General features: G+C 49.7%; 1 protein-coding gene across 8 annotated transcripts; it reads left to right on the top strand.

The window, feature by feature from the left end:
• Positions 1-44,151: 44,151 nt before the first annotated feature.
• Positions 44,152-129,344, top strand: TUBGCP3 (tubulin gamma complex associated protein 3). Of its 8 annotated transcripts, XR_006215426.1 has the most exons (24): positions 44,152-44,362; positions 53,735-53,842; positions 57,729-57,796; positions 61,957-62,034; positions 62,601-62,818; positions 64,672-64,844; positions 66,819-66,937; positions 67,674-67,799; positions 69,129-69,197; positions 69,605-69,737; positions 71,301-71,467; positions 87,029-87,139; positions 87,649-87,757; positions 89,495-89,684; positions 92,041-92,176; positions 93,502-93,570; positions 97,230-97,365; positions 104,290-104,378; positions 104,500-104,631; positions 108,432-108,572; positions 111,064-111,180; positions 114,266-114,473; positions 127,612-127,807; positions 128,458-129,344. XR_006215426.1 is itself a non-coding variant. In XM_042980344.1 (23 exons), exons 1-22 carry the CDS (start codon positions 44,287-44,289, stop codon positions 114,422-114,424), a joined length of 2,724 nt encoding a protein of 907 aa, XP_042836278.1. In that variant the 5' UTR covers positions 44,152-44,286; the 3' UTR covers positions 114,425-114,473; positions 127,612-127,817. The 8 variants fall into 8 exon arrangements, 7 of the variants coding, with proteins under 7 accessions (XP_042836278.1, XP_042836273.1, XP_042836316.1 ...); XM_042980344.1 differs by lacking the exon at positions 128,458-129,344 and having other exon boundaries at positions 127,612-127,817; XM_042980339.1 differs by lacking the exons at positions 127,612-127,807; positions 128,458-129,344 and having other exon boundaries at positions 114,266-119,355.
• The last annotated feature ends 12,191 nt before the right edge of the window (positions 129,345-141,535 follow it).

Raw genomic sequence — 141,535 nt, 5'->3', positions numbered from 1 at the left:
TCCACTTCTCTTGCACCAAGTGGGAAAACTAACACCCCACTCCCCTCCGAGGGCCACTCACTCCTTCCTCATAAGACCTGAGTGGCCACTCTGAAGTGCTCGGCATGTTGACCAAAGGTAATTCGAGGAGTTACTGCTTTTTCTCTGAGTTTTATCTTGAATTGTCCTTCAAATTTCAAAGCTTTTAGAGAAACACCTTCTGATTTATTTGCCAGGCATGGGGCTCTGACGTTGCCCAGAGCAGGTCTGTTCCCCACTGCGAAGCTCTAAACCAGCCATTTCTCCCAAATTTCAGCCCCAGACAAACAAGAAAACGACCACAAAATGCGGGGAGCTCTGCTGTCCAGCATGTGACTTAGGTAGAAGGAAAAGGGGGAAAGGCGTTCAACTCTGAGTAGAGACTGTGAACCCTCAGAGGCTCACCCGTGCTGAGCAAAGAGTTAAATGCTTAGTTGAAAATCAAGGCTCTGCACTCCACTGAATGGGGCAGCCCCCCACCACCCTCTTGGGACCTGGCACATCTTTCCAGGTGACTGAGCATTGGTTATTCTAACATGAATCCTCAAGTGGCCCCACGGTGCAGTTTGGGAGGACGTGGCCTCTGCGTGTCTCTCCGTGTAAGTGGTGTTTCTCCCATGTGGGACCCTGGCTGCTCCGGATCCAGATAGAACTAGAGGTTATCAGCCCCACTCTTCTTCTTTTAAATGGGGAGACTGAGGCAAGACTGTGGGAAGAGTCTCAGCAGTCTAGAGACTGTGACCTGATGACATTACGGAGAAACTCTTTCCTTAGCAGTAAGTACTCTACCTTGGGAGTTTTTGCTTTCTTGCTTGCTTTCGCTACTTGACATATTCCCCATAATATTTTTTTAATGTGTGTTTATTTATTTTGAGAGAGAGAGAGAGAGTGTGCCAGTGGGGGAGGAGCAGAGAGAGAGGGGAAGAGAGTCCCAAGCAGGCTCTGAGCTGTCAGCACAGAGTCCAACGCAGGGCTCTATCCCACAAACCGTGAGATCGTGACCTGAGCCGAAATCAAGAGTCAGATGCCCAACCAACAGAACCACCGGGCACCCCTAAATATTCCCCATAATCTTGCTGTGGGCTCGACCTGAGGGACAGTCTTGAGGCACAATGGACGGTCACAAGGAGTCAGTGGGACTTCGTTTGGCTGGATGGGGTGTAGAAGATGGGCACAGAGGTCAATGTTTCACAACCAAGGGAGAGTTCGGGGCACTTGGGACGGGACTTTGTCAGCGACGAGTGAGAGGACACACGACCCAGGAGAAATCGCGTCAAATTTCTGCTTCATGTAAGAAAGTTTCTCATTAATGAGCTTGATATGTGGTCTGTTTGTGGGGAGGGGGTGGTGCAAGGGTGGGTGTGGCCCCAAGGCACGGACAGCATGACCTGCCTGGGTCGCCAGCTGGATGGAGCCCCATGGCCACATCGCTCATTTTCTCCGTGAGGTGGGTTGGGGGGGAGGGAGGCGGCAACCACGGGGTTTTGCCGGGGCTGCTGGGTGTCCGCGGTGGTGGCGACCTCCCCTCCAGCCCAGAGTGCCACAGACCGGAGCAGAGGACGGCTGCCCACAGAGCGCACCTTGCTGGCCCACGCACACCTCTCCCAGGATGGCGGCAGTGTGGAGGAGCTCAGAGGTTCCATGGCCAGTCCGTCACTGCTCCGATCCCAGACCCGTGGCCAGTCCGTCGCTGCTCCGATCCCAGACCCGGCGAGCTTCACACACCGCCTGCGTCTTGGGTTCTCTTCCGTTGCAGACAACGGGGTTGCCACAGAACTGGAAGTGTCCGTGCTGTTTCCGAGGGGCTCCGGCAGACCTCGAGGACGGTGGGCACCAGACGACAAGGGGCCACTCTAGGGGCCTCGATGGCATGTGCTTCCCCGGCCCTGGGGCTGACCCAGCGCTCACCTCTGGGCCATCGCCTGAGAGAGACTCGCTGGGTGGATGCGAGGACAGACGGATGAACAAGGGAGAGGGGTGAAGCATGAAGCGTGGCTTTCCTGCGTTTCCTGCCTGATGCCCGCTGTGCTCCTTGTTCCACCTGCTGAGCCCCGATGCACCAGGCACCGGGTGCCACGTAATCCTGCAGCTCGGGCATCTGGAGACGTGGACCCAGAGCGGAGGGTAGTGTGCCCCTTGGCCCTCCTCCGTTCCTCAAGGACGCCGCTCCTCGTGAGGTCCTCACGGCCCCCCTCAGCACCCCGTATCCCCTGTCACCCTTTCCCAGCACTGGATTAGCCTAATCCCCCCTCGAGGGGGTACCGACCCCCCCCCAGGCCCCGCACCTGTGCTGAGTGTGCGGAATCCCCCTGGGAGCCACAGCGGGGGGCCACCTGGTCCCTCCTGAGGCGGAGGCGCCCTGCTGCTGGGTTTGCTATGACACCCAACAGAGAAGCAGGAAAGGACAGCGGTCCTGCCCGCCCCCGGATGGAATGAGGAAGTCCTCATCTCCTTGCCAATGGTGGAGACAAGACCAAACACCCAGCAGGTGACCCGGAGTTCTTCCTGTTGGCAAACACTTTCCCCAAGGTTGTTTTTGCCAAAGCGGCTGCTGAGTGGGTAACTTGATGGGGCCCCGTGGGAGCCTCGGTCAGGAGCTCAGGGCGGGTGAGCGGGCGCCATGGGCCTCATCTGCCCTGCCGATGGCTTTGGGTTCACACTCAGGGTGATGTTCCGCGTGGGCGTCTCTGAAGAGGCAGAAACACGCAGACAAGCCAGCATTTCTGGTTGAGCACTCGTGGGGGCTGCGCTGGGCGGGGGGGGGAGGGGGGGGAAGGGGGTGTTATCATACAAATGGCCTCGGAGCTGAGCTCACGACCCTCTAATGATGTTCAAACACTGGCAAGACCTCCGAGGTCAGCCCCAATCTCACCAGTGCCCTTCTAGATATTCACGTAGCGATCCTGCGAGGCTTGACCTGACAGACTCTAGAATGATCCTGAGATGGGTGTCCCGCTGAAGAGAGAACAAATGGAGTCCCTTTTGCCCTAAGAAGGAGTGTGCTTAAGGCGTCTTGCCTTGGTTGGCATGAGATGGAGACACAGCCGGTCAGTGTCTTCAACCTCCTCCAACAGCACACGAGGCCCACGAGCCGCAGCCCCTCCGCAGGTGCTTGTGGAGCCGAGGGAGAAACAGGACGACATTCAGACCCGAGGTGAGCGGATTAATTATTAAACAGTCTAACACAATCGATATAATATTGCTGGTGTGTTTCCTTGCAGGTATTTCTGGAGCTTGCTTCAATATTTAATTCAACCCCAAACCGTAGGTCATTAGGAAATGTATGTTCCAGGTTACCGCACGCTGCGGCCTGCGCCTTTCAGTCACACCGCGGAAGGACTGCGTCCCGGAGGCAGATTTTGGGGTCTGGTAGGTGACATTGGAAAGATCTCTCCTTGTTAAGAGACACTTTTCACTGCTCTTTTCTTTTCTGCCTTTTCATTTGCAAATTCTTCTTAAGTGAACAATTTGCCGAGGAGAAAGGCGTGATGAGGTCTTTGTTGAGGACTGAAGAAACCGAGAAGTTAACCTCAAAGAGCCGGGCCAGCTTCCTGTAAGTCCCCACCCCCCCCCCCCCCGCCCCCGCCCAGGAGGCCCCAGGAGGCCCCAGGCCGGTGTCCGGTGTCCGTGTTACTGGGCGACATGGGGTGCCATGGCTGCCTGTGTGTGAGGCTTTTCTCGGCCGCTTTCACGCGAGCGCAGTTTTTACTTGGCCTAAAAACCAAAATACAGAAAGTCCTACACCTTTAACTTTCATCCTTTTAAAAGCTTTTGAATTATTTTCTGAGTTATTGAATGGATTTGCCCCCTCCCCAGGACAAGCCTCTGCCGGGTGGGAGCGGGGGAGGGGAGGACGAGTGAGCGGATCGGGCTTGTACGTGTGAACTCTACTTGGAAATAAAAAGTTACACTTTCTTTCACATTTTGATGTGGATCTTTTACACAGTAGCTCAGAAGAGCCATCGGCTGTCCTTATTGGCTGGGGGTGGGGTGGGGGTGTGTGATGTGCACGCAGCCCCAGGGAGCCCGGCCTCCCTTCACCTCCCTCCCTGCGCTTCACCCCAGAGCGGTCATTGGTGCCTCCTGGAGTGTCCTGCCATTGCAGAGAGAGCCTGGAAGGGCACTCTTCCCAGTCTGGAGACCAGGGGGCAAACACAAGGGGTCTGAAGGGCCACAGCCCCTCGGAAGCTCCACGGGAGAGTCCTTCCCGGCCCCTCTGTTTCCTGCGATGGTCCTGGACCTGTGGCCACAGCCCTGCGGTCTCTGCCTCCATCCTCACGTGGCTTCATCTTTCACATGTGTGTTGACTTCCCTCCCTCTCAGAGGACACCAGTCACCATGGGTGAGGACCCACCCCAGGCGGGTGTGGCCTCATCGTGACGTGATTGTGTCTGCAAAGAGCCTATCACGTTCACAGGCTCAGGCGGACATGACTTTGGGGGACAGTACCCCACCCCATGTGGCCACCACACCTTCCAGCCTGACATCAGAGATCAGAGATGGGATCCCCGGGGCGGGATGCGTGGTCGGAGCCGGGGACACAGCTTGGGGAGGAAAAGGACCCCATTCTCAGGGGCGTGACCCTGGAGCCTGTGGGTTAGGGGACAATGACAGCACGGCAGGAGTCCAGAAAAGAAATGTCATTTGATTGACTTCTGCCTTGGATGGTGTGGCTGTCTTACGATTGATTCCCCGTTTCTGGGCACCACGCTGCCTGCTGACTGAACCTGGGGAGGTGGGCGGCATCTGGTCCGGGCCCTGGGGCCGTGGTCGAGGACCCCGTGAGCCCACGGATACAAGCCCGCGTCACACTCCGGGACAGCTTCCCTTCACGGCCATGCCGGTTAGACTGCAGGCCTACAGAGGGTCACTTTTTACTAATTTTAAATAGGACCGTTCTTTATTTTTAAATGAAGAACGTATTTGTGTTTTAGCCTTGTGCAAGGGAAAGTGTGTCAATGACAGGCAAATTCGAAATTTCCATAAAAGTACCGTTCAGTTTACTGACTTCCTTGTAAACGCAAGAACATGTGTCCAGTTGTGAAACAGGACACATCAAGGGACATTAAAGTACTCTGGATAAAGTCCAATCCAATTTCCGGTAAATGATTTGCAGGAGGGGCGGGGCTGCTGCCCAGGCAGAGACTTGGGATCTCAGTCCACACGAACTGTCACCTTCTGCGGGTTTTCAGGGTCAAGAGGCAGGGAAGAAGGAGAAAGCAGAATCAGCATCGTAAAAGAAGCTACAGACAAAAGGAAAAAAATGCCTTTTACGGAAGAGAGAAGTTGCAGGAATATTCTTTTCTACCCGAAAATGAAATCGGTGTTGAGTTTATTACCGTTTGGGCTTCCTCTCCAACCGGAACTGGATCGCAGACACCATGTGACCCCGCGACGAGGCCAGGGGCTCCGGAATTGTGGCGGGACAAACTTCGGGTGGGATCACTGAGGCCGCAGTCCCCGCAGTGAGAGGCAGATCCACCCCGGAGAAAACCAGGGGCAGCACGTGACTTCAGCAACTCTTGCAGGGGGAGGGGTTAATAGACGTGTCTCCATCCACCTGCTGTCTGCCATTGTCTGTTCTCACCTGAATTTCCTCAGGAAGAAGAAGGAGAAAATCGTCAGGTATCAGAAAATAAAAATAACCACACGTTCTCACACCCAACCCCGGAAATTGAAACGAACCGATGCTTCCAGTTTGCAGGAAATGCAGGAGAAGGAGGCAAAGCACCCGTCCCCGAAGGGAACAATCAGACAAATGCAGAATGTGGGGTTTTCTACCTGGAAACTGGCCCGCCTCCTTGGGGAGATGGGCCTAGATTGAAAGAGGCAAGAGAGACTCAAACAAAATAGGACGCATAAGCCCTGAGGGTCCTACAACTGAAGGCGCTCACGCCGGAAGTCAGACGCCCTGAAGTTCTGTGTGTGACAAGTGTTCCCTGTGTGGGAGAACAGCCTCACTCTTCACGGTCACTCAACGGGGTTGTTTGGGGTGATTTCCACCACATCCAAGAACAGAGCAGGGGAATAAAGACATTTTGCAAATAGTTAGATCTGGGCACTGGGTTATTTTCTTTCTAACTCCCTCTAAGTTGAAACTATTCAATGAATAAAAGGTGACACAGATGGTGTCACGGATGATGTGACGGGAGGCTGCAGGCCAGGCGCCGTCAGTCCACGTCAGTCCTCGGCAGAGGCCGAGGAGGGCGAGTCCCGGCACGGCCAGAGCAGACACGCCTGCACCTGCCCGGCGCTCCTTGGGCACGTAGGGACAGTCTCCCCCGTAAGTTTTCTCCATAATCTTGTGTCCTGCTTGTGAGATGCCGTGTGTACGACTCTGGTCCTTCTGGGGAAGAGACCTTGGCGTAGAGACTTGCTCTGGAGCGAGGCTGTGAGTCCTGCGACGTCTCTGTTTTCCGGGAATGACAGCCAACACTTAGGGCCAACGCTCAGGCCCTAAGTGCTTTGTGTCCATTAACTGCCCCACAAGGTGATTCTGGTCGGGCCACATACAGCCGTGTCTCACCGGTGGGAAACAGGCGAAGAGAGCCCGACTGACCCAAGATCTCACGGCTAAAATGCTGCAGGACCGAGAGGAAGCAAAAGTGCACTGACATTTGCAGCTTATTCTGAAATCTGTAAAGAACACGACAGACTGATGGACAGAGGAGTAGACAGACGAGCAGGTGTGGATAAAGTGTTGACTACACAGCATCTAGGTGGTGGGTATACGGGTATTCACTGAGCAATTCATTCAGATTTCCTGACTTTAAAATTTTTTCACAATAAGATGTGGAGGGAAAATATTTAAAAATGGCAGAACTGAGATTCAAACCAAGGCAGCCTTTCTCCGGGGTCTAGGTTCTTGGCCACCACGTGCCCCAGCCTCTCATGCGGGAGGAATCGGACCCCAGAGGCTTCAGGGATTTGAGCAGACTGTTGCTGCAAACACATCACAAGACTCAAAGGAACCGAAGAAATTATCTGGTGAACCCATTCTTTATTTCATTTTTATTTTTTCTAATGTTTACTTTTTTATTTTGAGAGAGAGATAGAGACAGAGACAGAGAGACAGAGCGCGAGCAGGGGAGGGGCAGAGGAGGAGGCAGAATCCCAGGCAGCCTCTGCACTGTCAGCACAGAGCCCGACATGGGGCTTGAACTCACAACCGTGAGATCATGAGCTGAACTGAGATGGAGAGTCAGACCCTTAGCCGACTGAACCAGCCAGGCGCCCCTGAAAGGCGCCCCTCAACCCATCCTCAATAAGATGAGCCTCAGGGAGGGGGGTGACTTACTCAAGGTCGGGGAAGGGTTAGGACCCCGTCCCCCACTTCGCATGGCTGCCTCTGTCCACCGCTCCGTGTCGCCGTGTCTCCCGGTTGGGGCGGCCGAGCCGCGTGCTGTGTGGCCCCATTTATTGAGTCTGTGGGTGGGGCTCCCTACAGACGGTTGACGTCTCCCCACTGTGCTGACCTCCCACCCCAGGCCTCTGCAGGCTCCCACACAGACGCTGCCCTTCCCCTCGGCAATGCCGTGGGCTCCGCGCAGAGCCCACGGTTTATGGAGCCACACAGGAAATCTTTATCCTTGAGTTTAAATGTCTCTGCTTTCACTTCTATTTTTAATATCTTGGATTCATAGAGCAATTTCCTTCGATGACCTCACGTACTTCACAGACATTATTTAATGAATCTTCCCAGACTGGGGAAGTGATGGTGTCGTTAACTAGAGGGCACCACTCCCCCCCCCCCAACCCCCCGCGAAGAACTTCGGTGTCCTGACTGTGCCTGCTGGGCGGACACAGACGAGAGACAGCTGCTCACCCTGGAGACGGGATCTCTGTCTTCTGATCCCTCTTCGAGGGGCCGGGAAACAGGACTTGCGTTTGCTTGCACAAGGAAATGCGTCGAGCACAGAACTGCAGGATTGTAGCGTTCCAACACAAGGAGGGCCTGTGGGAGATGGTCCGCTATGACCTCCAGGCTTCACTGGCGGGGACACGAGAGAAGTCGAGGGATATCCCCAAGGTCACTAAGCTTATCAACAGCAGATCCCCAGCAAGGTCCCAAGTGGCATGGGTCTTGGAATTACACTTTTCAGTGATTAATATTTTGTTTCCTTGCAGGTACTCTTAAGGCCTCACCTAATACTTGCCCTGGGATCACACAGGCCTTTCTCAGCCCAGGGCACTTCTGCCCCTCAAGGAAATTAACTGGGAGGCGAGACTGAGGCCTGGAGGCCCGGACGACTGAGCGTATCCCCACCCCCCTGCTGGGGGTGTCAGCACAGGCAGCAGGTGCTGGGGCCAGAACCGCTGTGCACTAGATCCTGTGCACGACGTCCACACACACAGCACGACAGGGGGCTGACACCTCGCTGTCAGCGGACTGTGGCTGGCTGGTGTCCAGCCACGGGCGCAGGTCTGGTGGGGCTCAGAACTGCCCCCCGGCGCCTTGTGATTCGGTCTGAGCTTTGGCGAGCAGTGCACACGTGTCCCCCGCATGCAGGGAGCGCTGGGCAGGAATAAGGAGTCGCGGTTCGGTGCTGTTCCCTGGCACCCTCGGCCCCTGTGGGACCTTAGGGGGTGAAGAAGCCAGGGCGCGTGCTCTGCTGTGGGTTCTCGTAATGCTGTGCGTGGTCTGCCTGGACCCCCTAAAAAGTTCAAGGGTGCCCAGCCCGGGACCCGAATGTGTCTTATCTTGGCATCTTCGGTGTGAGCTGTTGCCACCAGAGGCGTTTGTTTGTTGTTTGTTTTCTGTTTTAAGTAATCTTTTCTTCTCTAAATTTAAAGCCGAGTTAGTTAACATATAACGTAGCAATCATTCCAGGAACAGAATTCGGCATCCCTCACTTGCACACAGCACCCAGTGCTCATCCCAGCAAGCGCCCTCCTGATTGCCCATCACCCCTTTAGCCCACCCCACTGCTAGCTGCCCACAGGTGTTTCTGCAAGAGAAATCCCCCAGGTGGCTTTGCTTCTCAATTCCTTTAAGCCAATGTCTCGGTTCGTCTTCCAGACATCACTTCACTGAGAAGGATATTGTACTTCGGTCAAGCTTCATCCCGTTACTTATCTGTCCATCCATCTATCCATTAATGCAGTAATATATTCTTGAACTCTCCATTTATCCCACCACACTCAGATGTACAAACTGGGTTAACCGTGATCTGTGGTTCTCTCCACGCTTCCTTCAGCGGCCAGTGGATGGTAGGGGGTTACCGGTTATACTTTTGAAAATGTAATACGCGTCTAAAAAGCCAGCACCGCAAACAAAAGCCAGGACTCTGACAGTGACCTCCCTTGACGTGTGAGCCCTCCCCGTCCCAGGGAACTGCTAGCCCAAATCGCAAGTTCAGTGGGCCCCTGCTGTCAACTTTCTGTAGTCGTGCGTCCACATGTGCACCTAGGAAGTGTGTGTGTGAGCACAGTGGTTTCTACCTTCATAACGACAGCAGTGTACTTGCTGTAGCATTTCTATGTTTATGGGTTAAATGGCCTTTCCAACCCGCCGCCCTGTGTTGATGTAGGTCAGTCGTTCTGGCCGCTGTGGGGCCGCCCACTGTGCGACTGTCCCGTCCAACAGAGTCTGGACTGCCGCCTGTTGCAGGCGGCCCCGTCAGCTGGCCACAGTTGTGCAGGTGCACGAAGGAGGCAGGAGGCTCCTGGGTCGGGGACAGGACTTATTACTCATGTCACAACAGGCAGTAGGGTCACCGACATAATTGTCCTCAAGTCCCACGGGATGATACACACGGGCTGGGTGGGGGCCACACGTGTGGGGTGCCTTACAGAGAAGATCCCTGAACTTGGGGAACTTGAATCCTTTACAACAGGCAGGACGCACGGCTACCCAGGGTCCAGAAGGAGCCGTCCTCTCTGTCTTTCAAGGCTGTTAGTCATACAGACATCTGGGGACGATGGTCGGGGACAAAGGGCAGTGAGTGCCCTCTTGCTGGACATGCAGAGATGCGAGCCTCGTGGCAAACGGTCTCCCAACACAGTGCAGGTTCGTGACACCGTGAAGCTTATGATACTAACACCAACAGAATAGAAACATCTCTGAGAAAGTGAACATAGTAAGCCTTATCAACTCACTGCTCCCTAAAGAAAACTAAGTTCTCCGATTTTTACCACCTTGAGAGGCAAACGGGCTAAGCTTTAAGGAACAGGACAGAGGACCCTGGGGTCCTGAGCCCCACGGTGTGGGTAGAGGCTGCGGAAGGGGGTGGGGCAGTTTTGTTTGAAGTGACCATGCATCTGATGGGATGAAGCCACCTGCCTGTGTGGCCAGAATGTCAAGTAGCAATTAATTGATCTGACTGCATTTTCACGTTGTGCTGATTCAGCGACAAAGGAGGCCGACGACGGGGAACACAGTCCTCAGAGGCAGAGTGTGGGGTTTGCCTCGGGTTCACACGCTCTGCACTCTTGGGGCCCCTTCCCCCTAAAGTCTCCCCCCCTTAATAGGGCACTTGATGTCTAGGGTGATGAAGAGCTGGCCACACCAGGAGCACTCACAGGGAGGGTCTGAGTGCCTATACCCCGGGCACAGCGGGTCCCCACGCTGGCTGCCCGGGGGAATCACGGGGGTGCTGACAGGCCCGGGCCAGGCATCGGCCAGACCTACACAGCAGTGTCTGGGACAGGAGCAAACATGGCCTTGTGTACAAGTGGTCAGAGCTGAGGACCACCGCCTGAGGGCCTCCCACAGGGCTGGGTACACAGTAGGGGTTCACTGAATCAGTACTTGACCGAAACGCTGGGAGGCTCCCACCCTTGGTGGCAGGACGCAGATCTGGAAGGGGGCAGCAGTGCGAGGGTGGACGCCAAGGAGACCCTGCGGGGGGTCTTGGCAGGTCTGTTCTGGAAGCTCCCCCCTGATGGCTAAGGCTGCAGGGGAAAGACCTGAAGACTCAGACTCTTACTTGCTACCTGCTCAGAATGTGAGCCTTGGGATCATCCTGGGGATGCAGTGAAGGTTGGGGGGCAGATGAGCGGATCACCGGGTGTCCCCCCTTTTCTGTTTCTCCTCCAAGGCTGGCACTGAGCCAGGGAGTGAGCTGGAGGGGTGGCCTCTCTTCACCGTAAATGAGTGAGATGTTTCCAGAGCTCCCATAGGATCCAGCCAGTCCCTCCAAGGAGACGGTCACCGTCCAGCTGTCCGCGGCGAGGCGGCCCTGAGCTGGCAGGCGTGTGCTGCAGTAAGGAAGCTCATTTAACCAAGCCTCCAGAGACTCCTCCTTAGGGCCCCAGGCTCCTCCGTCGGGGGTTCTCTGAGCCCAGGTGGGGAGTGGCAAGGCTGGGCCTCTGCCTCCTCTCCCTCCCCTCCCAGACCTGGGCTCCCCCCAGCATCTCCCTCTGTTGCCAGGTGACGGCCGGCTGCTGCAGGTGCTTCCCGGATTCGGCTGCTCTCCTTCTGGCCCTTTTCCCATATCTCAAAAGCTGAAGCTCCCGCTGGGATAGTGCCGCTTGAGAGCAGTGTCCCTGCAGCGACCAGTGAAGGAGTTATGTCATGGCTCCAGGACCTGGCCCGGGACAGCGGACGGCAGGTCTGGGCCCCTGAGCCCTGTGCCTCAGGGAGGCTGGGGCCACCCAGGGATGGAGGTCCCGCCTGGGCACCTGTCATCCACAGCTCTGGCCTCTCGGTGCCCCAGGGGAGCTCACTGGGGACAGTGGGCAGAATGTGACAGAGCTCAGGAAACAGGCAGATGACAGCAGGTGGCCTTAGTCGTGTGCCGGCCCCGGGCACATGCACTGCTCTAATGACCTCGCAGGGCCTGACCTCCGGGTCTGACCTCTGGGGCTTGACCTCTGGGGCTTAACCTCTCAGGGTCTGACCTCCTGGGGCCTGACCTCCTGCGACCTGACCTCTGGGGCTTAACCTCTCAGGGTCTGACCTCCTGGGGCCTGGCCTCCCAGGGCCTGACCTCCGGGGCGGGGGTGGGGGGTGCAGACAGTGGTGGTGCGGCGCGTGGGCAGGGCTGTGGGGGTTCACACCCCGGTTCCGAGCCTGGTTTCTCATCTGTAACTCACCATTAGTTCACACTTGGCAGGGTTCCCACAAGCACTAAACATGTTGGGACATGTCTGGCCCTTGGAGAGAACCCAGTCAGTGCTGGCTGCTCTTATCTCCACGAGCTCAGCCCTGCAGGGGTGCCGCCCACCCACCTCCAAGCGCTGAGCAGAGGGGGGAGGGCCCAAGGGCACTTCACCAGCTGCCGCCACCTCCACCCTGCACCCCTCTGCCTGAGCTCAGGGTCCCCGTTCTGGATTCTGGATGGCACGGCCATCACGGTCTCAAACGGGAAGCTCCACTCTTCTAATTCTGGACCGTCCGCTTAGTTGATCTGTGTAACTAATAACACACTGAGCACGGCCTGGACCAGACGGCAGCAGGGTGACAGCCACCAGGATAGAGGTACAGACGCTGGGGATGGGACAGAACTAAAATACCGTCTTTGGGAAAACGCAAGGTCCCGTCCTTGAGGGACGTTGATTTCCTGTTGGAAAGCGAGAGGGCAGAGGACAGTCTGGAGCCCCCACTGCAAGGGTACCGGCTAGGTCAGCCCCCGGCTCAAACATGTCAGGTCTTAACATGTCTCTATTTTTAAAAAGTCTCTCGTGTCTGTTATCATGACCCATGATGCTTTTCAGGGCTTTCAGTTTTTCCTTTGAAGATCTGCAAATTCTGAGATAGCTGGATTTAGCCCAGACTTCAGATAGCCTGGAATTCCTTAAAAATCACCCGAAAACTGGTTTTGGACACACACGCCCCGCAGTCTGGTCCACGGACCTTCGTCAGCGGCCACAAGGCACAAGTGCACAGGCTGGAGCGTGCACGCTGGGCCGTGGGGCCCAACGTGGCTGCAAACTTCCTCTGCGCCTGCGGATCGGGCTCTGGTGGTGCCACTTTCCACCCCAGGGAGAAAAGGCAGGTGAGGAGGCCGCCTGGGCCTGAGATGAGCCCCTTCGGCCTGCAGGCATGTGTCCAGTGGCTTATGAAGGTAAAAGAACCTGCAGAGGTCCAGGAAAGAGCTAGGAGACCCACCGTGGGGGGCTGATGAAGCCCGAGAGTGGCGGGGCCCCCGCATGCACACACCCAAACCCCTGAGCCTCTTCCACTACAGGTGGTCCGGGAGTCAAGAGAGCAAATACGGACAGACAGACAAAGGCTGACCGGTGGACACCCGCCGAGAAAACCCAGTGCAGGCAAGGGGTGGCCCTAGACTAGGTCACGTACTTGCAGGAACATAGGATGAAGGGCGTCACGGGGTCAGCAGTCAGTGTGGAATTCAGGCTACAGCATCCTTAGTCTAAAGAAGTGTTTAGAGGGCACATGGGACCTTTGGAGGTTTTGACAGATGCAGCTGAGTCTCAGAGGGTTGAGGGAAGCAGACATGTATTTACACGCAGGAAGAAGGGAAGACAGACGTCACCGCAAAGGGGCGAAGCGTTGACAGCGGGCTAATGTGGGCCAAGCACAGCGGATCCTTCCTCCCGGTTTTCCAGAAAGAAGGCTTGGTTCTCCTGGGCACCCCCGCCCGCCTGCCCCTGGGCTCCACTTCTGCTCCTGAGAGCGGCCCCCAGCCCGCCTGGGAGGCTGGGGTCGTGGGTGGGACTGAAGGCAGGGGTGCGGGTGGGTAAGCACCTTCTGTTCGCCCTCTGCTGCTGTCCTGCTTGTTTGGTTCTGGGGTGTTATTCTCCCCACAGCTTGGCTCATAGCCTTCATACTGCCAGAGGCACTTCTTGGAACCCAGGATTTCGTAGACAAAACTGCTTCCTCCCATCTTTCTCATGATCCCTTCTTTCTGCCGGCACAAGAAGGTGGTACTGGGTGTTAAGTGACTACTCAGTTTCCCACCCAGCACTGCGTGCCCCCCATGACGACAGCCTAGTATCCAGGTGGCAGCACCCTGCGTGTCTTTACAGCTCTGGGGGGTGGGGGGGGGGGGCGGACAATAACCTGATGTGAATTCCTCGTGACAAACACTCCGTAAGACACTAGAAGATAGTTCTTCAGAGGCAGGTTGATGGTGAAAATCCTTCACGCTGGAATTTTTTACTTATGGCCAGAATCCATAATATTAAAGTCATTTTTTATGAATATGTTGGGTACGATACACTAGTTCAAAGGGTAATTTTTTTAAATTTTTATTTCTTTTTTTAAATGTTTATTTTTGAGAGAGAGAGACAGAGTATGAGCAGGGGAGGGGCAGAGACAGAGGGAGACCCTGAATCAGAAGCAGGCTTCAGGCTCTGAGCTGTCAGCACAGAGCCTGACACGGGGCTCGAACTCATGAACAGTAAGGTCATGACCTGAGCTGAAGTTGGCCGCTTAACTGACTAAGCCACCCAGGCACCCCCAAAGGGTAATTTAATGTCAATGTTTATCGTCATTGGAACCACAGTGATGTTTTACTGTAACACCTTTTTCTGTAAGATTACGTCACTCACACAAATCAACACCAGCTTCCTCGTGAAGCGGTCGGAGCCCAAGGTGCAGGCTCCATGCCGGTGGCAAAGCCGCTGGAGGGAAAGGAGGCCAAGCGAGCGGAGGGAGCCAGCAGCCAGGCACGGATGGGCCTCCCTTGGAGAAGCCTGTGCCCAGCCTCCTCCTTCGTTATTTCTCTCAGTGGCTCTTCCTTTCTTCTGAGCCCGACCCTCTGAAAACACGAATATATAAATAAATACTGGCAAAGAGTAGATTGAGTGCCATTCCTCTTGTCGTCCTTGATCTTTTCTAGTTCTGTGTTGAAAAACTTCCTCTGGCCACATAGGAGGTGACACACTTAGATCAACAAAGAAGAAATTCCCGTTCTTATCGCATTGCGAATTCTGAAAATACGTCACCTGGACAACTTACTTTAGGAACAAGTGCCCCCATTTTTAGTGACTGGAGATGTGAATTCCTCACAGAACTCACAGAGCTTCAATTCCAAAGTAAAAGGACTTTCCTGCTGTGGCTATCGGGTGTTGGCTCCTGCCCAGCCCTGTCCCAGGCCCCCTGTCCCAGCCTCATCCTCAGCACAGATCTGCCCTCCCTGTGCGAAGAACAGAGCGGTTAGCCAGGAAGTCAAGGAAAGGGGTTCCGAGGCTGCCGTGAAGTGAGCACCATCCAGCCTCAGGGGCCGTGGGAAACAGAAAAATGAGATTTTTCTCAAGGTTGATCTCGGGGAGCAGGCACCGTGTAAGCCCAGACTGGGCTGTTTTAATTCCCCACCTTCTGCCTTGATCCATTTCTGAATGAGCCATGGTTCTGTCCTTCCCAAAGGTCATTGCCGGACCACGTTCAGAGCAAGTTTCATTTAGGAGGGTCATAAATTGCATGGACGCAGGAGCTGGCAGTGACACCTACCAGTGATTCCAGGAGGAGGAAGTATGATCTTCCCCATGGGGTGGGCTGTGCTCCAACTGGGGTGAGCTGTGCTCCGGGTGGGGTGGGCTGTGCTCCGGGTGGGGTGGGCTGTGCTCCAGGTAGGGTGAGCTGTGCTCCTGGTGGGGTGGGCTATGCTCCTGCTGGGGTGGGCAGTGCTCCAGGTGGGGTGGGCAGTGCTCCAGGTGGGGTGGGCGGTGCTCCTGTTGGGGTGGGTAGTGCTCCAGGTGGAGTGAGCTGTGCTACAGGGAAGACGGGGCGAGCTGTGCTCCAGGTGGGGTGGGCTGTGCTCCTGCTGGGGTGGGCTGTGGTCCAGGTGGAGTGAGCGGTGCTCCAGGTGGGGTGGGCGGTGCTCCAGGTGGGGTGGGCTGAGCTCCAGGGCTGATTGTCCTGGGTACGATCCTCAACCACCTGCTCCAAGCTGTTCCCTGTCAGGTGGGCCCTCCTCACACTGAGCTCTAATTTCTTCATGCACAGGGGACCCAGTGGACACCTCACGGTAATGTGGAAATTGGAAGGAACTGGTTAAAGCACCCAGCAAAGTGTGCAGAACGCAGCAGGCATGCAGACGGTGACAGCTTGTCGCGTGGCCTCTCATGCCAACGGTGGAGGAGGGTTGGGGCGAGAGCACAGGCTGTGTGCCTTCAGACCTTTGTCAGCAGAACGTTACACGTTATTTCAGTACTTTTATCTGTGTGGAACTTGTCATGATTTTACATCCCATTTTCCCGGTAAGACCATGTGCTCTTTGAAAAACGGGAGGAGCTAACCGGCTCGGAGCACCTGCCCTCCGACGTGAAGCCCCACGTGTGCCGTTTCACCAGCTTCGCACGTCTGCCCCCCCAGGTGGGAGCTCTTGTCACCCCCCATTCACAGACGAGGTCAGTGGATCAGATTCCTGGGTCCGTGCGCTTCTCCCTTCTCCCTCCCTTCCCACGGGTTCCTAGCACTCTCCCCCCAGTTAGGCAGCAACTCCCTGGGAAGCAGGTTTTGGAGCTGCCGAGCTAGTGACACTTCTCAGCCCAGCTCGGGACCCCCCTGCACACTTGGTAGACCAGTTATCCTGCTGCCCGGCGGCTGGACTCTTCCTGCTTTCCTGAGGGCAGACACCGCCCTCCAGTCCTCTTTGGGTTCCTGGTACCAGCTCAGGGTCCAGCACTTTGCAAGCACCCAACGACACCTTTGAATGAACAGATGGGTGGACTGGAGGTCTAGGAGCGGAAGAGGAAGGGACAGATCTGGTGGCAAGAAGGGGGCGAGGAGGAATCACAGTAGAGCCAGGATTTCTGCCCGAGTGATAAGGACAAAGGCAGGAGGGCAGGTGGGGGATGATGAGGCTTCTTTGCAGATGGGGGACTTTGAGGTCCAGCAAAGCCTTGAAGGGAAGTGTTCTGGCACAGGCAGATGAAATCGAAACCCGGTGTCCTGCTGTGGTCAACAAAAACGTCAACAAGACGCTGCCACACATCATCACGGAAGATGATGGAAGCAGAGCAGAAAACATCTTCCTACCAGCTTCTGCACCTGGAGATCTTTACATCCCTTTGGTTGCCACACTTGAGAAATAAGTAATAAGGCTAGAAAAGCACAGGAGGCTACTCATATTTTCAAGCATCCAGAGAGATTTTCATGAGGACTGATGGAGGAAAAAGCGTCACCTATCAGTGTGAAAATAAACAAAAGAAAAGAAGTGTGTTGGGAAAATGTTAAGGTGATGAATAGATTAAGCAAATCCTTGTTGGCCTGATTCGGGACAGGAAGAGAGCACAGTGTGTCGGAAACACTGTAAATCCCTACATTCAATGCGAGTCAATCGGTAACAAATATGCGCTTGTCCACACGCTGGGCCTCTGTGGGGCCATGCCCTGGAGGCTTCCACGTCCATCATAAAACTGAGTGCTTACAAGCTCCCTGTGACACCAGCACTATTGTCCCAATGTCACCGTGTGTGGACTGAATCCCAGCAAGTTCGGTTGTTGGTCACCCCAAGGGGCAGGCAGAACTTTTGAAGAAAGTAAGTATCACTTAATACATTTAGCAATAAAAAATGTGAATTTTGTTTATTCCCAAAGGTAGAGTGGAACCAAAACTTTAAACATTTACGTGTAATACGAAATACAACACAAATGCCAACATTATGTATGTGACATAAAATACAAAATACATGTAACCACTCCATGTTGCTTTTTCTCAAACTTGAGGATATATGGACCTTGAAAGAAATACTGTGGATCCGTAGTTTCAACAAAGCTTTCAAACTTATGATCTTCCTTGAATACGGACAAGTGTAAAGTCATGTAGGAATGCCTTATGTATACAGCAAAGTAAATAAGACGAACTGTAGCGGTGATAAAATCCTAATTAGCAACATTCCTTCTTTTTATTTATTTATTTTTAATTTTTTTTTAACTTTTATTTATTTTTGAGACAGAGAGAGACAGAGCATGAACTGGGGAGGAGCAGAGAGAGAGGGAGACACAGAATCTGAAACAGCCTCCAGGCTCTGAGCTGTCAGCACAGAGCCCGACGCGGGGCTCGAACTCATGGACCGTGAGATCATGACCTGAGCCAAAGTCGGACGCCCAACCGACCAAGCCACCCAGGCACCCCACAACATTCCTTCTTTTTAAAAAAAATTTTTTTTCTTAATGTTTTTATTTATTTTTGAGACAGAGACAGAGCATGAACGGGGGAGGGGCAGAGAGAGAGGGAGACACAGAATCAGAAGCAGGCTCCAGGCTCTGAGCCATCAGCCCAGAGCCCAATGCGGGGCACGAACTCACGGACCGTGAGATCGTGACCTGAGCTGAAGTCAGACGCTTAACCGACTGAGCCACCCAGGTGCCCCTGTGCATGGTTTTTACTTTTTTCAACGTTTTTTTTTTTTTTTTTCATTTATTTTTGGGACAGAGAGAGACAGAGCATGAACGGGGGAGGGGCAGAGAGAGAGGGAGACACAGAATCGGAAACAGGCTCCAGGCTCCGAGCCATCAGCCCAGAGCCCGACGCAGGGCTCGAACCCACGGACCGCGAGATCGTGACCTGGCCGAAGTCGGACGCTCAACCGACTGCGCCACCCAGGCGCCCGTGCATGGTTTTTAAAAGCATTTCTCTAGTGACTAATGATTTTGACCAGCTTTCATGTGCTTATTTGCCACCCATCCATTCATCCTTTTTTTTTTTTTTTTTAACATTTATTTATTACTGAAAGACAGAGAGTCAGAGCGTGAGCAGGGGAGGGGCAGAGGGAGAGGGAGACACAGAGTCTGAAGCAGGCTCCAGGCTCTGAGCTGTCAGCACCGAGCCCGATGCGGGGCTCAAACTCACAGACTGTGAGATCATGACCTGAGCCGAAGTCAGACGCTCAACCGACTGAGCCACCCAGTCACCCCGCAACATTTCTTCTTAACAGAGGAACTGTTTTGGTTTCTCTGAAATACTGATAAATTTGCACGTTTTGTGCTTTGCTGGGGCCACGAATTCTTCTGACTGTGAGCGTTTCTCCATCATCTGAGTTATTGTGACTGTAGTTCCCTTTTCCCTGACAAGTCCATTTAACCACTGACTCGTTATTTAGATGAGCTACTCATTCAATAATGTGCCACCAAGGCACAGTGCTGGAAAATAAGAATAATGTTACAAACTAAGATGCGGTGTTTTGTTTGTTTTTTTGGAGAGAGAGAGAGGGAGGGAGAGAGAGAAAGAGAGAGAGAGAGGGAGAGAGAGAGAGGGAGAGAGTCCTAAGCAGTCTCCATACTCATCAGAAAGCCCAACGTGGACACGGGGCTCAATTTCATGACCCTGAGATTGTGACCTGAGCTGAAATCAAGAGCTGGGCCCTCAACTGATGGAGCCACCCAGGTGCCCCTAAGATGCAGTGTTTTAAACTTTTGCTGTTCCCGTGACACAAAATGAGCCAATTCTCCATCAAACCCCTGTGATGTCACATCTCCTGTGGTGCACCTTCGAAACTTTGGCCTTTACTGGAGTTTCTCTGATTTACGTGTCTGCTTTTATCTGGTTTGATTTATAGAAATGTGCTTGACACATAAGACGTGCCCAATCGCTACAACCTACGTGTCCCCAAAATATGAGAAGCCTTAATCTTGTCTTTGTAGTCATAAAGGATACGGAGTCATAGATGCAAAGATATTCCTTAGAGGGACTCATAAAAACGTGGACGTGACAGACAACCATCTTCATGTTATTATTATTATTATTATGTAATTCAGTTAATCTTAGCCATTTTATAAAGCAACAAGTCCAAGAACCAAAACCCCAAAGGTTTAGGAAAATTGGAGGCTGGCAGTGTAGACGTGCCCAGAAGGACAATGCCCGGCCTATAGCGATCACACCCAGGGGTGCTAACCAAATAAATCTTTGGAAGGACAACAGTAGAAACCATTATAATTTGTCACAACCTTGTGACATCAAACTTGAGAGCTGAGGACACTCACGTTCAGAAAGATAAGTAACTCAGATTTCAAAGGACCCCAAGTCTGGCTCCAAGTCCCTTGTCTGTTCATTACCATGCTGCCTACGAGGCCACAGACTGAGAGGGACCGGGGGTGGGCTTGTCCACGGACACGCCATTTAGTCTCCTGTCGCCGAGGCCAGTTCTACTCTTGGGGGCAGCTCTGGGTGTGCCACCCCTCCCCCTAGGAAGGAGAGCAGGAAACACTGAGAGCCCTGAGGGAATCCCCCCATTTGCTCAGCACTGTGAGAGGTTCTCCACGGTGCCAAAGTCAACGAGGTTGGAACTCAGTAATTCCAGAGTAACTGCTACTCAGTAGTTCCTACACGTGGTCAGAACTCAGTAACTACTCACCAGCTAACTGTTTGGGTGTCGTTTCACTTCTTTGCAGGGACACAATGGCAGAGTTAGCAACAGGAACAGTCTGTTCAGCATCGTGCTGGGGGTGAGCGAGCTGAGCTGTGGGTACTGGGGGGTCCCCAATAACTAGCGTGTCCTGCCTTGCAATGGCCCTCTGCACTTGTGGGGATGGGGGCGGGTCTCTAGGGTGGAAGGTGAAGTCCTGGGATGACTGTGTCTGGAGAAGGCAGCCAGCAGGCCCTGAGGGACTCGGCCTCGCTGGGTGGGTGTGATGTCTCTGCCCTGGGAAGGATCTAGAAGATCCTGCAGTGAGGTGTGGGTGCCCAGCTCCCTGTTTCCACCCGGGGCCTCAAGGCCCAGAGCTCATGCACACGCACGCGTGCGCACACACACACACACACACACACATACACACAGACGCGCGCTCAGGCCTGTGCACCTGCCGACAAACACAGACCAGGGGGTTGGAATCATCACGGTCCTGGTCTCCTGGCAGAAACGATCCTCCAGAGTAGGCCTGCTGGATCCAGGTGTCCTGACGGAGCAGTTCTGGTAAGAACTGAATGCCGACGACAGACGCAGGGTCACCTTCTCTGAAGGACTTCAAAGGTCAAGGATTATGTCGCCCTGTCTGGGGCGAGGGAAATAGTTCCCCTGAAGGGAAGAAAATGGATCAGACTGTCAAGATCCTTTCTTGCCCTACGATTCTGTGGTTTCGGCACCACTTGGCATAAGGAAGGTTCGACTCTGAATGCACTTTGGCAAATTGAAACATCCAGGTGGCCTTTGCCGGGTCTCGAATGTGATCTGTTTGCACATGTGGTTGGAGGTACTTCAGATTATAGAAAATACAGCTTGTCTGGGCTCTTAGAAACCACGGCTTCAGGGTATAGTCAGCACAGCGGAAAGTTCCAGGTCATCCAGGAGGCACTGAAGGTAAATGTAACACTTGAGCGCCCCCAGAACGGGTCCTGCCAAGTCCACTCTGGGATGCGAGGCAGAGTTCCGGGCACTGATGGAAACAGACCAGACAAACATTTCTCAGCCTAGAAATAAGAAACCTTCAAGGGCAAGACTGCCTTCTGTAACGCCACAAAGATCGGAGTAGAGTGGACAGACTGTTGTCCCAGGACCTCAGGATTTGGGGATGTCCCTCTAGTTTGGAAGAGGCACGTTTACTACTTTTCTGAGGAGGCCTTAGCTTTTCACAGTAGGCACATCCGTGAAGCTACTTATCCTATAATTAGCAGCAGGGGAATTTAAAAGGCTTGAATAAGTGAATTGGTGGTCGACACACAAAATGCCGTGAAGGAAGAGGGGACTTTTAACCATCTGACGTCGGCAGTGAGGACAAGGGCACGGCCCACAGAGTATCCCCGCGCCTTCACCCCGGGGAAGGTGGCCCCGGGCTGGCTGGTCCAGTGCTGCACAGTGACCTAGGAGCCGGCCGCAGAGCTGGCCTCCGCCAGTGGGGGCGCTGTGCGTATTTACGGCCCTTGAGGTCCTCGTCCAAGGACCGTTTCAAGTTACGGGTTTTGTGCCAAACACATGACTGTCACACATCACCTATGTTATCTCACAAGGCCAAATTAGGGGTAAAGGAACCTTTTCTTGGCCCCGTGAAGCGCTCAAGGATGCCTCCTACTCGGCCTCTGAATATTTATGACTCACAGAACATCTCTCCCCTAAGTGCCTTTTGAATCATATTTAATCAGTATTCATTTATTTATTCATAGCAAACTCTTATTGAATGGCAAAGTATCGATATTGGGTTATAGGTATTAATAAAACGTGGCCTCTGCCCTCCAGGAGCTCACAGTCAAGGGATAAATCACAGGAGTGGCGGGGGAGGGGCGCTGTGTGCAAAGGCCACTCCTGGGCACCCGAGACCCCTTCCACAAACTGACAGAAGCAGGAGCCACGGGAGGAGACACAATCAACCCGTTTCATAGAACAGGGGGCCCCAAGAAAAGAGAGTTTTCCAAGTGGCCGTGGCCCCATGTGGGGCGAGCTCGGGTCGGACGAGAAGTGAGCACAGGCTTCCAGCCTGGCTGCTGGGAGTGCATGGCGGCCTAGATGCCAGCAGAGAGGCTATCTGGAAGGATGGGAGCAGGATGGGAGCTGGGGAGTCTCCCAAACACCGACACCTCCGTTTCGAAGCCCGTCGGTGAGGCTTGGGCCTTGGAGGGAGTGCCCAGCTCAGCAATGCAACAGCTTCCTGGATAAGGACATTCATAGTGTCCCGTGTGCTCATCACAACGTTACCAGGTACACACACAGGCCGGCTATTTTTATCCCCAGTTTCCATGGGGACGGTCCACCATAAACAAAGAGTGCCAAGTTAAAAAAAAAAAAAAGCTTGCTGGCTCTCATTTTAGTTACATTTTGTATTTGTCTGGTTAAATATCAATGATCTACCCAAACATGTCAGGATACCATGGTCAGGAGTTTGAGATTTGCTTCATGGCATCATGGAGGGGGGTGGGTAGTGAGCCTCTGAGTGGGGGACACTCTGGGCCAGGGCTGTGGAGGGAGGTGTGAGTTCTACAAGGGGTCTGGGGGGGGGCATCTAGGGACACTGAACAGCAGGTGCATGTGGACAAGGAGCGTGCAGGTTCTTCTTCAGTGACAGGAGTCAGAGGTCACAGAGAAGGATGACCACGGGTCAAGTGAGTGCAACGCCCTCGAAGAAGAAAAGAGCAGCTGGAGCCTGAGAGCCTGAGGTCGGCTGGAGACAGGGGTCCCTGGGGATGGGGGCGGGGCGTCTTTCCGCTGCCCCGGGGGCTGAGGCTTTGACCGCATATCAGCATCACGTGGGGATGTTTTAAAATCAACCTTCCCCGGGCCCAAGCCCCGGAGGTCCTGATGGGGTTGGAGGGAACCCTTCAGGCCAGGGCTGAGAAGCAGGGGGCAAGGTGCTGGCTGGCACCTTGTCGGGGGTCGCTGTGAGGATCGTGTATGTGCACCCAGCGGGCACACCAGGACCTGGCTTTCTCTCCGTCTCTCGCGCCTCTGTCTCCATTATTGCAACGTCTTTTCTTCCATCTCCTGCATATTCTACAAGAAATGTCCTTGATGTCAATGTTGCGACCTGTGAGATCATTGCAAAAGAAAACCATTTTTTTAAACCATCATTTTATTTATTTTGCCAAAATTGCACTTTTGAGTCTATTGTTGGCAGAGACGGCAGCATCGTTTTGAAGCATTATCGCAGAGTCAACAGTGGCATTACGGAAACCTGATCTAAAACACTCTTCCTATCCTGCTTTGGTATTGATTTACTATCAGAAGACCACTTTCCGTTCATCTCAGCCAGATGGTAAGAGGAACGTGAGGTGGGTCGGATGCACATTTCCTGACAAGGTATTTCTCGTCCAACCTGAAGGGACAGACAACCTCTTCCTTTTGCCCGACATACCTTGTCGCATTTTTTTATGGAGGGAAAAGAGCATGAAACTGTGTTAAGAGACAGTAGGATTCTAAAGGATAAAAATAAATCCAAAGGACACATTTTGCCTATTTATGTGTTTCCTTTATTTTGTCCAGTTTTATAATTGATAAATGACCCTGTGTGAGTTCGAGGTGTACAATGGGTTGAGGTGATAGACGTCCATTTGAAATGTTCACCGCCTTACGGTCACTTAGCACATCGGCCACCTCACACAGCTACCTTTTTTGTGTATGTGTGTATGGCAATAACATTTAAGACCTGCTGTCTCAGCGAAGTTCAAGGACTCAGTACAGTGTGTTAACTGTAACCGCCTTGTTGCACGTTAGATCTCCAGAACTTAGTCACCTCGGAACTGAAAGTTTCTATCCCCTGGCCATCTCCCCGCTTCCCTCAGCCCCCGGCCCCCTGCAGACACTCATTCGCTCTCTGTTTCTACGAGTTTGGCTTTCTTGGGTTCCACAAACAAGTGAGATCACGCACTATTTCTCTCCTCCGTCCGGCTTCTTTCACTTAGCATGACTTTCAGGTTCATTCATGCGTTTGCAAACGGCAGGGTTTCCTTCTTTCTTGTGGCTGAATCATATTCCTCTGTGAGTGTGCAGAGCACGTCATCTTTGTCCTTCGTCCCTCGATGGGGACTTAGGTTGTTTCCACGTCTTGACTGCTGTGAATAACGCTGCAGTGAATGAGAGCAGAGATCTCTTTGAGAGAGTGGTTTCATTTCCGCTGGACGTACACCCGGCAGTGGGATTGCTGGATCCCATTAGACTTTTGCTTTGAAGATTTTGAGGACCCTGCACACTGGTTCCCACGGCGGCTGCACCAGTTTGCACTCCCACCAACTGTGCACGAGGGTCCCTTTCCTCCACATCCTCTCCAGCACTTGTCTCTTGTGTTTTTTGTAACAGTCATTCAGTAGACGTGAGGTGGTATCTCCTTGGGCTTTGGGTTTGCATTTCCCCGATGATGAGCGGTGTTGAGCACCTTTTCATGCGTCTTTGCCGTCTGGACGTCTCCTGTGGAGACGTATCGACTCGAGACCTTTGCCCATTTTTGAATCGGATGCTGACGATTACCCCTTGCTAGTGAGCCACGTGAGTTCTCTACACTTTGGATGTTCACTGGTTATGCTGGGCTCACGAAACCCTCCCTTGTCTGATGTTTTCTAGAGACAATTTTGTGATTCTTCTTCAAATGCGTGCTAAAGTTTTTCGACGAAAGCATCTGGGTCTGGATGTTTCTGTTTTGGTAACCTCGGCAAGGTGAATTCTTAAAAAAAGGTTGTATACCTATTCAACCCATCTACTCCGTTTCAGCCGAATTTCGGTAGTTTGTGGTTTTCGAGGAGCTGGTCCCCTTCTCCCAAGTTTTCCTACGTAGGAGCGTAAGCTGCTCACGGCAATCCTTGTTTATCCCTTGACGGCCACCGGATCTGCAGCTGGGGCTTTTCTTAGGTTTATACCTCATATTGGTGATTTGTGTATCCTCACGATCTTTCTCAGCCTTTCTAGAAGTTTACCAATTTTGTTGATGTTTTTGGAAGAACTAACCCGCTTTGCACTTCATCGATTTTCCTGACGTTTCTTCTGTTCTCAGTTGTATCGATTTCTGCTTTTCTCATTATTATTTTCTTCATTTTCTTGCTTTGTATTTACTTCGGCCTTATTTTTCTAGTTTTTTCAACTGGGAACTTACAGCATCGATCTGAAACTGTCCCTCTTCTCCGATGTAAGCACTTGGCACGAGACGTTTCCCTGTCAGCGCTTTTCTGGCCGCATCCCACAGATGCTGATAAGCACAGGTTCCTCTTCATACAGCTTCACGTCTCTCCAAAATTTCCTTTCCAACTTCCTCTTTGGCTCATGGGTTACTTACAGGTGTGGCGTTTAGTTTCCACACAGTGGGGACTTTTCTGTTCTCTCTCTGTTACTGATTTCCAGTTTGATTCCGTTATGGTCAGAGAACACACTTTCAATTCTGTGGGACCTATAATCTGGGTTATTGGTTACCTCGGTGACTGAGACACTGCTGAGGGCGGGGCTCTGAAAACATTCGTGTGGTTCCGTCGGTTGCGGGTTTTCTGTCGTTCTCAGGTATCCTTACCGACTTTCCATCTGGTAGAGCAGTCTGTGTCACGGGGGAGGACGTCTCCGACTACAATTTTGGGTTTGGCCAGCTATGTTTTTAGCTCTGTCAGTTTTTGCTTCATATACTGTGAAACTCTGTTTCCTGGGGTCTGCGTTTTAGGATTATATACATTGTTGGTTGATTGATTCTTGTGTCACGAGATGACGCCCCTTCCTGTCCTTAGTGATTTCTTCATTCTGTAGTCTACTTTATCTGCTGTTAACAGGCCTCTTTAAAATTAATGTTTGCATGATATATCAGTTTCCCTTCAGTTCTTTCCATCTACCTGTTAATTACATTTGACTTGAGCATCTTACAGACAGCATATAATGAACTGGGTTTTTATTTACTCTGATAATCTCTGCATTTAATTCAATTTTAATACTCTGTGTATACAGGCCGCTTACATTTAAGGTCATTGTTGGTGCATTAGGGCTTTGCTTTGCCATTTTATCATTTGGGTCTGCCTCTTCTGTTTCTTGTTCCTTTGTTTCTCTTTTCTTAGTTGGGTCACTTGAATATTTTTTAGAAATGAATTGTATTTTTAACATTTAAAAAATGTTTATTTTTTGGAGACAGAGAGAAAGAGAGAGAGAGAGAGAGCAGGGGAGGGGCAGAAAGAGAGGGAGACAGAGAATTCAAAGCAGGCTTTGTGCTGACAGCACTGAGCCCGATGCAGGGCTCGAACTCGTGAATGGTGAGATCATGACCTGAGCCAAAGTCAGAAGCTCAAGGAACTGAGGCACCCAGGCGCCTCTATTTTTAACATTGTTTACTGTATCACTTTATATGATCTTAGTGCTTGTTTTAGCGGTTACAGTATTCATACATATGGATACAATACACATGCGCATGTGGATACAGTGTTACAGTGTAGGCATGGCTAAGTAAGCATGTATTTGGACACACGCACATTTTCTCTGGTACTGACAGCAGTTCTAGGACTTCAACTCAGGTGCTGAAATCTTGCCTCCGTTTAGATTCTTTTCCCATCTCCGTTAAGAAATTTTGATGCAGGGATGCCTGGGTGACTCACCTGGTTAAGCATCCAACTCCTGATTTTGGCTCGGGTCATGATCCCAGGGTGGTGGGATCAAGTCCCGAGTCAGGCTCCGTGTAGAAGTCTCTACGGAATTTGGAAGCAAGGTTTCCGGGACCTTGAGGAGCCAGCTGCCGTGAGGAGAAGGTCATTTACTGACGTCTGGTAAAACCTCAGTCATGAGACCCTGCAGGTGCGTAGCAGAGGCCACATGCTTGGAGGATGATTGCTGACATATATTTGGGGGGTAGAGATCAAGGAGGTTTCCAAAAGGATTTTTAGATGTTAGAGAAGATTCACGGGATCCTGGGGGGTTGGGACAATGTCAAGCTAAGGTTGCCTTTAACCCTCAGCAAAGTGTCACCATCGAGGCAGCTGAGCTACCCGGGAGAAAGTCCCTCTGTCCAGTTGTAAGGAAATTTAATTTTTTTCTTCTGCTTTTGTTCTCCACATCGAATACAATTGTCTTAAGTCTTTTGTTTACATATGTTGAATTCCACCATTAGACGGTGTTACAATTTTTGCTTTAGCCATCAAAAAGTTAAGAACTCTATGGAGTAAAGGATAGTTTATTATATTTACCCCGGTTATTACCATTACTATTATCATCCTGCTTTTCATACTGAAATTCTGTCTTCTTTGGTCGTTTTCTTTTCATTTGGAGAGTTTCCTTCAGCCATTCCTTAAGGCTGGGTCTGCTGCTGCTAATTTCCCTGAGTTTTCCTTTATCTGAGAATGTTTTTATTTCCCCTTCATTCTTGAAGGATAGTTTTGCCAGGTATAAAGTATTAAATAACAAACATTCAACCGAGTACATTTGAGATCTAACTGGCTTTATTAAATGTGTCATGAATCGTTAGCAGCCCATCTAGTTCTGGGGAATTGTGCAAATGGAAGGTTTTTATGGAAGGAGGGTAGGGCAGGGAAGTTATTAACAAAAGGAAAGGATAATTCCAGGCACGGTCTGTTTCTAGGGCGAAGGCACACAGGTGACCTCATCTTCCCTTGAGGGGACAGAGAGGCCCAGGTGGCCAGTGCCCATCAGAAAATTCCTGACCAAGACTCCACTCTGGGGAGGTTGGAAGTGCAGTCACATTAGGTATTGAGCCCTGGTTTGGGGACTTGGCCTAAGTGGCGCCATTTTGGATCTGTGGTTTTCTCTGTAACAATTGTGGTTGAGAGTTTGCTCTCTCCTGGCCCTTCCTTCCTCTTGGCCTCCATGGTTTCAGACAGGACATCGATTGTCACTCACATCGGGTTTTTTTTGTAATAGGTTACGCATCATTTCTCCTTTGTCTTTTGTTTGAAGAGGTTTTATTTTTATGTGCCTTGGTGTGGACTTTTTTTTTAAGTTTATCCTGATTAGCATTCACTTAGATTCTTTTTTTTTTTTTTAGTTTTTGATCTGTTACCTTTATTTTTTTAACTTTGCCTTCCAAGTTTAACTTTTTAAAAATTATTATATCTTTTTTAATGTTTATTTATTTTTGAGAGAGAGCAAGCACGAGCAGGAGAGGGGCAGAGAGGGAGGACAGAGGATCTCAAGCAGGCCCCACGCTGACGGCAGAGCACCTGATGTGGGGCTCAAGCTCACGAACTGTGAGGTCATGATCTGAGCCAAAGTCAGACGCTTAACCGACTGAGCCACGCAGGCACCCCCTCTTTATTTTCTGCAGTCTCTTTTCTCTCTGTCGCTCAGGTGGGGGACATGATCTTGATCTGTCCTCAAGTTCACTGACACAGTGCCACCACTGAGCTCCGCCAACCTTCTTTCACTTCTGTTGTTATATTTTTCAATCCTGTAATTCCTACTTGGTCCTTTTTTGTCACTTCTCTTTGTTGAGATTTTCTGTGTTTTCATTTGTTTCAACCTTCCATCATTGCTTCTGGAAGCATTTTTATTATGGTTGCTTTACAAACCTTGCCAGACAATTTTACTGTCGGATTGATTTTGGTGCTCACATGAGTCTGTTAGCTGGGACCAAGGATTGGAACCAAGGGCCTGTGAGGAAGCCCCCAGGACATCCCGAACTTACCTTCAGCTCATTATAACACTAAGATCTCCTCCTACCGGAGGAGTTTTCCACCAGTTTTTGAAATACGATGTGTGTGCCAGCATACAGACAAGCTCCCCACCCCCACCTCGGACGCTGAATGCAAACCTTCTGTACAAACCCCGCGGGGAGACAGCGCTTTGAGAGCGAGCTCCCTGCCTCCTTACTCGTAACAAATAATAAAAAGTTCTTGGCTTCTGGGGCACATGGGTGGCTCAGTTGGTTGAGCGTCTGACTCTTGATTTCAGCCCAGGTCATGATCTCACAGTTCATGGGATCCAGTCCCTTGTTGGGCTCTGTGCTAACAGCAAGGAGTCTGCCTGAGATTCTCCGTTTACCTCTCTCTGCCCCTCCCCCATTTGCTCTCTACCTCTCTCAAAAAATAAATAAATAAACTTAAAAATAAATGTTCTTTGCATTTAGGAGCACCTGGGTGGTTCCATCGGTTAAGCATCCAACTTTGGCTCAGGTCATGATCTCACGTTTCGTGAGTTCGAGTCCCGAGTCGGGCTCTGTGCTGACAGCTTGGAGCCTGGAGCCTGCTTCGGATTCTGTGTCTCCCTCTTTCTCTGCCCCTCCTCTGCTCATGTTCTGTCTCTCTCTGTCTCTCAAAAATAAGTAAACATTAAAAAAAACTCTTTAAAAGGATTATTCACCACGACTAAGTGGGATTTATCCCTGGGATGCAGGGCTGGTTCAATACCCACCAGTCAATCAGTGTGATGCATCGTGTCAATAAAAGGACAAGAATCACGTGATCCTCTCAATACATTCTCTCCCTTTTTATTTTATTTTTTTTTAATTTTTTAACGTTTATTTATTTTTGAGACCGAGAGAGACAGAGCATGAACAGGGGAGGGGCAGAGAGAGAGGAAGACACAGAATCTGAAACAGGCTTCAGGCTCTGAGCTGTCAGCACAGAGCCCGACGCGGGGCTCGAACTCACGAAACGTGAGATCATGACCTGAGCCGAAGTCGGATGCCCAACCGACCAAGCCACCCAGGCGCCCCCTCTCCCTTTTTAAAACTCACGCTGTATTTTCCCTGCTTCCTGTCATGACAAGTGACTTCCACGTGTATTCTGTGCGTTTTCCATATTCTGTAAGGAGTAAGGAGATTCTCCATCCCATTCAAGCCTCCCATTCGCTCTGTTTGGCTCAGCGTGTGGGGCCCGCCCACTTTTGCCAGCTGTCATTCCAACGCCAGTTTATTCCGGGGGCTCTCTCAATGCGGCTGAGGTCTGCTCCTCATTCAGCAAGGTTCAAAATCTTAGTAAATGAAAACTCGGTATGGACATGAACTTCATACCCCGTGTGTGCAGGTGGAAGGCACCAAGACTCAGTCAAAGTGGTGACCGGCATCACAGTGGTCCTTCCTGTGGCCAGGAGGAGAAGGGGCCAGAGGGCTGGCCAGCCCGACCTAATGCCGGCTGGCGGCCGTTTGCAGGTGCGAGGTCTCTGTGCCCGCTGGGTTAGGATGTGTCTGTCCATCTCAATCATGTTCTCTGGCATCTGAGAGGTGTTTGTTCAGTGGCCAGAGCTGGATTCAGAGTTAGGGTCTCCCCTGTGAAGCCGGAAGGAAAATGCATAGCAACACAATCCTAATTAATGCACTAATTCCTTAATGTGACACATGTACGACGTGGTTACAGCACGTTTACGTCAGATGTGTGACCTCAGCGGTGACTCACACTCCAAGGGGACAGTGACACCCCAGAGAGCGGTTTCTGCATCACGTAGACAGAACTATGTGGGCAGGCCTTGGCTCATGGATTACTACTACTGAAGTAATTGTATATATTTAGACCTTCTGCTACTTTTCAATTTATCTCTGATAAGATTTTAATACATGAAACAATACAATATTCACACACCTGTAATGCTGAACTAGGCTTCCTCTTCAGATAGATTCAGGGTAATGAAATGAGTCTCCCTGCAGCCTTTTGTGTAATCCGGAAAAAAAATCAAACTTAGCAACCCACTAGTAGACATTCTGTAACCACTTTTATGCCATGGTTTGCAAAGGTTCACCAAGTACCTGCATTTTTAAACATTGACTTATTGAAGCCTTTCAAAACCTTGCAGAGGAAGTGCATGTGCTCCTTCTGTTTTAAGGCGGAGAAGCCTGGAGGTGGGAGAGCGAGCCTGCCCAGAGCCACGGGGCGGTGGGAGGTTTGAGCACAGGCTTTCTGGAGAAATCCGCAGCACACTTGGCTGCCTCCTCCTCTCTCTTCCCCATCACGAGCGGATCGGCCTTGCGAGCCTTCTGAAAACGAGACGGGCTGTCGTGACAGCAGCTTTTCTCAGTGAGGCAAAGACTGAGGGCCAGGGCGGGGGCCAGCGGTACACCAGGGGTTGGTTCAGCGCGCCTGCCCGTCCCGTGTCTCCGCTGCAGTTCGGCGCTCTGGCCGGCAGAGGGCAGCACGAGGCCGGCTCCTGGCCGCCCCTGGCCTGCTCTCCCGGGTCACCTGGGGCAGCGCATCTGGGGCCCCGCGGGGCAGGTGTCCGGGCGCCAGGAAGTCGTGCGGGGCCCAGCCCCGGCGGCAGGCAGCACGGGGCGCCCTTTCCTCTCCCTCCCCGGCCTTTACGGAGGGAGGTGAGGCCATTCTGAACCGCTTCTTCCGTCTGGAGACACTGGTCACCGTGGGAGTGTTTCTGCGCTGAACGCCGTCTTCAGAAGCTCTTCTGGCCAGAATCCCAGGTGGTTTCCTGAGGTGACGGATCACCAGGAGGGAAGCTGTAGGTGAAGTGCCCACTCTGGACTGCGGCTCGGGTCATGATCTCACGGTTGGTGGGTTCCAGCCCCGTGTGGAACAGTGACATCTCGGAGCCTGCTCTGGATTCTGTGTCTCCCTCTCTCTCTGCCCCTCCCCTGCACATGCTCTCTCGCTCTCAAAAATAAACAAAACTTTGAAATTAATAAATAATAATAATAAAGAATTACAAAGAAACTGACATTTCCATGCAACACACCAGAGACTTCGGGGAGGGAAACAGGACCCCTTTGGGAAGCAAAAGAAATGTTATCTTCTAAAAGACAGCTTCGAGACATGATAAAAGATTTTAGGAGACGATTTTATATTGGGTTCTTTGTCTCCTAGTTTTTAAGTAGTGCTAACATAAGAAGTATGGATGCATTTTATAGAGCATTATTATTCAAATAAGGATTAAAAGTTTTTTTAATGTTTATTTATTTTTGAGACAGAGACACAGCGTAAGCAGGGGAGGGGCAGAGAGAGAGGGAGACACAGAATCCAAAGCAGCTCCTGGCTCCGAGCTGTCAGCACAGAGCCCGACAACGGGCTCAAACTCAGGAACGGTGAGATCATGACCTGAGCCGAAGTCGGACGCTCAACCGACTGAGCCACCCAGGAGCCCCTCAAATAAGGATTTTAAAGTTAAATTCCAGTTGGTCACTTAAATTCCTATTACAAAGGTATGATTGGTTCGTGAGCTACAGCATGAAGACCGTCGGCTTGTAAGACTCCTGAGTTCGAGCCTCTGGCTGTTTACCGCTGTGTGAACTCGGGAAAGGCACACAACTTCTTGGAGTCTCAGTCTCCTTATTTCTAAGGGGGATCATAGTTCCTGCGTCGGGGAGGTTTGCCGAGGAAAAGGCTCATCTATAACTTTTCGTTGTGATAGAAATATAGTCCAAGGCAGCTGCACAGTGTTTATGAGTTTCGTTAGTGTAGTGTTTTATCCTGTGCCGCGCACGGTGACCAGGAAGCCACAGTCTAGGGTATTTCCGTGCCTTTCCACAGTCACACAGATGGCCGATGGCAGAGCTGGGATCCACATCTCTGTTCCCCCGGCTCCCAAGCCTGTCCCTTTGTCCCCCGGCTCCCAAGCCCGTCCCTTCCTACCTCACGGTACTGCCCCGTCGCCTTTGTGAAGAGTCATGTGGAAGCAGGAAGACTGCAGTCGTCCCTAAATCATACTAACTCTTAATAGGATTGGCTAATTGAGAAATTCAGCTTCAAGGAAACGTTTTTGGAAAAGCCTTAGGGCAATTGTTCAATCCAAATTCGTGGCTTTACAACTGGGCTTCACCAGTGATTTGGGTCCAAAGCTGTTTTAAAACGGGCTTAATGTTTTTCATATGTAATCGAGAAAAAGTTGAAAACAAAATGGATGTCCAAGAATACGAAGAGGGAAGTTAGTGACATAAATTGGATACACCCATCAGGACAGGTATTATGCAGACTATAATAGGCTGTAGCCTATCTGGTGATGTAGATTCTACACATGGAACGGAAGAAACAGAATGCTGAAAGAGATAGGAGGTCACAGAAGAGCGTGTGCAGATCCAGGTGCATGTTCCCACGCGCACACAGAGAAGGCTGGGCGTGTGGATACTAAACCACCAGCGGTGGCCACCCCTGTGGGTGCGGTTATGCCCGACTGTTACCCTTTAGGTGGTTTTTAGGGGCTTCTCAATTTTTCAAGGTACATTTGTTATCTTGGGAACAGAAAAAGCTAATTATTTTTTATTATTTAAGTACACGTGATATACAGTATAATAGTTTCAGGTGCACAACCATCCTGCACTTTATACAATGCTCGCCACGGGAGGTGCGGTGACCATCTGGCTCCTTACGACATCATTACGATATTATCGACTACGTTCCCTGCCCCCCAGGCGCCCCTTGACTTGCTTGTCATGGAAGTTTAATTGGAAGTTTGTACCCATGAGTCCTCTTCACCCCCCCCCCCCGACTTGTCCCTCACCTGTCTTCCCTCTGCATCTGCCATTTTTTTCTCTGTACTTAGGAGTCTTTCTGGTTTTTGTTTGTTCATTGGTTTTGTCTTTTAGGTTCCACATATAACTGAGATCATATTTATCTTTTCTCTGACTTATTTCACTCAACACAATACCCTCTAGCTCTATCCATGTTGTCACAACGGCAAGATCTCATCCTTTTTTAAGGCCGAGTAATATCCCATTGTACATACAGCACACCTTCTTTAGCCATCCGTCTACCCACGGACAACTGGGCTGCTTCCATATCTTGGCCTTTATAAATAATGTATGTATCGGGGCGCCTGGGTGGCGCAGTCGGTTAAGCGTCCGACTTCAGCCAGGTCACGATCTCGCGGTCTGTGAGTTCGAGCCCCGCGTCGGGCTCTGGGCTGATGGCTCGGAGCCTGGAGCCTGTTTCCGATTCTGTGTCTCCCTCTCTCTCTGCCCCTCCCCCGTTCATGCTCTGTCTCTCTCTGTCCCAAAAATAAATAAAAAACGTTGAAAAAAAATAATGTATGTATCTTCTCAAATTAGTGTTTTTGCATTCTTTGGGTAAACACCAGTAATGGAGTCCTGGGTCACATGATAATTTTATTTTTAACTTTTTGAAGACCCTGCACACTGATCTCCACAGTGGCTTCAGCAGTTTGCAGGAGAGTCCCTTTTTCTCCACATCCTTGTCAACTCATTATCTCTAGTCTTTCGATCTTAGCCATTCTGACCGGTGTGAGGTGGCATCTCATTGTGGTTTGATTTGCATTTCCCTGATGATGAGTGATGGGGAGCATGTTTTCATGTGTGTGTTGGCCATCTGGATGTCTCCTCTGGAGAAGTGTCTATTTAGGCTCTCTGCCCATTTTTCAATCAGATTATTTGTTTTGTTGTTGTTGTTGTTGTTTGGCTTTTTGGGGGGGTATTGGGTTGTATAAGTTCTTTATATATTTTGGATACTAACCCTTTATCGGATATGTCATGTGCAAATATTTTCTCCCATCCATAGGCTGTCTTTTCATTTTGCTGATGGTTTCCTTCACTGTGCAAATGCTTCCTGTTTTGGTCTAGTCCCAATAGCTTATTTTTGCCTTTAATTTAATTAGTTAATTAAGTGAATTTCAAATTAATTTTTAGAGAGTCACGTGTATAAAATATTGCCAATAAAATAAAAATATACGGAGACAGTTTCCCAGACTAAAAAGAAAAGTTAGGAATGTAGGAAGACTGAGCTGAAACAAAAGGTCTTAGCGCCCATCGTGGGGTGGGGGGGTGGGGGGAGGGTAGCGCCCATCACTGAGGGGCGGGAGGGCCTAACAAGGTTCCACGGGAATTAGAGCAGAGCATTGGAATTGGACTGGGTTTTTTTCTCACAGGAAGGTGGTAAATCCTATTTGTTTGTCACTAAAATGCTTTCCGGAATTCTGGAACTAGAGCTCAAGCAGTGGGCTGTTTACCTGGAAATGTGCTGTGGGACCCCAGGGGGAAGCACTCACCTGAACAGAGAAGGTAGCCAGTTTTCCGGCTGAAATCTCTTGGGATGTCATCCTGGAACCGCGCGAACGCGCGAATGCTATGCCAGCCCGGCCGACCTCCCGTCTCCTCCTCCTCACCCGCTTCCTTCTCCCTTCCTGCTGTTTGCATGGCCTTGACCCCATTCTGTAAACCAAAGATAAAAAAGTTAAGTGTGATCAAGTTGTGGATGCCGTTAGCATTTAGGATTGTTATGTTGAATTCTCCATAGCTTCTGAATTTTAAGAACAAAGCAAAACAAATCTGCCAAATATAGAGAATTGGGAATTAAATGTGGGGAATAAGCTTAGGAACAAGGCATGAAGAATTACAAAGCCACAGGACGAACGCACCCATGTTTGGGTAAACGGGGCAAAGGCCCCCAGTGTAGGACAAAGGTATAGGGATAGGGAATCTCAGGATGAAAGCATCCAAGATGAGGTAAGCAAGGTTAGGTATTCAGGGTGGAAATGCCCCCCAACTTAGTACCATAGCAGGAAGCTGTTTTCACAGGAGGGAAGGACCACGAGAGGTAAATAGGTAAATAGGGCTACAGACTGCAGCTGGGCCAAGCTGCCCTGAGCGGAGCTAAGTAGCAGAAGAAGGGTGCCTTGTTGACCCTGAGGTAACTTGCCCTGTCTTGTCCCCTAGGTCAGTTCAGGTAAACAGAGGTGGTGCCTCACGTCTGCTGCAAACAACCTGCTGCCCACTTTGTTTTGTACTGACCCAAACCCCTAACACCGCATAACTTCAAAACTGCTTTCCCTCACACCCATGAGTTAATGTTCACGATATCATTGTCTCTTTGTGCACGTCCATCGAGCTTGTGAGCCTTCTGATCCTAATAAAAACAGAGCGAGGACCCTTGCTTGGGGCTCTTGTCTCCTCCCGGACATTAGCCTCTCTCACGTGTTTAATCCTGCATCCGCTCTCTTGCTGGACGAGACAGAACTCCAGACCCAGAGTCTATGACAATTAAATAAAACTGTCAGGAGAGAACAAAGACAGTTCTAGACGGAGCCAATGCTGGTGCACCCCACTTTTAACACGGGGACAATGACACAGCAGTCCTCGGGTTCCTGGTGACGGGGGAGCCACAGAAGGACAGCGAGGCGAGGTCACGTCTCGTGGCACACGATCATTGGCTGCTTTTAACTGGGTCAGAAATTAATAAGCGACTGCAGTTTTGTTTTTCAGGTTAGAAGGGGGTGGGAGCAGTTGGGCGACTCGAGCTGGCCAGCAGGAGAGCGGCCACACCACCCTCTCCTCGGCCCGGCCGTCTTCCCGCGCTGACTGAGGGCACACACACAGCAACACTCGGCACGCAGCTCTGGTGCGGTCCTCTCACGTCTGCGTCACACGCCCAGTGTTAAATGCTAGTGAGGAACCGTGCAAGGAGTTGTTTGTGCAAACTGAAGTGTGTAAAACCCAGGATGGGACTTTTCCTGGCTTTCATTCTGTGCCCTGTACCTTCCCGCCAGACCGCTAAGAACGCATCCAAACTAATCGTGTGTTGTCAACAACAGCAGCGCCTCTGATGGCGGTCGGCGGCCTGTTAGCTGTTGCGTGAGGCACAACGAGTAGAAAATGTGGCAAAGAACGAATGCTCTTCTCCTCTCGGCAGAGATGGACCGGGTTCCCCACTGCCAGGGGAATTGATGACGGATATTTACAGAAGTAAATGAGCCATCCCGTGAGTCATGGGCTTCAAATCCATCACCGAGCTCACAGCTCCCTGGTTCAAAGCGCCTGTGAGGCCTCAGCCGACCGTGGCCGCTCCTCCAAGAGCCCGCAGCTAAAGGTTTTGTGGCTGAAAGAGGCTGCCCGGCTGCTTTATGAACTCGGGGGAAGCATTTGTTTGAGCAAAAGGGGAGTAAGCACTGCAGTCATCCAGAAAACCAATTAACTCCTTTTTTCAGCTGCCTTATCAGATTTCCCCCGTGTGGCTTTCCTCGCATTCCTCAGGACTAACGGGCTGGAGACTTGGAGTGGGTATCACAATGGCTTTGAGGCAGAGGCGCCCTTGCAGCAGCCGTCTCCGGGCCTTCGACGTGGCCTTGAACCCTGGGTCCGCCTGGGGCCTTGGGCAGGTGATCTGTAAGTTCACGTGGCAGCCTCCGGTTCCGCTTCTGCAGAGAGTGATGACCCAACTGCCCTGTGTGATGTGGGGGCCGGGGGGCTCAGCCTGCGGGTACCCACGCAGACACGCGGGCCAGCGTCCCGCCAGGTAGCAGTGACGTCCGAGGTGGCTGCAGTGGCCTTGTGGAAGTGTGTGACCCCACCAGTTGGAGGACACGCCGTTCCCCGTGGACGGGCCCCATGGGGCCCGGGAGTCGTGGATCTGGACAGACGGCCTGGGTCCTAGCAGCTCAGCACCCTTGCTGGGCCCCTGGAGCCCCTCGCTGGAGACCAAACCATGGTCAGGGGGAGCCAGGCTAGGCAAGAGCTTTAATGAAGCTTAGAAGCCCCGAAAGGAAAGGACATTCACACCCGCTTCATCTGCCTGGGGACCGGTCAGGAGGGCCACACCCACTGTCACCTTCAGCCTGAAAGGTGCTGTCTGGTCCTTAACCTTTGAGGTTTAATCTTCCAAGTCCATCAGCCCTGGCCCCTGCTGACCCGAGACCTAGACATTCCAGCTGTGATTCACCTGCCGGGAGACGCAGCCTTGTCCCCATCCCCCTCCCCGCGAAGCTCCAGGATCCTTTCGGAGTTCCTCAGCCTCCAAAGTAACTGACACACCTACCCCGCCACACACACCAGGCACCAGAGCCGCAACATTCCACCGGCTTATGAGTAAAGAAGTTCGTGGTAAGAGAACCATTAAATGCGGGTTGTGAGGAACAGGGGAATTCTGTGCTCAAGCAGACGTTCCGTCACTGTCACGAAAAGCCACTTATATTCCCTTTTTCGCAGCGCTTTAAAATTATTTTAAAACACGTTTGGAATCAAAGAAACAACATTCCAGTTGACCACCACCCTAAAACATTTAATATGCTTCCAAAACTGTAAGCACAGACCCAAGTGATAAAAGAACATAAGCAGAAACAACTGTGGCAAGGAGGGAGTGGGGGCTCCCGCTGACGTGGAGACCGGCAAACCGCGTCTTCAGTCCTGCTGGTGTTTATAGCACAGCCTGTCAAACGTCAACCTTTGAAAGTCAACTCCAGCTTTGAAAAGGCGTAAGCATGCCAGGGCTGGATGGGCACGCGGGACTTCCTCTACGATCTACTCAATGTTTTTATGAATCTAAAATGGTAGTAAAAAACATGAAGTCTACGCGTTAATTTTTGAAAACGATGCGGGAATGTCAAAGGGAGACAGGAGCCGACTGAAAGAGCTGTGGAGGGTGGAAGCTGGAACAGTGTGAGCAAGAAAACAAGTCACGTAGTGTCGGATTGTAACTCAAAGTACAATGTGAATATCCCTGAGTACCTACAGAGTGAAGTCCATTATTAAGCAAAGAGGGGAGGATTAAACACATCTTGCATGGGGAGCAGGTTCATACTTACCTAGATACTTCATACGTGGGGATGTAGAGCCTAGCTCCCCATGCCTTTAGCGTGTGGGGGCTGCACAGCCTGGAAAGGTAGAGAAAAAGCATGGCTTGACCAACACTAGCTCAGGCAGGTGATCAAGGTCGACAACAACAGAGAAGTCAGGTTGACAGATCGCAGCTTGGACATACAGTGACTAGAATTGCAGCTCACATCTGTGGACTCGGTTCACTTACAGTCAGTGTGATCTTTTAAGTTTATTTATTTTGAGAGAGAGAGAGAGAGACAGAGAGAGACAGAGCGTGATCAGGGGAGGGTCAGAGAGAGAGGGAGACACAGAATATGAAGCAGCTCCAGGCTCCAAGCTGTCAGCACAGAGCCTGATGAGGGGTTGAACTCACCAACCATGAGATCACGACCTGAGCCGAAGTCGGATGCTCAACCGACTGAGCCACCCAGGGGCCTCACACCTTTTCAGTACTTAAGATTGTAAGAGGTATGAAGAAGTTCTTAATAATACAGGTGTGGAAAATGAGCGGAACGAACACACTGAAAAACTGGGAGAGAGTGGCATAGAGTTTCCAGTTTTTAAATTTTGCTAATTAAAAACAGAGAAAATGACATTTTAAAAATATTTTCTTTATTTCTGAAAGAGAGAGTGGGGAGAGGCAGAGAGAGAGGGAGAGAGAAAGAATCCCAGGCAGACTCCACACTGTCAGCACAGAGCCTGACGTGGGGCTTGAACTCACAAACCGTGAGATCATGACCGTAGCTGAAAGCAAGAGTTGGACGCTTAACCGACTGAGCCACCCTTTTTGTGATATACTTTGGCTTAACTATACCGTCTTAATTTGTTTTCTTTTGTCCCTCCTGTTCCATGTTTATTTTCCTCTCTCTCTCTCTCTCTCAGTATGTGTGTGTGTGTGTGTGTGTGTGTGTGTGTGTGTGTGTTTTGTGGATGAAAATTTTTTATCCTATGTTCTCTTTTTTTAGTCTGGTAACAATATTTTACCCTTTATTTAGTGGTTTCTAGGCCCTTGATTTATTAAAGTCTGATATAAATTAGTACTCTTGCCTCTGCAGGACACTTTGAAGACACGAGAACACTAATTACATCTACCGCCCAGTTTATTTGGAAGGTCATTTTTTATTTTTGTTTCTCTGGGGCAGGCTTTCTTTCATTCCTTCATCTGGATTATCTGAATCCTGTGGAAGTCCACTTTCTTTGCTAATGAGAATATCTGCTAATGAGAACTGTTTCAGGAAATGAAGGATTTCAAGGCCATTCTCTGCATACAGAGGAGAGGTTTTATGCTCTGTTTTAGAAAGTCCTGCTGATTCGGGATTTCACATTTGTTCCAATGTCTCCACCCCAAATCTCAGGGTCGCACTTCTCCTCCATTAATGACCAGCCCTTAATGTAAGAGTCTTGGCAGGACTGTGTGTCCAACTTACATCATAGTTTACAACTTGAAGTTCGGAGTCTGGTCCTCAGTTCTGCTACTTTGCCAGCGCAATAATAAGACGTTCCTCGGGGCACCCGGCTGGCTTAGGCGGTAGAGCAGGTGACTCTTGGTGTCGGGGTTGTGGGTTCACACTCCGTGTTGGGTGTAGAGATTATTTAAAAACAAGTAAATAAAACAAATCTTAAAAAAAATAAGAGATTCCTCTGAAGGCTGCTGTTGGAACGCTCTGGTTCCGTGACTGCACCTTAAGCTATACCCAAGCTTTCCAAATATACTCCAGTCCAGTCCACCCACACTGTGGTCTTGGTGGCCGTCCTTGCTGCCCTGACATCTGACTACGGCAGCTACTTAATTCCCCAGGGTCTTGCTATCAGCCGGTGCTGATAAAAGCTCGGGTTGGTGCCTCCACACGTGATGGGTTCCACCTTCAAAAGGATCCTAACATATCTGAGCTCAGACATGAGCAGCTCCATCCTGGAACCCCAGCTAAGGATCTCGGCCCTGCGATCATCCCTTACTAGCAAGGACTGGAGAGCAGGGCTCTGCTTCTGTAAGACAGAAGCCATGCCAGCAATGCAGGGGACTTAATACAGGGAACTGGTCACGCAGGCGGCTGCAGCAGGAGGTGAGGAACTCGGATTAGCAAGTGCAGAAAGTGGCTACTTGGCATAGGGCTGAAGAGACGGCGAGAAGAGCTGATTTACCATATGCCATGTTCTGGAATCTTCCCGTGGGGGTGAGATCTGGAAGGAGAGATGCACAGGGGAGATTGGGACCATGAAAGAAGGGGCAGGCTGGTAGCAGGTGCAGCTGTAGAGGACGTTTGGCTGCTGGCATGGAGAAGGCGAGGGCCGAATGCCACAGGGTGATCGCTGCCGTCGTCTCCTTCTGACCTCCACTTCTCTACCAGTGACTCCTTTGGCTGAACCTAGCAGGGGGGCCAGCTGTCCCGGGGGCTTGCATTGCAGTGTTGTCCAGATGTAGGGCAGATCGGGGCAGGGCAGGGCAGACAGGGAAAGGCAGGCCCGTCCTCCACGTGGCCATGCTCGAACCCTCCAGGCAAACACCATGCACACTAGTGCTCTCTGCTGTGTGACAAACCATCCCCAAACGTAAGGGCTGAGAACGATGAGCATTTTATCTGCTAACAATTCCACAATCTGGGTGGATTCTGTTTGCTTTGCACATAGTCTCTGCATTTAGCTGGCTCGACAGCAGGGGACCGGGTTCAGCTGGGACACTGGGGTAGCTGGCTGCCCTCATTGCCTGGGGTCTCAGGGTCCTTCCCTTTCCATGTGGCCTGCACCTGTGGTCTGTCCTGCAGAGTGGCTGGCCTTCTGACATGGCGGCTCCAGGCTCCCAGGAGAGCAAAGAGGTGCTTGCCAGGCCTTCTGGAGGCTGAGGCTGGGAGCCGGCCCTCACTGCTCCTACCAGGAAAAGCAAACTAGCGGGTCTATCCAGAGCCGAGGGGAGGGGACTACAAACAGGTGACAATTCTGGGAGGCAAGAAATGTGAACAGGGCCCCATGGTTGGTTCCTACACCATAGCATCTGGGACCTGCCTTTAAGGAGTCTAACGTCAGGGCTTAAACACTAAAAGTAGAATTTTTCCGGTTACAAAATCTTGCCAAAAAGATACTTGTGCCAAAAAGTATTTTTTGCCAGCCAAGTTCCCCAGATGGGTTAGGTCACTTCTCCCTGTCCCGTCCTTAGTGGCGCCTGAGGCACTCGCGGCCTCTCGGTCACATCCAGTGTTTGAGGAAGTCCTGCCCAGGTCGACGCAAAGCTCCCATGTTGGACCCAGCCTGAAGCTCATGGGTTTTCCTCATCCCTGCACAGCCAGGCGTCACCAGCCTGAGGCGCCCGAGGGAGACGGTGACATTTGTTCTTCCCTTTTCCTTCACCTCCCTGCTGATTCTAACTCCCTGGATTGGAGTCAGGGCAGAGGGGTCAGGACGAAGGTCAGGCATCTCTCGGTTAGCTCTGCATGCAGGCACACCTTCCGTCAGGTTGGCCCCAAGTGGCCATCTCCGCATGGGCATCTGAGACCAGTTGTCTGTGAGGCACACACGTGGCTTTCCTTGTGGGTTCCACGCAGGAGGTTTTGACTCTGCAGGGTCCTGGCAGGTCCTGATGTCCCTGAAATAGTTTTGGGACTCCAGAGCACCCTCCTTCTCCATGGTCAGCTGATCAGCAGGGGGTGGACCTTTAGGGTGGGAGTGAACATAGCCGGAGAGTTAGCATGTCTGCTGGGCCACGTCCTATCAGTCCTGATGCAGCATCTGCCTCCCGTTTTCCGTGGCTTTCTTTAAAATGTGGGGTCCTTGGTTTTGTATCTGAGTTGCCACTTGGTAGGATATCCCTGCCGCATGCCTACCACACTGCATTTTAGTTGCTGTGTTTCCATCTTCATATTGGAAGAGCCAAGGCACCTTCAGGTAAATTTCAGCGATGGGCGTTGACAGGACACGCTGGCACCGTGTCCACTCTTCTGGGCCATGCACTGTGCAGTTTCCTTCCCTCACTGTGCCTCGCACAGTCTTGGTGCTGTGTGATGTTGTTGTCACGACTGCGATGGGGGCTCTGTTACCTCAGAAACCCTGCATGCATAGCGGATCGCTGGGAGGGAGGACACTGGCGCCACCCGCCACATCTGACGTCTGACGCTGCAGCTCTGTTCTGGGCGTGAGGTGCTGGCCTTGCAGTCGCCTCTCTCAGACACCTGCTTGACGATTGTCCTGGGGCAATTCTGGTTTTCCTGTTCCTAGAATTCACGTGGTGCAAGGTGGGTATTAAATGCATGGTCGGCCAAGTAGGTCCCTTTAGGGCCCAGCCCTCCTTCGGGACACCTCATTCAGGTGCCATCCTCAGTGAGAAGCCTCAGGGGGTCCCCTTTGTAAGGCCTGCTGTCTTCCTCCACCCTGGGAAGGAAGGGGTGGAGTTTTCTCTTGCGCTCAGCTCACTTGATTGTTGTTAGGTGCCTGTTTTTCTGCGGTATAGTGCAGCCCATCTGTGGATACAAGCTCTTTTCATCTTAATTCCAGATTCTCAGGAAGGAAACAGGTTGGTCCGCAGTGGAGTAAGTGTTGCCTGTGTCTAACTGGCTGCAGTCACGGGAACCGCAAAGCTCCTGGCCGCCAGCATCTCACATCTTTGACCAGTTGGTGTGTGGATTGGCTCATTTGTTATCCGGTGGGGCATTTCTCAGTGCCTGCAGCCTCCCCCCGCACTTGTGTGCAGGTGTGTATAACAGAGTTTCAAATGCCTTGTGATGGCCTACTGATCTGCCTTGTTCTCTTCGGGCCCTTCCCCCCTCAGTCTTCATAGGCCTGACTTAGTCTTCAGATGACTAGTTACCCCAGACGTGTGGGGAGGGGAGCCTGGGGTTAGGGATGGTGAATAGTCACATGCTATCTATGAAAACCTAGAAAGTGTACTGGGTGTCAATGTCAACCAAGTGTCAAAACCCATAAAATCTTGCCTTTAAGCAGACTTCTTCCACCAAAAGTCAGCTTGAGCCAATGATGTTTAAAAAAAAAAAAAATCTACGGGGGCTCCTAGGGGGCTCAGTCGGTTAAGCGTCTGACTTCGTCTCGGGTCATGATCTCACAGTTCATGGGTTCGAGCCCCGTGTTGGGCTCTGTGCTCACAGCTCACAGCCTGGAGCCTGTTCAGAGTCTGTGTCTCCCTCTCTCTCTGCCCCTCCCTTGCTCGCACTCGTGCTCTGTCTCTCAAGAATAAATAAACATTAAAACTTTTTTAAAATTATGGATTATAAAGATGCTATTGAGCACAGAGCAAATCAGTGGCCTTCCTGACCTCAGGGGTGTTGGGGGACCTGGGCCACAGGACCCCGTTCGAGGACCGTGCGGTCTGAGCAGCTGGAGCAGCTGGTGCCGGAACCCTTCACGCGCGGTAGCCGCGGTCCGGGGACCGGGCGCCACGGAGTGGGGAACTCTGAGGCCGGAGCACCAGCGCCCCGAGCGGCCGGAAGAAGCGGGGCATTGTGGGAAGGGCCCGCGGTTTCGGCGGGTTCCGTTAAAATGGCGGCCTGGTCGCCGGCGGTGCCCGAGAGGCCGTAGCCCGTCGGGGACGACCGGATCCTGCGTGGCGTGGGGCGTGGGGCGGGCGAGAGCCGGGGGGCTCTGCGGGGCCCCCGCGGGCGGTCCCAGGCGAGGATGGCGACCCCGGACCAGAAGTCGCCGAACGTCCTGCTGCAGAACCTGTGCTGCCGGATCCTGGGCAGGAGCGAAGGTAGCGGGGCTGGGTCGGGGGCTCGGGGCCGAGGCGTGTCCCGGAGGCCGCCCGTCAGCCTGGGATCCGGAGGCCTCGCATGGGCGGCGGGGTTGGGGAGGGGCGCGTCCCCGGGGCGGGGCGGCCTGCGGAGGGCTTGCAGCCCCGGGGGCGGAGGCAGGGAGGCCGGACCCCGGCGGGGCTGAGTCACCGCTCCGGGCGCAGCGGGCCCGGGGGGCGAAGCCGGGCACGGCGGCTCGCGGGCGCGTCCACCTTGTTCAAAGTCACCGGGGAGACAGGGCAGCGGTGGCCTGGGCCGGGTGGCCGGGAGCTGGCGAGCAGCAGCGTGCTCCCTGCCCCCCCGGGAAGGTCGAGCGGTCGGAGTGTGCTGCGAAGCGGGGGTGCGTGACTGTTACCTCCCCGGTTTTCTTCCAAGGGCTGAGGTTGGACTTGGTACGAAGCTGTCCTGGAGAGGCCGCCCTGCGGATGCCGATACCCAAGCCCAGCCCTGCGGGGCGTGGAGCCATTGCGGCCGCGGTGTTTTACGATTTGATATGGCTTGCCCTCTTGGTGTTTGTTTTGGCGGGACGCGAAGGGGATGCGTGGAGTCCACCCTGGAGGGATTTTCTGGGTAACTGAAGACACGGGGTTGCTTATGCCTTCAGCGCTGTGCGGTGGACGAGAAGTCGTGCAGTTTTTGCTGGAAGACTTTACACAAAATTACTTTGAAAATATAATGACCAAATTTTAACTTTTCGCGATTCATGACAATTAGGTACATACTTGATTTGATGTTCTATGATAGCCGTAGGAGTAAAAGCTGGATTTTTTTTTTTTTTCCCGTCAGCCTATTCAATGACACCAACCTCACACAGTTCTTGGGACATTTTATAAAGTTTAAGTCTGTCCCTTTGGGCTCCCCAACCCTAGGCACTATGCTGGGTGCTTGTGTGATGCGGAGACGCACAGACCAGTGATTCCACTGGTAGATGTACATTCTAGGGGAGGAGTCGTGGTAAAATAGGTAATTGTAGGTTAGGGATAAATGCTGAAACGGAGATAGAGCGGGTGCTGGGATTTTGAGGGAAGAAGTGAGGGAAAGCCTCTGCGGAGATGATTCGATGATGGACTGGAGTGAGGGTAGGGGGGCCCAGGAGCACCTGGAGAGGGTTCCCCAGAGAGAGGACAGGTGCACAGGTTGCGAGCCTGGCTTGTTGTTTTCAGGTTTTGTCTCCAGCTTTCCTGTACGTGCACCTCAAGCACCCTGAGTTACCTTTCTGATTCCATGTTCCTGATCCTAGGAGAAGCCAGAGGGCTGAGATTGCTGGTTACCACTCACTCACTCTAACGCCAGCGGTCTCACTGTGCCGGCGGGTCCTCGGTTTTCCTTCCAGGATAAGCCACACGGTTGTCCATTCCCCCCATGCTCATACGTGGACTTTGAAGGCCACTCATTGTGAGGTAGCATGATGTTTCTCGATAAAAAAAAAAAAAAATTCTTTTTTAAAATTTGAGGCTCTTTTTGATTGTTTCACCCTTCAAGGAGATTAAAGCACTTATCTTCAGCAGAGTTCTGCCTCCTCCTGTCTCTCTTTAGAACAGTGTTTAAATGTAAGAGTAAATATGTTCTCTGTGAGATCCTGAGGGGATCCTCTCTGAACAAAATGGATCATAAAATCCATCAAAGATGATTCCGTTAGCTCTGTTCTGGACCGCGAGGATTGGCAAACCATTATATTCGTAATTCCAAATACATGCTATTTACTGAAGAATTTATAAGTATTTAATAGCTTGCCTTGTTCTGATTTGTTCTACCTTACTGAACAAAAGCAATATTAATTGCTTCCTTTACAGTGTTTGACATTTAAAAAAATCTTTTCGTTAGTGGGTATTTTATCTGGTAACTAAGTAGAACATTTGATTAATTCTTTTTCTAAGGTCATGTTATAAACAATTGGCCTTGTATTATTATAATATTGCTTTTCCAAGACTATGATATTGAGGAATAATTGATACCTGTTACTTTTATTTTATAATTTTTTTTAATGTTTATTTCCGAAGGAGAGAGAGAGACAGAGTGTGAGTGGGAGAAGGACAGACACACACACACACACACACACACACACACACACACAGAATCTGAAGCAGGCTCCAGGCTCTGAGCTGTCAGCACAGAGCCCGACGCGGGGCTCGAACTCATAAACCGCGAGATCATGACCTGAGCCCAAGTTAGATACTTAACTGACTGAGCCACCCAGGCGCCCCCTGGTGCTTGATATGTTTATAAAGTTAATGTAATCATTATTTCTCACCTTTTCCAGCCTTCGAATTTGCTTGAAACACACACATACTGCCAGCCAGTGTGTTCTGGATGTTTCAGAAGCAACCTTCCTTTTCATACTTTGTAATCCTTTTCCTAACTAGAAGATAACAAGCACAGTGGGTTTTGTTAGGTGAGTATTTGAACACACATGCTCAGGGGCAGCTCCAGTACACTGTGCACTGAGGTGAGATGACTATCTTCTGCTGTGACAGTGCTGTGAGTGTGCTCCGAGCCACGGCGCAGGTGGACGGGGTGCCGTCCTGGTGACTCGTGGGCCTTACGCGGTATTGCTGTTGGTGTCATGATTTTCCGAAGTGGTGAAGAGCCCTTGATGAAGTTCCAGATGAATGAATTATGGTCTTCCTTGATTATATACTTGGGAAAATCAACGTATATTAAATATATGTTAAAAGTTACATTAAGTGTATGTTGAAATGTGCACTAAATGTCTACTGACATAGAAATTCCAGTGTTTTAGGCTTCATTGGAAAGTTGTGCTTAGTGGGCTTACTGTTATTTTAAAATGATCTAAAATTTAAAAATGATCTCGGTTTAAATTCCCAATCCAGTAAATATTGATATAACCTACACATGAATAAGTAAATCCTCTTAGGGATCCTCAATCATCAGCGTGGAAGGGGACCCTGAGACTGAAAATTTCAGTCTGAGAGCCCCAAGTCTAGAGCAGCATGTCTTGTTTCTGTTTTGGAGCATAGCCTTGCATTCCGTGGGAGCTGCGCGTGGAGTGTGGCCACACGAGAACCTGGTACCAGGGTTGCTGTGGCGGGACTGGTGGTGTGGCAGTGGTCTAAGGGGGGGCCTTTTACGGTAGCTAAGCCTTCACACCTTGTCACCGTGCATCTCTCCATGTGATACCTCCTCGGAATTGATGTCGTGGGCACCGTCTCCAGATAGTGTGACTCTGTAGGTCCATGTGGGAGCGTGGTGTCTCAAGCGCAGAGTCCCTGTGGCCTGTGGCCTGCGTCTGGAGGGGCAAAGAATTACAGGTTTACATGCTTGCTCTGTGTTGGCCGATATGCCGTCCTGTTCCATAGGACAGCAGTGTCGTGTGTGCATCGCTTCCAAACCACACACCTCCACCCCGCTCACTTTGCGAATCCCAGGAGAGCACGCAGCCGCAGGCTTTGGATTCACTTATTTCTGTGCATCTTTATGTTCATTTTCTACCTGAGTGCTCGTGGAACCCTTTCGGGGTCTAGAAGGTAACTGTCACTTACGAACTCTTGGGCCCACATCGGAGTGCTCTTTGGACCCTTCACGTTGGCATCAGGGCCATGTGGTCCCGCTGTCTCCCTTGTCCTGAACGCGAACCTCTTCTGTGCTGCAGCCACGGGTCCTTTCTAGAGGGGACATCTGATCACGCCAGGTGAAGAGAGTTTGTTTCCTACGTGTAATCTACAGGATGAAGGCCACATTGTCTTGCTGAAAAGTTAAAAGCCGGGTGCTTTGAGTTGTGGTTTTAATGGCTATGGCAGACAGATCATGCATTGAAATGACATTTTCAGATTAATACTAATAAAAATACCTAACGTTTTTCAACAACTTACTCTCTGCCACACTCTGCATACACTGTGAGCTGGTGTATTTAACTCCCAATGTTGCTGGACAGTTGGAATACTTCTCACTAACCTCGTTTTGTAGATGGGGACACGCGCGCGGAGAGATAAAGTAGTTTGCTCACTGTCACCAAGCTGGCGAATTGCAGAGCCAGGATCGGAACCCACATCTCTGGTTCTGGAACCTGATGTCTTGAATTAATTCCTTCCTGCTCTTCTGTGTGGAATCTGGCACCTTCCATCTCTGTGCTGAGTGCAGGAACCTAAGCACCTGCCCGGCCTGTGGAACGACCTCTCGCCTCTGTCCTCACCTGTGTGTTCTCCGCACGGCTTGTTTGGAGAGTGTGCGTGGGTACAGCGGCTGCTTGGGCAGTGTGTCCTTGAATTCACTGGTGCCTGCTTCTCAGGGGGATACTCTCAGGGGCTGGGCAGAGGAACACTGCCTTCCTGCCTTGGCTCCTGATACCCAGAGCGGATTGGACGTGAGGACGTAGCACATTCCTTTGGTGTTTGCTGGTGAAAACAATGCAATACTCTAATTTTTCATCTTGGACCTAGCCAGTCATCAAAGAGCTTCAGCCTGGACCTCCTCCCCTGGGACTCCGGATGGAACACGGCTTGGATTTTGGAACTAGCGACACTGGCATCCTTTGAGGGACCGTGGACACAGTAGCCCTTGAATCTCCTCGTGTCCTTTCTTGTGGCGAGTTCCTACATGTCAGAGGGCTGCTTCCTCAGAGAGGCCTTCCCTGACCAGCCCACGTCGCGAGGTCCTCCCTGTTGGCCGGCACAGCGTCCTGCTCATTTTCTTAGGAACTCTTATCGCAGACGGGTCGCCTGTGGAGTTACTTGCCTTGTGTTTCGTGTTGTCACTGAGCTGCCTGGTGAACCACTATTTTCTGTCCCGTCTTAGGGCCCGTGGTGTTTGGCGCTTAGGAGTTTTCTTTGAATTACTGATTGAACTTAGTTTTTACCTTAGAAATGGAATAATGTTGTGGGAGTGTTAAACTGGAAATCTGTAGTGGATATTGTTTGATGGTTAGGTTCACCAAACAAGGAATGATTGTCACTGTGAAGTTAATAGCCTGTATTCTGTGCGTCTACCTTTGAAACTTAGATTTCACCTAAAAATACAGATGGAATTTTCAGATATTTTCTGTCAGCGGGAAAGAGAGACTGCACACTGGTCTGGCCAGCAGGTAGGGAAGTTGAAGGTGGTTGGTGAGGTGGCAGTGAAATGCTACACGTGCCACAGGTGCAGGGCGTAGAGACGGGAGAGGAGAGGATTTCTGGTGTTGAGTTTTGAATTTTTGTTGGAAAAGTGGAAAGTTTATGAAACTTTTGGAGTGGAGATGTTTGTCTCAGGTACTTGAGTATGTTAATGAAGTATTTTTTTTTTTTTTTTTGTAGAACTCAGGATCATGGTAATCTAAAAACATTTTCTCAACTAGAACAGTTTTACAGGCACCCTTGCAGGTGAGAAATTTTCAGTGCCACTTTTAACATATTAAAATTAATGTTTACTCCTTAGAAAATGTTAAAGGTGTGGAAAAGTATAAAGAAGAAAATTAAAACTACTCCCTGATCCTGGGACTCCACAAAAACACTTCAGATTACTTCTCTTTGCTGTTTCCCTGCCCTGCTTTGTATGCACTCACCAAGTCCTGAACACATGCTGTGCTGATGTGGTGGTGTTCAGGGAAGACTCTGTAGTCTCTCTCCTGTGTGCGTGTTTGGGTGTGCTTGGGAGAGGAGGGCGGTCTGAAGGGGTGACATTTCCACAGAGAACCGGGGGAAGTGATGGGGTGAGGCCTGGGAGGATGTGGGAGAAGAGTGTCAGGGTCCGGGCCACAAGCCGGGGGTGGGGTGGTATGCTCAAGGGTTGGCAGGGTTGGCCAGACCACGGAGCGCGGCTGGCGTGTGGCCAGTGCAGCTGGGAGGGGAGAGGCGGGATGTGGTGCTGGTGGCGTGGCCAGGGACCGGGGACCAGGGACCAGGTCGGGCAGGCTGTCCTCATGAGTTTGGATTTGATTCTGGGCCTGACGGGAGGGTCAGGCAGAGCGATGACTTTATTTATGTTCTAAAAAGATCGTTCTGATCGCCATGTGGATAATTTGCTCTAAGGGACAAGAGTAGACATAGGGTGGCCGGCTACCTAGGACACCTGCTGCAGGTGGATAGATCCGTGGAACGGGCATGTGGGGACGCACCGTGAGAAATGGATTCAACAGGATTTGCTGGCCTGGATAAGTGCTTAAGAGCCTCATCTCCTAAATCATCAATCAGATACAGAAAGTTTGAAGTGATTTTCCTTCCGTCCACTTGGAAGGTGTTCATTCCTTCACTGATGAGAATCTGCCGTTAAAGTGATTCTTACTCCTTTGAAGCTCCATCTGGCAGCTCATAGGATCTTCTCTTTATCTTTTATGTTCTGAAATTCCGCTCTATGTAAATTTTGCTTTCGTGCTCTGAAACTTTGTCTAGGTGTGGGACTCAAAGTTTATATGGATTAACACTTGGCGCTCCATCAATTTGAGGACTAATTATGGGAAAAGTGCCATTCTTCCTCGTGAATTCTAACTTGTGTTTGTTGTGTTGTTGTGTTTATTGACCCCTGACTAGCTCCATCTGGTGTCTGGCCTAGTTTTTAAATATTTAATAGTTTTAAAAACATTTCACAACTGCTTCCTCTGTGTTGCTGTTTTGCCTCTGGCAGCCGTCCTCTGTTCTAGATTGTTCTGTGTTGCCTTTTTCAGAATATCGTGTAGATGAATCATACCGTGTGTGCTCTTCAGACTGGCCACTTTCACTTTGCTGATGCTTCTGCGATTCACTAGTGGTGCCGCATGTGTTAGTAGGTGACTCCATTTCACTGCAGAGCTGCGTTCCACTGCACGGATGCCCCGTGGCTTACTTGTCCCTGCACATAGGGGGGGTGTCTGCACGGGTCCTGGGCTCTGGCGGTCACGGGGAGTCCTAGGGAACGCGGCTGCAAACATTCACGTACAGAGGTTTATGTCACCCTAAGTTTCATTTCTCTGGAATAGATACAAGTGGGATTGCTAGGTCACGTGAAAAGTGTATGCTTAGCTTTTAAAGAAACTGCCAGAATGTTTCCAGAGTGCCTGTGCCAGCTTCATGCACCGCCCCCCCCCCCCCCCCCCCCGCCGTCCCCGGCCAGTGTACGGGACTCCTGGCCTGGGTGCTGGTGGTCTGTTTCATTCAGCAGTTGGGATAGATGAATAAGGGTGTCTCATCGTGGTCTTGAGTTTCCCTGATGACTAACGTCATCTATTTCTGTGCCGTTCACCTTCATGCTGATTGTCTGTTTAACATTTTTAGGCTATGTTTTTTATTGGGTGTTCCCTGCCCCCCCCTTATTGAGTTTTCAGAGCTCTCTCCCTATAATTTGGATTCAGGTCCTTTGTTGTGTTTTGCAAATATTTCCTCAGTATTTTCATTCTCTTAACAGTGTCCTTTGCAGAGCAGAAGTTTAATCTTGGATGAAGTCCCGTTTATCACATTTTTTTTAAAAAAGATTTTATTTATTGCATTAAAAAATTTTTTTTTTACTCTTTATTTATTTTTGAGAGAGACAGAGAGACAGACCATGAGTGAGGGAGGGGTAGAGAGAGGGAGACACATAATCCTAAGCAGGCCCCAGGCTCTGAGCTGTCAGCACAGAACGCAATGTGGGGCTTGAACCCACAAATCATGAGATCATGACCTGAGTTGGAAGTCGGACGCTTAACTGACTGAGCCACCCAGCACCCCAAAAAAGATTTTAAGTAATGTCTACACCCAGTGTGGGACTCGAACTCACAACCCAGAAATCAAGAGTCACACACTCCACTGATGGAGCCAGCCAGGGCCCCACGTTTAACACATTTTTTAATGGGTCAGAATTTTGGTATATTACGTAAGAACTCTTTGTCTGAGTTAGAGTCACAAAGATCTCTTCTGTTGGTTTTTTTCTTCTAAGAGTGTTATGTTTTACTTATGTTTTACTCTTACTGTGATGTAGTCAAGTTAATTTTTGCATGTGTTGTATGGTATAGGGTGAGCTTCTTTTTTGAGTTTACAAAAGAAACCACATTTTTCCCCCACATTTAAGTAGCTTTCTTTCTTTTTTTTTTTTTTTCTTTTTAAGTAGGCTTCACGCCGAGTGCAGAGCCCAATGCAGAGCTTGAACTCACGACTCTAAGATGTTAATGGTGTTGCCTGGAGTAGGTTGGGGTGTGCCCTGCTGGGTGGTTGTGCATCAGTGGGAAGGTAGGGGGTGTTGGGTTTGCTAGTGTTCCTTGTATAGGAATTGTGACTCCCCGTGTCTGGGAAGGAGGGATGGCATCCTTAAGTTCAGTCTGCTACTTTTTGTTTTTTAAGTGTATTTATTTATTTTGAGAGAGAGAGAAAGCATGTGAGCGCACACACTAGCAGGGGAGGGGCAGAGAGAGAGAGTCCCAGTGCAGAGCCCAGTGCAGGGCTCAGACTCACGAACTGAGAGATCATGACCTGAGCTGAAATCAAGAGTCAAGATGCTTAACCGACCGAGCTGCCCAGGCACCAGCCAGTCTGCTGCTTTCCTTCGTGCGCCTTTCCAGCAGGCCCTGTGTGAGTTGCCCGGTGAGGCGGTCAGTGGTTGTGTGGGGGACAGAAGGGGGAGAGGCCCCGGGGGCCTGTGGTCCAGCCAGACCTTCTGCTGGTCCTCTTCTGCCCCAGTTCCTTCACACCTTCCGAGGAGTGGGGGCCCCCTGCCCTCGGAGCTTCCCTGGGCTTCTGCAGAGGGAGCTGTGTTTCTTGCTGGGACTGGTGGCTCTGCCCCCTCCACCCCCTGCTGCCCCTCCAGTCAGACCTGGAACGGCCCATCTCACTGTCCTGAACCTGCTCCCACCCGTCCGTTTGCTTTGCTACTTCTCACACTGGCTGACTTCTGGTCGGTGCAGTTTCTACCTTGTCTTCTTTGCCCTTGTGGGTTTCTGCTTTTGTTAAACAAGCAAACCACAAAATTCTTTGTTAGTTTAGTGGGGTTGTTGAAGGAAGTAGAGGCAGACATCCGTGGTTAAGCCGTCATCGGTGCCTGAGGTGCACACTGTCTATTAAGTTAGCTGCCCACTTTGGTTTTCTGTGTTTGTTGACCTCAGCCTTGGAGCTTCTCGGACGTTCTCGCGAATGGGCTACTTCTCACGGGCCGTGTTCTGGCTGTGACTCTCCCTGCCCCGTTTTTGTGATCATCGGTCCAGCTCATTGTCTGGGATTCTTCAGCCTTCCTGGCCTGTTGCTGTCTCCCTTTCTTGTTTCTTGGAACTCTCGTTATATTCATTTATTCATTCATTTGCTTTGGTTTCTGAATAGCTTCTCTGTTCTCTCCGTTAAGACCTTGGGAAGCTGGGAGGGAGATCTATGTGCCCGGCCCGCTGTCTCTGGCTGGAAGCGTGAGCTGGTCAGAGCTTAGCCTGATTGGCAATAATTTGCATCTTCTTACTTACCTTTCAGCTGACGTAGCCCAGCAGTTCCAGTACGCAGTGCGGGTTATTGGCAGCAACTTTGCCCCAACCGTCGAAAGAGATGAATTTCTCGTAGCCGAAAAAATCAAGAAAGAACGTACGTATTTTTCTTCAGCGCTACCAGGTGTTGGATTCTGAAACTTGTATACGTGCATATGCGTATGTATCTCTGTGCATGTGTACGTGTGGTCCCCAAGCACAGTGTGATTATAAGTACTATCACGTATATATAAAAACACGTGTTAACAATATGCACAACTTCGTTCTGATTTTTATCAGAACATAGAGCAATGTTTATTTTTGAGAGAGAGAGAGAGACAGAGAGCAAGCAAGGAAGAGGCGGAGAGAGGGAGACGCAGCATCCGAAGCAGGCTCCAGGCTTTGAGCTGTCAGCACAGAGCCCGACGTGGGGCTTGAACCCACGAACAGTGAGATCATGACCTGAGCTGAAGTCGGACACTTAACCGACTGAGCCACCCAGGCTCCCTGAGGATTGTTTTAAATACTATAGAACTGAATAATTTGAGAGTGTGAGGAAGATAAAAGGGCTTCATGTATTTTCTTGTATATCTTTTGATTTGCAGTATTTAATATTATGCACCTTTTGACCACATATCCTAGAACACTGTGTTGGCTGTGAAGAGGTCAGTATGGCTTCTAGGGGATTGTCAGTATTCAAACTTCTAATACCTTAGAATGGTCTTTGTGAACATTTTCATTCTGGGCTGATACTGAAAGCTTTCTTAAACGTCATTACCTTGGACAAGAAAGCTCTCATTTACTCGCACCGGGGTGCTGGTGTGTGCTCTGTGTGAGGTGGGGCTTTGCTGCCCTCTGCCCTGCGGGACTGTGTGAGGGAGGGAGGCTTGGAGCACAGGTACCCACGTGCGAATATTTCTCTTGTGCCGGTTGGAGGGTTGTTTTTCTCCAGAGACCAGTTCCCAGCCCCTCGCAGTTGTCTGGGCTCTGCGCCAGGAAAGCAGGCCCTGTCAGCGCGATCTCCCTGCTGAGGCCTGGCTGTCCACCGCCCAGACGCAGTGGGCTTTGCGCTTCCGACTGTGCTGGCAAACTGGTGGCGACGCCGTCTAGGATTTCCATTCTTCACGGCACGGTTCGCCACCCCCAGCTGGTGCTTGGTTCACTGGGTTTGGCCGGTGGTCTGCGACGTCCTGCTGCACGGTGCGTAACTGAGCTGGACGGGAGGCGGTCCTGACGCGCGAGTGCTTGGACCTTGCGGTCCTCGCCCCGGCACACTTGGGCCCCGTGAGCAGTCAGGGGTGAAGTGCCCGTCCACTGAGGTAGCTCAGCCCCTGGTGTTATGCAGCGTGATGTGTTATTTAACGTAGGGGCAGAAATGGAGTATTTATCCCGCTATTAACCTCTAAAAACTTACTTTTATTCAGTAAATAAAACTAAACGTAAGAACGCTGTACTCTTTCTGAACCCTGATGACTATTAATTACATCTCAAATCGTTCTTATATGTCAGACTGTAGATGAGCGACCACCCCAGCTGTTAGGTCTGTGTTCACAGAACCTTCCCTTTGCAGCTTGACGTTTCGAGGCCACCTGGTGAGCACATTACCTGTGTAGTAGTTAAAAATAAAGTTTGTCTAGGCTGAGAGTTACGGAACTGGCAGTGACGTTGTTGGAGTGGATACGGCAAGGAAGTCTTGGACTTTCTTGAAGAAGAAAGCTGTATCCGTCACAGTTTGGTTTTTTCTGGTGTATCCTCTGTGTTTTTGAAGAAAGACCTGTATCTTGCCACAGTTCGCCTCCCTGCCCCTCTCTGCCTCTTACCACCGAGTGCCCGCCACTCCTCTCGGACACCGTCTCCGGACCCTGCTGTGGGGCGGCCCCGCCGTGGGGACAGCATCACCCTCTCTGGGCCTGCCGTGGGGAGAGCGTCACCCTCCCTGGGCCCCGGGTCCGGGGTGGCCCCGCTGTGGGGAGAGCGTTTCTGATGGTCTTTTCATGTAATGGTCACCACCGAGTTCTTGTACTTCGTATTTCATTAATTCTTAGATACAGTGTTTACATTTAAGCACTTTTGAAATTTGATTACAGTTTTTGGTAGATATGCTGAGTTGGGGTAGTTCTGGCCTCTTGAACAACACAAAATAATTTTCCATTTTATATGGCCCACTTAGAATATAAAACGGTAGTATGTATTATATTGGAACAAATTGTAAAACTTCTCATGTGTGACAAAATTTAACACCTATTTGTTTTTTAATGTTTCATGTTGGTCAGTGGGGTACCTTGTAACTAAAGATTTGTTTTGCAATCTATTAGGTAAAACATTTTTGGGGGTAAATATTCTGTTTATTTTTATTTGTATTATTTACTGTTTCATTGTCCCACGGTTATTTTGTATCTGTGCATTAGTATTGATCTCATTCTGTAGAAAGAACCTCTCTTAATTTTTTTGTTGTTGTTGTTTTTAATTAGAGAGAGAGAGAGAGCTAGTTAGCACTCACGAGTTGGGGGGAGGTGGGCAGAGGGAGAGAATCCTAAGCAGGCCTCATGCTCAGCATGGAGTCCAATGCAGGGCTTGAGCCCACAACCCTGGGATCATGACCTGAGCCAAAGTCAGGAGTCAGATGCTCATCTGATTCAGCCACCCAGGTGCCCCAGAGCATCTCTCGCTTAATTTAATGACTGTATTTATTTGGAGTATTTTTATATGTTTTTAAAGGGAGTAAATTATATTATTAAATGTTAATTGCATTTGTTTAGTTTAATGCATTTTGTAACAACACATTAAAAATTAAAATTTTTTTAAAAATTTATTTTAGGGAGTGCATGCACCTACTCGGCACGGGGGGAGAAGGGTCAGAGAGAGAGGGCGAGAGAGAATCTCACATAGGCTCCACACTGCCAGTGCAGAGCCTGACACGAGGCTCGATCTCACAACCCTGGGATCATGACTTGAGCCCAAGTCGAGTTGGATGCTCAGCCGACTGTGCCCCCCAGGCGCCCAGTAAACAAGACATACATGTTAAAGAGAGCCTTACCTTTGTGCACAGGCAGACCTGACATGTGAACGGGATGATGTAACCTCCGGTGTGTGGTTCACAAGAGCAGAACGTGAACACCAGGACCCTTTCCTGGCGATACATGTGAAAAAGTATTGGCCATCACACCAGTCACTGTCTTTCTGCAAACCAGTTTAGAGTTAAGTGAACTTGGCTGTTGGGATTTTAAGAAACGAGTCCTGCTGGGTGATTCCCTGGAGACTGGAGAAACTGTTAGCTAGATTTCGAAAGTGGTGCCTTTTCTGCTGTGGCAGGTATGGGGCAGGTATGGGGTTCCTGTGAGGGGCGCTTGTGTGCACATGGTATGTGCAGGGTTGTGGGTGTGGGCGAGTGTGGCCCTCTCCTTTGGGGCCCAGGTCCAGTGTGGAGTCTCGTCCTTTGTGGAACCGATTGGAGCATGGGCTTTGCGTGCATTACTGTGGCTTCCGGGGAACTAGTGAGTGTAGTAGCTGCAGGCGTCTGAAGACATTTACTAATATTGCTGTGCATGTTAACAGAAATGCTTAGAATGTGTGGTTTTAGGTCAAGCTATCATGAATGATAGGCTTGTTGGTTATTGCCCTTTGAATTTACCATTCCCAAGGTATTTTTACTTTACATCTGTCCTTCCAGTAGCCATCGACTAGTTAACCTGGTGGTAGCTTGCCCCACTGGATTGCCTGTTCATATTGGTGGGTAGAATCTAAAAGGTCCCATCGTTTCTGTTACTTCAGCTAACTTTCTCATAGACTCTGATTCCAGCCTAATACTGTCAGCATTTTGCAAATGTCAGAGAGATCAAAGGAATTGACCAAATTCACAGAGCTGAAATGTCACTCGTTATTCTGATTCTTAAGCTCAGGATTCTTTTCAGACTTCAGCTACCTGTGACCGTGGGTGAAATAGTGTCCTAGAAGGAGTTTTGGTGTAGGTGACTAACACGTCGCTTTCTTTTCTAACTTTTCAGTTATTCGGCAGAGAAGAGAAGCGGACGCTGCGTTGTTTTCAGAGCTCCACAGAAAGCTTCACTCACAGGTAGCGTGCACTCCACTACCCGTGAGGCTGTCGGGCTGGTTTGGGGATGTGGGGACTTTTTTTGTGGGATCACATTAAGCCTTTCTGTGCTGAGTAGTGGATCTTCATTGTAGATTGTGTTTGCTTTTGAAGAGATTTTCGAGATTAAAAGTAGGTTTGAGCTGGATTTAATGGGAAATTGCTTATGAAGGTGGAGGAAGCTACATTGGGAAATCAACCAGAATGAGGTAGCCCTCAGTTCGTGTGACGGAAGGCTGCACGTGCGGTAGGAAGCTGGTAGAAGCCTCGACTCGGCTGCATGTGGGGTGACAGCTCGACTTCTCCATTATTATTCCTCAGGCCCTAATTTGTGCTATTGTAGTGAATGACCTAAAACAGTTCTGATTTTGAACATTTTGTGATTGATTGTTGATGACTTGGCCACACGTGGTTTTCTGACCTGTTATTTTTGGAGAAGACGCTGCCCTTCTGGACACCAATAAATTCACTGAATTACAGGGTGAGAGCTTGGTCCATCTGTCTCCCTCCTGCCGCAGAGAAGAACGTGAAATCCCAAGTTTCGTGCTTTGCTCATCCAGTACTGAGTTCGCAGTACAGCGATCAAAATCCCCAAGTTGTGCCTAAGGCTGCTAGTGATTAAACTCTTAACTCTTCCAAGTTTTTCTCCTCCTTTCTAACTTAAAATGGTTGTTTTCCAAAACTTTGTTTGGAACAGAGTGCTTATCCCTGAGCAGTGTGGTGAAGCAGAGCTGGTTTCCTAGGGCTCTCGCCCCCAGAAGCAGCGCGTGGTTCGGCCGGTGGCTGACACGGGATGAACGATGTGAGGACACGATAGTACAGCGCTAGTAATTAACCAGATGAGGAACAGCCGGCCCATCTTTGTGCTAAAACATCCAGTTCTTGGTTTCCCTGTTCTGTCCTCTCTCCTCACTGGGTACCCTTCTTGGCAGTGCGTGCTGTGCGAGGTGTGGCCGGGGGGTGCAGGTGCGGTCTGGGCAGGATCGGGGAGGTGATGATGGAGGCCTGTGGTACGGTGTGGAGTGGTTGGGGAAGGGGTCCCAGTGGTCCTGGGCTGCAGTCTGCGTGTGGTTGACGGAGCTGTGGACAGAGGAGGATGGCTGTCTGGGGGAGGGCAGCCCATGCCTTGTGGAGGGCGCTGGGAGAAGGGCGGGCATGAGGGGGTGGCGTGGGCAGCGGCGAGGGTCTTGGAGGAGGTGAACCTTGGCGGGTGGGGTATGGACGCTGGAAGAAGCTAGGTGTCTAACTGCTTCACAGACCCACTTGTGTGGGTGTTCCTCCAGATCTTACAGTGCCCTGGCGTGCATTCTGACATTTAGAATTCGATACATGCGTACTTAGATTTCAAAATCTAAAATAATGGGGTCTGAAGTGGTTTAGAAGCATTGAAACGTCTGTGATGCTGGAGTCGTTCAGCTCGCTTGCCTCAGCAGATCTCTCTCTCCACCCTTCCCTGCCCTGCTTTGGGCTCCGGATGGCCCCCCTGGGGCTCCCTTGTCCCTTCTCTGCCCTGCTTCGGGGTGTCTTCACTCAGAACTGATGGGGCGGGAGGGGAGTGAGGCCAAGCCGCCCTCCTCCTGACAGGCAGTGGCTTGGCAGTGGCTCTGCTGTGCCGCTGGGCCCCGCGGACCATTCCCCTGCCCGCGCCCTGCACCCCCGGCTCATTGGCTCTGGTGGCCCATCTCCTCCCTGGTCCCTCAGGCCTCCATCCTGGCCGTGGTCCCTGCCGGCGTTGTGCCGTCCTGTTTCCCTGGTCTGTCCACGCCTCTGCGTAGTCCCTCCGTCAGACGCTCTCCAGGCCCAGCCTGCGTGTTTACATACCTGTTCTTATGGTAAAAGAATACTGCCTCCTCCTTTAAAAATGCCATTTGCTGATTGTTTTTGGTGCATGATTTTGTTTGGATTTGGAATTTTCTCTGCTCTCCACCCCATAAATTGTCCTTATTTTTCTAAAGCAAGAACTGAGGCTCTAACCCAGAACTCGCTGCCCTGAGGGACCTCCTGTTGCCTTCCTGACGCCTTCTGGGCATCTCTACGCACATGCCCCTCAGGAAACTCCCACAAGGCCTTGGAGCTTGACATTCTCAGAACTGAAAGGAGCATTTTTTGTTTTTTTCCATACTCCAGGCATCCGTTCACATGCACCCACGCACACCCCTGCCCTTCCCCATTTTCTTTCCTGGTGAATGATGACATTGTTCAAGTGCCAAAAGCTGGAAACCCGAATGTCACGTCGACTCCACCGCTCTCCCCAAATTTGCCCTGTCCCCAAGCCTTATTAATTGTTCTCTCAAGCATGCCTCTCTCCTGTGCCATCTGGAGTCTGGCGCCCTGCGGTTGGCCTCCCAGTGCACGGCTTGGTGATTTTGGTAGGGGAGTTAGGTGCTCACCTTTGCTTCTGCCCACATCCCAGAGTGGTGGTGAGGGTGCAGGAGGAGGCATGTGGGAGGGCGTCCATCCCACGGGGCCCTCCTTTCCACGGCAGCGACGGGAGCTCATCTCCCTCCAGCCCTTCAGGGAGACGGGATGCAGGAGGATTGGCTTCGGCCCTCGGTGCTGCACCCGAGGGGTCACCTAGCCCTGGGAGCCCTGGACCTGCTCACAGGGGACTGTGAAGGTTCCCTGGGTGGGTCCTCAGTCACCGAATGCCAGCCGGCCCTTGGCCTTTTCCTCCCGAATGACTGCGTCTCCTTTTGTGACCTCTGCAGTCCAGCCTCCTGGGCCTGGCCGCAGGTGCAGTCGCACCTTCACGGGCTCCCTGTGGTCAGGCTTTCTGGTCCCGCACGTGAGACCCCTCTGACCTGATGCTTCATTCTGTTTTCCGTTCCGTCTCATGCCTGGCTGTGGCCAGGTGTACATGTCTTCGTTCCCTAAAATACATTTCCTTCTGTGCCTGCCCCTTCCTGTGCGTGTGCTCCGCCCACCCTTCTCGAAGACCCCATCCTCTCTGGGGGTCCTTTCATCAGCCTGGGCCACTTGAGTGACCCTCCTCTCTCTGAAATGTCCCGTACCACCGAAGTATGTTTGCCCATTTGTCTGTTTGCTGTTTGTCGGGGTCTCTTTGTTCCCCGTGTTGTGCCAGCTGGGCAGTTTATCATTTCTGGAAAATTGTGTGTAATTCAGATTTTTAAAGTTAGACCGTAATTTAAATACCTGAGATAAACTTTTTCTTTAAAGAAACTTTCAAGGAATATTCTCTATAATGAGGACCTTGTGTAAAGTAAGCAGCAATCCCATAATGTGTTTTGTAAATAAAGTTATTTTTGTATTCTAGCGTGTGCGTCCCAGAGGTAAGGCAGTGAGAAGAGAGTAGAAATGCTCTGCAAACTCGAGTTTGCACGTGACTGGAGGGTGGGCTGTTGTCAGGGCTGTGAGTCAGGGCGGAGCAGTAGACAGTCCATACAATCCGTGTGCTAATTACCCAGAAAACTGGGGTTTCTTGTCGACCACTCTTACTTCGGAACCTCGAGTTAGGTGTGCAGCATGCCGACTTACATCGTGTGCTTTACAATTTCTCTTTTTTTTCTTTCTTTAATCCTCTATGGCCTACACGGGACTTTGGTAAAAGGGGAAAAAAGCGTTCACCTATTTTATGATGGCGTTTGTCTTAAAACGACTATGTTTAGGAAGTTGGTTATTCTAAGAATTATTTTAAGGGGAAATGCTATTATTCAGGAATAGGGTAGTTTAAAAACATGTTCTCATTGGGGACTTTGGAGTTAGTTTTCAGTGGGTGAAATGATTCAAGGGTAATGACCTCTTGAGAATAGGTTTTGTAGCTTTGTAATGGGTGGCACTGTTTGCAGTACCTGAAAAATGAACAAATTTAGATATGCTGTTACCGTGTGAATGTATTTATTTTTTTGGTTTTGATTAACTTCTGTGTACCAAGTACAGTTCTACGTTTAATTTTTATTTTGTTTTATTATGTTTTTAATTTACATCCATGTTAGTTAACGTATGGTGTAATGATGATTTCAGGAGTAGAGTTGAGTGACACATCACTTACATACAACACCCAGTGCTACCATGTGGCTTTTAAAATACATTTCCGTTTTGGAAATAAGGATAATTGAGGAGAAAGTTACATGAAACTGGAGAGCAGTACAAAGTTATTCTGTTAATGTTTTCTTTTTTAACAGGGAGTTTTGAAAAATAAATGGTCAATTCTCTACCTCTTGCTCAGCCTTAGTGAGGATCCACGCAAGCAGCCAAACAAGGTGAGAGAGAGGCTGTCCTCACAGCCAGCGCCCTTCGCGAAGCAGCTTCTGTCTTGTCAGCACAGCCATGCCCAGTCATGACAGGAATCAGCTTCTGTACTTAAGAAAATAGTAACTTGTCTGGTTGATTTTGTTTCCTTCCTTCCTTCCTTCCTTCCTTCCTTCCTTCCTTCCTTCCTTCCTTCCTTCCTTCCTTCCTTCCTTCCTTCCTTCCGTCAGTGCACTGCTTTTCCTTAAGATGTTTTCCAGGGTTGTTATTACCTCAAATACAACAGTGTCCCAGGGATGCCAGGGGGGGCTCAGTCGGTTAGGCATCCGACTCCTGATCTCGGCTCAGGTCATGATCTCACGGTTCGTGAGTTCGAACCCCGCGTCCTTTGCACTAACAGTACGGAGCCTGCTTGGGAGTCTCTCCTGCCCTTTCGTGCTCACTCGCTCGTGCTCACAAAATAAATTTTTTAAGAACAGTACCAAATCAATTACAGAAAGAACTAAAACTTGCGTATAAATCATCTCTGTTGATTTAGGAAGTGTTCTGTGATTTCATATCTCTCTATTCTTTTCAGGTCTCCAGCTATGCTGCGTTATTTGCTCAAGCGTTGCCGAGAGATGCGCACTCGACTCCCTACTACTACGCCAGGCCGCAGACGCTCCCGCTGAACTACCAGGACCGTGGCACACAGTCGGCACAGAGCTCGGGCAGCGTGGGGAGCAGCGGCATCAGCAGTATCGGCGTGTACGCCCTGAATGGCCCGACCCCACCGCCACAGTCTCTCCTGCCGGGGTGAGTCGGGCTCGCGGGCAGAGGCTGCTTATCAGCAGTAGAAACGGCAGAATCCTCAGGTTTGTAGGAAGGCATTTTGTGTGTTCACTGTAACTATCTTTAGGGCCTCGTATGTGCCAGAAATGTTCCAGGCACTGTGTCTGATATGCTTTCTCCTAGGATTTTATTCTTCCCAAAAACTCTTGTTTCACATGGGAATTCTTCCCACTTCTAGTCATGGTTGACTGTAATGATTTTTGGCCAACCCTTTCCCTGTTAATGCAAGTGCGTATTAGTGAAGGCCCCCGTTCAGAAGTGTAATAGGATGGGCCTTTCATTTGGTAACTGACTGACATTTCCCTTGCGGTGTTCACATTTTTATCTCTCAGTGAATATTGTCTGCTTTACTGATCTATGCTATTCTCTTTATTAAATTATTTAAAAAATAAGTAAACTAAAATAAAGTTGTCTTGTCCTCAAGTGCTGTGATCTTCAAACTGAGAATTGTGGCACTCATGGATTAAGAGGAGGGGCTCTGGGAGCGCATGGTCAACGTGCCATCAGCTCTCCCTTTTCCAGGAGATGCAGAGTTGTGGTTGAGAGAAAAGCAGTGGCTAATACAGTAGTGGACTTGGAAATTTGGTTTTCTTTATCTTTTTGTATATTTCTACACATGGTTCGATCCTGGAAATCACATTAGAGCAGACTGTTACAAAGTGGGTACTTTTCCAGAACAGTGACTAAAGAGATTTACAGTCATGTGTGTTCCACGTGAGCATAATACTAATCGTTGTGTGACATAAGTACTCTTGTGTTCAAGTGCACCACACGTGCGTTGTAAGTGGAATGTGGTGTTCTGGAAAGACAGTGCAACATATTCTACAGATTTAATCTCTGACTTGTATTCTGGCTAAAAGAGTAAACTAAATAGACTTGGTCGTTTTTACCTTACAATTTGAAGAAAACAACAAAAACAAAGCGCTGTATAGAGGACTTTGAACTGAAATGGTCCCTTAGAATTTTTCTCTGAAATTTAGAACTGTATTGAAAGTCCTAGTTTAACAAGTGTTGTTGATGACTTTTTCCCCATGAAAATAGAGAAGAGGGAGGGCTGTTTTTGGGGTCTTCTTTCCTGTGTCACTTCATTAGTGGTTGCAGATGGGCCCAGCAGTATTGCTCTGGTACTGAATCTGAGTTCTGCCCCTTAGGAGCTGTAGTGCTGTTGAGATTTTCATTTTTGTGTTGGGTTCCCGGGAAATGACATTTCATTACACTTGTCAAAACACACGTCCTGAGAAGTCAGCTGTTCAGAGACCAGCTCTGACACGTTCTCGAAGTTATCACAGGCAGTCTTGACCTTTTTACTCTTGCCTTGGACTTGATGTTTGTGTATGTTTGAAATTAATTTGCAAATTATGATACTTCTTTTCGTGTCGAATACTGTGAAGGCTGGGAGACAAGCGAGGATATAGAAGGATGGTCCTCCAGAGTTTGAATTGCTGTGCCCTGCAAGTGCTGAGTGAATGAAAGGGGTTAAGTTCAAGTTCAAAGTTAAAATTAGTCGTGAATTTCATTGGTTTTTAGATGGGTCATGTATGTTATGTGCTTGTGAAGAAGAGTCAAGTAGATTTTGGTCTTTAGGCTGAGAAATATGTGGGAGGTGCCAGTGAGAGCCTGAATGGCAGCCTAAACGTCCCAAAGAGGCCTTGGACTGGTCGGTGGATGGATTCTGGTAGGGCGATGTCATGCATCTAGCTCAGATTTCTAGCATGTAACTCAATATAGGAATTTTAGGAACATTTCCAGCAGTGTGTTGTGTTTCAAGTGAATGGTCTGCGTGTTTGGAGGTAGGAAATGCTCTCTCCTTCTTTTAGACAGCCTCATCACACTCCCGGAGTTGGAGACTGTCTTCGGCAGCAGTTGGGGTCACGTCTTGCATGGACTTTAACTGCAAACCAGCCTTCTTCACAAACCACTACCTCAAAAGGTCTCCCAAACACTGTTTCTCGCAACGTGACAAGACCAAGGAGGGAAGGGGATGCCAGTGGTGAGTAAGGATAGATCCTAACATGGGTTTTCTTTGCAATCTAGATTTTGTGCTTCCCGTAGTTGAAAACACTGTCGAGGCCCTGCTTACAACCATTGAGGGCCGGCTTGTTCTCATGATGAGAACTTCACAGTCCTAAGTGTGGTCCGTGATGCCTCAGCAAGTCGGGCAGTGCCTGGGACATTGGAGAAACGCACTGAAGATTTATTTGATGGTTAAACAGACACCTTGCTGAGAGTTTTAGAGCTCTGCTAGATCGCAAAAGAAAGTTTGCATTTCTTTCCCAAGAGCCCTTCGAATAGCAGTGTTTGGAACGCTTCCGAGAAGAGAGGAATGGGCTTCGTTGTTGGCTCGTAATCCACAGATTCTATAATCCCTCCTGCCACCCTCCCACCTGCTCCCCCCGCTGCTCTCTGTTCTTGTGCAGAATGTGAGGACCAGGTGTGTCTTGTGTGGACCTGGGAACACAGCCCAGAGTGCAGAGCCCGGCCTGTGCAGCCACACTTCCTACCTGGGTCCGTCGTGTAACCCTGACAGCTGGGGTGTGGGGGGTTGGGGGAACACTGTGACTTGGCGGCTGGCTTCCAGACAGCGAGAGTGCCCCTCACTGCTCCTCCTTGTTTGCTGTGACTCCTGGCCCCTACCAGGGCCTTCAAGCCTGCGTGACACACACAGCTCACAGATAAAAGGACTTCACAGTGTATTTGATCAGTCCCAAAGAGCAGGAGAGGAGGTGCAAAGGAAGAAAGAACAGGCAATAAATAGGAAACATACTGCAATGCAGGGAGTTTAAATCAAACACGTCTGTAGTCACATTAAATGTGTATAGATTAGACACTTGGTTTAGTTTTTAAAAAATTACATTTAGACCATTATGTACTGCTCGAAAGAGATATATTCCAAATATAGAGACACAAATAGGTTGGCAGTAAATGGATGGAAACACGCATCTTGTATTTAACCACGGGAAGACGGGCTGCTCCTTCACTGTCAGAGTAGACACCGTAGGAGTGTCGTCAGGGCAGAGGGATGTTTCCTAACAGGGAAAGGGTCAGTTCTTCAGGAAGGAATAATGCTCCTAAACGTGTATTCACCTACCAACAGCTTCAGATGCACAGTGGAAAACCAACAGACCTACAAAGAAAACAGACCCACAATTACAGTTGGATATTTCAACTTCTCTCTCTTAGTAACTGATGGAAAAGGCAGACAAAGTAGTCAGTAACGACAGGTAGATAACATTTGAACAATGTTACCCGTAGTTTGGTGGTGTTGATATTTATGGAATGTTATCTCCACAACTGAAGTACGTACCTGTCCTTACCTTCTGACTCACTACCCTGGTTCTGGGAGTGCTGGGCCCTGACTGTGTACTCATGACATTTTTCCTCCCGCCGATGTCTTGGGTTTCTGAGCATTGCCTCTTTGTCGTTGAGTAACACCTAAATTCTGACTTAGCTTTTGTTCCAAGGTTTATGGAAATCATAACTTTTCTATCGTATTCGCTTCTTTTTATGTGATTGAGAATGGAACCAAGTTCATACTCATGCCATGGAATAAATTTTCACAAACGCCGTCTATGAAATAATTACCTATCCCTTTGTGATTGGTTGTGAAATTGGCTGCATGCCACAATGTGGAGCCCAGTGCGAGGCTTGAACTCATGACTGTGAGGTCAAGACTGGAACTGAGATCAAGAGTTGGACACTTAACCAACTGAGCCACCCAGGCACCCCTGCTTTTTTAAAAAATTTCTAAAGACTTTTTGTATAAGAAATTCTATGATCTCCATATCTTTTTGAGAAAACTCTTGGTTTTTAGGACTTCATGCTTTTTCCATCTTAAGCTCATTTTTTTTAATTTTAAAATTTTCTCCTGGTTGAAACACGTAATGTAAAACTAGGTGTGGTATAAAATAGATTCCATCTTAAAATGTGTTGTTCAGTAATTCCTCTTACAAAACCAATGTTTCAGGTGCTGGGGAAGTTACGGAGGCGGCCCTTGTGCGGGACATTGTGTACGTCTTCCAGGGCATAGATGGCAAGCACGTCAAGATGGACAGCGTGGAGAACCGCTACAAAGTAGAGGCGAAGGTACAGTTACCGGCCCCCCGTGTGAGGTGTGAGGTGTTCAGGCAGGAAAGACGGGTGTCGGTACAGCCGGCCGGGAACTGTTAACCTGTAGGGGCGACAGGTGCACTCGGGGTACTGGACCCCTAGAGCCGGTGTGCCGGTCGGGCACACGGGTCTGCCTCCCCGCGGGCTTGTGGCTCTGGTGCTTTTGCTGAGACCTTGCTTGCTTCTCCTTCCGTGTCTTCTCGTGTTCACGGATGCAGCCACCCACAAGCTGACTCCTGCTCTTGGTGATGGTGGTGTCGAGGCACCCGAGGGGCGGGTACCACTTGGCATCTCTGCGGTTGGTACACCGTTCCGGATAAGGTGCCTCCACTTGCCTGCTTTCCCCTTCTGGAACCTCCTTCCCCACGGCCCTTTCGTGTTGATGTCGTGGTCTTTTACAAGTCCCGGCCGTTCTAGGACGTGGCTGACGTCACAGAGACCCTGCCTTGCCGGGGAGCTGGCCAGCTACGTCTTGGGGTGATGCTGCTTGAGCCTTATGCTTGCAGAGAGAGGTTCTACTTCCCTTCCTTGCTGGCACCTGCTGCCCTCGTTTCCCAGACTCTCGTTGTTCTGTCTTGGTGGTGGTGCTTTCGTTACTTGTAAGTGCCATGTGTTGGGGCCTAAGCATTAGGATACTAAAAGTGCAAATGGTTTATAAAAGCAATTGAAATTCTACTGTTAATTTTTAATTCTTGATATATTTACTTTTTAGGCAAACCTAAGTAAATCTTTGAGGGATACGACAGTCAGACTTGCTGAGTTGGGATGGTTGCATAACAAAATCAGAAAATACACTGACCAGAGGAGTCTAGACCGTTCGTTTGGACTTGTGGGTCAGGTATGTTTGTTGTTACCACAACATTTAGGATGCCTTCATTTTGGGGAGTGCTTAGTCTACCTAAAATCTTACTATGAAAGTAATTCTTGAAAAGAGGGTTCTTTTTAAGTAAGGAAGTTTTGATACTGCGACACTGGAGCCATCCTGGTCCACTCGAGAAAATAGAGACCACGGTGAGTATTGACAGAGATAACCCAGTACCACACATGGTTCACGGTAGCTGTTGGTGGAGTGTGAGCACAGAATACATAAATGCATTAAAATAAACCTGCAGATGACTGACGGTGTATCACTTTAAGATACTCAGAACAGTGTGGAGCCTGATATTTAAAGAGAAGAGGTTTTATCCTTTGCAGGTTCTTCCCACTGAGGTCCCTGGGTTTACATTCTAGGGTTCATTCTAGAAAGTTTTTGTCACAGGACTGTGTGATGGTCTTTCTTACAGATTCTGGTTTGACATCTTTTTAGTATTTTTTAAAAAAATTTATTTACTTTGAGAGAGAGACAGAGTGTGAGCGGGGGAGGGGCAGAGAGCGAGGGAGACACGGAATCGGAAACAGGCTCCAGGCTCTGAGCTGTCAGCACAGAGCCCGACGCAGGGCTTGAACTCAGGAATTGAGAGATCATGACCTGAGTTGAGGTCGGTTGCTCAACCGATTGAGCCACCCAGGCGCCCCTCACCTTTTCTGTATTTAAGATCCTAGAAATACAAAGAAGTTTTTAATAATATCGGTGTGGAAAATGAGCGGTACAAACAACACTGAAAAATTGGGAGAAACTGGCATGGAGTTGCCAGTTTTAAATTCTAATTAAAAACAGAGAAAATTACATTTTTAAAAATGTTTTATTTATTTCTGAGAGAAAGAGTGTGAATGCAGAGAGGGAGGGAGAGAAAGAATCCCAAGCAGGCCCTGCACAGTCAATACAGAGCCCTACTCGGGGCTTGAACTCAGAAACCTTGAGATCATGACCCGAGCTGAGCTGAAATCAAGAGTTGGACGAACCCCTCAGGTGCCCCCGAGAAAATGACATTTTAACTCTAAAGATTTAGAGGGATATAATATTAAAAGATCATTGTCAAAGTGAATATACGTTTAGCTGTAATCTGATTTTCCAACTGCAAAGCTCGTGCTGGGGGAGAACACCCCCCTTGTGGGATGAACTATGGCCATGCTGGTGGGTAAAGCTGCCGGCAGGCCCCTGGCAGAAGCAGAACTTAAACCAGCAGAACGTACCAGTCGTGGTCCAGCGCTGAGCCTGTGGCGATCAGATGCGCTGGCGCGTGAGGGCTGTGCTGTGTGTTCACCACGCCTGCTTTTTCCCACGCAGAGCTTTTGCGCGGCCTTGCATCAGGAACTGAAGGAATACTACCGGTTGCTGTCTGTCTTACATTCCCAGGTAATGCTTTGCTTATATTTTAATTTCTTCGTGATTTGCCATCATACAAAATTGCAACTATATAGAGCTTTTAAGTTTCTTTGTAATTACTTTTAAAAGATAAAAATGTTTGCTAATGCTGTTCGTGAGGTCTCGATACCCATGGAGTTTCACTGTATTTGAGAGGCAATTAATGCTGATTTTCAGAATTCTGTCTACCATTTCACTTGATCTTAGCCAAGAGGCCGAGAAGTGATCTACCATTTCAACCGATGACTAGTGGCTTGAAGAAACTATTGTTCTCTGAGGGGACCCGTCGCTTCGTTTTATGAGAATAATCCCCTCCCCATGCTGACTTCCGTGGATTAAGAAATGGTGGACATATTTGGTGACTTGTGTTTACATGTTACGTCTTTGTTGTTTTTCAGCTACAGTTAGAGGATGATCAGGGGGTGAACTTGGGCCTTGAGAGTAGCTTGACGCTCCGGCGCCTCCTGGTTTGGACGTACGACCCCAAGATAAGACTGAAGACTCTCGCGGCCCTAGTGGACCACTGCCAAGGTTGTTTTGAGTCTCATGGACCTGCTTTATTTCAAAGCAGGTTTTAGAGAATTTCATCTGCGGTCATTTGCGTGCCTGCTCTCGTGTATCCTTGACAGCCATGAATGTGCAGATTACGTACAAGTGCGTAGATCACTTATAGGGAAAGTCACCAGTTGCTGACATGGCCCCATATTTATGTTTGTGGAAGCTTAGTAGTTCATTGAAATGAGGGAAGAAAGGAGAGGGTGTCTAGTTTGTAAGCATTTTGTGGTCCTTGGTGTTGTAACTGTTCATCTCTAAGCCCCTTTTACTTGTCTCTGGCCCAGCAGCCTTCCCTGGGGGTTTCCTCCTCCTGAGGTTATGGCCCAGGTCTGGGTCCACAAGCTAGGTGTTACAAGTCCTCCAGTTTGCCTGTGTGGCTGGGGCCTCTCCCAGGCTCTGGCTCTGCATTTCTTCCTGCCTTCTGAACATTTTTTCTCTCTGTTGGAGCTACCTTGGCCAAGAACCTCTTTGTCTTTTCTTCTCTGTAATGTTGGGGCGTCAATGGCCTCCTCTTAGGATTGTGAGAACTGAGTGAGGTGGGAGAAGCCGAGGGTCTGCCCCTAGGTCACGGCCCTGTGTCTGCTGCCACCTTCTTCTGTCTGTGTGAGCACAGGGGCCGGGACTCCGGCACGTGTGGTCTGAGCTCGCCAAGCTGTCCGTGCCCTGCCTCCTCTACTTCCTGCCACCTCCCCTCAAAAAGAGAAAGCAGTCAGGCAAAATATGTGTCTTTTCTCAGATGACGAGCACCCCCATGTGGATTCCTTCTAGACTCTTCCTCTGTCTCTCTCCCCAGTCCCCACAGTCTGTGTGCACTGAGCCCCTCGTGTCCTGGACCTCCAGCTCCTTCTGACATCTCTGCCCCTCCCTCAGGCAGCTGTGTGTGCTCCTGCCAGGAGCATCTCAGTAACATCAGGTCACATTAGACCTTCCTGAAAATCTTTCAGCAACCTAATCAAATCCTGAATTCTTAACGTAAGAAACTTTCTGTGTTTGTGTTTTGGGGCCTGATATTTGCCACTGCCAGTGCTTCATCCTGAGCTGTGCTCCCCGGGCCCGGGACTCTTCACTGTGGCAGGATTTTTCGGAATGGGAGTTCTAGCCACTTAATGGGGTTGTAAGATGAGTTTGGTAAGCCGAGACTAGCGTGTTGTACTAAAGGAGGAAAGGAAGAAAATAGGAAGCATTAAAGTGCAAGTACTGTTTTGTAAAACTTTCATATTTTCTATATGTGTTTATATCCCTGACTGCAGTATAAAGTGTGAGTCTTAATGCATGTCTTGGTCAGCAGAGGTGACAATTCATGTTCCAGCTTGAGTAATGAGTCAGGGGTGTTGCTCTTGAAAAACCCCGCAGCGGCTGCGCAGAGGTAGGGGAGTGCCTTGCTCTGACTCGTGAAGCCTGGGGCAGGCTGGCGCTCTCTCTGTTCCTCAACACGTTACTGCCACTCCTCAGTCCCAGATGGTAGCCAGGGAACACTGCATCTCGATGACCTGGTCTCTGCCGGGAGTGTAATTTGGGTGTTTTGCATGTGTCCCCCAGGGAGGAAAGGAGGTGAGCTGGCCTCTGCCGTCCACGCGTACACGAAGACGGGGGACCCGTACGTGAGGTCCCTGGTGCAGCATATTCTCAGCTTAGTGTCACATCCCGTGCTGAGTTTCCTGTACCGCTGGATATACGACGGGGAGCTCGAGGACACGTACCACGAAGTAAGGAGCGCCGTTCGAGTCTCCGGCTACTCTCTTGAGTTTTTCTCCCTGGGAACTGTTTCCTCTCGACTGTAACGCCACCACACTGCACGAATGCCGTGTGTGTTTTGTGCGGTGCTTTGAAAACCAGTTACCTCTGAGCGACAGAGCCGCCTGGGGTCCGTCGGAGATTATCATCCCAGTTTTAATGGTGGGAAAGTCAGAAGGCCAAATCCCCTGGCCAGGTTTGCGGCAAAGCCAGACCTAGGTGTCCCGTGTTAGTCCTCGTGTGGTGCAGTATCGCACGCTCTGTCACTTTGCAAGGTCACTTACTGAGGCCCTGGCACTTTTAATGGGTGTGTGTGCTGTGTGCCTGTTGGAAGCACAGTTGGTTCTGCCATGAGGCGGCGTGTGTGCTCCTAAAAGCCACTGTGCTGTGCAAGTCACACAGCACAAACCATAGGTCCTCTGACAAAGAGTGGAATGAGGGGCTGCACCCTCAAAACCTCGGGGACATCACATTAGGAAAGGATAGGAACTTCACAGAAGTTGTAGTGCTGTCGACACACGTTCAGTGGTTAAGCCCTCCGTGCATCCTAGATTTTTTTCTTTAAGATTTATTTTTGAGAGAGAGAGTGAGAGCACACGAGCAGGGGAGGGGCAGAGAGAGAGAGACACACAGAATCTAAAGCAGGCTCCAGGCTCCAAGCTGTCGGTACAGAGCCCGACGCGGGGCTCGAACTCACGGACCGCGAGATCATGACCTGAGCCGAAGTCGGACACTTCACTGACTGAGCCCACCAGGTGCCCCAGCCCTCCGTACATTCTAGAGTGAGCACGGCATTTACCCTGCAGACGCCCTGATGTGGGCTTGTGGGTGTGGGGCTCACCTGCAGTGGAGCAGAAGGCTGGGCTCCTGTTTTCACCTAGTTTTTTGTGGATGAACTTGATGTGAACAGTCATGAAATTCGTGTTATGGTCCCATTGTTTCCTCATAGACCAGTTGTGCTGGGACCAGTGGCTTTTTAAACCAGCATGGCGGTAGAGCCGACTGTCGAGAGTGGTTTTGGGGAGTCTCTGGTGCACACGGGCAGCACCTAAGGTGCAGGTGTTGTGTGGGTTGCTCCGTGTGGCCTGTAGCCCCTGCTGTGGCTGCGTTAGAGTCGTCCTTTGTTACTATGTGTAGGAAAGGTGGACATCCACTTTGTGTGTAGTGTCTTGTACCGACGGATGGTCTTTATAGTTGTAAACCTTTTGAATGTCATTGAAAACAACACCCTTTCATGTGTCTCCCTGTGCATACATACAAGTTCCTCTGAGGTCGGTTCTGCGAGGTGGGCGAGCGCAGTCTTTTAGTTTTGATCCTGCCCTTCCCGGCTCTGGAGCGGTCCTGCCAGGCCAACCCGCAGTCGGCCTTCCGTGGGTCCCCCTTCTCCAGCTTGGTCAGTGCTCCTGTCACTCAGTTCTATTGAGGGTTTTTACTCTAATGTGTGAGGTGTGGTGTCTTGGAGGCATTCTACTGCTTCCTAGTGAGGTTGACCAGCTTTTCATGTTTGTTATTTTTATTCTACCAATTGCTGGGCCTGTTCTTTGCCCGCTTTTCTGGTGGATTTGTCTGTCTTTCTAGACTTGAGTCATGGCGTGGTTTTATACATTTGGATATCTTGTGTCTGTGGTTGCTCTTTTTTTTTTAATATTTATTTTTGAGAGACAGACAGAGACAGAGCATGAACCGGGGAGGGGCAGAGAGAGAGGGAGACACAGAATCCAAAGCAGGATCCAGGCTCCGAGCTGTCAGCCCAGAGCCCAACATGCGGCTCGAACTCACGAACCTTGGGATCATGACCTGAGCTGAAAAGAAGAGTCGGAAGCTTAACTGATTGAGCCCCCCAGGTGCCTCTGGGTGATACTGACCTTTTAAACAGCTGCTGACCAGTTAACTTGATGAAGCTGATTTTCTTCAGAGTTTGGGACAGGAATTGCAGTTCTGGTCCTATTGTGATATATATAAAATTGTTGTCAAGTAAGACAAAAGTTAAAGCCACAAACTGGTTAATTATCTTTTTAAAATTTAGAACCTAATTTCTAATTTGCAATGCTTTTGACTTTTTTTTTTTGGGAATAATTTAGTTTGCAGTTGCTAGCAACTGGGTTTTTAAAGTAGTCCTTAATTACACCACTAATTCACTGTGTGCGTCTGTTTTCAGAATCGTCCCTAAAAGTACCACCAGTTCGTTATTGATTGTCTGACCTGTGTGTGATCTGGGCCTATTTATAATTGTGGGGCCGGAGAATTGGGCCCTGACTTGCAGATTGATTTTCCTCTAGACTGTTTTCTTTTCTATTTTTGGACATTGATTCACTGAGGTAAGGCAAAAAAGCAAACTCTCCAAGACTGGGATAGCTTCACTTTGGGATACTTACTTTGAAGAAGTCTTGTCACCCAGAATATGTGTAAGGCAAACCTTAGGTTTTATGTATTTAAGGATAAAATGCTAAGTAAACACCCTGTCTGTTGAATTCAGTGTTAGGTCATTAGCTCAAACGATCCCTTCAGCTTAATCTCAGATCTTGCCTCATCAATAAAGTTACTCTTTTTTTTTTTTTTGTAGGTATCATTAACACATTTATTTTTTTAATTTTAGTTTTTGAATTTACATCCAAATTAGTTAGTCTGCAGTGCAACAATGATTTCAGGAGTAGATTCCTTAGTGCCCCTCCCCCATTTAGCCCATCCCCCCTCCCACAACCCCTCCAGTAACCCTCAGTTTGTTCTCCATATTTAAGAGTGTCTTATGTTTTGTCCCCCTCCATGTTTTTATATTATTTTTGCTTCCCTTCCCTTATGTTCATCTGTTTGGATCTTAAAGTCCTCATATGAGTGAAGTCATATGATATTTGTCTCTCTGACTGACTCATTTCACTTAGCGTAATACCCTCCGGTTCTATCCACATAGTTGCAAATGGCAAGATTTCATTCTTTTTGATTGCCGAGTAATAGTCCATTATATGTATATATACCACTTCTTTATCCATTCATCCATCGATGGACATTTGGGCTCTTTCCATACTTTGGCTATTGTTGATAGTGCGGCTATAAACATGGGGGTGCATGTGTCCCTTTGAAACAGCACACCTATATCCCTTGGATAAATTCCTAATAGTGCAGTTGCTGGGTCGTAGGGTAGTTCTATTTTTAGGTTTTTGAGGAACCTCCATACTGTTTTCCAGAGTGGCTGCACCAGTTTGCATTCCCAGATAAAGTTATCCTTAAATTTTTTTTTTTGTTTTTTTGTATAGTTTCAGACTTCTGGAAGAGTTGACAGAACTATAAAGCACCTTCAGGTACCCTTTCCTCAGATTACTTCGAATACTAACATTGCACTACAGTAAACTTATCTTTTTTAAGGTTTTATATTTACTGATATTCCTACTTGGTGTCTGAGGTTAGAGAAGGCTTCAGGAAGTTCAGGATTTGTAAGTGTTCATTTGCCAGTTACTTTATACCCACATGGTCTTGTTTGCTTCACTAGTTCGGCTGCTGGGATTTCTCAAAAATGTCCTGTGACTATAGAGCTAACATGAGTCCTTGACGTAAAGTAGATTCTGCCCTTTGCTGCATGCCTGCTGTTGGGTACCGCCGTGCCAGCAGGCAGCTCATAGAGTCTTACAGGGGCCTTGTTTTAACTCCCTGCCTCGTCGCCTTGTGGTGGGGCTCACCGGCCCAGGTTCTGGGGTCTGATGGCTTAGGTTTGACTGTTGGCTGCAGTTTGGAAAACCTCTGAATCCTGGGCGAGTGCTGTAGTCTCTGTGAGCCTTCCCTTGCACATCTTCTGTGCGTGTGTAATAGCAGCAGCCTCACAGGATTGTGCGCGTGTGTGCGGATGGAGTCAGGCAGGTAGTAAGCGCTCGGTATGTTACTAGGTTACCTGCTGTTAATTTATGTAAGAAGAATGCTGGATATAATTTGAGTGCCCGCTGGCCCTGATATGTCTGTGGCCTTTCTCTTAATTGTGGTGTTCTTTGACTTCTCCTTTTTTCGTTGACCCATACATTTATAAATGTTCCTGACTCTGATTAAGTCTCTGACTAAATTTGGGAAGTTCTCTTTAATTTACTCTAAATAATATATTTACCATAAGAATTTGGTAGTTGAGACAATTGCGTTTTGTGTTTGATCCTTACACAATTAAAATTTGGGTATTTTTGTCTCTTCAATTCTAACATTGGTTAATTTCCCCTCAATTGTGTAATGAGTTATAACTTAGTTGTAAAATCATATTTCTTTAAGCGTAAGGTTAACTGTAAGTAGCTACATGTGAGCCTTATGTAACCACTCATTTAAAAGTAGTTTATTAGGGACGCCTGGGTGGCTCAGTCAGTTGAGCGTCTGACTCTTGATTTTGGCTAAGGTCACGATCCCAGTGTTGTGGGACTGAGCCCTGCGTCAGGCTCCTCACTGAGCCTGGACCCTGCTTGGGATTCCCTCTCTCTCCCTTTGCTCCTGTCGCCACTCATGCGCTCACTCTCGAAAATAAAAGTAGTTTATTAAATATTTGCATAATGCAAGGAAATGCTACTTTCTTTTTTTTTAAATTTTTTTTGCCCAATGAGTCAAACTGTATGATCTTTTCAATTATATTTGGATTTTATACGCTTTATGTTTTATACATTAAAAAAAGAATTTTTTTTTTTAACGTTTATTTATTTTTTGAGAGACAGAGATAGAGCATGAGCGAGGGAGGGGACAGAGAGTGAGGGAGTCACAGATTCTGAAGCAGGCTCCAGGCTCTGAAGTGTCAGCACGGAGCCCAACGTGGGGCTCGAACCCATGGACTGTGAGATCATGACCTGAGCTGAAGTCGGACGCTCAACTGACTGAGCCACCCAGGTGCCCCAGGAAATGCTACTTTTTGTAATCAGAGCACAAAACCTGGATAAACAGAGATTGTAAAAAGGACCCAAAGTAGCTCTGGAGATGAAAAGTACAGTAACCGAAATGAAACAAATCACTAGTGGGGCTCAACAGCAGATTTGAGCAGGAAAAAGGAAACACGTGCCTTGAGGATAGACCAACTGAGTTATCCCGCCGGAGGAGCAGGAAGAGAAGAGAATGTCAAGGGTCTGAGAGACCCATGGCGCCGGGATGCGCAGGGGGCTCCCCAGACTCCAGTGGGACAGGTCGCCATGTCCACAGGAGCCTTGTGATCGAATCGTGGGAAGACAGAGTCCTAGGGAAACTCTGCATGGAGAAGGCCCTCGATTAGGTCGGCAGGTGCCCTCTCCTCAGAAACCACGGAGGCCACAAGGCACTAGGATGTACACTCAAAATTCTGGAAGGAAAATCTGCCAGTCAGGAATTCTGTGTCCTACAAAAACTCCACCTCAAAAATGGTGGAGAAATGAAGCCATTTGCAGATAATAAAACCTGAGACCTCCTAGAAATGCCGACTGTTGACACGGAGTCTCGGAGCAGTAGGAATTTGGAATAGGCCTGTAACCCGTGAAGTGAGTCCATAATCTCAAGCTTTCCAGTAAAGAGCCCAGGACTAGATGGCTTCACTGGTGAATTCTACCAAATATATAAAGTTAGCACTTGTTCTTTTCAAACTCTTCTAGGAAACTGAGGAAAGAATACTTGTTTTTACACATTTTATGAGGCTCATATTATTCTGATCCCAAAGCCAGACAACAACACAAAAAGACTACAGAACAGTATCTTTTATGAATATAGATGTAGAAATCCTCATAAAGCACTAAAAAATGGATTAGAAGTTAAACGGACTGTACACCATGACCAAGCGAGATTTCTCCCAAGAACGCAGGGGTGGTTACAGCATAAGGAAAGTGATGTAATACACCACACTGTTCAAACGAGGGAAAAACATACAATCATCTCAGGCGATGCAGAAATAGCATTTGATGAAACTCAACACTCTTTCGTGATCAGAACACTCACCGAAGGAATAGAAAGGAGCCTCCTTGCCTGATAAAGGGCGTATATGAAGCGCTAACAGGTAACGTCGCAATGGTGAAAGGGTGTACACTCTGTCCCCAGCTCAGGAACAGACAGCAGGTCCATTTTCCCCATCCTGCTCAGGGTTGCACTGGGAGCTGGAAGCTCTCATCAGGGCAGTTAGACAAGGGAGCAGTTGAAAAACAAAGATACTCAGATTGCAAAGGAGATAAAACTGCTTCTCTTCATAGATGACATAATTTTATACATAGAAAACTAAAGTGTTCACAGTCCAAGTCTAATAAACACGCTTGCCAAATTAGCTGGATACAAGATTAGTACATAAAAATCAGTCCTATTTTTATATACTTGCAATAAACAATCCCAAAATAACATTAACAATTCTAAGTATGACAGTGTCAAAATCAGATACTTAGGGAGAAATTAAACTAAGAAAGTGGAAGAATTGTACTGAAAATCATAAAACTGTTAAGGAAATGAAGGCAGACCTGAATAAACCGATGGCTCCACACGTTCATGGTTTGGAAGACGTGATACTGTGCTTTCAAATTTTTTTTTTTTAATGTTTATTCATTTTTGAGAGAAGGAGAGAGAGAGAGAGAGAAAGAGAGAGAGAAAGCGGGGGAGGGGCAGAGAGAGAGAGGGAAACACAGAACTGGAACAGGCTCCAGGCTCCGAGCTGTCAGCAACAGAGCCCGATGCAGGGCTCAAATCCACAGACCCACGTGAGATCATGACTTGAGCCGAAGTCGGATACTTAACTGACTGATCCACCCAGGTGCCCCTCTGTGATGTTGTTAAGGTAGCAGCACTACTCCAAATGATCTCACATTGGATGTGATCTCCATCAAAATTCCGTGGCCTCTGTTGCAGAAATGGCAGCACTGGTCCTCAAAGTCACATGGAAGTGCACGGGGCCTGGAAAGCCACATGCTCTTGAAATGAAGAACACAGTGGGAGGACTCACACGTCCCGACGTCACGTTACAGGGCACAGCAATCACAGGTGTGTTTCTGGCATGAGTATGGGCTCAGAGATCCGAGAGCAGGATTGAGAGTCCAGAAATACACGTGCTCATGTTTGTTGAGTGATTTTTCAGCAAGGCTCCAAGACTACTCAGTGAAGGAAGAAAAGTCTTTCCAGCAGGTGGTTCTGGGACGGCTGGATGTCCACACATAAAAGAAAGGATTCGGACCTCACCTGCATACTGTGTATAAAAAGTTACTCAAAGTAGGTCCCACACCTGAAGCTGTGTGTAAATTTCTGCGACTATGGATTAGATATGCCACCAAAAGCATAAATAACAAAAGAAAAACACACAGAATGGGAGAATGTGTTTGCAAATCATATATGCGGTAAGGGTCTAGTATCCAGAACATATAAAGAATTATCACAACTCGGGACCAAAAAGACAAACACTGCAATTGAAAAATAGGCAGGGTACTCAGGTTTTACCAAAGGAAGTCTACCAATGGCCAGTGAGCACCGGAAAAGAGTCTCAACGTTAGTCATCAGGGAAGTATGAGTGGAAACCACAGGGGGCTGTCATACCACACTCATGGGGATCTCATTGGAGCAGAGCAGAGGCCAGAGCATAACAAGTGCCGGTGGAGACTTGGCCACCTTGGAACCCTGATACAGTGCTGGTGGGGACACGGCGGTGCGGCCACTCAGGGACAGGGCTGGCAGCTTCTTGGAAAGTTACACGCACCCCCAGCGGTTCCAGGTGTGTGCCCAAGAGAGGTGAGGACACACGTTCACGTAGAACTTGTACGTGATTGTCACAGAAACCTCATTCATTATCAGGATGGTCAAGAGGTGGGAGCAGTGCTGGTGTCTGTTACCTAATGGGTGGTCTATCCAAGTGACAGAATAGAATATTCAGCCCCAAGAAGGAGTGAAATTTTGATGCATGCTACAGCATGGATGAATCTTAAAAGCCTTAGGCTGAGAGACATAAGCTAGACACAAAAGCTCACGTGTTGTAGGATTTCATTTATGTGAAATGTGCAGGATAGGCCAAGTCACAGAGGCGGAAAGGTTAGTGCTGTCAGGGGTTGGGGAGAGAGAGGTGGGGAGGTCATTGCCTGATGGGTATGGTGTTCCTCCAAATAAATGCCGAGGGTGTTCTGGAATTTGATGGTGATGGCGGGTGCACAGCCTTGTAGTGGATAACATTAAAGTGCTGAATTCACGCTCTAAAATAATTAAAATGGTGACTGTATTATGCGAAGGGGTGCCAGCCATGTCTGGCTCCTAAGATTTAACTTTCCTCCCTTGCTGAGCCTTGATTCTGCCTCAGTGCTGGTTGTAAGGAGGTCCTTGATTACCTGTCACCAGGCCTGGCCATTTGCAGTCTCCAGTCCCTTTGGCTGCCCTCTGGGAACCTCGTAAGGAGGTGTGATGTGGACTGTGACTTGGGCATGAGGATGTTTCGGAGGCCCAGTGAAGCCCGAGACCCTGGGGGCCTGTCCTGTGATTCTCTGCAGCCCCAGCCTGACTGGAGTGGGACAGAGATGGAGTGTGTCGGAGGGGCTGAGGTGAGGAGAGGGAGGCGAGAGCAGAGGGCCTTCTTAGTCCACACTAGCTCTCGTCCGTACAGTAGTCTCTCAGGGGGTTTTCTGTGAGGGGGAGGGAAAGCGTAATCGTCAGTCAAGAAGAGTAAATGCGCACCAGAAAAATTCCCTGGTAAAGAAGTGTGTTTATGTAGTGTTTCCAGACTTCCTATTAGATAAGCGATGCGGTAACAGATGTATGTCTTTATTGACACGTTCAGTAAGAAGGGTTAGTGGCCGTTTTGGATCTGTGCACCCACTTGAACAGGTCAAGTGAGAATATGTGATTTCTTTTGGTGACAAAGTCACAGGTACTGTGGCTTGTTGTTTGCATTTGTGATGGAAGGAAGAGTTAAATTTCAGATAGAAGTTAGTGCCAATAAAGTGTAATTCCCTTCCCTTCCACGTTTACAGACCCTTCTGCCTTCTGGGCCCGTGGACCCCAGGTCAGGAAACCTCCAGTTAGAACAAAACCTACAAGAAAAGTCGTGACCTGGCCCCAAGAATGTGGACAGGAGCTAGTTTTCTGTAGAGTCAACGTAGGTGTGAGCTTGTACTTGAAGCTCCAGTTCTCCTGCTTCGGGACGGGTGGGGATGCCAGTCAGGGGTGGGATCAGAACCTTCCCTGCTCTTGGCCCTTCTCTCTCTGACCCAGCTGTCCACTGCTCAGTGACTGTCCTGCATTAGGCTCTGACTGATTGCAGGGGGTCCTACTGTCTGTTGATGGCTATTCAGAGCTCGAGTTTGTCCTTCCCGGAAGCTCCTTCCACGTTTTCTGAGGTTTTCCCTGGAAAGGCTTGTCTGTCTCTCCTGCTGCTGGGCAGTGGTCAGTGTCCTGCCTTAGCTACCTCTGGGCTTGGCTGATTTGCAACCCAAGAATGAGTTAGAGGCCCAGGTAGCCTCTGAGCTTGGCTGTCTCTGGTATGGAATCATTCAAGACTGCCTCTGGGCCTACCAGTTGGGATTTTATTGTGAATTGTTCTAAAAAGATAGGACCCTTTGGCCCAACCAGCAGGAACTGTGTTTTGTGTTTTGTGTTCTGTTATGAAATGGAAAGGTAGACAAATGTTGGAGCACTTGAAAAATTTACAGATTTTGTAAGTGATTAAGTACTTTCAACACTTGGGGGAAGTTTGTAGTTTTATTTGGTTACAAATTAGTACAAATGAAAACATGGGGTTTTCATGTTTCAGTAGTTCCCATGGGTTTTCTGCCCTGAGTGATTGAGGTGAACAAATTATTCCAGTAGTTCAACGTTAATCTACTTTGTTTTTATTTTTTGCCTTTTGGAAAATTCTTTTCAAAGGGTGAGGGACTTCATCTGGGAGCAAACACGGAAGGAAAAGGTAAATGTAAGCTTTCTTGCTTTCAGAATTCGAAAATTTCCAGACTTCACATGTTTACTTAAATGCTGTAAAAACACTCGGGGTTCCTGGGTGGCTCGGTCGGTTGAGTGCCCGACTTTGGCTCAGGTCATGATCTCGTGGTCAGTGAGTTCGAGCTCCACATCAGGCTCTATGCTGACAGCCCAGAGCCTGGAGACTGCTTTGGATTCTGTCTCCTTCTCTCTCTGCCCCTCCCCTGCTCACACTCTGTTCTGTGTCTCAAAAAAATGAGTAAATTTGAAAAAAAAATTTTTTTAAATGCTCTAAAAATCTATGTCCTTGAACTGGAAGGTCGGTGGAACTGGAGATAATGTGGTGACTGCTGTTGGGAATATCTGTGGGTGCCTTCAGCTCTCTTGTTCTGTTTCTTGTATATTTTTGCTAAGAATTACTGAATTTAAAAGTGTACCATGTAAGATCATGTTAGCATTTTGTCACTTCCAGCCTCACCGCTGACGTGCTGGGATTTTCCTGCCTACCGTGTGCGAGACCTTTCTGGTTCCCTGTGCGGAGCCCGTATGGCTTCCTGGGTGTGGTGGGCCGCAGGGGCGGGGGGTGGAGGGGACCACAGGGGCTCTAGGGGGGCCACAGGGGCTTTGGGGGGGCGCAGAGGTTCTGGGGGGGCACAGGGGCTCTGGGGGGGTGCGCAGGGGCTCTGGGGGGCTGCCTGCCTATTGCCACTTGGGGTTGGGGTCTTTGTATAATAATGGCTGTTTCTTAGAAGCTACGTTGCTTGCTAAGAAAATTACCCTCTTCATTTCTGTTTTTAGTAGGGAGGCCTTGGCATTTGTCCAACAGTTAATGAGAAATCATGGTACAATTATGTTATATTTTTTTCTCCGTTCTTTCTGTGTTTGACACATGGTGAAAAGTAAAGAACCTTGAGTGGAAAATGCATCAGTGAAATACAAGCAATTATGTTCTGACCTTGGTTTTTTTCCTCTGTAACTATATGTTTTTCAGAGGCTTAATTAAATGCCAGGATGGACCTACTCCTCTCAGTGTTTGCCGGGAGAGTGATTGCACCCTACTCTGCCCTCAGATGAAGTGATGCTTTCCTAATTTCTAAAGATGACTGAATTGTCCGAGCTTTTTATCTTTTAAATTAAATCGTCTTACATACTGATACAAAGCCGGCTGCACTCCATCTGTCAGGACGAATTAGTGCGTTGTTTGTGGGACTAGCTCTTCCGTTTAAGTGAATAACTGGTAACAGAAGAATTTACACCAGCCCCTCTCTGCTGAGTGGGGGGCTATGGGGCGGTCCTAGCGCGGTGATTGGGCGACCTTTTGCATGACTCCTGGTGGGCTCGTGACAGTTTTCAAGTTTCTGTTGGGTGATTTAAGTATCTCTTAACGTGATAATCGCTTCAGGATTGTGGGACCTGTTATCCCTCAAAGCAGTCATTAGTTATGTGTTTAAAATTTGGGGATAGAAATCAAATCTAAAAATACAAAGATCAGTAAATACTAGTTTGTACGTAAAGATAAGAAACTTGGTCTCATCCACATGGTTATAAACATGTTGGCATTTATTCAGGTTCCTCCTTATATATGGCTGTCATCTAGCCCTGACTTAAGAGGGATGGAATAAGGCCTTAGCATCATTAAGAATTTTGTTCTCTTAAATATTTACCCTCAGGAGTAGATTTCTGTGAACAGAAAACAAATCTTTTTTTGTTGGTTGCTATGAGAAGGTGATGTTACTGCACAGTTTTCTTTGCTGGTATCATATGTTCTCTCATTGGTCTTAATTACTCAATTCTTTTGAATGATATTTTTTCTGATTTAAAAATGTTTGAATAATTAAAAAATTTTGAGCATATAAACAGAGGAGAAAATTTATTAGTAATCCTGTCATGAACAGATAACCTGCCAATATTTTTGTGTATATTTTTTATAGTATATTCTTGTGTATTTTTCAATGTGTCTATCAGATATGGTACATGCGTAGTATTTTGTAAACTTTTACTTTTGTTTTAATTTGAAATAATTAAATTTCAACCTTCATTCACTGTATTTCTAAAACACACTACTTTGCATTCCTGCTTCACCAATACAGTGGGGGTTATTTAGTAATGAAAATTTTGTGCTGTTAAATTTTATTCTTCTCTACCCAGGGCTTCATAAAGCATGATCTCTGAAACTCCTGAATAGCACATAATAGTGTTATTTTGTGGAAAGAAGATCTGTACTTTTCATCAAATTCCCAGAAGAGTTTGTAATAATTAAGAATGAACTTTATTTTTAATGACTACCTGATACTATTTTATACTTTGTTATACATTCTCTTATCTTTGGGAGTGTATTCAGGGGCGCCTGTGGCTCAGTTGGTTAAGCATCCGACTTCGGCTCAGGTCATGATCTCGCGGTCTGTGAGTTTGAGCCCCGCGTCGGGCTTGTGCCGACAGCTTGGCGCCTGGAGGCTGCTTCGGATTCTGTCTCCCTCTGTCTCTGTTCATCCCCATTCTCGTGCATGTGCTCGATTGCTCTCGCTGTCTCTCTCTCTCAAAAATAAACTTAAAAAATTTTTTTTTGAAGTGTATTGGGAGTATGGTGTGCCCTGACCAAAAGTACCTTATTCCAGTAATGCAACGATGGTATTTTATTTGTATTTTTTCATCTATGTTTACAAATGGAATTAGCCTATAGTTTCTTTTTTTTTTTAATTTTTTTTTTTTTTCAACTTTTTTTTTTTTAAATTTATTTTTGGGGCAGAGAGAGACAGAGCATGAACGGGGGAGGGGCAGAGAGAGAGGGAGACACAGAATCCGAAACAGGCTCCAGGCTCCGAGCCATCAGCCCAGAGCCTGATGCGGGGCTCGAACTCACGGACCGCGAGATCGTGACCTGGCTGAAGTCGGACGCTTAACCGACTGCGCCACCCAGGCGCCCCTATAGTTTCTAATTTTGGTATTATTTTTGTCAGGTTTTGCTAGTGTTATACTAGATCCATAAAATAAATGTTCTGTATATTTTTCTGTGGTCTAGAATAACGTAGAATGATACCTTTTTTTTTAAGTTTTTATTTTGAGAGAGAGAGCGAGAGAGAGCACACGCGTGTGTGAGTGGAGAAGGTGCAGAGAGAGAGAGGAAGAGAGAGAGAGAGAATCCCAAGCAGGCTCCATGTTCTCAGTGGGGCTCGAACTCACTAACTGACTCGATTTCGATTGAGAGTCAGACGCTGAACCAACTGAGCCATCCAGGCACCCCAAGAATGATACCTTATTTTAAAGTTGAGTAGGTTCTGTGCCATAGCGATAGCATTTTACATTTCTCATTTCAAGTTTTCTCTTTCTCTCTTTGTTTTTTATGTTTTGCCTGGAAACCATCAACTTTGCATTGGCATATAATTACGAAAAATATTTTTAAAATTCTTTAAATCTATTTTGTTTCTGTGGACACACTTTCCTTAGTCTGGGTTGTGCATTGTTCACCTGTTGGTGATTTAGAACTTGTGTAAGAATCACTAGAGAAGTGTGTTACGACTTAAGTGGATCTTACGGTTCCACGGGGGAGCCAGGTTGTCACGTTTAACGTGGCCAGTGCTGCGTCTCAAACCGTCCGGCTTCCGTGTTAAGATACTACTAAGTACTGAGGGCCATTTCTCTCCTCCCTGGAGGAGTGGCTGATTCTAGGTCTAGAGGAGAAAGGAGTAAGATGAGCCTGGCACATCTTCCACACCAGAAGCAAGGAAGACACCTCAGGTCGAGTCTACAGGACTCAGCAGCCAGCTTGAAGGGGCTCCCATCATCCCAGAATGGAAAACGTGGTGGAGTGCCAGTGAGGGTGATAACTCTAATGGACTGAAACATAGATGCACTTAAGTCCATGTTCATGATGATAAAACACAAAGCCACTGGTCACCGTTGGAGGCTGGGAAGTAAAGATGTTACCACATACCTCGTCCATCTCTTGACCTAGTCGCCTTTCCCCTTTTCTGATCTATCGATACAATTATCATGACAGCTTCTGATGAGGCATTTTAGCTCAGAGAAAAGGATAGCATATTAAATAAAAGGTGCTAGCTCAGCCAGTAGAGGGAGGATGCTCCAGAAGGAAACACTAGCCCCGACATCATATCCAAGGTAAATTCTAGACGGATGAAAAAATGTAAGTAATAAAAGTAACATGTCAGGAATAGTAAGAGAAAATTGTCCGTAATCTAGGAGCGGGAAGATCGTAGGAAGACAAGAAAGTCTTCTTCCATAAAGGAAGACATCCACCTACACAACAGAAGTGGAACAAAGCGAAAACATGGAACATACTGTAAACGGTGCCAAATGGTTAACTTGGAGAAAGTAAATTAGTAATACTTCATCCACAGATGGTCATTTTCCCTAATATAACAGAATTTTCATATGTTGATGAGAAAAGGACAGCGTCAGTAGACAGTTGAGGAGATGAAAAGACAGTTTACGGGAGAATAAAAGCAAACGGCCATCAGCATCGCGGAAACAGGCCCCACTTCCTGTGTCAGGATGGTAACAGTACAGGTGGCCACAGCTTCACCAGCTGACTAGCACAGTCTAACACAAGTGAGGATGCAGAACAGGGGCCATCCTCCTTGTGGGAGTGTCCGTGGACGTGCCTGTTTGGTTGGGAAGGGGAGTCTGACATGTCTCTAAAAATTAAAAATTGCTTTGACTTGGCAGTTCTACTAGAAATTGAGTTTATAGAGATAAAAGCCCAAACGTATTTAGGACATAGGGCTGAGGGGCACCTGGGGACTTGGTCAGTTAAGCATCCAGCTTCAGCTCAGGTCATGATCTTGCAGTGTGTGGGTTCAAGCCCTGCGTTAGTACAGAGCCTGCTTGGGATTCTTTGTCTCCCCTTCTCTCTCTGCCCCTCCCCCATCCCATGCTCTGTCTCTTTCTCAAAAATAAATAAACTTAAAAAAATTCAAAAAAAAACCTTAAAGGACATGGGACTGAAACATGAGAGTGGCCTCGTGCCCTTTCTCACATCAGGGTCAGGTTGGGCAGTGGGATCAGCAAAAGTGAGGAGCACAGTGGACAGGGGAGAAGCTTCTGTGCAGGGTGGTTCTTGGGAAGGCACTTCCTGCAGTGCCGCCAGGCAGGCAGGTGCTGGCCACCCACACGCCCAGGTCAGCCTGCAGCCAGCAGTCCGTGAGCAGGGTCCATTAGCCCTGGCACCTCTGTGTTCTAGACCGGGGGCTCCGCAGGGGAGAACCTGCAGAGGGCTGCACGTGGGCTGGAGGGGACAGCTGAGCACAGGGACCGCCGCACCACACCTCTGGACACCCGCAGGTTTTCACTATGGTAGATGAGGCAGCCCTCCCAGCCAGAGCACAGCAGAGGCTACAGCAGAGGTGATGATTGTGATCAGAGTGAAGATCATGAATCCTCGAGAAAAGGCCTGCGTTGTTAGACTCGGTTTAAAAAGTCTGGGACGTCTGTGATTCCATTTACAGAGGGATGTATCCAAAATGCTTTTTTTTTTTTTTTTTTAATATGGAATTTATTGTCAAATTGGTTTCCATACAACACCCAGTGCTCAAAATGCTTTTGAAGACGGTTTTACTCTGAAGGTAAGTCTCCCGTCTCTGGAGAGCTTTCCTTCAGGGTGACTTCCTCGGTGTGGCTGTCAGCGAGCGGTTTGCTGTAAGCGTCATCTTCTGACCTGGCCGTGCCTCTGCTTTCAGTTTTTCGTAGCCTCGGATCCAGCCGTCAAGACGGACCGGCTGTGGCAGGACAAGTACACTCTACGGAGATCGATGATCCCCTCCTTTATTACGATGGACCAGTCCAGGAAGGTGAGGCCGGGGGGACTGGGGCTCTGCTGTCATAATTCTGCATGTGGGCAGCAGGTGACAAAACTCTTCTATCGCATCTTAGGATCAGAAGTATGTATTGATTGAATACACTGATTAATGTGTGTTTGTTAATAAGTCTTCTCAGTTCCTACAGTTCCCTTGATGCTATCCCAGATGTCCTTGCTACTTAATTAAAAAACAATTAAAAAAATTTTTTTTAAGTTTATTTGTTTTGAAACGACAGACACAGCATGAGCGGGGGAGGTGGGGAGAGAGAGAGAGAGAGAGAAAGAGAGTCCTAATCAGCGCAGAGCCCGACATGGGGTTCGAACTCATGAAACCATGAGGTCGTGACCTGGGCCAAAAGCTTAACCAGCTGAGCCACCCAGGTGCCCCTCCATTACTTAATTTTTAATTAATAGTAGATTTGTTGCTTATGAATATTTATAGTAGTTGAATGATTAATCATTTTTACATCATGGTAACTGGAGGATATTTTTCCTTTTTAGGTCCTTTTGATCGGAAAATCAATAAATTTCCTGCACCAGGTTTGTCATGACCAGACACCCACTACAAAGATGATAGCTGTGACCAAGTCTGCCGACTCCCCCCAGGATGGTACGGTGGCGGCGGTGGTGGTGGTGGTGGTGGGGGTGTGATAGAGCTGTCGCTTGAAGTGTTTTCCGTCCGGTAGGACTGACAGTTTCTGAATTGTCATCTGAAATACCTTCACACTTAGTGTGATGTGTGTAAAACATTACTATGTAAAGTTTGAATTTCTCTTTTTACGTGGAGTTCACCAGTAAGTACTGGATTAGGTGGAGCTGTTTTACTCTCTTAGAATTTGTATTACTTTAAAAAGAAAACGATCTAGCGACAGTTATGCCAAAATCAGAAAATAAAGGAAAAATGTTTCTACTGGTGGCCACATGTAACACAAAGAGGCTTATTCAGAAGTTAGCAGGGGAAGTGCTGGGTGAAATGACTGCCTGTGTGAGATGTCCTATGGTCCCCTTGTTCGCTGCTGCCCTCGCTTCCATTTTTCCCATCTGCTGCCCACCCCACCGAAGTAATTCCACAGTGTTTTGTGTGCGGCCGACTTGATGTGTGCAGCTTTCCCTCCTGGCTGTTTGCTGTTCATGTTGTCGTTCTGACTCCGTTCGCGGTGTCAGCTATAGGCGACATGACATGACTTACTCTTCATGAGAATGACTGTGCCTTTCGTGAACTTAAACTCTAGGTATGAAGATGAAAATGTACAAGGAAATGAAATACTAAATAATCAAACATAGAGAGTGGTAAACGAGTATAGATAACATGCTGTAAATATGTGATACCGTGGAGTTAGCCACAGGCACTGCGCTCCATGGTCGTCCCGGCAACTCTAGCTTGCAGAACCCAGACTTTGTACCCTTTCACTGCTTTCTCCTCCCCTCCGGCCCTGCAACCACCAGTCTACTCCCTGCTTCTCTGACTTTGACTACTTTAGAGTCCACACATAAGTGATACCGTACGGTATCTGTGTCTGCCTTCTTTCACTTAGCGTAACCCTCCCAGGTCCGCCCATGTTGCCACAATAGCAGAATAACCTTTCTCCAGGTAAATGATAGCCCACTGTGTGTGCACACCACCTCTCGACCGTTCAGTCGTCGACGGACACTCGGGCTGCTCCCGTATCTTGTGTATCATAAATAACGTGCGGTGAGCGTGGGGGTGCGGGTATCTTTTTGAATTAGTGTTTGCATTTTCTTTGCGGAAATACCAAGTACAGTTGCTTGATCATATGGTGGTTCTGCTTCTAACTTTTTGAGGAGCCTCCACACTGATTTCCACAGTGGCTGCACCAGTTTGCATTCCCACCAGCAGTGCACGAGGGTCCCTTTTCTTCGCATCCTCGCCAACGTGTGTCATTTCTTGTGTTTCACCCTGAGGCCAGCAGTTCCCAGAGCTTGCTCACTGTGGGCACCTTCTTGTTCATTCTTGAGACCGTGCAGGCAGTTCAACACTGACCCTCCCTGTGCTGCCTTCTTCACCTCAGTGTCTCCGTGAGGTGTTGAGTTAGTTGTGTTGTTGAAAGTGACTTGACCTTCAGGTCTAGGACAGGACGGACTGTTGTTGGGGCCTCTCATAGGTCAGAGCTCGGGCGTCCACTGTGCGTCCAGCAGATGGCGGCCTTTTGGTTTCTTGGGTTTCTTGGGCTCGGGCTCATTCGCCTTCCTGCGCACCCAGCCCATTGGGTCTGTTGCCAGGGCTGTTTGTGGGTGTAGGCGGTGACGTTTGTGCGTGGAGCTGGTAGTTTTATCTTTATTGAAATACAAGTTATGTACGTATATGCTCTCGTTTTGTTCCCTACAGCTGCAGATTTGTTCACAGATTTGGAGAATGCGTTTCGGGGGAAAATTGATGCTGCTTACTTTGAGACCAGCAAGTACCTGTTGGACGTTCTTAACAAAAAGTACAGCTTGCTGGACCACATGCAGGCTGTGAGGCGCTACCTGCTCCTTGGCCAAGGGGACTTCATCAGGCACTTAATGGACTTGCTCAAGTAAGAACACTCTTTGGATCTTTTAAATACACAGTAGATTGCAACATGAGGAGTCTTAACAGTTCTTGTTTTAAAGAATAAATGCCATTAGGGGAAATTGGCTGAGTTCTTAGAGAACATATCGGTAAGATGAAATCTGAAATTTTTTTGGAAAATTTTTTGATGAAACCAAGATTGTCACATTGAAGTCTGTTTGTTTTCTCATATTCTGTACCTTTCTCACAAGCCTGTGGGCCTTGTGGACACCCTGGCACTGACAGTCCCATGTCCGAGGTGTGTGCAGTGTGATCACACTTAGTGCCAGTTTCAAACAAGTTCAAAAATTGTGTATTTCAAACAACTTTTTCCATATTATGAATTTTAAATTGTTCCTTGGGGGAAAAAAACCTATAAAACAAAATTACTACTCTTTTCATTTTGTTCTGTGACATTTTTCATGGCACCTTTTGTCCCAGAATTAGATGTGGGTCCCTCCCTGGCCTCTGTGGAGACTCTTCCAGCCCCTCAGCAGGGTGTCTGTCCGGGCTCTAGACACACCGACCTCGGGTGCAGCCAGGCTCCTAGCCAGAGCGCGGGTGATGTCCACTCAGGCACTGAGAAATGGAGATTGGCACTTTTTGATGTTCCCTTTGGAACACTTGAAAGAGTGTGTGGCCTTCCAGTCTTACCTGTGTGATCAAGGGGTGGTTTTGGTGGCCTGGTCCTGAGATGTCACTGTGCCTCGGAGTTGCCGAGGGAGCTGGCTGAGGTGAACCCTGGGCCTGCCCACAGAGGGGCTTGGTCCCTCGGGGGTGGGGCCAGGAACGTGCGTTTCTAATGAGGCCCCTGGTCCAGACACAGGCCCCTGCGGTCCCTCCTCTGCCCCAGAGCCCATCTTCCGCATGAAAGGGCACACATAGCTGTCAGTGACCTTCTACGTGCTTGTGCTGGGTGGGTGACTGTGTCGTCAGCTTGAGAAGGGGTTGGTGAATTGTGAACTGAGCACACGTACTTGTGGAAGTGTCCCGTCTGGACCCTGAGCAGGGAAGGGGCCTCTGGTGAGCTCAGTCCTGGTCTCCAGCCTAGCGCCTGCCGGAAGCATGGGCGGGTAGGAGTGTTTGGAGGGGAGATGCCATTGGCCTAAATGGGGGTTCCCGTGAGCATGTGGGGGGAGCTGGCCCAGGGTGCAGCTGTGCAGGTCAAGGTGGGCAAGGCAGCTCTCGCGGTTTACAGGTGAGGCCAAACGCAGGGGTGCCTGTCATGCTACGGACCAGGTCGTGTGGCTGATTTAACGTGTTTGCCTTATGCGCGGTTTTGATATTTAGAGCATTTCGTAATCAGAAGATTTGTTTCTTGAAGACATGTTTGAAGTTTGTGGCTTTAAAGTGGGGGATGTCCCTGGTCTCCAGCTAGCCTCAGACTTCTCTGAGTGATGATGTCATGGTCCCTCTTCATCGGTCTCTGCCCCACGTTTTGCTGCCACGAAGACCTGGAGCCGCACAGCTTATGTGCACGCCTGGGGGTGATGGGCAGGCTTTTCCCCCAGTGTATTGAGCAATAGTTGACCTAGATCACTGTGTGAGTGTAAGGTGTACAGCACGATGGCTTGATTCCATGTGTTGTGAAATGGTGACCACAGCAGGTTCAGCTAGCATCCATTTTCTCACATAGACACAAAGAAAAGAAAAAAAGGAAAGAAACCCCTTTTCTCCTTTTGATGGGAACTCCTAGGATTTGCTCTTGTACCGACTGGTCCTGTGTGTCACACGGGGTGTTGGCTGTGGCCCTCAGGTGGTGCACTCCAACCTAGTGCTCACACACAGCGGCTTGTTTGCACTGGGTGGCCCCTTTCCTGCACTTCCCCTCGCCGTCAGGCTGTGTTGGTAACCTGGCCGGTTCTTGCCCGGTAACGTTAGCTTTCTGTTTAGCAACCTGGACATGAGTAACCCCAGAGAAGTGTTTGCTGATAACGCGGCAATTTTTAGCTTCTAGAATCATGACGTCTGTGTATCTAGTTGTTTTGATTTAACAAAGACCTCTCTACCCATTGGGTCTGTGCAGAAAATTCCAGTAGTTCCCGTTTCTGTAGGCCAGACTTAAGTTGAAAACTTGATTTGTTAATGTGTATGGCATATGTTAAGTATTTTCAATTTAAGCAGAATCAAAATTAATTTTTTTGAGATTTAAAGAAATGTTTTATTCCCCAAAAGACTTGGTGAAATCCTGTTTACAGTTAGTTTTGTGAAACTTTTGTTTCTATGTTGTAGTGGTTTGTCTTTTTAGTTTTTATAATTTCAACTCTTTCTACAATTTTAAGTTTTTGCAAAGCTCTTTAAGAATTCAAGTAACATCTTTTATTTTTACAAAATCTGTTAAGACCAGAACTTGTCCGTCCAGCTACGACTTTGTATCAACACAACTTGACTGGAATTCTTGAAACTGCCGTCAGAGCCACCAACGCCCAGTTTGACAGCCCTGAGATCCTCAAGAGACTGGATGTGAGGCTGCTGGAGGTACTGTGGCCCTGGTTCTGCTCAGGCCGTGAGCTCCCCGGGCCAGCACTCTCGCCAGCGTTCTGGTGTGTGGTGTGTGGTGTGCATCTTGTCTAGCCTGCCGGGTGGGAGTCGTTGCCAGAAGGCTGGCTGGCCTGAGCCTGCACTGTGCTGCTCGTTGGTCTTCAACAAGGGCTACATCTCTAAATTGCACTGGGCTTCTCCGTCTGCTCCCTGTGCAAAGTCCCCACAGGGCCGCAGACGGAGAACACGCAGCGCTCAGCCCGGCGCTCGGTAGCACGTTGTGGAGTGAATCTTGTCTCCTGTTAATGGTAATGTTGCAGGAGGCACAGGGATGGCACGTAACAGTAATATTCATCAAAAATAGATGTATTTAGTTTCAGTTTGATAGACGGTGAGTTTTCTTAGGGGAATGAGTGTCAGAAACATCACACACTGTTTGCTTAGCTATGATGAAGGACCATTAGTAGGGCTTGTTGGCTTTTTTAAAATGTTGACTCTTGTTGTTTTTTTTTTAATGTTTATTCATTTTTCAGAGAGAGAATCAGAGCACGAGTGAGGGAGGGGCAGAGAGAGAGGGAGACACAGAATCTGAACAGGCTCCAGGCTCCGAGCTGTCAGCACAGAGCCCGACGAGGGGCTCGAACCCACGAACCGTGAGATCATGACCTGAGCCAAAGTCAGATGCTTAACCAACTGAGCCATCTAGGCACCCCTAAATGTTGACTTATAAGGGATTCAGGACATCTGAGGCAGTGAGTTCTTGTCATAAACTGGTGACGAATTTTAGACTGATTTTATGGTATTTATTCAAAATACATTATAAGAGCACCTGGGTGGCTCAGTCTGTTAAGCGACCAACTCTTAATCTCAGCTCATGTCACGATCTCACAGTTTGTGGGTTTGAGCCCTGCATCAGGCTCTGTGCTGACAGCTCAGAGCCTGGGGCCTGCTTCGGATTCTGTGTCTCCCTCTCTGTCTGTCTGCCCCTTCCCCACTCATGCTTTGTCTCTCTGTCAAAAATAAACATTTAAAAAAAAATCTTTAAAGAAATAAAAATAAAATAAATAAACATTGAATAAAACCCCACAACACACCATTCATTTCACAGTATCCTTAGAGCATCTCCTCTGTGCCCATGGTTTAAATGCCGAGGGTACAGGGGTTGACAAACAGATCTCTGCTCTCCTATAGCTAACACTCACAAGTATTGAATGCTTTTCAAAAATTGGGCTTTATTTTACTGCCTTTTCTTTGATGAGAGATTCTTTGGCACTAAGTGCAGCACTGGTGGGAAGGCCTGCAGTGTTTGTTTCTGTCCCCAGGTCTCTCCAGGTGACACCGGGTGGGACGTTTTCAGCCTGGACTACCACGTCGATGGGCCAATTGCCACGGTAAGGCCATGCTGGGCTTTTTTATGGTTGCTGCAGCCCTTCAGCTTGCTGTTTTGTTGTTTCAGAATGAGCTCTCTTCTCTCAGAGCTTCTACTGAAGGCCATCACTTGACCTCTGGTCAGACCCACTGAAGGAATACCTAAGCCACAATTCTGTGTGGCTTAGATAATCATTAACGAGTGCTGAAATGCTCTAGTATTTTATGAATTCCTACAAATACCCTTTGCTCCGTGATAGGGTTCAGCAGTCATGTAGTAAATGGAGTGCTCGTTGGACCCCATAATCCTTAGACCACAGTAGCGAATTCAGAACAGACAGAGAGAGACTAGGACGTGCATTGTAGAGGTCACACTTACGCTACTTAGATGAAGTCTGACCTTCAGTGTTCCCTGGGACCCAAGGAGCAGCCCATGCTGCTGCTGTCCTCGGTGCTGGTGCTGCTGTCCATGGTGCTGGTGCTGCTTGGAGCAAAGTACCGGTTCCTCCCGGAGTTCCCAGACTGAGAGGCTGGCTCCTCTGCGTGCTGTCTGCGGCCCAAATGCCCTGCCTTAAGTGCCCACTTTCTCTTCAGCTTGGAGTCAGTTCTCCTTGACCAGGACGATTCTTTGGAGTGATGTCAGTCGTTTGATATCTGAAATACTGAAGGAGAACATGCGTTTCTTTTAGTTATTGGGAAAAATATTTTGTTAAGAAGTAATGTAGTTTGGCTGTGAAAATCCTCCTTGACGGTCCTTGCAGAGTGTGACTCCATGGCCGTTCCCACATCTCCGGGTGTAAGTCACAGCCCTGCCAGGGTGCACCAGCGTGGCTGCCTCGCACTTTGGGGCAGCAGCCGTACCTGGGACCTGTGGCTCTTGTGTCTGCTGTGAGCCGGAAGCTCCTGGTGTGCGTGTTTCACACATATTCCTAGTGTTTAAGCTGTACCAGATCAGAGCTACTGTATTTTAAATGCATAACTGCTCTTAAATTTGATTTTTTGTCATATTCAAATTAGTTTTTTCTTCTTTGACTTATATCCTAGTTTCCAGTACTTACTTGTTAAAATATCCTGTTGTGTACATTATTATTTAAATCAGAAACTTTTGTATTGTCTGCTTTGTTAATATTGACTACGTTCATATCATTTTGCCACAGATGCCAGAGTAGAGGCCCTTGTGTTTGTTATTTCCTAGAACGTGAGTGCCTCGAATGTTAGACAAATTGAACGTACTCATACATGCAGTTAATTATTTCACAATAGTGTAGACTCACGAAGCATACAAAGTTAAACATTGCACACCTTGTATATAAACAATTGGTTATGCAGTATATTTTTTAAATTTTAGCTTTTTGTAAGCTCTAATCGAGAGGGTCAAGAGACATTTATATCCTAGATTTATTTAAAAAACAACTTTGGGGTGGATCTCTGTCTATGGCTAACAAGTGTTAACTTACCTGCCAATTCCAGCAGGTGGAGGGTGTGCCTGGGAGGCCGCACTGGGTGGGCGCAGGGCCCTGTGACTGCCGCAGGATGTGGGGGATGGGGTCTTGCACGTCTGGTTTTGCTATTCCAGTTCTGGGGTTTGCTGATGTCCCAGGTTGTTATATTTTTAGCTAAATGGAATCTTTTATTTAAAAATACACTTCCAGAGTCGAATTTTGGAAGAAAATGGATTTTCTGCTTCTTCCCTATTAAATTTACAGTATTATCTCCATTCCCTTTCTATTCTCGTTAATTGAGATTGCCAGTTTTGTGTATAATTTAATTATAGTGAGTACATATATTAGTCACATAATTTCATCTTATATAATATAGTATAATTTTAGCTTCTTGTAAATTCTGTGAAGGAGGATGTGGAGAGGTTATCTGTGATCTTCTCACTGGGATCTTGGGCAGGATAAAATCCATTGACTTGGTCTCCAGGGTGTTAGGTGAGATGCTTATTTTGTGTTTATTACGTATGCTTATATCGTATCAGAAGCTTATTTCGTATTCTGCTAAACTTCCTGGTGCACAGACAGTGAACCAAAAGACGATGCACACGGCAAAACTAAACGTGGGTTATCTCCCCATGTAAACGCCGTGGGATATAGGAGTGTCTCTCTGAAACAGTGCCTGTTCCTAACAAATCCTGATTAAACTATGTTTGTAAATTGGGTCACGTGAAATGCGCTCTGGGAGGCCAGCACTGAAAGGATCTCTACAAGGCAGCGTTTGTATAGCAAGGGTTTCTGTGGTTGATTTGTAAAATTATTTAATCCAGTCACCCCTTATTTCTATAGTTGCAGACACAACTATAGTGTGGTCAGCACAGCAAAGTACGTAATCCCCAAAACAGTCCTAACTGGTCTCAGAGTCCATTCAGAGCAGTTCCTAGCCAGTCCAGTATAGACACATACAGTCATCAGTCAGTACTGAGCACTGCTGAATACTGGCACAAAAGGCATACAGAAGAATAAACAGATAGTCCTTATAACACATGAGCCAAGAATACACAAAAATAAGAAGACAAAGGTAAAGCAGTCTACAGCTAAATGCTCAGATTGTAGGGGTCCAGTGATAAATGTCCTGTCTGGAGAAGAGGGACATTGGTGAGGCCAGGGAAGGGTGTGTGGCCTTTGTCCTTGAGGGCCAGGTGGGGTCTGGGCCAGAGGAGAGTGTGGAGCAGTCTGGGAGTGATATGAGGAATGGCCCCGGGGCGTGAGTGAGGCTGGGCTCCAGGGTGAGAAACCAGTGATGCAGGGCCCAGCCTGGCTCCTGGATGCACAGCGCAGAGCTGCTGGGAGCCGAGGCCCCAGGGAGGGGTGTTTCCAGTTCTCTGTACTGCAGGGAGAGGGCCGCAGACTCAGGGAAATGCATCCTTGCTCGAGGGACTGGGAAAAGTAAACGTACCCACGTCTGTTGTGCACACGTTGGTGTGCGAGATGTGTTTGGCCGCTGTCTGCAGAAAACCCTGTTACTGTACACACGGGACAGACTTCCTAGACGATGTTTTGTGGTTCATCTGACATTCGTTCTTAACCAGGTGTCTTGTGTTCTTATTTGCTAAGTGTGGCCCCCGTGGGAGGGAAGCTCGCGCAGCCCCTGCCCATAGGTCCATCCTCCCAGGGTATGAGACCGCCGTCCGTCTGTTTGCAGTGAAGTGGCTCCACAGGCAGTAAATACCTGTGTTAAGATAACCCGGAGGCCTCTTGACAGACAGGAGACTCTCCTAGGCCCACCTGGCTTGAGATGTAGCAGCCTCATGTGTCCGTCCGGGTGGTTGGGGCGGAGGACACTGCTACACGGTTGACGTTGGGGTTAAGAGCCCACATTTTGACTGGGTTTAGGCAGCATTTAAAAGTCCCGAGAAACTGTTTACTAGCTCTGTGACCTTAGGCCTCTGTCTTTCAGTTTGTAAAATTGGTACCAAAATATCTGCTTCTATCCTTGTGAGTTTGCCCCACGTACTACTTAGCGCACAGGTCGTCACCGTGGTTGTATTTGATGATACTTTCCTAAAACGTGTTATATTAGTTGCCTATGTAATGCTTGGATTTATTAGAGTTGATTGTGTGTTCTCTGGCTTCTTTTGCCTTAAAAAAAAAAGATGCGTCAGAAAGGCTGTGTTGTCACAGGAGGGTCCCTAGGTCACCGTAGGTCAGAGCGCTGTCAGCCTGTCCTGTGCCTTTTTTCGCAGGTGTTCACGCGAGAGTGCATGAGCCATTACCTCAGGGTGTTTAACTTCCTCTGGAGGGCAAAGCGGATGGAGTACATCCTCACGGACATCCGCAAGGGACACATGTGCAATGCCAAGCTCCTGAGGAACATGCCAGGTAAACCCGCCCGGGGAGGTTGGGGCCGCTCCCCTGCCAGCCCCGCGTCCCCGTGCTTCTGGAGCGGGCTTCTGTGGGAGGCTCATCTGTGATACTGCTCATCCTGACTTGGTGCCAATCAGAAAGAAAATTGAATCCAGTTAGATTTTTTCAGACCACGAGATTTCTTTCAGAATTACGTTTGTTCTCACTCTGCTGTTCATGTCTGGACTTTTTTTTTTTTAATTTTTAAGGAAGGAAAGCTATGTTTATTTTACAGGAAGGAAAGCTATTTAACCACTGTCTCATTTAAAATTCACTTATTGTTTTGATTAAAGTCTGTTTGGGAATCACTTTAATGTTTATTCTGGTTCATAAACCGTGACATGAAAATTTTTTATATTATTTTACAATTAAAAGCTGTGGTAAAATTTAGATGGGTTTATTTTAATGTTACCAATACTGAATAACTGTAGTTACCGATAATTTTGAAATTTTCGTATTGAAATTCATTTGGTCAAAACCTTTGAGAAAGTATTTCAACAATGTGTCTCCAAGGAAAAACAGCACTGAGCGATTCTTAACCCTTTGGTGAAAGTGATTATTGAAGAAGGAGCTGTTGCCTGAAGAAAGGTGTAACCTTTGCGTGATTGCTAGATCAAGGCTGATCCTTGAGCAGCTCCCAAAGTCCCAGGATAATGACACCCCGGAAGCCGGGGGCCTGGAGGGTACCCGACTGTGTGGACAGAGTGGCCAGTTTTTACTGGGCGTCCCTGCTTTCTGTATACACAGCAGGCCTTTTCCAGGGGCATCAGGATGTTCTGATTATGCTCCTGGCCTGGCTTCCTCCGGACTCACTTCATAGAAGGTTGATAATAAGGACGTGAGAGGGAACGTTTTCTTGTCAATACCATAATGGTTGTGGACAGGAGTTATTGCCTTCAGCTATTTCTAGTACCTGTGCGCTGCCTCGCCGGCTGGCTCTTCGTGAAGGAGGCAGAAGGAGGCGTCAGTCACTCAGAGGGCCTGCCTGTGTCCTGGCTCTGCACCTGTCTCTCGTCCCCTGGTGTCACGACCTCGTGCTGTGTCTTGGGGTGACTCACACAGTCTGTTGGGTGCGCCCTGGTGGGTTGACCCTTTTGCCGGCCGCGTGCCTTCTCTGGGGCTGCCTGGCACTGCCGCGTGTGTGTGCCCAGGTGTCACCTCTCTGTGCCCGACTCAGGTCCTCTCCAGGCAGGGCAGACGCTTTGTTCTTGTCACCCTGTTTCAGAATAAGCGTCTGTTATTTTTAGCCCTGGGAAGTCTGAGCTCTGTGACAGTTCTAAGTATTAGCTCGTGGTTTGAATATCACCTCACCAGTGTCTGTATGAATTTGCTGTTCTCTTGTATTGAATAATCAGCGAGCTTTGTTTTCTACTTGAAGGTAGTGTGGGAAAAAATAGACCTTCTCTTTTATAAAATCAATAACTTTAACATAACCGGTGCTATCTCGGAGAGCTTAGCGTTAGCTTACTTCACTGACCCTTTCCTTGTCACTGAAGCTTCTCCTACAATCTTTTTAATAGCAACATTTGCCTCGTGTGAATATACCATTCGATCTTTCTTCCCTTTAGTTGTACTTTTTCCCACTAACGTAAATAACGCCATTTGCTTGTATTATATGCCTCTGGCTATTTCTTTAGGTAACTGAGGGAAGGAACAGCTGGGTTAGCAGGGATGGATTTTAGTTTACTTCACATTCATGAATAGCGGTCCTGATAGTTCAGCTGTGGGCGCGTATGGTCACATGACTTGAGGAGCCAGGCACCAGGTTGAGGTGCATCTCGAGGGGCACAGTCCTCTGGCGGCTGTGTGTGTTCCTGTTAGCTGGCTGCTGTTGGGTGTTGTGTTCAAACAAATCGTCAATTCGAGAGGGGAAGATGGAAGTTTGTTTTAATTAATTTAATGCTTTTTAAATTATTGATGACTAAACACTTTCTTTCTTGGTCATTATGTTTCTTTTAGGAAACTGGTTTTTTGCTCATGTCTCTGTTGGGGTGTAATGTTCTTACTTTTATTTATAAGGAGTATTTTAAAGTTGTTGCTGTCCAGTCAACTTAATGAGCAGAAATCACCCAGCTAGTTAGTCTTGTTAACACAACAAATCTAGAAACATCTTGCCGGTCATAAATCTGAGGCAGAACTATAGAAGATTACAGAAAGTGCTTCTGGGAGCACCTTTGGAGATTTGCATATATGTGTGGTGTGTGGAGCTGTCTTGGTCCATGCGAACAGTATCACTGATTGTTATCCCAGATACTTTAATAATATTTATTAAAGTAAGTTTTTTAGAGTAAATAGTTACACTTGAAAACGATTTGCTTAGGGGGCACCTGGCTGGCCCAGTGGAGCATGTAACTCTTGATCTCGGGGTTGTGGGTTCAAGCCCCATCCGTGTTGGGTGTAAAGATTACTTAAAAAAAAAAAACAACAAAAAACAAACTTAAAAAACCAACCACACAAAAAGAAAATGATTTGCTTAGTACAGGAGTTCTTGATAGTGTCTACCAAGATGTTTATGCCTGTTTTTATAGATCTGTCATTCAGCTGGACAGAAGGCAATTGTTGATCCCAAAATCATTTAAAGATTTGGTTCTAGTGGTATGGAGATTTTTTGTTGTTGTTGGATTCCATTAATGTAAAAAGTATCACAATTAATGGCAACTCCATTTGTGTTTCAAGTAATATCTAACAAAATGAAATAGATAAATACAGTCAAATGAGCTTGTAATTAAAAAAAAATTTTTAATGTTTATTTTTGCAAAAGAGAGAGAGAGAGAGAGAGAGAGTGTGAACAGGGGAGGGGCAGAGAGAGAGGGAGACACAGAATCTGAAGCAGGCTCCAGGCTCTGAGTTGTCAGCACAGAGCCTGATGCAGGGCTTGAACCCATGAACCATGAGATCATGACCTGAGCTGAAGTTGGATGCTTAACCGGCTGAGCCACCCAGGTGCCCAAATGAGCTTGTATGCTTCTCAACCTTTGTGTGTTGAGGGAAGAGAGTGAATGGAGGTCCCTCCCTCCCCAGAGGGTGGTATTAAAATGATCTCCTTCTTGGTCCTTGTAAGAAATGAAATTGAAGGTGGTGGAGGTGGGAGAGGGGGTGGGGTCCTTGGGGGAGACCTGTCACCACAGGACTGCTGTGGCATTCTGCCAATTTAATTGGCAGTAGTTTCTCTTTCTTGGTGATTAATACAGTAATGGTTCATCTGATGATCGACAGTGTTCCAGACCTGCAGAAATGATAACTTAAAAAACGAGTAGGCATTTTTCTCCTTAGAGGTTCTCTTTGTGTGTATCATTTTTGTATACGCAGATGAGTAGGTACTCCTCAATAATTACACATTTATTAACAGCTCTCAATGCCGGAAATTTGCTGGGCAGCATTGCCCGGGTTTGTGCGCAGTCCCTCAGCACCAGGCTGTGGCCACAGCTGACTTCCTTGTCTCCTGCCTCAGTTTCCTCATGGGGGGAGGAATGTCGACAGGTGCTTACTTCCAGGTCTGTGTAATGCACTTACCAGTGCTGCCCCCTGTGGGGGTGGATACCTGTTCAGGTGTCACTGCCGCCTGCCTGGTGACGTGGTGATAGTAGATGGCGTTTGCAGGAGGCCCTTTGTGGTGAGTAGAGATTCCGAACACAGGAGGCAGGAGAAATCCTGATTCTCCCCAACGTTCTTTGAAGCCTTAGCCTTGAGAAATTAATCAGATGGGTAATTTGATAGTCACTTTTAAGTATAGTAGTGTCAGTTATCAATGCAGGTTGAAGGAGGTGGTTTGCAATTGTGAAGAAACTGTTTTAGGGTACTTTTAAAAAAAACAAACTTGGTGTAATTTTTAACGACCCTGCATGCTGTCGAAGGTGCCTCCCGCTGAAGATGCCCCCACAGCACGCCGTCCAGTCCTTCTGGAGCCTGGGGCAGGGTGTTTCATGAGACTCTGTGTTCCTCAGGCACCTGTAGAGGGCAGCAAGGAGTTAGGGGTGATCAGCCACAGGAGAGACACCTCATTCCAGATTTTGTGCAGGAAACTGCCTGCTTTTTTTTAAATGCATTCACTGGGAGATGCTTGTGTTTATGTATTTTTTGGACCTCGGTGCAAATGTTGCTTTGCTTTTGCGATTATTTGTAGGTCAATCATAAAAACACAAGTATTTATATTTTAATTATGTTTTATTTATTTTTTTTAATTTACTTATTTTTATGTTAGGAGAGAGAGAGAGCACACACACGCACATGCGTGCACAGGTTGGGGAGGGGAGAGAAGAGAGGAAGACACAGAATCTGAGGCAGGCTCCAGGCTCTGAGCTGTTACCACAGAGTGCAACGTGGGTCTTGAACTCATGAACCTTGAGATCATGACTTGAGCCAAAGTCGGACGCTTAACCAACTGAGCCACCCAGGCACCCCTTAAGTATGCTTTAAATGTCTTTTCACGGGTGTGGGACGTGCTCGGACTTGTTTGGTTCTGAAAGCCACTATGTTGTCAATGATGAAAATGAGCATCAGAGGCGACGTTGGAGGTTGGTGATGGTGCTGTGAGGAGGGTGGCTGTGCTGGATGCCTGGTGGACACAGCAGCTGGGGTCAGGGGGACGTGTGTGAACTTGACGGAGCTCTGGGGCGCAGGGCTGGGTGACTGGGCCCTGTTTGGAGCTGGGGGGCACCTTTGGGGGTAATGCTTCAGTTTTAGGCATATTAATGTGAGGTGCTTATAAGAATCTACGTGATACATCTGGTTTGAATTGATTTGCAACCTGAGACAGATCTGAACTAGAAATGAGTGTGTAGACAGTGTGAGTGGGGGTGACCCTGGGTGCCATGGCAGGGAACTTCCTGGGGGAGGGCTCCAGGGCAGAGGTGTCGGGCAGGAAGCCGCTGTGTCAGAGGAAGGCAGGAAGGCACGGAGATCCCGGGATTTCCAGGTAGCAGCCAAGGCCCACAGCCGGGAATTTGAAGTTGGCGCCAGCGTGACTCGAGACACGAGGTTTTTGTAGTTTAATTGGTGGTGGAGAAATTGTGCACCAGGTCACTCCGTGTCATGAAGTGGAGTCAGCGATGGTGGGCAGGGCACCGTGTTGTCAGCTCTGTGAGACCTGACCGAGTTCCTCGTTTATGCACTCACATGTAACATGTAGAAGGCGTTAGCAAAGTCATCTAAGGCGCACACAAAAGCCAACACGTTATCCAAGGACTGCTGGATTGATGGTGGATGGGACCCCAGTGCACCCTAGGGGGCCCCAAGACCTAGAGACGAGAGCAGTGACACCCGCGTGTTTGTTGAGTTGAGATTTTCCCGTTGCGTGTAGCACACTGACTTGGGCAGGTGATGAGACGGGCCACACGGATTTCTGTACTCCTGTAGCACATCTGGGGCCTGCTTACCGTCTTCATGCACGTCTGTCAGGACAGGCACGGAATCTGCAGTCCATGAGTGATGTTAAACTCTCTGTGGAAGGAATGTCAGGACACAGAGATGCCTTCTCACGAGGCTGAAAGACAAGCAGACGGCTTTCACTTGGCTCCGTGCAAAGTGGCGTGTTTGGACCTAGCGCAGGTGTGCTGGAGGGAAGACCCGGAGGTTTGGGTGTCACAGTGAGACCTGTTTGCTGTCACGTATGCTGTGTAAAGGAGCATCTGCATGCTGCGGGTGTTCTGAGTACACATCTGTCCAGGGGAGACTGCCTGGCCTTGCGGGGGAGGGAGCACCATCCCTGTCCTTATAGCCCTGGGGCAAAGCCCAGGATGGAGTTGTAATAGAAGCTTGCTTCCCCCGTGACACGGGTGAGTCGTACTTACAACAGCCTTTTATTACACTCTTTTACACTGAAAGTAATTTAGGTAAATGGGCTGGGAGTGGGAGCTGGGACATCTTAGCCCTCTCTGAGAGTTTTATTAGGAGAAGTACATTCTTTATTCGGGGCTCACGTTACCTGTTCTTTACGACACTGTTGACCACAGCCACGGACAGCAGGCTCCCGACGGCAGGGAAGACATCAGGGGGCTTGTCGCTCAGGCTCGTCTTCTGAGGGGGCCTGCTGTCTCCGCCAGCCAGCACAGTCCCCACGTGTCCCATACCCCTTAACCTGGAGAAAGGATTGTTTTCTAAAGTATGCATCACCACTGTTTCTCCACATGTCCCTATTTCGCTTCCTCGTTACCGTCTTACAAAGGGACAAGAATGGTTTCTCGAATAACTGTGTGCAGCGATGATTATTTAACCACGCAATTAAAGGCATTTGGGGTGGAAACAAAAATAAATGTGCTTAAACCATTCCTTTGATGGTCTCATTTCCGACTGAACCCTCTATTGTGGTGGCTCTGGTACTCTGGTGGAGTCTTTGAATGAAAAATTGGAAGTGTGAGCAGAGAACGGCTGTTCTGTGGTGACCTAAAAGCCTTTTGATGGCTTTATAATCTTGCAAAGGACAGAAGCAGAGTCTGGGCTCAGGCCCATCTCCTCCCAGTTCACCTGTCTCTCAGGTGATGAGGTCCTATTTGGGCCCTTCAGGAAATGTCACTTTTGTCTCCAGATTACTGGGAGTCCCGAGGTCTCACGCAACAGCAGCACACGTGTTGTAAAGAAGCCATGGCATTGAGCGTGAATTCATACTTGTGAAGCAGTTTGTCTACTGAATTTTCAGATGCAATTATTTTGTTTCATGCTGTTCCTTATCGGGTCCTTACGTCACGTAAAGTAACGTGATGCTGTTGATTAGGTAGCTAAACCCTTGTGTAGCTTGAGTGGCACGGAGGTTGACCATGGAAAGACTGCTCCCTGTTTTAAGGGGCTAAGAGTTAAAGCCAGCGATTGTTTGTTTTTGAAAGTGATTGCAGATGAACGGGTGGGAGCAAGTGTGCTGTTTGAGTGTGTTGTGTGTGTGACACCAGCTCTGCGGCTCTCTTGCAGAGTTCTCCGGGGTGCTGCACCACTGCCACATCCTGGCGTCCGAGATGGTCCATTTCATCCACCAGATGCAGTATTACATCACATTCGAGGTACTTCCTGAGCACCCTTTGGTTTAAATAAGTCATGATGTCTTATGTGGTGAGTTTCGTCAAAGACCCTACACCAGGAAGACACGACTTCCGTCCTGAGTCTCACGTTGTTGTTTCCTAGGTGCTTGAGTGTTCTTGGGATGAGCTTTGGAACAAGGTGCAGCAGGCCCAGGACCTGGACCACATCATCGCCGCACACGAGGTGTTCCTGGACACCATCATCTCCCGCTGTCTGCTGGACGCCGACTCCAGAGTAAGATGGACATGCTCTTTACATGGAGACCAGTAGTGTGGCCTGCGTGTTGGGCTCCTGTCCCAGGGAGATCTTAGAGATCGCCTGATGCCCACATTGGGGTAACTAATCACTTGGAGTTCAAGGTTGACCGTTTCTGGGCAGAGTTACAATAAGAACACGCTCTGAAATGTGTATGAAACTGGTAAAGTGTGTGTTCACACCCACCCGTGGGCTCTCACCCACCCGTGGGCTCTTACCCACCCATGTCCTCTCACCCACCCGTGGGCTCTTGGGCTCGGAAGACACAAGTGAACCACGAGCAGTAGGAACTGCCCACATTCAGGAGAGGGTGTGAGGATGTACGGAGCACGGGGCTGTGCCTTCACGTGCTCTCTAGGAACGGTGGTGTTTCCTGTGTGCGCTCACGGAGCGAGCCTCTGGCTGTACAAGTCGGAAAACAGTATTTGTCTAGATGAACTCTAAGTGTTGCTTGTGTTCCGCGGCCCTGGCTTGGTTGTTAGCATCGCTTCCCTGTGGGCCCCTGTTCCAAAAGTGGCTGTTCATGTGGCCGAACCTTCTGGAGTCGTGATTTTATTCGGACATCTGGGGAAATCTATTCTGATGTAAGAGTCAAAATGTCAGGCGCGTTTTTGACACTAAATGTGTGACTTTGGGCTCGTGGAGGGCCACGACTGGCTAAGCCGGCAGCTCCCCGAGGGGAGCACGGTGCTTCTGGGGGCTCGCGCTGGGCACAGCTGTGTTCCCGGGCATGGCTGCTAAAGCAGGTGTTAATGTGCCACACTGTGGTGAACACCGCCCTCGTCTGCGTACCACAGTGCTCACGTGCTCCTGGGTGGGAGTCGATTACCCATGTGCTTGGGTAAGCGGGTTGAAACGATGGCACAGAAGTAACTGAAAGCACTTTGGGTGTGATGAGTGACGTAAGAACTGTGTGCCTGGAGCCTTTTGGCCTTGGTTACTGTTAGTGAGCCTCGTCTTTATCGGCTGAGCTCCCGGACACTCGTGGAGTCATCTTGTCTGCTTGGCGGCACGCGTGCTACCTGTCTGTGGATGTGCATCTGTGTGTGCTGTGTGGGCACAGCGCTGTCGTGTCAAGCGGGCGTGACGCTCGTCTCTCTCACATAGGTCTGTGGGGGGTAAATGGTATAATTGATGGAAACCATCCATCGCGTTGGTGCCTGATGCGCGACGGATAGTGACCTGTGTGTAAGTCAGGTCCAGAATGGTTCAGAGCCATTCTGTGTGTGTTACAGAGATCGAGCTCGGGCAGGTGTAATGCGTGAGCTCCTGAGGGTTACACCCACGCTGACCTCAGTCTACGTGGGGAGTGAGGAGCAGTCAGCGGCCGACCGCGTGTGGTTTCAGCCACACAGGACAGTCGCGTACGCAACAGTCACACCTCTTGCCTCCAGAAGATTCCCACTGACGTGAGCAGAATCCAAGCAGAAAATGTTTTACCTGTAACATACTTTCTCGTGGTCGTGGAAAGTTCACATGTGAGTTGGTCCTATGTCTCCTTCAGTGAAGAAGTCAGTACGCTAAAGACTTAATGTCCATTTTTGAAATGGCCCCTTTGCTGATGGTTTTACTTTAAAATGTTGTTTTTAATTTTTTTCTTTTTAAATTTATTTTTGAGAGAGAGAGAGACAGAGCACGAGCAGGGGAGGGGCAGAGAGAGAGGGAGACACAGAATCAGAAGCAGGCTCCAGGCTCTGAACTGTCAGCATGGAGCCCGATGCGGGGCTTGAACCCATGAACCGTGAGATCATGACCTGAGCCAGAGTGGGACGCTTAACTGACTGAGCCACTTAGGCACTCCTAGTTTTACTTTGAATTTAATGATTTAAAATAATCACTAGAGGTCTTGTTTTTTAAGGAACCCAATCTAGAATAGATTCAAGCAATCTGTTACGAAAATTCAGTGTATTTTTGGTGTCTCTCTTAGTCAGAAGTAAGGCTTTCTGATACTGCATCATCCTGCGGGTGTGCACACACATGATCCTCGCCTCTGCATTGCCAAGGAAGGTCCTGAACCCCACCTGACTGCTGCCGACTGATGGTGGCCCAGAACACACGGTCGCGGCCGTGCCATGTGGGCATACTGCTGACAGAGTCCTCCTCGCACCCTGAGTGAAGAAAGAGCATTCCGTCACCTCGTACAGTAGTTAACCACTCCTAAGTAGCGAATACATCTTTCTTAAAAACAAAAGAATTAGCCCACGTCCATCTTTTGTTTTGCTTTCTTGTTATTAAGCAAGAGAACAAGCAGCCTTATGGTAAGCCTGGTGTCTGCTGCGGGTCCTGGCGTCCTCACCCTGGGGGCAGCTACAAGGTAGTGAGGTTCATGCCCAGCAGTTAGTGGCCCCGTGCGGGGGCGTGTCTGAGTGGGTGCAGTGAGTCCCGTGGACAGCGCCGGGACGGTGGCCTCACACATGTCCTCACCAACCCGAGCTCCTTCTCCAGCAGCGGTAGGCTGGGCCTATCAGCCTCACTGCTTCCGCCCGCCCGTGAGCTTGGAGCCCCTCTGCTTTCTGGGCTTCTCCTCTGCTTCTCCGTAAAGTCACACCATCTTGTCCCATAACATTCTGCACATCTCTTGTAGGCCTTTAGTATGTGTGTGCGGTTTGGCTGGTCTGTAGGGATGCTGTCGATTTCATTTTGCTCTTTTGTCTGCTTTTTTATCCTAGTAGTTTCTAGATCCACGTAGGTCCCATTTTTATAGGGAAAACCATTTTGTTTCTTCCTTTCCACAGGGTATGTTTGGCTCTTTTGACTTAGGATGTTAGCTGGGTCAACCAGGAGCATGCATGCCACATCCCCGACATGGAAGACACATTTTCTTCTTTCACCCCTGACTGCAATGTCACCAGGAGATCTCCCAGGACCTTTATCAGATTACAGAGGGTCCTTGAGTCCTAGTTTGCTTAGATGCTTTGGATAAATCATGAGTGGCTGTTACGTTTTAACGTGATTTTTTTCCTGTGATTTCAAGATTTTCTTCCTCTCAAATTGTTAATGGGTTTTTTAAAACTCTAAGCTGGCGGAGGATCGAGTAGACGCCCCTCTTCAGTCGTGGGGCGCCGTTGTCCGTCCATGAAAGACTTGTCGTGTTTATTGGGTTTCACATCCCACCCTCCTGTACCCCTGGCATCCCCACCGTTGGCCCAGTTGTCTTTGTGTTTGCTGTTGGACCTTGGATGCATATGTGGCATTTTGCACGGATGTGTCTTTGACTTCTACCTAAATGATGTTTGCTGAGCTCTGTTTCGGGGCCACACTAGGAGGAAGCCCACCTGAAATCTCGTAGGTACCTGTGGAGGGCGCCGTGCAGTGTGGAGACGCTGGGCCCAAACACTGGTGGCTTCCAGTGTGGGACCGTCCGCGTGTGCCTGCTGTGAGCTGATTTTTAAAAACTGTGCTGAAATCTGTTTCTTCTTTTATTTCATTAAGAACCTCTTTTCTCATGTCTCCCATGTCTGGTCTGGGTGTGTGTGGCTCCAAAGGGTGGAGAAAATGGAATTGCTTTCCTGTTCCTTTCTGCCCTCGCAGTATCTCTGCTCCTGGGGCTGCGCTGTGGCCTGTGATGTGCTCTGAGGGTGTGGGTGACACGGGACCCTGTGCCGCATGGTGCGTGCTCAGTACGCGCGAGTGGACAGGCAGAGCCCTTTGAGGGTGTGAGTTGGTATCTTGTTTTTTCGTGCCTTTTTACTATTCGTCCATGTTCTTTGGAACAACTTCGGAATGAGCATGTTGGGGCTCTAGTCGTTAAAAGAAAAATCTTTGTCTCCTGTCCTCAGGCACTTTTAAATCAACTAAGAGCCGTGTTTGATCAGATCATCGAACTTCAGAACACTCAAGACGCGATATACAGAGCGGCTCTGGAAGAGTTACAGAGACGATTACAGTTTGAGGAGAAAAAGAAACAGAATGAAGTCGAGGTATGGCTGTGACACCGGGGGTTTTACCAGGTTTAAAAATGAGCTTATTGCCACCATAGTCACGAATACGTCAGGTAACTTCCCTGCTGAAATGTTCGACTGACGCCGTGCGCACACCTGCGTGCGGAGTCCTGAGGCGGTGCTGACTGCTCCAGGGGACCGGTCACCATTGCTGTCATCCTGTCTTGAAAATAAATGAAGACAGCACCCGCGGGAATCCCATGAGGGAGGTGCTGACATCTCTGCAAACGGTGCCCAGCTCTGTGTCACCTGTCCCCTGGAGCTGGTGGCTGTGTGTGTCCACGTGGGAACTTAAGTTGTGCACTTGTGGCTGTTTTCAGTGACCTCCCTAAGGTATGTTTGTGTCCTCCGTGACCTTGGATTGTGAAGATTTATTGAGCAAGTTGGGGTGTTCAGGAGACTTCTTGTATCTGATATAATCTGTATAATTTTTTACCTTTTCAAGGTGCTTCTTCTTGAGTGACAAATTTTTCAGTTGACACAGTTTGATTAGTTTTATTTTTAACTGTTTCCTTAAAATTTGTGTTAGGACCCTATTTAACGTGGAAAACTCACAACCACTTAGAGCACATGCCGTCCCCTCAGGATTTCTGGGAACAGGAAGAGGCCTGCTTCACTACTGTCGCCAAGATGGGGGTGTGTGTGTGACCCCGAAATGCCACCTGGCCCGTGTGCGGGCACGCCCGGGTGCCAGACCGACCAAAGACTCCACCCTGGCCGTGCTCGCTGGTGGCGTCCTTCTGGGTGGCTTGACTTCTCCAGGGCAGGTCTCCTTGTCTGTGAAAGGGGAGTGACGTTAAGTAAGACCCCGTGGTGACCTGTCGGCGTGTGTCATGCATGCCAGTGACTTAGCGTTTAGGAAGCATTCAGTAAAAGCCAGTTACTGTTGTGATTTGTAAAGCTGCCCACAGCCCCGCAGAATCTGCCCTTCTCGAGAATTACTAAACTATATAAAATCTGCAAAAATCAGTCCTTGGGATTTTCACATTCTTGTAGTAGCGGGGTGGCCAGTTGTGTGGGAGTTGAACGTTCTCTCTCCAGACTGTAAGCCATCAGCACCGGAGTGGAACGCATCTACATAATGAGTCAGGACTATTCGGTGTGTTTCGTTCAGATGTGCTTGGGGATAACCATAGGACAGCTGAAAGCTCGAACTGTCTCGGAGAAATTATTTAAATCCAGTGGGCAAAATAACTGCAGAAGCAGTCACTTGGACCTAGGGTCATTGTGGTGTTCAAGAGACTGTGCACGAAGACGGGGGCCCGGCCTCCTGAGTGTTCCCGCAGATGGAGTTGTGTTGGAGCAGCCGTCCGTGGCTGCCCGCATAGGCTGGTGGCAGCATTGTGATGGTGTCGGCCTGGCGGCCCACAGACCCCACGCTGTGTGCCCCCTGGCCCTTGGCAAACAAGGTCTGCGAACTGCTGCGTCACAGAGATCGTAAAGGGCCCCTAAGTGGAATATGTTGTATTCGTGGATTGGAGAACCGACTCAGTTCCATCCCGGTTCTGATCCCAGCAGTTCTGGGATTTTTGTGGGCCTTCATACTTTTTTTTCTTTTGGTAAGAAATGATAAACCAACTCTACAGTTGATGTGGAAATATGTAGGGCATGGTGTGCAGAGAAGAGACGTTGAGTAACCTGAGCACTCGGGACTTAGCTGTGAAAACACGGCAGGGAGCAGGACGTCATTGGCGCCACCACGGGCAGTTGTGAGCAGAGAGACATCCAGAAACGGCCCTACGCCTCCTGGGACCGTCAGTTCCCGACTGAGGACAGTGGGCAATAGGTCGTCAGTAGGTGGAGTCAGGCAGCTGTAGCTTGGCCCTGCCTCACACCCACAGGCAGCACGGTGGGCTGAGTCTGAACAGGAAGGGTGACGTGCTAAAGCTTCCAGAGGACACAGAACAGCTATAGGAGAAACCAGTGTTTCATCGTTGTCTTACCAGGATGCGTTCCCACTGATAAACTGCGTTCCTACACTACTTCTGTGCAGGCCGGCTGCAAAGCCCTTTAGTTAGACTCACCGCCCATAGAGAACAGTCTCTTAGAACCAGAAGTAGGTCTATTTCCAGTGCAGAAAGAGCCGGCATGCTTAGGAGAAGTAGCAAGAGGCGTTCCCACCACCGTCAAGGGCTCACGGGCTCCCACTTTGGGCCAGTCGGCCCCCCTTTGTGCGTGCTATCTGTGCCGAGAAAGCGCGCAGTGATGGACCGGTGCATTGCTCGGCGCGAGAGGCTGCTTGGCTTGACGAATTATCGGAAGTGTCATGTGCTACGTACGCACTGTAAAACCGTAGTCACTAAGAGTGAGGGCGTTCTCTGTGCCCATGTGTGCTGATGGAAAATGTGCTCAGCGGCAGCACAAGGACGCGGGAAGCACGCCTCTCCCCGCCCTCCCCTTCTAGCCCCGTCCTCCCTGGCGGCTTCTTGCACCCATATTTTAATTTCATCTGGTCCTTCCCATTCTTTAGGGCCGGTGGGGAGTGACGGCAGCAGAGGAGGAGGAGGAGAACAGGAGGATTCAAGAGTTTCGAGAATCTATCCCGAAAATGTGCTCGCAGCTGCGGATACTGGCCCATTTCTACCAGGTGCTGGCAGGGCCCGGACCACACTGGTGTGTTCCTGCAGTAGACCGTTGCCATCAGAATAGTTAGAACACAGTCCTTTCGGTCCACCCTCCACCCAGGGTGGTGCCCAGTCTTGGCTGTGACCTTCCCAGGGACCCTGGGCTCACCCCCGATGTTGGCCTGGGAGGGTTCCGGTGGTGTCGGTGGTGGGCGGGGGCTCTGGGAGGGCCGGGGTGAGGCCGGAGGGCGCCGCGGGCGTGCGGGGGGCTGTGGAGGAGCCGGGCGCGCAGGGCAGCGGGCGCTGAACTCGGCACACAGCCCCGGGAGGCTGAGAGAGACGCCGAGGCCCAGAGTTCATGGGCTCTGCCTTTTATGCCTGTGGTGGTTTTGCCTTCTGGTTCCATCTGTTCTCAGTGTGATTTTAGTGATGGAGATACAGGTGAAAAGATTTTGTGAAGAATTTTTACATTTGGTTGCCGGTAACTAATAAGGAAGACAAATCGAGCATTGACGTTAAAACCTTTGAAAATTACATATTTGTGTGCTAATGTCTCCACGTGGTTCAGGATTTCACACGAAGGTGCCACCTGTTCATGGCATCTAGTTTCTTCCCGTGTCCTCACACTTCTGATGGCGGTCTTCCGTGTGACGTGGGCGGGGAAAGACTTTGTCCCTTTCCCAAGTGTCTTCCTCTGACGTTAGTGACTGTTGCGTGTTTGTTGAAAATATGTCCTAACGATGATGGGGTTGTGTTCAGTGCAAAAGTATCTTCACCGGATACTGTTTTCATAATGAAATACCTACTTTACCTCCGTGTGCAGAAATAGCATGTATGCACATTTCTTAAAAATGGACATCTAGGGGCGCCTGGGTGGCTCAGTCGGTTAAACGGCTGACTTCAGCTCAGGTCATGATCTCGCGGTCCGTGAGTTTGAGCCCCGCGTCGGGCTCTGTGCTGACAGCTCAGAGCCTGGAGCCTGTTTCTGTGTCTCCCTCTCTCTGACCCTCCCCCATTCATGCTCTGTCTCTCTCTGTCTCAAAAATAAATAAACGTTAAAAAAAAATTTTTTTTTTTTTAAAATGGACATCTACGGGCACCTGGGGGGCTCAGTCTGTTGAGTGTCCGAATATTGATTTTGGCCCGGGTCACGATCTCACGGTTTATGGGTTCAAGCCCCACGTCAGGCTCTGCACTGCCAGCATGGTGCCTGCTTGGGATTCTCTCTCTCCCTTTCTCTCTGTCCCTCCCCTGCTCGTACTCACTCTCTCTCTGAAAATGAATGAATAAACTTAAAAAAAAATGGATACCTAATGGTCAGCTCCGTATTATTTTTTTTAATTCAAAAATTTTTTTTTAATTTTGGAGAGAGAGCACAAGCAGGGGAGAGGGAGAGAGAGAGAGAGAAAGAAAGAGAGAGAGAGAGAGAGAGAGAGAGAGAGAGAGAGAGAGAGAATCTCAAGCAGGCTCCACACTCAGCACAGAGCCCAACATGGGGCTCTATCCCACCACCCTGGAATCATGACCTGAGCTGAGATCAAGAGTCGGACAGTGAACTGACTGAGCCTGCAGGTGCACTGCTACTATTAAGAGAGTTGTGTATCTGCTGCAGAGAAATCTTGAAAACGTCTGTCCCTATGCTTGTTTCTCAAAGAGATAGGGGTGATTACATATTTCCTGAGAGAGTTAATACATTTTTGAGAAGGAATCTTAATCTGTATAATCCCAGTTTTACTGAAATTACAGTCTTAATCTTCTTTCTAAATCATGGCCATTGGGATTTCTTTTCCCTTAACAGAAAAGTCCTCTTCTGTTCTCTGAATTATGGAAACAGCAGGGCATCAACAGCCACCATCATGTTCTGCTTTTGAGCCATGACTGGAGTCCCCAGCCTGAGCACAGACCTGTCCTTCACATGTCCCTGTAGTGACCTTCACACGTTTGTTTTGTTGCCCAGCAAGGAGCCACTGTTTATATTTTTGTGATAGAATTGCTTAGAGACTGTCTCTGAAGCCCTCTGTTTCCCAGAATGACACGGGTGTCCACAGCGCCCTGCTGTGCACCAGCTCAGGTGTGTGTCCCTTGGTGTCACATGCCCAAGTCCCCAGGAGCAAGGACAGGGACTGAGGTGCTGTTGGGGTTTGGGAGGACTGTGGCATGTGGTGTTTCAGCGAGGACTTCTCTGCACATGAGACCTCCTGCGGGTCTGCAGGCGTGGGGACAAACCTCACCTGCTTGACGGACACACGCCTGCTGGCTGTGACTCAGGAACCCGATGGTGGGGTTTGTGCTCCTAAGTGACTCCGCCCTGCAGAGAAGCAGCTGGGTTTTGCCGTCTGAAGGTTTGAGGACAGTCATGTCCCCTCACGTTTACAAAGCCCCTCGATAAAGAGGTGACGCTCCACACTCTGCCTGTGAATCTTCAGGAAGGAGATTCGGCCTGGGAGCCAATGGTCGTGCCTTAGAGGCAGGTCCTTCCTCATGTTTGCCTTGTGCTTTCCTGTGAGGGCTTTATGATTCAGGCCTCTTCATAACTCAAGGGAAAGATGAAAATGTAACTCTGGGTTTTGTATTTAAAATAAAAAGTGGCTCCTGGGGGACTCAGTCGGTTAAGTGTCTGCCTTCGGCTCAGGTCATGATCTCACAGTTCTTGAGTTTGAGCCCCACCTCGGGCTCTGTGCTGATAGCTTGGAGCCTGGAGCCTGCTTCGGATTCCGTGTCTCCCTCTCCCTCTGCCCCTCCCCTGCTCATGCTCTGTCTCTCTCTCTTTCTGTCTCTGTCTCAGAAATAAGTAAACATCAAAAAGAAGGGTACATTTCTAAGAGCGTAAGGTTAAACATAATAAAAAGAATAGGCTGTTTGAACATCAGAAGCTTCACTGCTTTGCATATTCTTACAGAACTTAGGGCAGAAAGGGAAACGTGTTGGTTCTTTTAAATAAAATCGATTGATAGCGCATTTGTATCTGTGCCCACGGGCATCTCCTCCCCACACCCTGCCTGCCGCAGTGGGGGTTTGTGTAGGACCGTGGGTGTGGACAGAAACCCCAGCCCACTGAGCCACAGGGGCGAGCCCCCGCTGACGTTCCTGTTCCTTTCCTGTCCCCAGGGTGTGGTGCAGCAGTTCCTGGTGCTGCTGACGACCAGCTCCGACGAGAGCCTGCGCTTCCTGAGCTTCAGGCTGGACTTCAACGAGCACTACGAGGCCCGAGAGCCAAGGCTGCGGGTGTCCCTGGGCTCCCGCGGGCGACGTGGCTCTCACGCGTGAGCCCTCCCGTATCCCCCGGCGCCGCCTGCACCGGGGACTGCAGGTCGAGGTGAACACGCGTGCGAACCCGTGAGGCCGCCGGCGTGCTGCCCACGAGCCCCTGAAGCTCCTGGGGGCACGGCATCTGTCACATCCAAATCTTGTCGTCACACACGGAGTGGATGTATTTGTAACGTCACCGAGTTACATAGGCCCGTTTGCACTACTCGTTTGTTTTTTAACGTCTTCGTATTTACGAGATACCATACTTCGTTGAGGCTTCTTAAGCTCTCCATGATATAATTTATATTTGTCACTTTTTGAGAAATCCCTGTTGCTTTTAGAGAAAATTAGAGCAAATGGATGTTTATCACTTAAGATGGTAATTTTGTTCTTGCTATTTTTTTAACCTCCTCCTTAGAGGCAATTTTTGTTATATGATCAAGTTCAATTGAAACAGAATGTCCCTGCTAAGAAAATATACAGAGCATTTTATTTTGGTCTGTAGTGTGTAAAATGTCAACTTCTGTAAGAACCTTTACACGTTTATCCTTCTTTCAAAGTTTACATTTTTATATTTAATTTACTCTTTCAGATAACTACTCTAAAATAGTGTAGGACGTCCCGGTGATCTGAACAGCCACCCTCAAGCCCAGATTTCCTCAGCCGTCGGGACGATGTAAATAGAGACTAGAGAGTGAACGAACTATTTTATTTTCAAATTCTGATGAGCATTTTAAAGAAACTGACATGAATACGGAAGGCTTCCTTTTCCCTTGCCTATTTTTTCATTGTAAATATTTATATACTGACCAGGTGTGGGGAACTGTTTTTTGTAAAAACGTCATCAAGTCACATAAATCCGCCTTTATTATGTTGCATAAGTGAAACTTAGAAAATTAAAAGCGGTCTTTCAGCTGTATCGGTTCCTCCCTGAATGGAGCAGCTGTGAGGAGAGCTGGTCCCTCGCCAGGTGGCAGGGCACACGTGGGGATGAGGGTGACACCTAGGACGCAGCCCGTGTGCCCTTTGGTGCAGAGGGGGGCGGCCACTTCTCAGGGCTGGCACTGCCCTCATAGCTCGCTCTGCTGTCCCACCCAGTTCCCCAGGGCGCTTGGGGGGTCCCCACTCTGCAGAGTGCATCTGAACGTTGTAGGAGAGCAGCGTAGTTTAGGTTAAAAGTTTGTAAAATTGGAGTTTGGAGCAGGGTTTTGTCCCGGAACACTTCCCAGGAGCGAGGGAGTGCCGTGTCCAGAGTGGTCCTCCCATGAGGACTTCCATAAGCCGAGTCGGAGGAGAGCAAAGTAGCAGTCCGCTGTGACGTGTATGGAGGAGTGTCTGCGTGCGCCCCCCTGCCCCCCCGCCCCAAAGCGACCTTTTAGGCTTTTCTCGGGGTGCATCTTGCTGGAAGAGGCACAGGATCGAGAGAACGCCCGGGTGCCAGCAGGCGCAGTGCAGAACTCCGGCTGGCTGCTGAGCAGAGCGATGGGAGCGCAGTCCCCCGAGGGTGCTGGGCTGCAAAGCCAGCCCTGAATGCTCTGGAAGATCCTCTCCAGACAGGCACTGATGTGGGGCTTTTGTGAAAGCCAAGTGGCGTGATGGGGGCTTTTGAAAAGCAGAGGTTACCTGTATCTCCCAGAGAAATTTCCCTAAGATTGTTGACCTCGGAACCTGTTTTTATTTTATTTAAAGCATTTCTCCTCTAATCTTCCGTAGGAGCCACTCTGGAAAATGCTAATCCAGATTTGGGAACTAAAACTCCGTTTGAGCTTAGGAGGAAGTGACGAGTGGGTTATGGAGGTGCTTTCTGAGGGGCCTCCCCCGGGGTGGGGGCGGTCCCTGGACAGAACCGTGGAGGTGGCAACCACAGGGGGGCTGGCGGTCCAGGTTGTTTCAGACCCCACTGGGGACGTCCTGTTACCCGGCAGACCTGTCACAGAGCTGGTCTCCTCAGTGATGAGTCGGGGCTCCCCACAGGGTGGTTGAGGTGGGAGAGCCCGCTGGAGCGGTGAGTCGTCCCTGGAGGCAGGTACCTGGCGTGGCTCTGGGAGGGCCACTGCTGCTTCACCCGGAGAACGGTAATGGTGCTGACCTTTCAGGCCTGTCGTGTAGATCGGACAGAACTGTGTGCGTCCAGTCAGGCTCTGGGCACATTCTTGATGAACGGAGCTCCTGTGTCTGGTGTGCTGACGCCTTTCGCCCCGGGCAGCTCCGGGGAGCCCAGCCCAGCTTTCCTGTCACTGGGGACGCCTCTTACCGCCCAGCTCAGGTCAGGTGCCAGGCTGCAGGCACGGCTTGTCTCCACTCAGGACTTGCCTCTCTTGAGTCCTGTTGGGTTATAGCAGGTTTGACAAGCTGGGGCAGGGGGCACCTTTCCTTCATGCGTACACATTTGTACCAAGGGAACTCTCCCAGCCCTATGGAGAACGTGTCCTGGCTTTACGGGACACCATGGGACAGCCAACGTGAAAATCTGACTCGGAAAAAAGCACTTGTATCAAATAGGCACAGTCATACTCAGAGTGAGTCACGAGGCACAAAGTCTACGTGAAGGGACGAGTGTTCCCAAAAACCAGCACCCGAGGTCTGAGGACAAGGAGCTGGCGGGCTAGTGGCCTCCCCGTGAGCACGGCTCCTCAGCGCTGGGAACGTTGGTGTGGACGCTGTGGCCGCAAGCAGGGAGGACAGGCCTCCCACCGGGCTTCCCGGCAGACCTGTGTAGAGCTGAGCATGGCCGTCTGGGCCTCGGTGGGCGAGAGGGACTCACCACCCTGCTCGTGCGCATGTAAGTGGATGAGGGGTGCCGAACAGCACGGAGGAACTTACGCTTCAGGAACGGCAGTATTTGCAGATGTATGGAGGTGTAATCAAGGGAGGGCAGCGCCTACGTAAAAGGCGGAGGTGCTCCCTTGTGTGTTGGTGACTTGGGTGGAGTCGCTTGGGTCTGTTAGACTCTGACCTGGTGGAGAGAAGATGCCGGATGCTCTGGCTGTGTCAGAAGATTGTGGTCCTGAAGTCGTGATTATTCCTCCCAAGGACCCTGCTCAGTTTCAGCAGTGTCATCACTGGACACGTCTTGGTGGGTGTGTCATAAACAGCCTTTTTTCCTAGTCTACTGTGGTTCTGAATTCCAGGTTCCTTTTTCTTTCTAGGAAATCACGTGTTTTCATTTAGGCTGTCAAGTTTGTTGGCATTAATGATTAAGTAGATGCCTTTATGGTAATTGAAATACTCACGTTTGAGTTCTAGCTCCTTAGTTCCCGGTATTACGTATTCGTGCTTTCTTTTTTCTTTCTGGTCACCTTCCCAGTGTGATCATGGCTCTGTCTTTCAGGAATTATCTCTTGATATTATCATTTGACTATGCATAGATGCCATTTTTTGCTTTGTTTTTAAATTACTATTCTGTATTTAGTATGTTCCTCTTCCTCTTTTGTTTTTTTTTTTTTCCTGAATTGAAAACATATGGAATTTCTTTTTCTCATTGTGTTTGTGACTGAATCATTCTCGCTTTGCATTACATCACAGGCTTTCATGGAGTGCATTTTCTGTTTCATTAGTTCCTAACCAGGCTGTGATTGTCTTATTCTGACTGTGGATATAGTTACAGTTCAAAATTTCTGGGAAGTTTGCTTTTTTCTCAGTTGTTAGTTTCTGAAAAGGAAGAATAATAGATACACAGATTTGTCAAACCATGTTATCAAAAAACGTAATGCTACTATGTAAAAGTAGTAGGACACAAGAACAGAAAGAGACACCCACAGACGAGAACTTGTGGGTCTTTAGAGTGTATGAAGGGTTACTTCGGGTACGTGGAATGGTTTGGGGCAAACCACTGGGAAAAAATTTTAAGCTGAGAGCTTTTAACTCCCATCACACAAGGAAACACATTCACCTGTTGACCATTTACCTTGTTTCCAGCATTTGTTGTAAGTAAAGCTGCTGTGAACAGCTGTGGCGGAGTCTGTGGATAAAGGCCTTCACGTCCTTCACGTCCTTCACGTCCTTCACATCCTTCACGTCCTTCACGTCCTTCACGTCCTTCACGTCCTGGTGGCTAGGACAGGGCACGGCTAGCCGTCCACACCTCACATGTTTACATCTCATGTCTCAGGGCCTGGCCGGCAAGGCAGGGCCCATGAGCCAGAGCTCCAGTGTCCTCGCATCCTTGTCCACGCTGCAGGAGGAACAGCCTCTTAAGTTCAGATGTTCTCACGGGTGTGTGCTGGCCTTTAACTGTGCTTTTAACTTGCGTGTCTCTGGGGTCTAATGACACCGAGTGTGTTTCCATAGGCTCATCTGCCGTGAAATTGTGTCTGTCAAGATATTTTCCCATGTTTTATTGGGTTCGTTGTTTTCTTACAGAGTTTTGAGAATTCTTTATATATATATCTGGATGTAAGTCTTTTATCATGTAGGTGATTTATAAATAGATTCTCCCTGTTTAGGCCTTTTTAAAAGACTTAAGTACCCCCCAGGCTCTGTGCTTGTCAGCATAGAGATTTTTATTTCTGTCCGTGGTGTGGACAGAGTCTCCCACAGGTATAGTTTCAGGGAAAAGACTGGACAAATGAGTATGTAGAGAATCCTAGCAAAGCTGCTACTGCTTTTTTGCTGTCATTTTAACCACAAATTGAAACTTGTCAGAGGAAGCGATATCTGTGTATTAGCCTGCAATTAACCAAGAGTCCTCACCGTGATTATAGTAGTTTCCAATTGCTGTCAACTTTAGATTGTAGCTATTAATTTAGATCTGCCTGTCCATCACAGGTGTTGAGCACTTGAAAAGTGCCTACTCTGCACTGAGATGTGTGTAAGTGTAAAATACACTGCAAATCCCAAATATTTAGTATGAAAAAAGGAATGTAAAATAGCTCAATATTTTTTCATACAGTTACATGTTGAAGTGATATTTTGTATATGTTTGCTTAAATAAAATATATTAAAATTAATTTTGCCAGTTTTTTCTTTTCTTTTCTTTTTTTTTTTTTTTTTTACATTTTAAACATTGCTACTAGAAAACTATAAATTACCTATGCATCTCCTGTATGTTTCTGCTGGATGTTTTTTCTGTTCTATTCAGGACACCTGTCCATAACGAGCACCTGTCCATTCAGGACCTCTGTCCGTTCTGGGCATCACATGACATTTGGTTGTCTTGTCTCCTTAGGCTCCTTTTGGTTGTGACATTTTTCTCAGGTTTTTCTTGTTTTTCTGTTATCCAGTTTTAAGAGTACTGGTCAGATATTTTATAGAATGTCCCTCAATTGGGTTTTGTCTGATGTCGTATGGTTAGACTGAGATTATGAATTCAGGGAGGAAGACCCCAGAAGTGCCCTTCTGCTCTCAGGGAATCCAGGGTGCACACTGTCTACATGGCTTATCACTGTGGGTGCCGACCCTGGTCGCCTGCCTGAGATGGCATCCTTCCCTGCGAAGTTACCCCTTTACCCTCTTTTTCATCCTATGCCCTTTAGGGGGAGGTCGCTGGTGCAACCCACACTTAGCGGAGAGGGGCTTTGCTCTCCCTCCTTTGAGGGGAGAGTATCTACAAAAATTATTTGAAATTTCTTCTGCATGGGAGGCTTGTGTCTCCTCCCCACGTATCTGGCTAGAGATTAATCAGTTTCATCTTCTCAGATGAGCAGCTTTTGTTGCCATTGATTTCCCCCCATTGTTTTCTGCTTTATATTTTACTGATTTCTACTCTGATCTTTGTTATTTCTTCTGCTTACTGAGCTTTTGTTTTCTTTCCTTGAGATGGAAGATAAGGTAATTGATTTAAGATCTTTCTGTTTCATTCAACAAATTTTAATATGTTCTTTCATTTTTGTTCTTTTAAAATAGTTTCCAAATTTCCCTTTTGGTTAATTCTTTGACCTATGGGTTATTTAGAAGTTTGTTATTTTGTTTCCAAATTGTTATGGATTTTTCAGGTACCTTTCTGTTTTTGATGTGTAATGTAATCCCACTGTGGTCAGAGAATATACTTTTTTGAGGTGAATCCATTTAAATTTATTGAGATTTGTTTTATGACCCTAGAGAGGGCTTATCTTGGCAAGTGTCCCGGGTACACATTAAAAGGATGTTTATTCTGATGTTTTGTGGTGTTCTATGAATTCCGTTAGGTTAAGGTGGTTGGCTTAAGTCTTTTGCACTTGCACTAATTTTTGTCTACTTTTCCTGTTGTTTGTTGAGAGAGGGGGTGTTGCAATCTTTTCACTATAATCATGAATTTGTCTTATGCATTTCTCTCAGTTTTTGCTTTATGTATTTTGAAGCTCTGTTGTTAGGTTCATAAGTATTTAGGATTGTTATAATTCCTGGATGAACGGACCCCTTTTATCATTGTAAAGTGACCCTCGCAATCTCTGGTAATACTCTTTGCTTTGAAACATACTTTGTCTATATTACAACCACTCCAGCTTTCTTTTGATTTGTGTTAGCATGGTATATCTTTTCCATTCTTTTATATTTAGCATATGTGTAGCTTTATATTTAAAGTGGATATTTTGGGGCACCTGGGTGGCTCAGGCAGTTGATCATCTGACTCTTGATTTAGGCTCAGGTCATGATCCCAGTGTTGTGGAATTGAGCCCCGCATTGGGGTCTGTGCTGGGCATGGAGCCTGCTTAACATTCTTTCACTCTTGGGGTCCCTGGATGGTGTAGCTGGTTAAGTGTTTGACTCTTGATGTTGGCTCGGGTCATGATCTTAACAGTTTGTAGGTTTGAGCCCCCATCAGGCTCTGCACTGATGGTGCGGAGCCTGCTTGGGCTTCTGTCTCTTCTTGCTGCCCCTCCCCTGCTTGTTCTGGCTCTTTCTCAAATAAATAAACTTTAAAAAAAAAAAAAAGGATTTTCTCTGACCTCTCTCCCCCTCTGCCTTTCTCCCCCACTCATGCTCTCTTTCTCTAAAATAAAATAAAATAAATAAATAAAGTGGATATCTTGTAGACAGCATATAGTTGGGCCACACTTATGTTTGTTTTTTTAATCCAATATAAAATCTCTGTATTTAATTGGGATTTCTAGGCTATTTACCTTTAATGTGGTTATTTGTGCAGTTGGGGTTAAGCCTACCATCTTGCTATTTGTTTTTCTCACTGCTGAGACACCCTTCTTTGTACTCAGTGGTTTTAAAGTTAGATACTTCATTCACCAAACATTTATTAACATTTATGATGTACTAATTTGCACTTTCAGAGTTATTAAAGAGGGAGGGCTGCCATTTTTGGCCAGGATGGAATAATAGAGACCAGATGTATTAATAGAGACCAGATGTATTCTGCCTGATACAAACCAAACCAAACACAACCAGGGAAGCCAGACAACAGGTTGCAATGGAGACAACGTACTCCTGGCAATGGAGAGCCCTGATACCTGGGAGATTTGTGAAACAACCTGAGGTGACCCCTAACTTACTTCCTGGAGAAAGTCTGCAGTGCAGGGAGAGGGAACCTAGGCAGAGCATGGAAATGTCTCTAACTTCAGTGGAGGTGGTTGTCCTGGGAGGCCAAGGCAGCTAGAGGCTATAGGATAGAGCATCAGAGAAGTGAACTCTGGATTTATGAGTCTGGATTTCAGAGGAGAGGTCACAGCTAGAGTTAAACATTTGGGGATCATCAGCATATACAGAGCATTTGAAGGAATGGGTTTTAGTGAAGTTACCCCGAAGGGGGTGTAGAGAAGATGATCCAGGACTCAGCCTCAAGTATGCCCAATATTTAGAGGCTGAGCAGGAGCATTGGGGTATCGCAGAACCCGAGGGAAGAGCGTTGCAGGAAAAGAGCGGTCAACTCTTTTGCATGCTGCTGAAAGGCAGAATTAGATTCTGGTAGAGAATTGATCGTTGCATTTGGCAAGAAGATGATTTTGACGAGCTGTTTCACTGGAGTGCTGGTTTGTCACGTTTTTAGAGTTACTATTTTTTAAGAGAAGCAGCTTTTGGCGATGCAGATTTTTTTCTGTGTAATTAATCTCTGCATATGTTTATGACATGTCAAGTTTAAAGATTAACTGCAAAGCCAGAAGCCATGTTCCTACCTTCTAGTTTAAAATCTACAGCATTTCTACCAATGTGGGAGCCTCCTGTGACCTTTCCTGACTCTGTCACTGACCCCTTTCCCCTGTAATTTTACCACCTGCATTTGCATTGCTAAGAATAACAGATTGTTGGTGGGATCTGTAATTCAACACTTTATGTGTGAGGGCATACTGGTGCCCATAACTTAAGTGTGTTGATAATGGACACCTTGAGCAGTTACTGAAGTTCACTTACTGCTATGTGTCACTCCAGTTTTTGAACGTACCACAGTTTATTCAGCCCTTTTATTCTTAATGAATGTTTGGGTTATTTGCAATTTTTGGCTTTTACAATTATCACTAGATTTTAATGCCAGTCTGGCTGCAGTATGATGGTATCTCATGGCTTTAATTTATATTTCTTAGCTAGTAATGAGGTTGGATGTGATTTGATGTATTTGCTGGCTATTGAATTTTCCCATTTTTTGAATTGCCTGGTTTTGTCTTTCGTACTTTTGGGAGAGTTTTGTTTTGTTTTGTTTTCTTGTCATTTTGTTATTGATTTATGGGATATTTATATTTTTATATTTTTTTATTGTTTATTTTTGTGAGAGAGAGTGTGCCCATGAACAGGGGAAGGGCAAAGAGAGAGACGGGGACAGAGGATATGAATTGGCTCTGCGCTGACAGCAGGGAACCTGATGTGGGACTCAGACTCACAAACCAAGAGATCATGACCTGAGCTGAAGTCCAACCCAAATGAACGCTTAACCAGGCACCCCTTTATATAGTTTATGTACGAATCTTCTGTCAGTTATAGATATTGCACACATCTTTTCTCAATTTCTGGTATGCTTTCTTTGTGTTGTCTTTTTATCTTATTAAATTTTTTTAATGTTTATTTTTGAGAGAGAGAGAGACAGAGAGAGACAGAGTGTAAGCAGGAGAGGGTCAGAGAGAGAGGGAGACACAGAATCCAAAGCAGGCTCCAGGCTCTGAGCTGTCAGCACAGAACCCAATGCGGGGCTTGAACTCACGAACTGTGAGATCAGACCTGAGCCGAAGTCAGATGCTTAACCTACTGAGCCACCCAGGTACCCTGTATTGTTTTTTTCATATTTTAAATTATAATATTGACCCATCTGTCAATCTTTGTTTTATAAAAATGTTTTGGTTAGCAAATGCTGCATTTTGTTTAAGAAATACTTCCCAACCCTGCAGTCATGGAAGATAAAAATGTAATAGTTTTATCTTTCACATTTTGTTTTCAATTTACCTGGGATGAATTTTTACATATGGTGTGAGGTAGGAGTTCAATTTCATTTCTTTTCCATAACTGTTCAGTTTCCAAGTCCCAACAATTGAGAAGTCTGATCTGAAATACTCTCTCTGTCATAAGCCAGAAATCTACATATTCATGGTTTTGTTCCATTGGTCAAATTGTCTGTCCTTGCGTCAACACGAGACTGTCTTGATTTCTATAGTTTTATAGTAGATATTGGTATCTCTTAAGGAAAGTGCTTTAAACTTCTTACTCTTCTTCAAGGAACCCCTGGCTATTTCTGACCTTTTTCCTTTCATGTAAATTTTAGAGTCCAGTTCCCAGAAAAGAATAATGTTTTGATTAGGGTTGTACTGTCTATAAATCAATTTGGAGAGAGGTTGACATGTTTATAATATTGCTTATTCCAATCTATGAACATAGTATATCTCTCCGTGTTTACTTTTGTCTTAATGCCTTTCAAAATCCTATAAATTTCTCCATGATGACTTTGTACAACTTTTGTTAGGTTTATTCTTAGGGGCCTCATTTTTTAAATGGTAGTGTATTAAAAAAAAAATGTTTAGGGAGGGAGGGAGGTGGTGGGGGAAGGGGCAGAGAGAGAGGGAGAGAGAATCCCAAGCTGGCTCCGCGCTGTCAGCACAGAGCCTGACACGGGGCTTGATCCCACGAGAACTGTGAGATCATGACCTGAGCCCAAATCAAGAGTCAGATGCTTAACCAACTGAGCCCCCAGGGGTGCCTGTATTTTCTTCAAGGTAGGATTTTTACTTGTTACTGATACACAGAAATGCAACTTTTATATGTTGATTTTGTATCCAGAAGTCTTACTAAGTTGTTGTAGCAATTGCCCACTGATTGTACTAGCTTATCTATGGGTTCTTTGGATTTTCTGTGTACCTGTGCTGGTTCCCCCAGCAGCAGACAGCAAGGTGGGATTACTTGTGTGAGAGCTTTATCGGGAGAGATGCCTGGGAGAGAGCTTTATTGGGAGAGAGACCATGGTGGGAGGGATTCGGTGGAGGCTGGGAAGGCCGGCTAGGTGTGATTCAGGTCGGATCCTCACAGAAAAGGGCCGTGGGGATGAAGAAAGTTCTGGAGGAAGGGTCAGATGGCAGCACGGTTCTGGGGAAGTTTGACAAAGCATCGGAGAGTTCCTGAGCCAAGTTACCAGTGGGGTCCCCTGTGGGCAAGCGTGGGCTGAGCAGCTTTCAGGGAGCCTGGCCTGGCAGGAAGGCCGTGACGGACTTCAGAGCGTGCCATCTGGGGCTTCAGATCAGTGACGTGCCCGCAGGTGAAGATCTGAGGTTACAGCGCATGGATGTGTTTGCTCACACTGGGGCGGCTCAGAGGGAGGTGGTGAGTGGGGTGAGCCCCTGTCACCCTGGCCCTCCAGTCTGAATTCTCGGGGACCACTCTGGCTGATGGTGTCTTGCCTGCAGTGTGGCCCAAACCTTCGTTCCTGGGTCAGGGATCTGAATCTCTGCGGTGCTGCCCTCGTAGGCCAGGGTTGCTGCCTTCCGAGGGGATGGCTGGATCCCTGGGTCCCCCACGTATTTCTTCCCGTCAGGGTGCCCTCCCATGCCTGCCCGTGTGGTGGCCCCTCACCTGTGGTCGCCATGCGCGAGGGGCCTAAGCTGCCTGCGTCAGCCATCCCTGGGGTCTCGGGAGCCTTGCTGTCTGGGACTCCTGGCCCTGGAGTGGCCGCTGCCCCTGTGGGCATGACGCCTGCAAAGCGAGGCCTCAGGGGCACAGACTTGCCCAGCGCAGGGCCCTGGAGGGTGTTTCTGCTGCTGGTTAATCTGGGGAGGAGGCGACCCGTCCTGGCCAGAGCTGTCTGGCAGGCACTGTAGCCTTGGAGCACGGCCCCAGCCCGCAGGGCTGGCCCGTGGAGCTACGACCTGCGTGGGGGCCCAGCGGGGACATGGGGGGCCGGTCCGGCCACACCCTGGCCGCCTGTGTGTTGCGGGGCTCCGGGTGGGAGGCGGGGAGGTTAAAATTACACACAGATCTCCCCGCTCTGAAAATATACCTCTCCTTTCCAGAAAATTGCGTCAAATGGTATGGAAATGTGGCTGAGTGATTATGGACATTGTTCTGTGGACGTGTCGCCAGGTGTCTCTTCAAGAGGAGAAATAAATTTGTATATCTCTGCCTTTATTCTGGGTTTAAGGTTTTAATAAAAATGCAGCAAGGGAATCCTGCAGAGCAACTTGCCGGGAGCAGAGGTTCCCGTTGCTGGCAAGAGCCTCAGGCTGCGTTCCCTCACACAAATCCACCACTTCTATGCTGTCACCCCTGCGGGACACCTGGGAGCCCAGGGCCTCACTGTCCATCCCGGGACGCAGGCCCGGCCTCGTCCGTCAGGCTGCCCCTGCTCGCCCTTCTGGTCCACAGCCTGGGGCCCGTGCCCTTGTGTCATCAGAGGGGTCTGCGGGTTCCCCGCTCCCGGGGACGTTGCTGGGAGCTGAGGCTGGGGGTGGCCTGTCTCAGCCTCCACCCTGGCCGGGGGAGGTCCTGCGGTGTGGAAGGCCTCCCATCCGCCCTTCTGGAGAAGTGAGTTCCCTCCGTCAGGTGCCAGGATGGGAAGGGTGGAGCTGGGGAGAGGGGGCCGAGCCTCCTGGGGCCGAGGCTGCAGGCCTGGGGTGGGGGCTCCGTGAGTCAGGCCCCCGGGCCCGTGAGCGCGGAGCCACCGTCTCCTGTCGAATCCAGAGCTGCTGCGCACGAGGCTTCGGGGAAGATTCTAGAAGGGCTTGTACTGCTCCGGCCATGGGGGACCCTGGTGACCCAGCCTGCCACAGGCAAATTCTGGGGGTGCCCTGAAGAGGCTCAGTGGTCTTCATGGTGGGGTGCCCGGCCCGGCACATCCGTCAGGCAGTCCGCGGAGGGGGCGAAGAACGTGTTAACAAGAAAGACAAGTGCAGGTACTTTGCATCGAGTCTTCGTGCTTAGAATACAGGTGGACTCCGGGGTGTGGGAGGTGTCCTTTACTGTGCTGGGGCCACCCCACGTGTCTCTGGTTTTGAGGGATGTTTTTGCAGAGACAGAAATGTGGGCTGGTGCTGTTCCACCTGCGGCCGCGAGCTCAGATGACGGCAGAGGTCTCCGCCTTGATTCCCTTGTTGCACTGTCCTTTTTTCTTTCCCGTGCGGCTCTTTTCAGGATTTACAACCCATCCTGGTTTCCAGCAGTTTGCCGTGTGCCTTGGAGGGTTTTCTTTGTATTCTCCCGTTGAGTTTGCCAAGCTTCTTGGATTTCTGGTTCTCTGTTATTTTTGCAATATCCTTGCCTGTTATTTCTTCAGGCATTTTTATGCCTCAGATTCTGTCTCCTCTGGGGCTGCAGGTTCACATGTGCTGGCCGAGAATGTTGCCCTCAGGTGGCACTTCCCCCAATGCACCATCCTTCTGCTTCAGTTTGGGTAGTTTCTGCCTGTGCCCCCAAGTTCAGAGATTTCCTGCCATGCCGCTGCCAGCCCGCAGACAGACGGCAGACAGACGGCAGACAGGTGGCAGACAGGCGGCAGACAGGCGGTGTCTTCTCCGACACCGCGTGTTCCGCGTCGCAATTCTGTTTGGCTCTCTTCATAGACATCGGCCTCCTTGTTTTCTAGGTTCCAAACACACTTGTTATGGTTTTTTTAAAGTTTTGCTCTGAGATTCCAATATCTGAGTCATTTCTCCACGTTTGGTTCTATTGACTCTTAGTTTTTTTAATCTTTATTTTTTAAAGCAAGCTCTGTGTATAACGTGGGGCTCAAACTCATGACCCCCGTGGTCAAGAGTCGTGTGCGCCACCGAGTAGGCCAGCCGGGTGCCCCCCCCCCCCCAACTAGTTCATGTTGGCGGAGCACGTTTTCTTGTTTGTTGATGTATCTTGTTTTTGTTTTTATTGACTGCCAGAGTCAGCTTGTATATGAGAACAGCAGAGACTAGAAAACTGAAACCACGGATGTGCAAATTAGCAAGATGCGGAGCCCTGTCGTGGTGTAGATGTGCACCCTACCAGCACGATGTGCGCTTCAGAGATATTCCAGTGTTAGTGACGCTGCAGCAAAGCTGGAAAAATAGAAGGAGCAGCGGACCCCAGCGGAAGCAGGTGACACTCACACCCGGCGCGGGCGCCTTCTGGCCACACGGGTGCAGTGGGACAAGTCCGCCTGTCCTGTAGTTGAGCCACGTGGAGGCTTCATGGCCAGTTGAGCTGGACTCAGATGACATGAGGCTGGTCAGGGCTTTCTTGTCCTTTGGGGTCGAAAGTGGCCACGGGTTCATCTCCCTTCCGCTGTCTTGTCCTCAGGTGTCGCCCTGCACCTGCCCCTGGGGAGTTCCCGGCCTCCACCCCTGCCCCTCAGGGAGTGTCTCCCGTTCACCCAGGGCGGGGTGCAGCGCCTTCGGGTTTCTCTGCTTTTCTGCCTGACACCACTGGCCCCGTGTGCCTGCCGCCCAGAGCTGGGTCCCCCTCTGCTCCCCCGCGTCTTCTGTCTCCAGTGGCCGAGGTTCCCTTGTGTCTGTGGGGGCCTCTCAGCTGCCGCCATTCTAGTCCCCCCATGAAGGGTCACCTGGGCGGGAGTGAGGGGTGCCAAAACTCGCTCCTGCCTCCTGGGCATGTGGGGTCCCCTCAGAGGGTCTAGGCTACTCTCATTTCTGGGGCGGGAGCCACGGTCTCTCTGTGACCCACCGCGTCCACGTGGAAGCGAAACCACAGTGTCAGTCCCAGCATCAGTGGGTCCTTGCCGAATTTTGTAGGGACACAGGGAGTGATCCTGAAGCACCTGCTGCACCCGGAGCCTGGCGGTCACCTCAAGTAAAGAGATGCCACCGCTCTTAGCGATGAAGACGTTCCGAATCTGTGCATGGTCTCTGTGCAAGACGGGGCCACTGAGCAAACATTTTCATAGTAAAACACTCAGCCCCTGCGAGGAAAAACCTGGCTAATGATGTTTTGACAACGATTCAGGAAGGAGCTACTTTTCAGAAGAAATGTGTCTGTGGAGAAGACGCTTGGAAAATGTTCAGAAATGTTATGTTATTGTTATGGGGGTTTGTTGCCAAGAATAATGTGTGTCACTTTTGTTTAAGTTTAACTTAACACTTGAAAAACTTGGAAATAGTTTTTAAACTTGTTCTAAAATATCACAAACAAAGGGTTTTCGTAGATTGGACTTATTCATAAAAATCATTAAAATTCAACACTTTCTAATTAGCCTGGAGAACACCTGACTGTTATTATGGAGTATAGAAATTTGCTGCCCAAATTTTAACAAAATGAGGCCAAATTGGTCGATGGGATTGTGTCACGTGCCATGCAACTTGGCGGTCCAGCCAGTGACGCACGATGGAGCTGCCCTGTGTCCTGTGAGGAATCTTCTCAGACGTGATAGAAATTAAAACCAAGAGTCAAAATTATCTGAATGTCGGTGTCTCTTCAAATGGTCGCGTCACAAATGGTAAACGCGATTTTGTAAATAAGCTGGGACTCCCTAAAGTCAGTATTTTTACCGTATTTTAGTACAATGAAGACCTACATTTAAAATTGTTTTAAAATATTTCATTTCATCCTTATACCGTCCTTCTAAAATGTCTCCTTGTGTTGATAATATGCATAACAGTAGTAGTTGTTTACATGATTTGTAAATAAATGCTCATGCTTATTGGGATTCATGCTTGGATTGTGAAATTCTTCTCAGAGATTACTGTCGAGACATCACTGCTGTAGGTCAGTTCTTATCTGCACTTTCGGGAGAACCAGGGGAGTTAGGATTTGGGGGGAAGTTGCAGATAATTTGAGGATAAAGTATCTGAGGCAGCACACGATCTGTTTTCTGAATATAAATAGAACCGATTCTGAGTTCTCCTTTTCCTGCAAGTTGCTTGAGGGGCAGAAGGCAGGGAGGCCACTGGACACAGACTCCAACGCTCAGGCCTCCCTGGTGGGCTCCCTGGGTGGCGACCCTGGTGGGCATCCCCAGTGGGCTCCCTGGAGAGCACCTGGAGGGTGTCCCTGGTGGGTGTCCCTGGAGGGTGTCCCTGGGTGGCTGGGTCTGTTGGCCAGAGTTCTACGTCAGAAGCATTCAGATGTGTGGACAGGGGGGCGTCCTGTTGTTCTCCAGCCAGGCTGCTCCGCGGCCCTGCGGGGGCAGAGGCAGACGGCCATGTGCGCGGGGGCTTTTGCGCCTCCCCGCGCCCCCTGTGCCCTGTAGTTCGGGTGCCCCCGGGCCACAGACCCTGGCTCCTGGCGGAAGGGCCCATTCTGTGCGGGGCGGGCGGGGGGCGGAGCGAGAAGCTCACCGTCTTTATTCCTTCTCTTCGATGCCCAGGAAGATGTTCCTCTGTGGGCGCCTGTGTATTTTGTCTGCCTCTGGGACCCAAGACCGGGAGGAAGGGCCATCGGATAGTGCCGGCTGGGGCCCGGGTGGTCCCAGTGGCCCGTGGTCAGTGTTCAGGTCCGCGTGACGAGAAGGGCACAGCCCAGTGGCACTGGCTGACTCCGTGGGGCTCCCGGAGGGGTGCGCAGACCCAGTGGTGGTCGACAGCACCATGTAGCTTGGGACGGACGTTCTAGCTGTAGGACAGCGGTTTTGTGTGTTTTTGTTTATACAAAATTAAAAGATTAGGTAGTGGGATAAGGCAAATTTAGTCCACGGGCTCGGTGTCTCATAGCTGGCCCCTTGGCTTCACCATTTGGGACGTTTGCTATCACGTGGGGGTCCCCCCCGTCCCCCACAACCCCCTACCATCTGGGCAGCTCCAATGTTGATGTGCTGTGTCTCACAAATAACTGATTTTAAATCATCACTCCAAGAGCTAATATATATTTTTTCATAATAATCTGCAAATATTTTTTATTAATTTCCTCTGAAGAGGAAAGAGAAGCCTTGCCTCGTTTCCAAGAGAGGATATAGCTCCTGGCCTGGCCCAAGCTGATGTGTTATCAACTGCGTCCTTAGCTTGCCGGCCTTATCTGCATGTTCTTGTTTAATATTTCGTGTCACCGTGTGGCCTTTTGTGCCAAGATCCACGCGTCTCTGAAATATCCATTCATCACATCTCATTGTTGATGTTGTTACTCAGCCGTTTATGGCCGCTCTTAGCTGGCCCACCCGTGCCCAGGAAAGGAGGTCGGCCCAACGCGGGGTGTGTGGCCCTGGCCCGTCCTTTCCTGCTGCCGCCCGGACTCCCCACTCGGGGCCGTGCCCCAGGCTTAACATCGCATGAGCTGTGTGCACGTCAGTCCCGGTGGGCTGGGTTCTCTGGAAAACACGCAGCACTGAGTGCAGACGCACCTTGAGGGGTGAGGCAGGGGGACCCCGAGGTGCGGGTCGGATGAGGAGTGGCCCCCTGGAGCCTGGGCCGGGCCTGTTCATCTGCAGAAGTCCCGTGGCCGGGCCCAGGGCCACCTCCGCTTGCTCGGCAGTGCCGGCCACCCCCGCAGTGGAGGCCCAGACGGCAGGCAGGTGGCCATTACTGGTGGGTGGAGCAGAGTTCCCATGGGGCCACGGCTCTGGCCACAGTGGGGGTGGGGGGGGGCGCCGGTCTTGCTGGGGGAGGGGACTGAGGGGTGGTGGAAGGAGCCAGCCCCTCTCCCCACAGTGCTCTTTCCTCCGCCCTGCTTGCGGCCGGCTTTGGCTGCTTCCCTGAGGGTGTAAACCCAGCCCTGGCTCCCAAGGGGCTGAGCTCCGGCTAAGTGTGCCCTTTCCAGGCCAGGTAGCTGCCCTTGTCTATTCTGGCTGTGCCGGGTGCCCCCTGGGGGCCACCCACGTCCCACACGCTCCTGCCCTAAGTGAGCCACCTGCCTGCTGCGTCCTGGTGGATGGCAGTGTCCTGTCGTCCTCCTGGACACCGGGAGGTCAGAAGAGGCAGCCACCGAGTGGAGTTCAAGGCCACAGGTGGGAGCTGCACTTCCAGATGGGGATTTGTGTGTCCTTTACCCGGCACTGAATGGGTTGAAGGGTGACCCCCAAAGACATGTTCCCCATGAAATCACTGGAACCTGCGTTACCTTGTTTGGAAAAAAGGTCCCTGCAGGTATAATTAAGTTCAGGCTCCTGAGATGAGATCTTTCTGGATCATCTGGGCGGATGTCCTCCTGCGATACGCTGGGAGGAGGAGGCCGTGGGAAGGCAGAGCCAGGGTGGGTAGGGGGGAGGAGATGGGAGAAGAGGTGTTGCCATAAACCAAGGACGGCCAACAGCCGCTGGAAGCTGGAAAAGGGAGGAAGGACCGTCCCCTAGAGCCTGTGTGCATCTGGATGTCGACTTCTCTGGGCCCATGAGACAGTGAGTTCCTGCTGCAAACCACCCAGCAGGCTGTGGTGCTTTGTGGCAGCCCCAGGACACCGACACAGGGACACACAACTTCTGCTCTTTGAAGGCCGGAGTGGATCCTGGGGGACAGAGATGGGCTCTGCCGGACACCCTCTGTTTGCCCCGTGGACTCGCAGCCCCCCAGCAGCCCCCAGAGGCTGATCTGTGTGGATCACGGCCTGTGTCCCCCCCAGTGTCATCCTGTTGCACCGCGGCCACACCTCCTCCCAGCGGCGCTCACCTGCGCGTGGGGCTGAGCGTGTCCCGCCCGCCGCGGGTGCCCCGTCGCTGTGGCCCCTGCCCACCTTCCTGTGCTGCGGGGCACCCACGTCTGGGGGGTCCTGTACAACGCCATCTTGACGCCGGAGGTTATGTGACACTGACTCGCAGCTGCACGGAGCAGCATCTCGGATACTAGCATCTCCGCCCTTTCCTCCGTTTTAACCTCGGTGGGGGTGGGGGGGGTGAGGTGACGGATGATGCAGGAAATGTGAGATCTTGCTGGTTTGTCCTTGGGGGGGGCAGCATGGACATGCGAATGCTTCCCTGCGGGACCCCGGTGGCACACGTGGGTCCAGGGGCTATGCAGACGGTGCAGCTCCCGGGGTGGTATCTGCACCCTGGGGGTCAGGCAGGTGCTCCCGGCCACCGTCTGTACCCTGCCTGTGGCACCGGCTCCAGTCCGAGGCCGCAGGGCATCTGCCGGTGGAGAGCAGGATGGGGGCAGCCGGGATCACAGCCCGAGGATCGAGGTACCCCTGCCTGGCACCGGCACTTCCGTTGCCTTCACGGGGCAGTTTGGGGGTCTGGCAGGTGGTCTCGGGTGGCTGGGGCAACAGGGAGGTAGGTGGCTGCCCACCCCATGATCTGCATCTCCGTCTGTGTCCCCACACCAGTGCCCCCCCTCCCACTCCAGCTGTTCCTCCTGGGCCCCATGGCTTCTTCCCGTGGCCAGTCTTTGTGAGACACCCGTCACTGCAACAGGTCCCGTCCAGCCTTCTGGGCCTCTGTGTGTCTCCGGGAGCTTCCTCCAGGTCTGCGGCTCTGTTGGAAAAATTCGGCATCACGTGGTCACCCTTCCAGCCCAGACCTTCTGGACTTTTCTGTCACAGGCCACAGGCAGCCGTTGCCCACCCTCACCTCCCTCCAGTGTCTGGCCCTTAGTGACACCGTGGGCAAGTCTTCTAGCACGTCCTCGGATGTCATATGTCTGGCCTCCCGGGCCCCCCTGAGGCCACCCGGCCACCGGGCCAGCCACACAGCCTCGCTCTGACCCAGGGTTCACAGGGTTCGCCACCACCACCACCCCATGGTGCACGGGGTGTTCCTGTTTCTGAATTCTAGAACGGAAGGGATTCGCTGTTCAGCCATTAGCATCTAGGAAGTCACCAAGCCATTCTTGTTAGTGTTGTTTGTAGGTCTTATTTCTTGTGTCTCCCTTCATTAGAGGCTTTTATCGTAATCTCTCTGGCTCAACAAAGACAATGAAATTTGCCCTGTTAATTCTGTAATTGAGGGAGGTCTCTGCAAACATACCCCCACCACCACGGGAAGATGTTTACTCTCAGCTGAACACACACAACATGTTTAGCTGAGCAAGATCCAACTGAAAGGCATAAATCAAGGGTTTAAAAATAGAGCGAGGCTTGCGGGAGCTTCGTCAATATACTAGTCAAGTATTGAAGGACAAGAAAGACTATGTTGGCAAAACTCAATTTGGCCCTTTAAACATTTCACGGTGTTTACAGCTCGTTTCTCAAGGAAAGCAGCGCGTCTTCTGGCAGGACGCTGGGGCGCTGGGAGGTACAGGCCAGAGAGGGAACCGAGACTGTAAAATAGTTACCGTCCTCTCTTCTCAGCAGCCAAGCTCTGCGACCACCGGACTTTCTGGTGTCCCTGAGGGGATGCACAGGTGCTGGTCTCAGCGGTAAGGCCTGGGGCAGAGTGAGTCAAAGCCCGAGACCATAGAGCACCCAGGCCAGGAGGGCACTCCCATCCGGGAGGGGACTTTAGGGAGACGTTGCTGCCCCAGAGCTGGTGACCAGTGTTGCTCGCTGAGCTGTTCGCCCGGAGTCCAGGGAGGCCCGCGGGACCCGACGGCAGAGCTCCATGGGTGGCCTTTCCTGAAGGACTAGCACAGAACTGCATCTGTCAATCAATGAATCAGCAAGCATCCACTCTTATAATTCACTAATTTTTACTTTACGTATGAAAAAAATAAAACTGAGCTCTGCAGACACTTAAGAACTTATCCAAAAGTCACAGAAATATCCAGAATTCAAATCCCAGCCACTGTGCTGGGCTTGTGAAGGGAGCAGGGATGAGTCAGACCCAGGCCCCTGTGGGGGACTCCAGTCCAACTGAAGGGTGCAGAGCACATGCAGTGATTGTAGCAAGAAGGAGCCAGTGGTGACAGCCTGGTGACCCGGGGAGGAGCAGGTCCAGGAGCGGTGGCCAGGTCCAGGGCCCGCTGGGTCAGGACGCATCTGCAGGGAGGAGGTGGGAGGGTGGGGGGGGGCGGGCTCCGGGAGGAGGGGCAGGGCTGGGTCACGCTGTCCCTGGGACTGGGGTCCCGTCTGGAAGCTCAACTGGAGAAGGGCCCACCCCAGCTCACCAGCATGGTAGTGGCAGGGTTCGCGGGCCAGAGGCCTCTCTTGGTAAGTAAGCAGTGGAGGAGGTGACAGAAGCCACTGCCTGCTGGTGGCCTGACAGTGAAGGGATGGCCCAGCACTTTCCATGTCCTGCCAGTGAGGAGCTACTGAAGGAGGAGGGAGGGTGTGGCCGGGAAGACCACCCCTCCAGACCTCCCCACCTCCCCCCCCCCACCCCCGTCCAGCTGGGGCCTTGAGCCCATGCCTGAGGGGCAGCCCCAGGGGAGGCCCTCCCTCCAGTGTGTCTGTGTCACAGCCACGAAGACACTGGAGAACAGCTTTGAGGACCATGTGGTCTCAGCACAGCTAAACATCAGGTAAACACCCTGAACCATTCAGCTGCCTCTCCACGGACATGACCTTGAGTCCTTGTGCCCTCTTGTTCCCGCACCAACTAAAGCATTCCTCTCAGCTCATGACAAGCACCCCCGGGAGGCAGCACCAAGATGTGGTCTGGCAGGTGCGCCCCGGAGGTGGTAACCACGTGGCGTAGACACAACCCTTCTTTAGGGCAGAGCCTGAGGCTGGATTAGGTGGATGGTGGCCCCACCCACTGCTAACGGCTGAGCTCCCTGGTGACAACCTGCCCAGTCTTGTGATCCTGTCACCAAGACACTTGCCCCACCCCCGCGGGACACCCCCTGCTCCCCAGGACCCGCCCTGCCTCCCTGTGGAACACCTAGTGCTCCCAGGCTCCCACCCCGCCACCGCGGGAACCCTGTGCTCCCTGGACCTGCCTCCCCCACCACTGGCAGATGCTCCGTGCTCCCCAGGACCCTTGCAGGACCCCCTCCCCATTAAATTTTATTATGCAGGACTCTGCCCATCATACAGGGTTGCTATTTTGTTGATTAGATGGTTGCTCTCCCCCAAAGCAAATGTTATTGTGGCACCTGGGTGTCAAAAAAAGAACTGTGAGGTAAAAACCCAACTCAGATGCACATCTGGCTTTTGGCTGTTTCTGGTCAGTGTGGACAGGATGTGAAGGGAAGCTGGGATCCAGTCCTGCAGGGAAGTGGTGGCCTTGACGACGGTGTGTGTGACCTGTGGTGCAGGTGTGCTCGCTCTCCCACCCTGGGGCGCCCGCCTCGCCCCCTCTGGCCGCTCCCGGGGGACCCGCGGAGTCCGAGTGGACATGTGACCTCCAGATGACCGGTTCCATTATGCCACGCGCCTCTTGGAGAACTGAATTCAGTTCAGTCTAGCTCAACAGAAAGTCCCACAGGATGGCGGGTGGCCGCGTGCCAGCCACCAAGTCGACCTGGCTGCTCGGAGTGATAGCGTCCGGTCTCCTGGACGGGTCCCCAGTTTCAGATGCTGGTGCCCCGTAGCCCCCACCCCCTTTCCCCACAGGTGGGGTGGGGAGACAGGGAGAAGAGAAGGGAGCAGGGAGGGGGCCAGCAGGGCAGGGCCCCCGCTGCCCCCCCAGGAGCCGTCTGGGCCTTCCACCTGTGGACGTGGGGCCCTTTACAGAAAGCTGAAGGACAACCCTGAAAGTCGCCGCCATGGGGTCACGGAGAGTGGCAGCTGGGGGAGGGATCAGGCTCCGGGCCCCCCACGGGCTTTGCTGTCGGCATCCGGCTCTGTGCTGCCCTCTGAGACCCCGCGGAGGGACACATAGGGCAGAGAGCCGGCATCCCCGCATGGCCGCCTGAGGCCGCACCAGGTGGTCTGACCTTTAATGGAGGCGCATGGGGATTCTTGTGCGGGGCTTCCTGAGGCCCTTTCGGGGCTGCAGCCTTTTCTGGGATGAGGGTCGTAACTCCCGCCTGCTGAGCCTGTTTGATGCTCCAGCCACAGGCTGAATGCCTTCAACATCCCAACCATCTTACGGCCGGCACATTTTGCAGATGAGGAGTTCAAGGCCTACACTGGGTAACAGCCCTGTGTGCGGTCACATGGGCCCTGAGGGCCCGGGCAGGGCCTCACACCTGGTCTGACTCCAAGGCCGCACAGTCTCTGAAGACCTTCTCCCTGTTAGCTGTGCCCGGTGTCCCCACTGCACAGCTTCAGCATCCAAGCCTCGGTGCCTGGGATCGTTGCTGTCTAGGCCCAACATCCACCTACTAGGCTGTCTCCTCCTTGCCCGCTCCCGGGGGGAGGTCTCCGGTCTGACGCCGTCGGTGGAGGTGGGAAGCGCTGGGGCTGAGGGCTTCCCGGCGGAGGACGCACATCCAGGACAAGCCCCTGACTGCAGTGTCCATTGCACGGCCGCATCGTAGGCTGGGGTGACTCCTGACTTCCAGAGTAGTGGGGAAGGGCAGAGTGGTTGTCGTTCTTAGATGAGCCACGGGGAGGCAGCGCAGGACAGAGATTGAGGTCCTGGGCCAGCCAAGCCCCTAAGGCTGCCCCTGCTCCACCATTCGAGCCTGGGCCAAGGTGCCTCCAGGCCCCATTTGTTCTGTCTGGGGTGATGGCAGCCATGCAGGCGCTGGTCGATTTTACGGGTCCATGTCTGGACTGTGGACACAGCCGGTCAGGATGTGGCCGTGAGTGGATCAGAAGAGGGTCCGAGTGAAGCGGGTCACCCTCCCTGGTGTGGGCGGGCTGTGGCGTTGCATTGAACCCGAGAGAAAAACCCCAAGTGTCCTGAATAGGAGGGATTCTGCCTGCAGACAGCCTTTGGGGTGGGAATCTCCATACCCTTCCTGGGTCTCCAGCCTGCCTGTGGGCCTGCTCACCTCAGACTTGCCAGCCTCCTGAATCGGGTGTGACAGTTTCTGAAAATAATCTCTAACACACTTCTATTTGTCTGGAGAACCCCCACTAATACAGGTAACGAGGTGTGATAGTGTGTGTCCCTCGCAGGGGGACAAAGAGGGTGGAGTAGGTGGCCGTGGCGATGATGGTGGGGTGGGGGTTGGGGGTGACATTGGGGGAGGGGTGATGACCAGGGTAGAACAGTGGGGGTGTGTGACAGCTGGGGAAGTATGTGATGGTAGAGGAGTGATGGTAGGTGTGTGTGTGTGTGTGTGTGTGTGTGTGTGATGGTGGAGGGATGTGTGTGACAACTGGGGAGTGTCATGGCGGGTGGTATGTGTGTGATGGTGGAGGGATGTGTGGGACACTTGGGGGTGTTACCACGGGGGGCGTGAAGGGGGGCTGATGGCAGTGCTATTCCCACAGGTCTGTTGGGTGGGATGCGCTCATCCAAATGGAAACCCTTTGGACAAGCGTGGCACACAGTTGGCTCGTGATGATGGTCAGGGTGTCAATTACCACTGTTAATTACGGCTATTTCCTCCAACTGGTTATTTCCATTTTCATCACGGCCTAAATTAATCCTTAGGACCACCTGTGAGCTGAGTGCCATCATCTCCTATTTTGAGTTAAAAAAACAAAACCCTGGAGTGAGCTCGGGACGTGGCATCGCCAGGCCCTCTGGTGACCCGTGGCGGAGGGGGGTTGGCGCCAGGCCCGCTGGTCACCCATGGTGGGGCCTGACCTCCCTGCTTGCGGGACGCCCCCTCGGGTGCTGGCCGCTGGGGGTTGGGGGCCCAGAGCTGACTCTGTAAAGCGCTGTTATCAGGGATTCAGATGCGAGCAGTTAAGAGTGAAATCTCAGTCGAGAAACGTCATGTGCGATCTTTAGCTGGAAAACATTTTCTAGCAAATGTTTTTCAAGTCTATTTGGCCACTTAAAAATAGCATCTTTTTTAAAAAAGTGTTTTCTGGGCTTACGACTTTTAGCCTCTGAAGACTCAAGTGGAACTTTTTTCTCTTTCGGTAAAATCATGCACAGGTGTGTCTGTCACCAGGAGCGAATCTTCTCTGGGCCTGAAAGGAGATACTGAGGAGGGAGCGTAACCGGGAACTCCGCCCGGTGCTCGAATGGAACCGGTCAGCCAGGTCTCGACCTCCCTCACCGCGGGGCCATGCAATAGGCCGCCTCGATTGTTTACCGTTAACTTACCTGAAATACAGTTTAAAATCTAGTTCTTTGCTCACACTGGCCACATTTCAAGTGCTCACGGGCCCTTGGGGGCTGGTAGTTCCCACGCCAGGTGGTGCCCGCGGAGAATGGCTCCTTCACCGAGCCCTTCCCCTGGGTGGCGCTGTCCCACGCAGACGTCTACGCCCGAGGCCAAGCCTGACTTTTGTAGAGTCTTGGACACGGCCACCCCCGTTCTGCCCAATGATCTCTAGCTGCCACCATCTGACTCGTAGCAGAGGCCAGGCGGCCTGCAAAGCCTCCAGGACCTTCTATCTGGCCCTTTACACAGAGTGTTTGCTGAGCTTGCCCTGGGGCTGGCCTGCTTGTGGTGGCCACACGTGGCTCTTGAACCCTGGCCCCTCCGGGGGTGCAGCCAGGTGGACAGGTCTGAGACGGGACATAGCAGGGGGACAGGGGAGTTTCTGGGCACAGCAGCTTAAGTCACAGGGTGTGCCGGGAAGGGGCGTGGGGACACACGGCCTCATGGGCATGGGGACACACGGCCTCATGGGCATGGGGACACACGGCCTCATCACATGTGCATCGTACGTGTGGTCTATGCGCGCGTGAATGTGCATGTTCCCTGTGGGGTGGGCGTACAGCCAGTGAGCACTGCTTCTGTGGGCAGAGGCAGGAGGGGCCGTGGGGCTGCCTGGGGCTGTTTCCTTCTCCAAGGCGGATGGAGGGCTAGGATCCCACAGGGCAGAAACCCCCTATTCACCAGGGAAAGGCCACCAGCTTACTTGCCAGTGACACTGTGCCCCGGGAATAACAGGCCTCCGCTTTATCGCTCATTGCACCAGGAGGCAGATTCGTCCTTGCAGAGCTGTTTCTAGAAAACGCGGTGGCATAAACTCCAGAGCAGGGGAGGCTCATGCTTGCAATCAAAGCGAGGATGCTGCCCAGGACTGATACAAAGTCCTTGGAACCAGACGCAGGCACCAACCCGTTGAACTGGGGGCACGGGCTGTGACCTGTTTGCTTCATCACCTGTGGGCTGGGCTCTGCCGTCCAGAGAGGAGAGCTGCTAGGCTGGGGAGAGCTGGGGGACCGGTGCACCCAGCACGTCTCCCCGTGGGAGAGCCACAGCGCAGGTCACGCAGGGGCTCTTGGGGCACAACAGCAGCAGCTTTTACAACGTGGGTCTAACTGCAGAGCAGACGCTTGTGTGAGCAAATCGGGCTGTGCTGCTGGGGATCCAGCGAAAATGCTGGGAGAGAGACACTGTGTCTGAGCACAACGTCTGGGCGCTCCTTCCTTTCTCAGTGTCCCTCTACTTACCCTGAGTTTGAAGTCTCTCACTTATGCCCCTGCAGGGCAAGAGGACACTGTGGGTTCCTGGGTCTCTGAAGTGTGACTCATGGAAGATGCTGGATTGAAATCGGTTCATCTGAGCACAGCACTGGCCTGTGACGCTGACCTTGTGACCAAGGCACCTTCCCCCATGGAGGAGGGGGGACGATCTCGGACACAGATGCAAGCGTACGACTGTATTTCCTCTCTGTTGATCTAGAAACGTGACAGCCTGAGCAGCGGTCCCCCCTGCACAGGTGCCAAATCTCCCGGAGTGACAGAGCAGGCCGAAATCTGAGCGCTTTTGCCTCTGACAGGTTCCCCAGGAGTGGACGCTGCTCACCCAGGAACGTCACTTTGAGGAACCGGAGTCTGAGGCACAGAGCTGGCCTCCTGGCACCTGCAAGGAAGGCAGAGCGCCCAGAGATTCTGCACCTGGGGCGGGGCGTGGATGCAGCGGAGCGGCCCAAAGGGAAATGCGCTTGCAGAGTGTCCTGGTCACCTGCAGCTACACCCCACCTCCCCTGCACAGCCGCAGGGGTTGCACCGCTCGGGGCTGGACTCCACCAAGCACGAGCCAAAATAGCAAGAGCAGGGATCAGCCATATCCCAAACTGCGTGTGTTTTAGGGTCGAGTGTTCATTTGTCGCAGACAGAGGGACTGGGCACTCTGTGGGTGCTGCACCCACACAGTCGACGGTGAGGGCATCTGCTCCCAACAAGTTGGGATGGAACAGCTAAAGGAGCAGGCTCAGGCCCCGGACAAGGCAGGTGTCCCCACGACCCTGGCAAGGCAGGCTCTGTAGAAAGAAACTGCTCGATACATTCGTGGTGAAGGAGTGTGTGCAAGAAAGAACTGCTGGCCGAGGGCTCGGCCGGTGAGGAGGAATTATAACTGAGCGCTAGAATCACAAATAACTGTACCTTCACACGATCTGGAACTTCTCATCCATGCTCACGGCTTAGGTCTCCTGTTAGTAAGCTACACGTCGTTCATTCTGTAGCTTGGGCTTCTCGATCAATTTCTTTTGGTCCTTATTTAGAATCTCTTCCCACACTCTTCCAACTAGATACCCAAATCAGAGTAAACTTCCTCGATACTGCATTTTGATCAGATGTGCCCGGGAAGGCACTTGTATTTGCACCAGGAGAGAAAGCCTCCCCACCTGCTTCCTCGAGTTCCCCCATAGTTCGACGGGGATGCTGCTAGCTAACAACAAATGTCTCGTGTGTCAAATTCAAATAGATTCTTGACTCTCCTCTTTGTTCCTCTGTTTTCTTTAATTTTCTCCACATCTTTAGGTTGGCGCACACAGTAGCAAAGGCAGACGCATCTAACTTGGCGTCCGATAACATACACAACTTGAAACCCTGGAGTCACGATGCCAAGTCGAGAGGGGGCGGTTCTTGGATGGACTGGTCTATGAGGAAGGGGGACAGTGAATGATTCAGGGGACCCCCTCCCCGACTCTGGGAAACAACTCAAAGTATTTCCTCATTACAGCCAGCGGCACTATTTTCAGGCCAGAAAGACCACAAGTTGCGAGAGAGAGAACTTCTTTGTGCTGTTTTCCTAAATATAAAAATTAATAAGTCTTATAAATCTTTACCTGTAATATTTTTTCTTTCATTTTCTATCCTCA

The sequence above is a fragment of the Panthera tigris genome, chromosome A1 (genome assembly GCF_018350195.1).
Source record: "Panthera tigris isolate Pti1 chromosome A1, P.tigris_Pti1_mat1.1, whole genome shotgun sequence".
NCBI lineage: Eukaryota > Metazoa > Chordata > Mammalia > Carnivora > Felidae > Panthera > Panthera tigris.
The sequence above is the reverse complement of the archived record's forward strand: the minus strand, read 5'-3'. Positions and strand labels throughout refer to the sequence as shown.

Excerpts from the sequence above, each read along its gene's own strand:
- TUBGCP3 (XM_042980382.1), top strand. The coding sequence starts at position 44,287 with ATGGCGACCCCGGACCAGAAGTCGCCGAACGTCCTGCTGCAGAACCTG. Across the intron at positions 92,177-93,501 it reads TGGATGTGAGGCTGCTGGAG|GTCTCTCCAGGTGACACCGG; the intron begins GTACTGTGGCCC and ends TTCTGTCCCCAG. Across the intron at positions 104,379-104,499 it reads AGTATTACATCACATTCGAG|GTGCTTGAGTGTTCTTGGGA; the intron begins GTACTTCCTGAG and ends GTTGTTTCCTAG.